Source organism: Uranotaenia lowii, chromosome 2 (genome assembly GCF_029784155.1).
Source record: "Uranotaenia lowii strain MFRU-FL chromosome 2, ASM2978415v1, whole genome shotgun sequence".
Classification (NCBI taxonomy): domain Eukaryota; kingdom Metazoa; phylum Arthropoda; class Insecta; order Diptera; family Culicidae; genus Uranotaenia; species Uranotaenia lowii.
In genome coordinates, this window is record NC_073692.1 from 167,993,210 (window position 1) to 168,122,454 (window position 129,245).

Sequence of the window (129,245 nt, forward strand, 5' to 3'; positions counted from 1 at the left end):
ATTGAAATATGAAAATCCATTTGAATTTTTATTCAAATCGCTCAATTAAAAAGTCACACAAGACAAAAATATCATTAAATTTTGATTTTAACCTTCCAAAGTCGTTCGGGTCAATATGACCCGAAGCGCACATTCAAATCATCATAACTCTTCGAGAAAAAATCGCAAAAATTTGATTTTAAAAACCTCCCTGGGGAATAACGAAATACACAATCTGTAGTACCGAAATGCGGGGCACGATTTTCAACAGATCCAGTCAACTTATCTGCTTTGCCGATGACATTGATATAGTCGGCAGATCATCTGCGGCGGTCGAGGAGATCTACCGCAAACTGAAACGCGAAGCAGGAAGGATTGTGTTGATGATTAATACGTCCAAGACGAAGTACATGCTGGCCTGCGGATCCGAGACCGACCGAACCCGCTTGTCCAGTAATAACAAGGTCACGATCGACGGCGACGAGCTGGAGATAGTCGAAGACTTTGTCTATCTCGGCTCACTGGTGACCGCAGACAATGACACCAGCCGTGAGATCCGGAGGCGAATTATCAGCGGAAGTCGTGCCTACTATGGACTCCACAAGCAACTGCGGTCGAGAAGACTTAGCCCTCGCACGAAGTGTAACCTGTATATGACGCTCATTAGACCGGTTGTTCTCTACGGGCACTAGACATGGATATTGCTCGAGGAGGACCTGCGTACACTCGGAGTATTCGAGCGACGAGTGTTAAGAACCATCTTTGGCGGCGTACAGGAGAACGGAGTGTGGAGGCGAAGGATGAACCACGAGCTCGCGCGCCTCTACGGCGAACCCAGTATCCAGAAGGTGGTGAAGGCTGGCCGGATACGCTGGGCGGGACATGTTGCGAGAATGCCGGACGACTGTCCTGCAAAACAGGTGTTCGCTACGAATCCGGTAGGAACAAGACGAGCGGGGGCGCAACGAGCGAGGTGGTTAGACTGGAGCGTGATCTGGCGAACGTGGGGTGCCCGAGAAATTGGAGAACGGTTGCTATGAACCGAGTGAATTTTAGGAATTATGTTCGTCAAGTTATGTCGTGAGACGGAATACTATGTAAATAAATAAAAAATAACAATCTGTAGTACCAGGCAACTTCCTGTGACCACCGGAAGTGCTCGCTCAAAAAAATCCGTAATTAGGCTGTTCGGGTCTATATGACCCGAGAGTTTGCGTAAGTTCCCCTAGCCGCAAATATTGACCGATTTCGATGAATTTTAATTCATTGTATAGATAATTTATTCTAGTTTCTCAATATTGAAAAAATAAGTCGAAATATTTTACGAGATCACCAGTAGCTGATTCCGAATGAAAAAAGTCCCGAAAAAGAGCTCTTTTAAGAATGCTTATAACTTGGGACAGATTCCAAATATTGCGCTGATTTTATAATATTTGGAATTGTCAAGAATAAATCTATCCATGGATGCATAAGTTTTTGGTGGTCCAAAGGAAGTTTTGGCCGCTATCCCGGAACTTCCGGTAGAAATAATTCTTACTTCAAAAAAGTCACCCAATTTTTGCTTTGCATTGCTGGATCTCGCTTACCAATGGAGCGATTCTCTGAATTCAAATTTTAGTTTTTTTTTCGTTAACTTCATTATTAGTTTCGTAGAACATAGTTGGTTCCTCAAAAATCTCAGTTGTTCAGTATATTGCAATGAAAATCACATCTTTTTTGTCATTTTTCAAATTCCCCCTCGTGTCGGTGGTTTTACGGGATTTTGATAGCGAGATTTCTCTAAAATTTGAACTCAAATTGGTCACTTTTTATATACCTCAAGATTCATTAGAATCTTCTCTTTCGATGGACATACTTTTTGAGTGGTGTTTTGAAAATTTGTAGCAACGTTTTTCGAATTTACTGGAAGCTGTCAGATTTCAACCAGTTTGGCCCACATTTTCGGCAGGTTGGTGTACAAATCTCGCACCCCTCACGTAGCCGCGGGAGAAACAAATCCTTTAGCTCTCTTTTTGTCGCTCACCAAATCTACCACCCAACCAGGAAGAACTGCCGTCTCGTCGCGTGTCTTTTTCTTCGGGTTTGGATGGCTAGGGCAAATTTGCCAAACTCGCCAGCCGCGTGGTTTGTTGATTGATTGTGCTCATGCTGATACCTCTTTGCGTAGTAAATGTTTTGATTTTAAAATAGAGACAGATCATTTCTCCAAATTCAAATAAACCTCTTGAATATTTTTAGATATTTTATCATTAGAATTCTTCTTCTTCTTCTTCTTTTCTTTTTATGGCGAGTTCGTGTGTTTACGTTACGAACTATGTTGCCAAGTCTTGTCAATTTCGTAAAAGGGGAAGTTTATGTTGGGCCTTTTCGCCTCTTTTATGTTATTATCGCAAAAGTTGTCAAATTTTTCAGACTTGAACTGGCAGTTGCATATTTATTTAAATTTTGGATATTGGATCCATATCAGATAGAGTGACTCAGAGCGAAATGTTGTTGAGCATAACAAATCTGGCTACTTCATTGTAAGTTTTCTTGTTAGCGTTGGTTAGAAGGGTAATTAGGTCGTCGTTTAGAATGAGACTGGGAAAGTTGTTTCTAGAAAGTGTATATTTGTAACACCTGAATAATATGTGTTCAGTGTTTTCTGTCGTGTTGCAAATTTCGCATTTGTCGGTGTCTGTTAATTTCCATAGGAAAAGCCTTTGTTTGTCTAGTGTGTGGAAAGTTCTAAGTCTTCCAATTATTGTTATTTGTTGTGTTCCCAAATCAATATTTGAAAACCAGGGTTTAAGTGTTGGAATTTGTAGTATCTTAAAATGTTGTTTGCCTTTGTTTAATGATAAATATGAGTATTCTTCTTGCCATTCTTGTAAGGTTTCGTGTTTTGCTAAATTTAGCGCGTCTTTAATGGGAATTTTTGTATATATGATTTGCTGCGAAATACATCCTTGTTTTGAAAGGTGATCCGCGATTTCATTTCCGTTAATGTTCGAGTGACCAGGGACCCACTGAAGTTTTATAACTTTTTCGGAGTAAGATAATTTATTTAGTATCTCGTCAATGATAAAATTATCTTTGATTTTTGACTTTTTTAGTGATTGTAGGCCTGATTTCGAATCCGTACATATTAAGAAATTATTACCTGATTTGTTCATTATCATATCTATAGCTATATTAATTGCGATTAATTCTATGTTCATAATTGAGAGTTCTTTGTTAACTTTATAGCTTAATTTTTCTTGTTCCTTTTCAAAATATATTCCAATTCCACATCCTTGGGTTGATTTTGACCCATCTGTGAAAATTTTTTCATAATTTTCGTAATTATTGTTGAGAACTTCATTTACTATCATTTTGATAGTATTTTTGTTTAGTTCATTTTTATTTAGATTTTTGATGTTTTCGTCTATGTTCATAAGCATTTTTGTTTTTGAATTTTCGTCAATGTAATTTTGATTATTTACGGCTGTTTGAACTATTAGATAATTGTTTTGATATGTTATTAATTCTAATAACGTAACTTTTTTTGGTAATGTGTCTAGCTCTAAAAACTTATATAGTAATTTAACTATTGGCTTGTTGTTAGTAAACGCTTTGAGGGCTTCTTTCATAGCTAGCCATTGTGCTTGCTCTCTTTTTAATTGGTAATTCACCTGCTTCTGCAAATAGGGCATTTATGGGGGTGGATTTCAAGAGTCTGAGGCATGTTCTAAGGGCGTCATTGAAGGAGGTGTTTAATTTGATCAAATTAGATTTAGCTGTGTTTCCGTATATTGTAATTCCGTAATCGATTTGCGATCTAATAATGGCTTTAGTTATATTAAGGGCTGTTTTAGGGTGAGCTCCGTTGTTCTTCTTACAGATTATTTTCAATACATTGTTCCTTTTTTTGATTTTATTATTAAGATAATTGATGTGGGTTTTATTTGAAAGTTTGTAATCAATCATATATCCCAAATATTTGTGATTGTTTACTTGTTGAATGGGAATATTGTTAATTTTAAGATTTATTTGCTCGTCAATTCTTGCATCGAATAGGATTGCTGCTGTTTTTTCAATGCTTATATCAATTTTAAGGGTTTTTAGTTTGTTTGATAATTCAGTTAGCACAATATTGCTTTCTTCTTCAGCTGCTTCTTTAGATTTGTTTGTGACGATAATTACAAAATCGTCTGCAAATTGCAGGATTTTTTTGTTTGTTTCGTTGATATTGTGCAAATCTTTTGTATATAAGTTGAATAAGATTGGGGATAATGAGCAGCCCTGAGTAAGACCATGATTGTTTTCTTTTGATATAGTTTCGTTACCTATTTGGAGAATAACTTTTCTAGAGGTAAGATATTGTTCCAACCATAGTAGAATTTTTTTTGGTTATTTAACGTCATCTAAAATTCTGAGTAATGTTTGAGTTTCAACTGAGTCGAATGCTTTCGATAAGTCAAGAAATATTGCAATTGATCTCATTTTATTTCTTTTTGCTTCCATAATCGTTGAATTAAGATGATTAATGCAGTCAATCGATGAGTATCCTGAACGAAATCCATAAGAATATTCAGGTATGAGATTGTTTTCATTAATAAATTTTTCAATTCTGTGTTTTATTTCTGAGTTAATAATTTTTAAGTTAGTATTGATAAAGGCTATCGGTCTATATGAAGTTTCTAATTCTTTATTTTTATTAGTTTTGTATACTGGAATTATTTTGATTTTCAACCAATCTTCTGGAATTGTACCTTTCATCCAGACATCATTAGTGATTTCGAGTATTCTTATTAGTAATGTTATATTGATTTTTTTAAGGAAAAAATAGGAAAGTTTATTTTCTCCCGCTGCTGATCGATCTTTCTTTTTCCTAATATTTCCAATCATATTAGCTATCGGAATGTTTCCTGAATATTTTTCTTCGTCAGGTTCAAAATTGTTGGAATAGAATCTTTCAATGTTTGTTTTCTTGAAGTTAAGATCCATAAATTTGTTTGCGAGTAATTCATTAGTCATTATTTCTGTGTTTTCCTTATGTTTAAAGTTTCCTTCAATTGCTTTAACTATCTTCCACATTTCGTTCACTGGAGTATCGTTGTTAATTTTTTCTAGCATATCTTTTCTATTATTCTATTATTTCTTTTTTTAACTCTTTCTTAAAATTGTATTCAGCGGTTTTATACTCTTTTTTATTCTCTAAAGTTAAATTATTTCGAAAGATAATGTGTTTTTTGTTTTTAGTTTCGTAAAGTTCCTTAATTTTATCGTTCCAGTATGGCTTTATTTTTCTCTTATTGTCTAATTTAAAACTGTATGTGGAGTTAGCTATTGCCTCTGTGATTTTGATGTTCATGTCATCTACGTCTCTAATGTTATTTGGATTTATATTATCGAAGTTGCTGATAGCTTTCTTTTTGTTTACTAAAGTAATTGTTTTGTTTTCTTCAAATTTATTGTAATCAATCAACGTACATTCAATCAATTTGTGGTCCGAATCAAAGTTTTTATTGCTTATTTCCCAATTAATTTTCCCTGCTATGTTTATAGTGGTTAGAGTCAGATCGATGGCCGAAGCTGTATGATTCAAATCTGCCCACGTAGTAGCTTGTCCGTTGTTAAGAAAAATTAAATCCGTATTTGCTAATAAATCGCTTATTATAGTTCCTCTTCTATTTATTTTGTTTGTAATTCTGTCCCATATGGGATGGTGAGCGTTAAGGTCTCCTCCCATTAGGACTGGTGTTGAGCAATTTTGTATGAAGTGGAAAAGGTTTTTCATCTGTTGTTCGAAATGGCTTGTTGCAACCTCTGGAGGTACATATATTGAAATAAAAATTGTGGGAGTTTTAATGTTTTTGATTTTGACAGCAATTATTTCCAAGTCTACATTATTTTTAATAATTTCTTCTAGGATCAGCGTAGGGTGGATGAGTATTCCTACTCCTCCATATCCTTCACCTCGACATTTCTTGACAAATTCATAGTTAAAAAATCTAAAATTTTCAGTATCTTTGATCCAAGTTTCTTGCATCATAAGAATATGAATTTGGTTTTCTATAAGGTATTTTTTAATGATTTCTCTTTTGTTAGTTGGCCTTATACTACGAATGTTAATTTGAGAGATATTTAAGTTATATTTGAACATAGCCATTTTTAAGTGAATGAAAGTGTAAAAAAGTTTTGTTTTGAAAAAATAGACTTAAATAATACCTTAGTTATTTCGAAGTGTTTTTTTTTCAATTTTTATTTTTTGTAATGTGATTTGGATAAGATGATGAGTTCTTGTAGTTTTGATAGATTATTTCTTTTATAATCGTTCCAATTTCAATTTCTAAAATATCGGAATCAGAATTAGTTATGTTTTTGTTGATGGATGTCAAAGCATTCATCATTTGTTTGGTAGCTTGTTGAATCATTTCAGCTGTAGTTTTCTCTAGCTCAGTAGTTTTATATGGGTTCGATGTTATTGGTTTCGTTGGGTATTCCACGTTTGCAGTTGTTGTTAATTTTGGTGTTTGTATTTCAGAGAATTTAGGCCTTTGTTTCTGGGTATTGAAGTTTTTAATTACGTTTCGGTATTGAATAACTTGATTTTCTGCTGGTCTAAAACCTTTCATTGTCGTACTTGGACGTTCCATTTCCGGGAATGCGTCGGTAGACTGGAGAAGAGAGAATTTGTTGGATGTTCTGGGGTAATATTCATTTGCTTCTAAGAAGGTCATTTTGTTAAGAGCCATGATTTTGTTAATGTTTTGTCTTCTTTTCTTTTCAGGGCAGTCTTTGGAGTTTGGGAGATGTTCTCCTCTACTATTTTTACATTTCGGTGTGTTATTTTTACAATCTTTGTGGTTTTCATCAAGTGTATTCCCGCAATTTTCACAATTTTTCTTGCTTTTGCAAGCTTTTTTATTGTGGCCTATACGCCAACAGTTTTTACAGATTCGGATTGGGTAGATGTATAATTCCACTTTACTATTTACACCGTAGATTTGAATTGATCTTGGCAAATCTGATCCTTCGAAGGTAAGTTTTATGGATTGAGTATTAATTAACTGTTGTTTTTCATCTTTTCTTTTAATCTTTTCTACTTTTATTATTTGTTTTTCTGATATTGCGAAATTTAGAATTTCTTCTTCTGAAATAGTGGTTGGGATATTTTTAATAATACCAATAGTTTCTCTGAGCATCATTGGTATCGAAGCTCGATAATTATTAGCTTTAAGTATTTCTGTAGAATTTAATATTTTCTCAGTATCTTTTGGGGTTTTATATAACTTAAATCTATGTTTGCCAGCTTTTTTAATTTCGCTGAATTGATTTAATTTCAAGTCGAAGAGGAATTTTCCTACTTCTATCGCAGCAAGCAACTTATCATCAGAATTGGTGGAAATAGGATCAATAAAAATAATTCTATATTGATCGTTTTTAATCCATGTTTTGTTTAATTGTTTGTTGTTTGATGAATCCATATTCATTTGGTTTTCATCCAGTGTTGTGTTTAATTTTGTATTTTGATGTTCATTATGTGTATGTGTGTTAGATGTTGAGTCTTCTGATTGTTCAATTGTTTTATTATTTTTGGGTTTGATGTTCATTTCTTCATTTATATTGATTTGTCTTTTTCTAGGATTATTTATGGTGTTTTGTTGATAGGAATCTTGAAAGCCGTGAAAATCTAGTTCTTCGTCACTTGAGGATAAGTCAGGTAATGTATTAGACTGTTTTTTGTCTGGAGGTAAGTTTGATTTCTGTTCGTCTTCGTCCATTTTGTTTGGTCATAAGTAATTACGCTTCTAACCTCACTTTCGCTTACCTTCGCCTAATCTATTATTCTCCGCAAATTCCTTCCTTTTCCTTTCTCCAACACTTCACTTTTATCTATCTCTACTCTTTATTTTCTTTTAAAAGCTATTTCTGGCTCTGCCACTTCATATGTACTGAGAAATCCGAAAACTTTATATTTTTGAATCCGCGTCGTTTTAATGGAAAAAAAACTTCCCGCTTCCACTATATCAACCGGCTGGCTTCACGGTATGGCGTCGAGTGCATTAGAATTCTTCAGTGATACCAACATTTGTTTTGAATGTTATCATGGTTCTTTTCTTTTATTTCAAGCAGTGTCTACTGCAAGAGAAACAAAATCTATGATTTAAGTAACAAATATTCTGAAATATTATTCAGAAAATTTTATCAGAAATAAGAATCTGAAATCTGGAATCAGTATCTGAATCTGAAATCTGAATCTGAAATCTGAATCTGAAATCTGAATCTGAAATCTGAATCTGAAATCTGAATCTGAATCTGAAATCTGAATCTGAAATCTGAATCTGAAATCTGAATCTGAAATCTGAATCTGAATCTGAAATCTGAATCTGAAATCTGAATCTGAAATCTGAATCTGAAATCTGAATCTGAAATCTGAATCTGAAACCTGAATCTGAAATCTGAATCTGAAATCTGAATCTGAAATCTGAATCTGAAATCTGAATCTAAAATCTGAATCTGAATCTGAATCTGAAATCTGAATCTGAAATCTGAATCTGAAATCTGAATCTGAAATCTGAATCTGAAATCTGAATCTGAAATCTGAATCTGAAATCTGAATATGAAATCTGAATCTGAAATCTGAATCTGAAATCTGAATCTGAAATCTGAAATCTGAATCTGAATCTGAAATCTGAAATCTGAAATCTGAAATCTGAATCTGAAATCTGAATCTGAAATCTGGATCTAAAATCTGAAATCTGAAATCTAAAATCTAAAATCTGAAATCTGAAATCTGAAATCTGAAATATGAAATATGAAATCTGAAATCTGAAATCTGAATCTGAATCTGGAATCATGGACGTGAACTTTAGAAATGTTGCCCATCCATTAAAATATTTATAATATAAAATATAAAAAAATTCAAGCAATACCTTCAACAATAAAACATTCATTTCGTTATCAGCATCAGCACAATCAATCAACAAACCACGCGACGAGACGGCAGTTCCTCCTGCTGCTGGGTTGGGTGGTAGATTTGGTGAGCGACAAAAAGAGAGCTAAAGAATTTGTTTCTCCCGCGGCTATACGTGAGGGGTGCGAGATTTGTACACCAACCTGCATGCTGAAAATGTGGGCCAAACTGGTTGAAATCTGACAGCTTCCAGTAAATTCGGAAAACGTTGCTACAAATTTTCAAAACACCACTCAAAAAGTATGTCCATCAAAAGAGGAGATTCTAATGAATCTTTAGGTATATAAAAAGTGACCAATTTGAGTTCTAATTTTAGAGAAATCTCGCTATAAAAATCCCGTAAAACCACCGGCACGAGGGGGCATTTGAAAAATGACAAAAAAGATGTGATTTTCATTGCAATATACTGAACAACTGAGATTTTTGAGGAACCAACTATGTTCTACGAAACTAATAATGAAGTTAACGAAAAAAAAAAATTTGAATTCAGAGAATCGCTCTATTGGTAAGCGAGATCCAGCAATGCAAATATTGGACCACCAAAAACTTATGCATCCATGGATAGATTTATTCTTGACAATTCCAAATATCATAAAATCAGCGCAATATTTGGAATCTGTCCCAAGTTATAAGCATTCTGAAAAGAGCTCTTTTTCGGGACTTTTTTCATTCGGAATCAGCTACTGGTGATCTCGTAAAATATTTCGACTTATTTTTTCAATATTGAGAAACTAGAATAAATTATCTATACAATGAATTAAAATTCATCGAAATCGGTCAATATTTGCGGCCAGGAGAACGTACGTAAACTACAGGTCAAATTTATCTAAAATAGATTTGTACGGAAATTTTGCGAACGGCTTTGGAAGGTTAAATTGTCAAAAAAGTCCATTCATATCACTTTTAGTAAGGCAGAATAGCCTAATTACATTAATATGCATCAGTGCATATTTTTTCATAATTTTGTTGATTATCCATTTGTAGAAAAATGTGATTTTCTGGTACATTCCAAACATTAGCCAGTTTTTTCAATGACTATTTTTGGGGGCCTTTTACCAATACGTTTAAAAAGAGCAAAATACCTTATAACCTTGAATAACCTTGTATATTTCAAAGTACTATATACAATGAGGGGCAAAATAAAGTGTCCAAATTATTTTTTTATCATTTCTTTTATTTTTCTGGTTAAAATTCACCGAAAACACATCGTAATCATTTTTAAAATATTGTTTATTATGTTCTTTTAAATTTTCATTAATGTTGCGCTGGTAAAAAAAGAAAGTTTTTCTGATAGAAAAAAAAACAATTAATATTCAAAAAAAAAAAAAAAATGGGCAAAATTAAGTGTCCAACTCAAAAATCAATATAATCGCGAGGCCCCTCGAATTTGTTTGTTTTGTGTATTTTGACGTTTCATAAACAACTGGCTTGGCTCTGGAGTATTCAAACAGGTGTCTCAATTTTGACAGCACACGGACCGCTCACGGTGGAGTTGTGTTTTGATTGCGGCGTTTTTAATATTTTGACGAAAAAATCAAAAATTTTAATCTGTTTCGCGTTAATTTTTATATTGTATGGTGTGATTTTTACGTGATCTGTATATTGGAGTGTGATAACAATAATTGCTCACGAATTGAAAGTGAATTCCTGCTAAAAAGGCGAAAATGAGTGTGGCAGATGCTGCTCCTGATGGAGCAGCATCACAATCTGCAAGTGTACCTAACCCTCAAAACGGGTCAGGAAACTTGGATAAGGAAATGGATCAAATTTTAATGGAAACCACGGATGCACAATCCAGAATCAGGAATGAACCGACGCGGGTGTTCATAAACTACCAGTATAAATCCGGTGATAGTCGTCCTTTTAGAGTGATGGTAGAAAATACGGATATTGAGAAAAGGAGAACCATTAACCGTTTGAAAGTAGGAGCCATGCTACACCAGAATGGATTTGACAAATCCATAGAAGACATCTGCAAAACTGGAAGACAGAAAGTCACAGTTTATGTCGGGAATTGGAAGGATGCCAACAGGCTAGCTAATAGTAAAAATTTGCAGCTACAAGGATACAAAGCGTACGTTCCGAAGCAGTTTGTCACTGTTACTGGAGTAATTTCAGGGATCCCACCCGATATGGATGAACAAGATATCAAAATGAATATCAGAAGCAGAGTGGAAATTGATTCTATTTTTAGATTACACCGTTTCATTGAGAAGAAAAAGGAACCGACGTACAAAATAGGAGTGGTGTTTAGGAGTAATGTTCTACCTACTGATATTAACATTTTTTCTGTTATTTTCAGAGTACAGCCCTACATCAGAAAACCGGTAATATGCTACAAGTGTCTGAGATACAACCATGTATCAAAAAACTGCAAATCGAAGACTGGAAAATGCGCAAGCTGTACAGAAGAACATCCTGTTGACATAACATGTAAAACCGTGAAATGTTTCTATTGTGAAAGCAACGACCATAGAACGACAGACAAAACTTGTCCTCGTTGGAAAAAGGAAAGTAATATCCAAGCGACGATGGCCAAAAATGGAATGACTTACCAAGAAGCGAAACATACTTACATATTTCCAACTGAAAACCAATTCGACGTGTTAAGGAGTACAGAAGAATACCCAACTCCAGCTGAATCTTACTCGTATGTTGCAGGAAGAGCACCCAGATCCTATCAAAAAGAAAATTTACAACGAAATAACATAAATACCAACAATCGTTTTACAAAAGGGAAGGAAAGAAGAGAAGAAGAAGGAGAGTTAATGCCAGGAGTAGCTAAAGAGTTAGTGAAGAAGAGAAAAATGGAAGAAGATAGAGAAGAAAGCAGAGGGACAGGTTTGAACAATCCCTACAGGACGGAAGAGGCAGAAAAAATAAGAAAACAGATAGAGGAAACTATAAAGAAACAAACACAAACAGAATGGAGGAAAGCAATGAAGGAAGTAAGTACCAGATTGGTTGAAATTTTGAAGCCGCATGGAGCGCCTGGAGAAGAGCTTACAAATCAAATTATGGGAGAATTGATGAAGGCAGGTGAGTGGACCGGAAACAGTTCATGATGCAAAGTAACTTTAATATAATACAAACAAACATACAAAGTCTGAAGACAAATAAAAACGAGCTTGCTCATGAACTGTTTACTGAGAAATATGACGCAGCACTATTATCAGAAATCTGGGTTAAACCAGATCAAATAATGACCCACAGGTGGAATATACAAGGTTATCACCGTATATTATCACCAAGGTCTGATGGTTTCGGAGGTACTGGTATATATCTACGTTCTGACTTTACTTTTGAAAGACTGGTCTTAAGTTCATCCATGCAATTCGAAACGTTAGGTATAAAAATACATACCCTTGATCTTGTTCTTGTAGTAATTTACATCAACCCTAGAATTACATTACAAGAGTTAGAAAACGCTTTTACACTTTTACTTAGCCAATTATCGACACACTCCAAGGTCTTTATAGGAGGAGATTTTAACAGCCACAATGAACTATGGGGTTGTTTAGATACCAATAATAAGGGCAATCTTATATATGATTCGATCATTAATACCAACTTTCTCATACTCAATAATGGACAATACACCTTCATCCCAGCTATAGCAAATCAAAGACCCAGTGCTATTGACTTATCAATGTGCACCACAAACATGTTTAATGAAGCTAAATGGGAAGTATTACAAAAGAGCTTTGGTGGAAGCGGTCACCTTATGATAAAAGCACAACTTCAATTATCGTTTAAAACAAAGAAAAAGTGTTATTTTGATCGAACAAAAATCACCGAAGAAATATCGCAAATTAAACACTGGGAATTTGAAGAAATTAAAGACCTTGCAGTAATTACGAATCAGATAAGCAATAAACATAAGAAAATGAATTCATTTACACCAAAATATTACTGGAGTCCTGACCTTTCCCTATTATATGAATCCAAACAAAATGCTCTAAGAAATTATAATAGATGTAGCAGCACCACAAATCTCATAGAGTGGAAAAAAGCTGTAGCACAATTCAAAAAATCAAAAATAAAACATATTAAAGATAAAATGATGGAACTATCTAGTACCATAGATCCACGCAATGTAAAAGAAAACTGGAAACTAATTAAGCGACTAAAACTGAGTCCTGTTGAGAACCCCAAAAATAATCCCATATTAAATAACAAAGACACAGCTGAAAAATTCCTTACAAAAAACTTTGGAGTACAAGAAACTAAACAACGTCTTTCGCCTGATATAAATACTCGACAAAGAATAATAACTTTTGAGTCCTGGAAGGCAATTATCAATAAGAAATCTATTAGATCAGCACCAGGAATAGACTCCATAAATTATGGTATGCTTAAAAGTATGGATCTTAATACTGTTTCAAAAATAATAGATTTATTGAACGAAATGTGGCTTAGTGGAAACTTACAAGATCATTTAAAAGAAATTAAGATTATACCAGTACTAAAACCAAACAAACCTCCGGAACAGATTGAATCGAGTAGACCTATTGCTCTTCTTTCAACTATCACCAAGACTATAAATGCAGCGGTTCTTGAAGATGTTAACCTTACCTGTTCAAATAACAATATTCTACCTGATTTCTCATTTGGATTCCGTAAAGGCATGTCAACGGAACATTGTGTGACTTTTGCAACAAACTTTATAATGTCATCCAGAAGAGAAGGATTTGTAACAATTGGAGTATTTTTTGATTTCTCAAATGCATTTAATAGTGTAAATGTAGATAAACTGAGAATCATAATGCTGAATTATGGATTCCGAAAAGATACCATAACGTGGATCTTCAATTTTCTTATAAATAGAAAAATGATCATCTGCACAGATCAAGGAAAAGTAGAACACATAACAAGCTGCGGAGTTCCACAAGGTGATGTTCTTTCGCCTATCCTTTTCAATATCTACACTTCTTCTCTTCACAATACAAACCTCGACCGGGACACCATAACTCTTCAGTTTGCGGACGATTTCCTGAAAATTGTAAGAGCAAAAACTTTAGAAAAGGCTGTTAAAAAAATGCAACTGGAAATAAACGATTTCACAGCAAAAGCTGAGGAGCTTGGATTGATACTAAATTGTTCAAAAACAAAGGCTATGCTCTTCAAAGATTCAAACAAAACTCTCGCTCTTTCTCTTGGAGGCGAAATATTAGAAACGGTTAAAAACTACAAATATTTAGGTATCACTCTGGACCAAACACTAAGATACGGCTTACATGTAAAAAATTTAAAAAATACATTTATGGACAGGATGAACATGTTAAAAATTATTGGAGGAATAAAATATGGAGGTACACCAAAAGTCATGGTAATGTACCACAAAGCACTCTTATCTGAACTATGGTGCCATCCTTTACGGAAATGCTGCAAAAAAATATAGTGACATGTTGGAGACTACCAACCGACAAGGACTTCGGGTAGCAACGGGTTGCACAAAAACAACTCCCATTAACACATTGGCAGTGCTGAGTGGGGAAGGACCTCTAACGTTGAAACGCGAATTTATTACAAAAAAGAGAATTGCTTTTCACATTTACAGGAACGATTTGATTGCTCAACAATTACAGTCTTTGAACCTGAATCAACTGAAACAAGAAAGGCAGTACTCATTCATTGAAAGAGTATACATAAAAAACGTCAACACATTCCAAAAACTTTATGTTCAGACTAAATCTTGTAGCATATTCAATTTTACGGTTAATGAACAAATAATAGGGTCAACTCAAAAAAAGAAATTAACATCTCCTATAGTTCTAAAAAAACTCACTCAAGAAATGATTCAAACAAATTATTGCATGTACGAACAATGGTATACGGATGCTTCCAAATCTGGCTCAAATTGCGGACTTGGTATTTACGATGCCTCCACAGACGAAAGCATAAGCCTAGCTTTAGCGCACGAAGTGAGCATTGCTTCTGCAGAGCTACTGGCAATACGAGTTGCATTAGAACACGTACAAGTGAACGATTCGCGAAGAATTGTTATTTTCACAGACTCCCAAGCGGCATGCAAAATTTTAAAAAGGGATCGAAAGAACAAAACGTTCGATAAAGTAACTCACGACATTTGTTCTCTAGCAACACAAAATCGTGCAACTATACAATGGTTACCTTCTCATGTTGGAATCAGAGGAAATGAAAATGCTGACCAACTAGCGAAACTCGGACTCGAAAGTTCAGCAATCCTAGAAAACAAACTTCGATTAGATGATGCGATTCGATACTATAAAAAGACACTTATAGACGATACAAATAAGTGGTATAAGGATTTGGCAGCAATCAATCAAAAAGGATTGAAATTTTATAAATTCCAAGAGAATTTTAATTCCAAACCGTGGTACTGGAGTTCTGAAATGAATAACAGACAAATTCGAACAGCAAATCGACTTCTAAGCGGACATGACTACTCACCATACTACCTGGGACTCATGCACATTCGAGATTCAAAAACTTGCGAATTATGTACAGAAAATTTTACGACCGAACATGCACTGTTTCACTGTATACAATACAATCATATTCGTAACCACTACGACTGGGAAAGTTGTAATAATCTATTCGATCTGATAAAAAACTTCGATGAATCAAGAATCAAGGAAGTCATAAGCTTCCTAGAAAAAGCAAGATTTTCAATTTAATGAAAAATCGCTCGTATTAGACACACTGTGTCTTCGAATAATCAAATAGATTCGACCTGATTCGACATATACTCGTGCAGTGGTTATATAGAGTATAACACTCTAGGCCAATATCATCAAATCCATACATACATACATACATACAAACAGGTGTCTACATTCGAATAAGTTGTAAAATATGGAGAACGCATAAATTTCTGGTTCCATTCCGTTGTCCATTCGGAAACTGGTTGTTCGTGATGTGAATAACGGTCAAACGCACCGGGAAGTGGCCAAACACTACGAAATCAGCAAGACAGCGGTATCAAAAATCATGAAGAAGATGAAAACGTTCGGATCGGAGATGGATCGCCCAGGAAGAGGACTGGAGCCCAAGACAGATGCCAGAACGGACAAGAAAATCATTCTTGAAGTGAAGAAAAACGCAATAATAACGATCCGGCAGATATAGGAAGAGCTCCAATTTTCGATATTGCGTTGTACTGTCCGTCGCCGCATCCATGCAAAGGAGTACCATAGAAAGATAGCAGTGAGAAGGCCTTTCATCAGCCAGGTGAACAAGGCTAAGCGGCTCAAGTTCGTCAAGGAACACGCCGATAAACGGCTCGAGTACTAGAAAACATTGTTGTGGGCCGACGAATCCAAATTCGAGCTATTCAACCGGAAGAAGCGGGATCATATGTGGCGCAAGTCGGGTGAGGAGCTCCAAGATCGCCATATCCAAGGAACAGTCAAGCACGGAGGAGGTAACGTGATGGTGTGGGGGTGCTTTTCTTGGGGTGGGGTGGGCAATTTAGTAAAAATTGACGGAATCATGACAGCTGAGTCATATTCCAATATCCTGCGGGAAAACCTCGAAGTATCCCTCATCAAGATGGGCCTCGAAGAGCGTTTCGTTTTAGAGCAGAATAACGATCTGATGCATACGGCCAATCTGATGAAGTCATTTTTCCGTTCCTGCCGCATCAAACCCCTTGAATGGCCCCCACAAAGTCCTGATCTGAACCCCATCGAAAATCTGTGGGCCATCCTCGATGCTCTGATTGATGAGAATGGTGTGACAAATTAAAAATACTTATTTTGGCTGGAGCATGCGTGGGAAGAACTCGACCCACAACACTTGCACAACCTTGTTGAAAGTATACCGAAGCACTTGGCCGATGGAGGCCATACCCATTATTAAATCGTTCTTGTTTGTCTTCAGTTTGAATCAATTTGAAGCTGTATCGATCTGGACCTTTTATTTTGTCCCTGTTTTTTTTTTAATATAAACTGTTTTTTTTTTATCTGAAAAACTTTTTTTTTACCAGCGCAACATTAACAAAAATTGAAAAGAACATAATAAACAATATTTTAAAAATGATTACGATGTGTTTTCGTTGAATTTTAACCAGAAAAATAAAAGAAATAGAAAAAAAAGTAATTTGGACACTTTATTTTGCCCCTCACTGTATGTTCATTTTATAAGTAAAACGAGTAAAACACATGTGACATTTTAAAAACTCAAAGAATTAAATACGTTTTTTAGTTCTTTTTGGTTTGATCGACTGACAAGCTGCGAACTCATTCTCAGGTTTTATTTGGTTGCGTATAGATTTATTTAGAAATTAGCTGGCCTCACTGTTTCGGTGATGCAACGCTAACTGTCATTACGGGGATGAAAAAAAGTCGAATTTTATATGTGTTTTGTGGCTCTCTCCGTGTTAAGTGCTATATTAAATCTAATATCTAATGACAAAGTACCATTAAAACGAGAAAAATGTTGCTTTAATTCCAGCTTCTAGTTACTGTGGGACTGGACAAAACTTGAAATAAGAATTTAACCACGAGTTGAAGTTGTTTCAGCTAGATTTTCTTGAGATTTTTAGATTTGACGGACTTTTTTGTTCGAAGGTTAGGCAGGCTTTCTTGGTGCGAAAAGAAAATCAAAATTTGCATAAATCAGAAACGTAATTTCTTAATTTGTTTCGTTAATCTGAATTCCAGGTTGCTCCGAATCCGTATTGAAGCCAATTAGTGCAGTTTCAACCAGAACATCTGGTCATCATGGACCAGGAACAGTTGTTTACAAGCGTCGAGGAGGAATGTTTGTATTGGAAAGAACGCTGTTTGAAGTTAACACAGGATCGGAATGATGTCCAGCGGGAGTTTGATGATTTCACTGAAGAATCTAGGCAATTGGAGGCGGAACTGGAAATGACCGTCGAGCAGCAGGAAAAAAAGATTCGCGATCTTAACCAGCTAGTAGCCCAATTACGAGTCGAATGTGAGTCATTTAAAAGGAAAGTGACCAACAGCGAGAACGAATCAAGCAAAATTGATGCCGATTACAAGCAGCTGGTGAAAGAAAATGAACGATTTAAGGTAATTGATGAAAATCTTGATCATTAATGATTTTGTAGGTATCTAGTTTTAACTCATTGAATTAACTTTGAAAAAGAGTACTATTTGGTAAGGAAAACAATGGAGACTAACAAAATAAATTTTAAATAGCATTTAGACAGAGAGTGCTTTTTTTTAAACCATACATTTTGTGCAAATGTGTTATTCACAAAATCTTTCAATAATTGTTTTAAACTTATTTGTCTTAAATGTCCTAAAACGACATCATTTTTCATAGTTTTGTTATTTATGTTAAATTTTATATCATTGCTATGAGTTCATTGGACTGTTTGCTGAAAACTAATATTTGTAAAAAGTGATTTTTCCGACTTTTTATGAATGTGAATTTAATTTATTTACTTACAGGCTTACATTCGAGAATTGGAACAAAAAAATGACGATTTGGAACGCGCCAATAGAGTTGCGAGCGAAAGCGTAGCGGAATTCGAATCGATGCTAAATCAAGCTTATGAGAAGAATGCTTTACTGGAGCTAGAAGTTGACGAAAAGGAACGCATGCAAGTCAAATTGCAGAGATTAATGGACGAAGCTCGTGATCTTAAACAAGAGCTTAAAGTGCGACATGTACCGAAGGGTGAAGGTGACGAAGGCGAATCAGCTGAAGCTCCGGTTGACGATGCTGGGACAAAAAATATAACAGAGAACCCTGAAAATACTGGCGTGTCGAAAATAAATACCACCGCAAATCATTGTATCAGTAGTAACAAAATGGAGAGTTTAAATAACAACCTTAGTGAGAAAAAGACGGATCCCACAGTAGTGGCCATAACCAATTCCACTAGTAAACTTGACTTGGAATCCAGCATAGGATCCCTCGATAATGTCGTTTCGCAAACTGACGAATATGTTTTGCTGCAAGAAAAGCTTATCATTGAAAGAAATGGAAACATCAACGCATCGTCAGCCCTTATCCCCGGCGTTCTGAACGCTCCGATGGCACCCAGTGATCGAGTTTCAACTCTCAGTATTGTCGCCGATCTCCTTAGACGACTCGACAACATGGAAGCCAAATTGAAAGCTTGGAAAATACGGAAGCCTTCGTCCCGTGCGAATCTAGCGAGCAGTGCAAGTCATCGGCATAGCAACCATCATCACCTTCATCATTCCAGTCACCAGCACAGTGGCAACCTGGCTGACAGTAACGTTTCGCTCAACTCACTCGGTACTGGTGGTGGCGGTAGAGTTACACCCGGTGTAGATGGTTGCTGCGGGAATGTGCAACTACATTCGTATCAACCCGGTACGATAACGATTGGAACGCAAACTCCCCAGCAACAGCAACAAACAAAATCTGCATCTACCGAAATGCGAACAAACAATTAAGCTCTCGCATCTTTTATCGTCAACGCGTAAGAATTGTATTTGTTTTAAATTATTTATAATTTAAAGGCTTACATTTTAACATAAGTTTCTATAATGTGTGTCGTGTATATAATTTGTGGCCCAATAGTAACAATAAGATATGGCAAGTTATGTCAGATTAAATAGGGTTATTTCAAGTACATGTTTTTTGAAACCGTTGATCGAATTCAAAAATTAAGTTCAGGTAAGCCCTTTCCCGATGCGTGTGTAGAAATTTAAAATGGGCGTAAGTACCAGATCTATTTTTAGGACAAGTTTTGCCTATATATTTTTTGAAAAAAAGCTACTTTAGCATGGTGAATAATTTTCTTTGTAGTATTGGTGAAGAAGAGAGATCCAGTCACCATTCTATTCAATGAATAAATAATCGCAATTGCAATAACAGAATTTGAATCCCCTTAAATCTGAATATTTTTCCAGCAAAGATGCAGCAATCCAAGTCAGTAATATATGCTTCAGTCTTGTTACTTATTCAAACATGAAAATTGGCGGAAAATTAACGTTGGATTTACAGAAAAGAAGTAAAAAAAAAAACAAATATCCTTTTTCTTAAAACTAACAAACGGGATACTATCGAAGTGAGCTAAGCAAAACTGAATAAAAAAATACTAACAAATGAAAAGTGTAACTTTACGCGAGAAAGAACTCGTTGAATAAATATATTTATTAGTATATTTCTAACCTTTAACCGGTGCGACTTTTCCGATCGATTTTTCGAAAAACATCCCTTAGTGAAAAAGCCCTCTTTAGGAGTTGTTAACTCGTTTGTGAAAAATACGCATTTCTTTACGAAAATATTAAGTAAAGAATTCATATGTACCTTCGGGGTGTCAGTTCCTGGGGATCCTTGCTAAAATATTATAAGACGGAACCGATTTTTAGCTAATCATGTTCATCAATAATTTTCGTCGACCGAAGCTTTCCTTACTTTCTGATAGAGTTGGATTATGGAAACGAGGTCCAATTCGATTCGCGTCAATCGTAGATTTAAAGCCTAGACATAATTGAAAACACTATTAATAACAAGATATTTATATCGTCAAACAGTTTTTTGTTTGTAAATTGTATCAAGTAGAAATAAAATTTGAACTTAAAAGTTACTTACCATGAGCTCGTTGCGTGAACATTTATGGTCTACAACTTCCGATTGAAGAATCCTTCGCTTTATAATCAGTAAAAATCCCGGGTAATAACTTCTGATCGTACATTTTCCATGTTCTTTTTGCAAGCACATTTCAGCCATGATTTCTGTTCCTAACCAAAGAGAGGAATTTTCTTCGTCTGCAACTGTTTGCAAAATTTGTTCATGAATACCGATTCCTTTATGCAATAGTTGAGATATATAATCGACTGTTTGTGAAATTTTGAAGCAATATTCTATATTTTTTTTCTCCCCGGGTTTTTCATTTTGGTTTTGACAAATCAGTGCTTTAGCCATGGGTATTGTATCTTTATGTGGATTACTGACAACGTAGTTGTGTTTTGGCTTTCTGGATTCTATTGAATGACCTACATCATTAGATGTTTGTAGGTTAACAGGTATTTCTAAAATTAAACAATCATTTGTATGAGAAACAACCTTCAGTAAAGATAGAACTAACGATGGTAATCCTTTTTGATTCAGATAATTTGCTCTGACAGGTAATATCATTTGCACACATTCATGTTCTTTGTCCAAGGTTTTATCAAGTCTGAATAGTTTCCTGAATGAGTCTACTTCCACCGAAATCATCCAATTGCTATTTTGAAGAACTTTAGAAAAATCTGTTTTTAGGAATAGTTCGATATGTATAAATAAGCAGTTGTCCATAGTAGTTTTTTCGAGAAAAACGGTTTCACAAATTGTACTTGGAATTCGATTGTGCTGTGTCAATTTAGCGCTCACAAATTTTTTATACAAGGTGGTGTTGCACAGGATGTTCATGACATTAGTTTGGGCTTGTTCTTCATTGATGGTTTCAATTAATTTGTTATGTATTTCCACTTCATTTGTAAGTAAACACGTCATTTGCTTGGCTTGTGTCAAAACTTCGTTAGTGATTTCAAAATATTTTCCTGTTTCCGCATCTTTACAATTATAGTACTCGTGTTGTATGAAAATTGCATGAAATAAACAGTTTTCTGTAATGCAAATAGCAACATCAGCGAATTTCACATGAACTATACCAACAACCCCGTGCAGTGCTATTTCTTTAGTTTCTTTATCGACTGTTTTGCTTAGCTCTGAATAAAAGAAACGTAGTTGGACGAGTTTGTAACCGTCTGAAAAAAGAATTGTACCTAGGTCTTCCAGAAAAATAAAAGCTTCCACTTCATGACCAAGACTGAAATACTCCTCCTCAAGAAGGCAACGTTCTGGTTCATTGGAAATACTAATGACATTGAGAATCGCATTTTCTAATAATACAGCGAAGCAACACGAACTATGAGAAAAATCAACTTCCACTATTTTGGAAGCATAGGTTTTGATCGCTACAACTTCATAGCTGTCCTCTAAAATCTTCAACCAGAACAGTCCACTGTTTACTGTAAAGACAATTATCTCTACATCTTCCAAAAAATCTTTGCTATTCAATAATCTCTGGAAAAATTTCTTATTGCTTCCTGTAACTCTGATTGTCTTTACACAAAGCCTTTGGTCATATCGATTCGTCAAAAAACCCTTATTCTCCCATGATAAGTCGTAGCATCCAAGACTTTTAGTGATCCGCTCGTCACAAAGATCTTCAATCACTTCTAGTTTTAATTTGTCTCCGTTGATTAGACTGATGATTACAAGCTTTGATCCTGTGAATAGAAAGATGATTCATTACTTATTAGACAACGCGGCGCATATTGGTCTATGCGTATGGAGTACGTAAATTCTTTTCCCTTTCTCTTCGTATGGAAGCAACGTATTTGCAACCTAACTATTCACCTTTGTCCATAGCGGCAATGGCCTTTACGTTACGTATCCCCTCAACAGGTACGCAATTCCGAAATGAACTGAAAACAGCCAGTTGACCATCACATGTGTAGCAGATTGTATTTTGAGCCGTTACAGTTACACCCAACAGCATGGCTGGCGGATTTGCTCTAACCGTGGTCACTTTGTACGGTGTTTCACCATTCTGGATTACTTCAGTTAGATTTTTGATTGCAACAGTAAACACTTCGCGTTCTCCCGGGATGATAAAAACCGTTTTGTCATTGTCGCCAACGCCGTACATTGAATGTGGAAGAAATGTTTCATCTGGAATTTTCCAGTTTTTCAATAATTTGAACTTCATTGGACTTATATACATTTACTATGTTAAATACAACCGCTTTATTTGAAATTGAAAGTTATTTTAAGAAAACCATATACGAAAATCAAAATTGCGCTGATGATTTTATTTACTTGGCCATATTTCAATAATTGACCCGGTACACGCTAACTTTTGGCTACCCCTTAACGAATACTTTTGACCCGTTATTCGATGAGACTGTTAGAACTCCTTTTAAAGGATACAGCCGCTGTACCCTTTAAGGGGTACTCAGCTTGATAACGCTTGCACCGGATGAAATTTACCCCTTATTTCAAACGCAGCGGATAAAAATTACCCCTTTTTCCAAAAGCTTCCGTATGGTGGAAATTAAAGGTTCTGTTTATAGAGAATGTGTTCCCTGGAAAATAAATAAAAACAACATGTTTTATTTCATTTAGTCTATTGAGATGCCAATTTTTTTAAAAATTTGGATTCACTTAAATATTTTTTTTTTATATTACAGATGATTGGAATACTCGATTTCCCCGCTTGAATATTATAATTATCTTACGATGCATCCTGAAAGAAAAGAAAACATTAGATTTTTAGTTAAGAAAACATTAACCATCAATCTTACCTTCAATTTTAGATCGCCTCGGTGCGTGTTTTCATGTTATATTCTATTTGTGTCTGCCTGGCTCGTCCGGAACTTTGCTGTGCTGCTGAAATAAAATGAATGAATATAAATTCGAAAAGAATACAATTCAAATTTTTACAATTAAAACTTACCACAACATCTCTCATGCCGAATTCAATGCTTTTAATGTAACGCATCTAAAATTGCCCTTTTTGAAGGGAATCGAGCCTTTTAAAATAAGGGGTAATATTGATCCGATATAATGACCCGTTATTTGACAGATCATGGGGGTTCTCAATAACGGGTCAATTTTACGCCTTTAAGGGGTAGCCAAAAGTTAGCGTGCGTGTATGCCGACAGCCGCCCAACGGCGGTTGCCCAGCCCTGTCAAAATAAATTTAATCGATCACCTCGCACACTGAGCAAAATCGAGCTATAAACATTTGGAAAGTGATTTGAAATCTACCAAAAAAAAAACCATCGACAAGGTAGTTAGGAAGCCATACATAATGTGTATTGTATTTGTTATTAAACAAATAAATTCGTATATAAATCTTAACACATCCTAAATATATTAAATCTCTAAGTCAGACAAAATGCTTTTTTTTTGCAAACTTTTCATAAAAATAAATTCTGTCCTATATAGTCGACCTAGTTATTTTCAATATAAAACAGATCAGGAAACGGACAAAATCTGGACCAATTCAATGCCGGAAATGCATTTGTAATTTCCTATGGGGAAAACTTGAATGCAACATTCCGTCAGACAGCTATAATTTGCCGCCAAGCGGCTGCTGAACGCGACTCCCATCCAGAGGTGCCAGGTCGTTTTGTCAAAAATCAGGACACCGCGAAACAAAAAATTAGGATTTTTCAGGACACCACTAAATTGGTGCAAATAACATGCAGTTCTGCTTAAATTGCATTATTAAAGGCGAAATATAGGTGCTGGAAACGCCTCGAATTATGCAACTAAAGCGGGAATAACCTTGGCTTGTCTGCAGTCAGTATCGAAAAACACCAATTAAATATATCATTCGAACCGAAGATCATCATTGGTCAAACTGTTTTATTAAAGATTTGTTTGATGTTCTTTTCATTTAACAATAAATTTAGTTATAATTTAGATATTTTTTTAAAAATCAGGACATTTAAAGGGCCATTTTTAAAAATCAGGACAATTCAAGCTTTTTTGAAAAATCAGGACAGCCTCTCGAAAATCAGAACAAATCCTGAAAAATCAGGACACCTGACACCCCTGCTTCCATCGCAAATAAAACCCCCCAAAACATTTTCATGATTGTTCATGTGCCTCAGACCACTCTGTGACTGTGATTTTATTGTGTCGTGTTTAATATTATTCGCTCCTAAAATTAGCGAAAAACAATTAAGTTATTGATTATAAAATGTCCTCATCAAAGGTAAGATTTCACTGTTTTTTTACACACCGTTCAAAATATTTTTGGTAGATTGCATCGATTGCGCCTTCTTTACCTGAACAGAAATTCTGAAATTTATAAGTGCACAGGTGGTTCTTAACAAATTTTATTCAATCCAAATTATTTACCGATTTTTTTTCCTTTAAAATTTAAATATTTACCGATATTCTAATTGTTTTAAATCAGTTATATACGAAAACCTTTAGCATAGGACTATTTTTTAACAGGTTTTTCTTAACGAACACATCCAGCGAGGGAGGAACGAGCGATCTAAATGCTTCATCATCCCCCAACATACCACAACCTCTAGGAAGAGTATACTGGTGTATGGCCCCTCCTGTTGGAACAACTTGCCTTTGGCGACAAGACAAACCAGCTCGCTAACAACCTTCAAGACCGCGTTGAACAGAGCTACATAACGCAAATATTATATTCGTTATCAAAACATTTATTAATATTCCACGCGTTTTGTGACACAAGTGATTTCCTTAACCTGAACTAATAGTTAATTGTAACCGACAGGCTGCGTTAAAGTTAATAAATTACAAATTACAAATTACAATTACAAATTACACAAACACTCACAGGATCTCTATGAAACTTGATGTTTCCTCGAAGAGATTCCTTTTTACTTAACTCTAAGCGTACAACTTTCGAGGATATGATGGCTAGCATCTTACAAATGCTAAAACCACCAAACCCACAGATCGTGTACTATAAATGCCGTGACCGAGATTCGATCTCACGACCGTTAGCTTAGAAGACTTGAAGGCTATCCTCTACGCCACGGGCTGCGGCAAGGTTAAGAGGATCAATAGAATTTAAAAGCATAAACATGCTGTCTACAATATTTTAGATGATTAAGAATAATAACCTTAAACTGAAACGCAGTATCTGAATGTAAGAATATAAGATGCAGCATGTTTAGCTCATAAAGTCGGTCATATCAGCCAACAAAGGATTCTCTGACTGAATATTGTTATCCTTGACCTTGTACAAAAGTTACATATTACTTTAAATTAAGGTACCGTAATTTCGAATAATAAATTGAATTAAATTGAAGATTATCAATGTCATTACAAAAAATGTTAAATTTACGAAACTCTGTTTAGTCAAAACTATCGACACCAATGCCACTAAGGTGAAAATGTACCTTAATTGAAATAAATATAATGAATGCCATTACAAAACGTACTAAGACCATTTTTATAAAATAGGAAGCGTGTGTTATAATCTTGGACGTGGGAAAGGATACTTTAATCAACACAAACAATCGGACAGAGTCCTTCTTTCAACGGGCGAAAAGATGTGTTACCAAAATTGTGGAGAGAAAGGTATATTTTTTTATATCCTACCAGTTCTAAATAGAATCACAAGAGATAATTTAACACAGATTTTCAGCAAACCGCAAGACGAAGTTGGGCTTATTTTGATGGGCACTAACGAAACAAGTAATCAACTGAACGTAGAATATGGTGGATACGATCATGTTTCGGAGGCTTTCGATATTTCACCGAGTAACTGGCAGATGCTACGAGTTCTGGAAAAACAAGTACAACCATCAGAAGTTAATGCAGACTGGTTTGATGCATTGGTAGTGGCTATGAACTTTCTAAAAATTGGCGTGCAGTAAGTATGTTTAAAATCTATTTCATTGGTATTTGTTAACAAATTCTATCTCGCAGGGCTAAGAAATTCGCTCATCTTAAAATCATTATTATTTCAACACTATCAGTATCGGCTACAATCGATGAAGAACAACTTGATTCGGTTGTTAAAAAGTTGAGTACGATGTCCTGTGAATTGAATATTATAAACGATACTATAGAACATCAGCAGGAAATTAATGAACAAGAAGAACCTCCAAAGTTTAGTGCTCTTGGAATGTTCAGTCAACAGCACACTAAAACTAAGGAACAGCGAGCCAATGAAAAGCTGTTAGCTGATATAGTATTCAAATCAAATGGAGCTTTATGTAATCTCAGTTCAGCAGAATTACTATTGGTACATTTTGAAAAGAAAGCTACTAGAGCTGCACCTTGGAATAGTCAGCTATCTATAGGAACACAACTTCAGATCAGCATTTCAGCCTATGTGTACATCACTGAAGAGAAAGGAATAGGTTCATTCAAAACTGAAAGTATTGATCCTAATGTATCTGTTAAGTTAACCAAGGACTATTTTAAAGACGATAAGTTATTTGAACCAGATTTCGGAGACCTTATTAAAGGATACATGTACGGTTCAACAATTGTCCCCTACGATAGTCAGATGGATATTGATTACAAATCTGGAGAACAAAGGCTTTCATGTCTTGGCTTTACACTGGCAGCTAATATTGTTGAAGAATATCTCTGTGGAACCGGTACTCATGTGGTCGTTGCTAGAAAAGATTGCGCAGCATCGGAAGCAAAATTGTCAGCGTTGGTAAAAGCAATGACAGATTTGGATGTCGTGATGGTTGCCACTAAAGTTTATAGGCGAGACACGAAGCCAAAAATCAATGTACTGATGCCAGCATATCGCAAACGGTATCCTTGCCTTATGATGTATGAGCTGTGTTTCCAAGGTAAGCGTTATTTTAATTCATATTCAACATAACCGAGTTTCAAAAATTACAATTTTAATTTCAGAGGAAGTTGTGCTGTTGAAATTTCCTACACTCCTCTCTAACAAACACAAACCTACCGACGCTCAATATGATGCTATGGACAAACTTATTGATGCAATGGATTTAATGAATGCCTACGACGATGAGGCAGGTTCGAAAGAAGCTTTCTCTCTTCACAAAACACTCAATCCAATTCACCAGCATATGTATCGAACGATTGCACATCGTGCTTTATATCCCAAAGCTCCGATTCCTTCAATGGACGATGAACTAAAAAGTTTAGTTGATGTACCACCAAGAATAAAAGAGCGTTCGAAAGACGTGGTGGGAGAGGTAAAAAATCTCTTTCCACTCAAAGAAGTCAGAGTTAATGCCCGTATCAAATGGTTACAACGAACGGCGAATATCAATATTCCGAATGACCCAACTGCGGCCAGCTCTTCTCAGCACATGGCGTATCAAAACAGTTCTGACAACGAGGATATCGACGATCAAAGAGTAATTGTGGAAGTCGGTACAGTAACACCAGCGGAAGACTTTGCTCTATTGCTTAAACGGGGTGAAAAGTTTGCAACGTTATGTACTCAAATCCAAAGGGTCATTTCCGATTTGGTGTTCAAATCGATGACGATACAATATGAAAAAGTGGCCATGGCCATGATGATATATCGAGAAGAAGCGAAAATTCTTGGGCCGTACCGATACAACGAATGGATTGGAGAGTTCAAAAAAAGTTTACTAGCGCGTAATAAGCTCGAATTTTGGGAGCAAATTGTGATTAAAGAAAGGTTTGGCTTAATTGGTGCCACTGAGAGTGACATAAGCACTGTCACAAATGACGAAATTGAATCGTTCTACAGTTTCAGTGCTGCTGCTAAAATAAATTTAGAAGATGGAAATGCTGATTACATTGACGCAGATGATCTTTTTGCGAATATGTGAATAAGAAAAAATATTATTATGGATGATTATAACGTTTGTTAATAAATCTGTGAACTTTTTTCAAGGTAAAACTTTTTTTCAGTACGTAGTGGTCAACTTTGATTAACAATTCATAGCATATTTTTGTCCTTTATTCAGCAGGTGCATAAATCATTCGTAAAGAAAAATGAATATTTACTAACTAGCTATGATAAATTTATAAAATAGCACTTCTTCTACTATGCTGGATAAAATAATGCTTTTGAGAAGATTCTGATAATATTCGGGTAAGTTTATATAGGCGGTCTTAAACAATTCTCTATTTCAGTAAGAATAGTGAAATAATTTTTTTTATACTAAAATGGCACTGGTATATATTTTACATTTAGTTGTACTTAAGTTGTACTGGAGAGAACGGCCAAGGCACTGCCAGCGCATTCGAGCTGACCCACTTCATATGATGACAATTTATTTTTGTTTTGATGTAGTCGTTTTATCATCTTTTATGGCATTCACAATTTTATATCAACGTTGCAGTTGCAGCTAAATACAAAATGGAAAGCTCGTAGCCTACGCGTCAAAATCGTTAACAAAAGCATTAATTTAAAGAAAGCATCTGCAATAAGGTTAGCTTGTAATAGATTTCACGACTACGTTTATGGTCAAAGGGCTAAAAATTGAGACTGCGGACTCGGTAGGCTGTGACTTTTTGTGACGGGTGTGTTTTTTTTTTGCTGCCAAAATTTTCTCTCTTAAATAAATGTTATTTTTTGGATAATTGTGGTTCCTGCTTAGCAATTATTAATAGTTGCCAGTGAAAATGATGAAAATGTACTTTTAATCCCATCAATGATGTTCCAACTGACTGAATCCAAGGGATTTCTGCGACCCTCTCCGAATTGGCGCAAGACCATCATTTTTCCGGCAAAGTCATTGATCTACAAGAGGATCATTGATTAATTAAGATAAGTACCTTTCTATGTAATTATGATACTTTTTTTTACCTTGTGTTGTGTTTTTGGTGGCAATTTTAACTATCTTTGGCTTTTATAAACTGCGAAAGTATCTCTTGGTAAATTGAATGAAAACAAAAAATATCGAGCAAAACATGGAAGGCAAATATGTACTATTTGTGAACGGGATGAGGTTTATCGTGACAAGAGGAACACCGGGTACAAAATGCAGATTCAATGACAACTTTCACGCAAGTAAATAATTCTATGATTCATACATTGTGATTTGCACGAAAGTTTATTTTTTTTTTTTTCGGATCAATGTGCCGGTGCAGTAGGTTTGCATACAATTTAGCTGAACTCAAACTTCCTTTTCCGCGAACATGTTTTAAGTCTATATTCGTAACGGAAGAATCACCTGTGAAACTGATAGTAACCCTTAGATATTTACGCAGTCAGTAATGCTTCTCCAACGAAAACCTCAATTTGCCAATATTTGATCCATGTTAGAGCAATTTTCATGGTAACAGGAAACAAAACCTTTTCTTTAAACTTTGTATTGGTCCTGATAGGAAAAGAGAAACTTTTGATTTAGAATATCAAATCAGAGTATATCGTGTTTAAGATCCAACAGATTCGAGGTTCTGAGATTAATACGCTCTTAGCATTTTATGTTAGAGGAGATTTTAGTTTTATTCTTTTTTTTTTTTTTTGAGATATTGTATTTGATTGCCTAACATTGCATTGTTAGAGCTGAGCTTTCTTGTTAGTTGCCAATTAGACTGTTTTTTTTTTACTTCGAGGGTTTTGAAATTCGACTAATCGAAATAACTAATAAAAATAGAACTCTAAGACAATGAGATAAAAGGAGATTGTTACGCTAGTGGGCCAATATATGTTATTCACAATAAGTTTTATGATTTTCCCGTTAACTGATGTATATGTCTCTTGATTTAATGTTGTGTTGTGTAGAGTTAAAAAAACATTGAAAGCACCGAGGAATAGGTTTACTAAGATCTATACACTTGTCAAAGGTGTCTCCTGATCATATCCCTTTTCCCCCATCCCTACAACAAATTTTTTTGCTAGGATGCAGAGGTAACCTCGGTCCTAGAGCATAATTTTACATTCTATCATCCCTTTCTCTTATTTTCCTCTCTATCTATTGACTACTAGGACGTGGCCGGCGCCGTTATTGATGTATAAAGAGAGAGCATCAGTTTTGTTCATTGTGAATGTGTTGTCAATCCCAGACACCATTCTTTTGACCTCTGGGCAAAATTGATGGCCTCGGTCAATCACGGAGTAGCAACCATTGGTGATGTAGAATTCATTCTACTGAGCCACACCAGCGGTTATGGAATTCGAAATGCTTTAGTACTATTATGGTGGAACAAACTATGGAAAGCAAGAAGTTTATATCATTTATATCCGAATTCATAACGGCATTTCGATTTCAATGACTTAAGGTGGATGTGAGTAGTCAATCAAGCTAAGCTAAGCTAAGCTAAAGGGCTAAAAATAGAGACTGCGATCATAAACATTAGAGGCATTTTTTAAGAAAAGTCTCGACCCTGCACCTCAACGCCTCAAAAGAATTATGCTAGACGTATTACACACTCAGGCAAATTCTTAGTATAATTTTCATAAGATGCGTCTTATGAACCGCCTTTTAGAGTGTAAAATAGTTTTTCATAAGAGTCTTATGAAATTCTTTCAATTTTCATACGATGTTCTTATGAAAAATACAAGAAACGGCATTGTGAAAAAATGATGAACATATTTGTATGGTACTAGCAGGCGGCGGCAACGCTATTCAAACCGTATGGGGCACATCTCTCAGATTTCCCCTCTTTTTCCCCTTTTTTTGACAGATTTAAGCTTTTTTCCTCAGATTTGAGCTTTCATCTCCTATGCTCTCAAGGCAAAAAAAGCTTAAATCTGAGAAAAAAAAGCTTAAAAACGAGATTCACCAACACTTAGTTAAAAGATGTTGGTCACACGATACATGGACAAATCCTGTATCTTTGCCGGGGCCTGGGTACTAGATTACGTCTTCGGGCACATTGCATAGGGACTACGCATTCTGATGAGCGCCTCGTACACCAAGGCCAGGCCCCGGCAAAGATACAGGATTTGTCCATGTATCGTGTGACCAGGCGGCGGCAACGCTATTCAAACCGTATGGAGCACATCTCTCAGATTTCCCCTCTTTTTCCCCTTTTTTTGACAGATTTAAGCTTTTTTCCTCAGATTTGAGCTTTCATCTCCTATGCTCTCAAGACAAAAAAAGCTTAAATCTGAGAAAAAAAAAGCTTAAAATAGAGATTCACCAACACTTAGTTAAAAAAAGTTGGTCACACGATACATGGACAAATCCTGTATCTTTGCCGGGGCCTGCGTGTGAGCACATCTTTTAACTAAGTGTTGGTGAATCTCGTTTTTAAGCTTTTTTTTCTCAGATTTAAGCTTTTTTGCCTTGAGCGCATAGGAGATGAAAGCTCAAATCTGAGGAAAAAAGCTTAAATCTGTCAAAAAAAGGGGAAAAAGAGGGGAAATCTGAGAGATGTGCTCCATACGGTTTGAATAGCGTTGCCGCCGCCTGCTTAGTTAGTGCCTTTCCTAAATGTGAATGTGGTTTTGATATTCTAATTGGTAAGTTTTCGTTGAAATTTAATTTTAATATGAAGGTTGAGAATACTTGTAAACTCAATAGATGCTTTTTATTTACATATTTACATTTCAGATTGGCTACAGGCAAGAAGCGCGAAGTCAAAGGACCGAGGGGGCGATAAAACATTTTTAAGAAATGGGTGTTGAAGGGCTGCTGATTGTCGCCATGCTATTTGAAACAAATATAGCAAAAAATAGAATGATTTTAAATAAAATCTTGAATTATTTTTATTGTATGCGAAATGTTCCTTTCTCACAAGAATATCTTATGAAAAACAGCGATTCCTCATTGAAACCGGTGTTCATCCTTTGAGTTCATTTCCATCATAAGACAATCTTATAATTTTCATTATTTTTTTCTTATGGCGCCACTTCATAAGAGAATCTTATGGCATACTCGTCATCATTTCCAAACAATGTCTACTCTTGGGCTCGAACTCGCGGACATCGGCTCAGGAGGCAACTGACTTGCCATGTTCATGTTGTTCAATTCAGCCTCCCTTCACAAGCCTATTCCCTTAACATCCTATTTCCGGTCGTATGTCGTTTGGAATAAAGTCATTTGACATAATGTCATTTAGCTGTCGTTTGGCTTAAATATTGTTTGGCATAACGCCATTTGGAAATTAAATTACTTTAGGTCAAATGGTTCTAGGCCCAACGGGATACATCAACTTGTACCATTGCCATTTTTTATTCATATTTTCAAAGGTGATGGGAAGTATAAAATAAACACGAGATATCAAAGAAAGAAAGAACATAAGTTGTAAATATCATAAATTTCTCGAAAAAAATACAACGGCTTACTGGCAGGACTGGAACCCGCAATTTCCACTTCAGTACAACGGCGCGTTACCCAATTACATCACGGCGAATATATTACATCATAGGCTGGTAAATGGTGGATAATGTGCAACACGAGACCCCATAGTGGTCATATCACCTCTTATTCACAACTCCTATCTCTACCTCCCCATGGTACCGGCTGGGATGCGAGTAACCTAAGCGGAGATCGGGTACCCAACCCCGGTGGATGCTTTGGTCGCATGCAGACTGAGAAGGTGGTCGCACGCGTCTGTTCCCCAGGTCAGGGGCGGCGTGCAACAACAACCGAGCGTCTGTTCTCCAGGTCAGGGGCGGCTCAAACAGCGTCTGTCTCGCAGCAAGCGGCTGAATTTATGAAATGCGGCTCCCGCCAGCTAAGTCCAAGATGGCAGCCCCATCGCGGGATAGGGACTTTAGGCTAACAACCTACTGCTCCCGATTTGAAATTGTTACGGAATCCGAAAGAAATGACCGACCTGGAACTTTGGCGACGACTTTTAGCATGAAAACACGGACACGAATTGGAACTTGGAATGTTTTAACCCTTGCCCAACAAGGCAAACTGGAACAACTTGCTAGAGAGGCTAGCCGCCTCAAGCTTGAAATTCTGGGACTGAGCGAAGTCCGTTGGCCTAATACTGGAGAACACAAGACACAATCCGGGCAAGTCCTGCTTTACTCTGGCATACGAGGAGAACATGCTACTCGGGAACGAGGAGTTGGTTTCCTGTTAAGCCCGCAGGCCTACGCGGCCCTCATTAGATGGGAACCAATAAACGAAAGAATAATCGTACACAGCAATTTTTTTTTTGCTGGAAACCAGCCAAATTTTGCTGGTTTTTGTCCCGCTGACTTTCCAGCAAAATTTCCAGCAATTTCAATTGCTGGAAAAAACAGCAAACGTTAATGCTGGTTTCCAGCAATTCAAATTGCTGGAAAATCAGCAATCAAGATTGCTGAAAACCAGCTATTTCTTTCAACATACACACAAAACTTTCGGGGCCGGAAATTAGCAAAATTTTGCTCAAATTTGACCAGCTAAAATCTTAGCAATCAATTTAGCAATTTTTTCGAACTAAAATTTTAGCAAACGAGAGAAAAATCTACACACAAAACTTTCGAGGCCGGAATTTAGCAAAATTTTGCTCAAATTTGACCAGCTAGAAATTTAGCAAACGATTTAGCAATTTTTTTCTACTACAATTTTAGCAAAAGAGAGAAAAAGTTAGCCGCCGGAATGTTTTACCGAAATTTTAGCAAAAACCGGCGGAAAAGACCGCGGGGGATTAGGAATATTGATTTTTTTTATTTTTTCTATGGAAATTCTGGAGGGAATATGAAAAAGTCAACACAGATTATTTCACTTCATTTATTTAAAAAAAATGCAAGTCACTTAACTAACTAACTAATTTGTCCACTTGATCTTTAGAATTGGTCTTTCACCCGGGTGAAAATGGTTCCTTTTTGTCGATCATCCTGCAATGATGGTCGGCAGGAACAACCTGGCGAAAAACAAATAATTTCGCATATTAAAAGCCGGATTTTCTCATGGTTGAATCGAATCCTACCTATTCGCTTCCGATGTTTTATCCAACTTCCGTCGGCCACTTGGCCATCACACCTTGGCACCACTAGCAGTGAACTCGATTCCGTAACCGCATTACTGTTCATTCATTGGTAAGTTCCTAGAAAAAAACAGAATTTCCTGCTTCAAAAATCGATCTTCAATTCAATCTGTTCGTGTCATGACCGGTTCTTTACCTGTACGCTTCCGGTGTTAGTCTGGCTACCATTTCGTCACTGACTTATCAGCCCCAGCTCCACAGGTTCCGCCAATCGTACTGATTCACGTTGATTTATTTTTCTTTCTCTCGTAGCCGGCGGCTGCTATCCGAACAAAGCGGCTAGCTAGTTGACTTTTTTACTAAATTCAAGCAAAATAAGCATTTTGCTATCGCGTTAGTAAAACAACCCTTATTGCTAATCGAAAGTAACGCAGTATTTTTGCTAAGTGGAGGCTCGAAAATTTTGTGTGTAGCCGCCGCAATTTTTGCTCACTTTTCTAGCAAAAACCGGAGAAAAAGATTGCCCGGACCAGAAATTTCAAAATGTGTGGTTTTTCTCTGGAGATTTAGGGGGAATGTTTTATTATTAAAAACAATACTCAAATTTCATTCACTTTTAATTTATTTTTCACATTTTTCTTAAAAAAAATTTACACTTTGTAGAACAGAAGTTCCGATCCTGGGGACGCACCTTCCGGCGAGCGGAATGCAATGCCATTCTTACCAACGAATTCACTGAGTTGTGTGTCGGATGGAGAACGATGGAGCTCGTTGAATTTTCAGTCTCGATTTTTCCATTTCCAGACTGTTGAGGATTTCTTTTTGAGTTGTAACCTGGTAGAAAAATAATAACAATTCTGAAATTAAAAAGTTGGAAAATCTTTATAATTTATAATTGACTCTACCTGTACGCCTCCGGCGTCGATTAGACTAGTATATCGTAGTTGATTTAGCCACCTTCAGAACCACCAGAATCAAACTTTCGAAACCGCGTTCAATTGTGTCAGTTTGTTTTTTTCCTCCCAACACGCGGCGGCTGCTGTCTGTACACAAAGCGGCTAAAAAAACCTTCGTTTTACTAAAATCAAGCAAGATAAACTTTAAAATTACTAAAATCAAGTAAATTTAGCTTTTTGCTAACTCGACGGTAAAAAAATATTTTTGCTAACGGAAAGTAACAGTGAAATTTTGCTAAGTGGAGCCCCGAAAGTTTTGTGTGTACAACCGGCAGTATTTAGTATGAAATTTATATTTCAACTCAAAATTACAGTTTAATATTGGCTGTGCATATAATAAGCAATAAAAACAATTATTTTCTCCCATTTTCAATAAGGGATTTATTTATTTAAAAAAAAAACTTTTTTTTACAACTTTCTAAAACCGGCTCTGGGGTAGCCGCTTTGTGCCGCAGTGTTGATCATCCGCCACCTGTAAAAATAGTTTTGATTAGTATCTTCTATGGAATATCTACCTGTACAATAAAAACTTACCCTTGACTTGATGCCTGGTTGCTAGAATATAGAGGAACATTAAATAATTGATTTAATTTAACCTAAATTCGTAAAATAGAATCTCACCTTCCTTAAGCGTACGAAACAAAAACAAACTCCAAATTGACAACTCGATTGCTGATTTTCCAGCAAACTAGATCAATTGCTGGAAAGTCCAGCAACTTGAAAACCGATTGCTGATTTTTCAGCAAAAATGACAAGCACATAACCGAATGCTGAAAAGTCCAGCAATTCGAAAATCGATTGCTGGTTTCCAGCAAAAATTTAGATTGCTGAACGTTTCCAGCAATTTTTTTTGCTGGAAATCGAGGCAAAAATTTACAGTGTACACACAAAATTTCTGGGCCTCAACTTAGCAAAAATACACCATTACTTTCTGTTAGCAAATTTTTTGATTTACTTTTGAATTAGCACTTTCCCATATTGTCATGACTATAGCTCAATTTGAGTAAAAAAATCCCATCTACTAAAAATTTTAGCACTTATAGTAGCATGGACTCAAACTTTTAGCCTGTGCCCAAACCACGGTCTTTTTGTGCTAAAATTTGAGAAGGATGATAGCGAAAACCTGTCAAAACATTTTTGTTTTTATTTTGTACCGCGCGGGTGAAAATGGTGAAAATATTTTGAAACCAAAGCAGCTGACATGGAGCGGAATGTTGAGCTGCGTCTGTTCCATAGAAACATCCGGAGATTTGCGCGATTTCTGGGAGTGTCTGCTAGTGGAAAATCTGGATGCCTCTTTCCGGGAGATTGATTCGTTCCGGTAGAGCAAGAAGAATAAACCGGCATTCGAGAGCCAATGCCACAACTCGAACCCGGGGCAAAAATCCCTTGTTGGGTTGAGGACCGGTATGGAACGGATTGACTTATAACCTTCAGTAAAGGTAAAACCTTTTTTGTTTTGTTTTTAATAAACATTTTATTATTATAGATCTTTTTGTGACGGTGTGAGGAAAGAATGGAAGCTGAAAGACTTCTTCTTTTAGTCTCCCCGGTGCAGCAGCTCTCCAGAAGATCTTTAGTTTTCCCAACGAATCTGGAAACAAGGTAAGTGAATAAATGTTGAAGTAGTTACCTGATTACAGGCAAAAATTCGATCTCGGAACTCGATTTTTCCATTGGCTGCCTTCCGGAACAGCCGGTCTGGAACAGTATAAGTACTGTTTTTGAGGTTTGCAAGGTTTGTCCAGCTTTGCTGATTTTAAAATTTTCATACGCTTTGTAACCAAGTTCCAAATTCGAATTTAATACTGCGAACGATTTTTCGCTATTTCCGGTCAGCCATTTCAGAACGCAGTCAATTAAAAATATCAGTCCCGAATTCAAACGGAGCACTACTACAAGTTCTCCCTATTTCGTACTAGCTGTTCAGAAAAAAAACAGATAGAATTTGAAGGAACCATTCTTTTGTTTTTTTTTCAGAATTTCTTGAGAAACCTTGAATCATGTTGCTGTGGTTGCGCGGGCAGCTTGACCTGGCGCTTTGATATCTAAAATTATCTCACAATTAGAGGCAGGGTAAGCAGTGGGGTAAGTTCAACTGTATTATTTATTGCTGTCAAATTGAACTCTCGATTTTGAAGAATTGTAGTTTTCCGTAATTTTTTTATAACATAACAACAAATCACTCAGAGTGTATTTGATGGTTCTAGAATGGGATTCTTTAAAAACTTCTCTTAACTTAAGTCAATAGTTCTCAAATATTAAACTACCTTTCCTTTGGATATTTAGCTGACGATGTTTAATATGAATAACTGGTGTTTTTTCCTGGTTCTGTTTTAAGAATGAAAAATTCAGAGGATAAAAAGCTGAACAATCTAAATCAATCAAGTTTTCATGAGAATTATAAACGATTATTCGTTATACGATTCGTTTAATCAATTGGATTTGTTTGAACAGTACGATCCGTTCAAACATTTCAAATCGTACGATTCGTCTGGTCCTTTCGAATCGTACAATCTACTTGATCTGTTTGTTGAAGGCGAGGATTTAAAAACATGTTGTTAAATATTTCAACAGAAATATATTTCTGCTTCAAATCATGTTTTAAATTTTAACAATTTTTCTTTTATAAAATTTCAGCCAAGCTGATTGGTGGCCTCCAGGTGAAAGTTGTCTTATGGCTTTTGTCAAATGCCCTCAGGTATAATTTTGGCTTGGAAACTCAGGACACCATATGATGTTAGCACGCGAGACTCCAGGCTCCGTACGCCATATTCCGCTCGACCGAGACACTACGTGTAACAACATTCACGGCGTAAAGTGTTAGTGAAAAAAATCAGTTTTACTACAGCTTTCGCATGCAGCTGTTCTTATTGAATAAAAAAAACCAATCAAATGATTACGATCTTTCTGTTTCTAACCAATATCTGAAAAAACCAACAAAAACTTTGAAATTCAAAATTAACTAAAATTTTAGTAATTTTGGGGGTAAATAAATTTTGCTTAAATTTTAGCAAAAATAATTTTATATGCTAAAAAATTAGTAAAAATTTAGTCCGGGCACTTTTCGACTGTTTTGCTAAAATTATAGTTAAAAAAAATTGCTAATTTCATTGCTAACTTTTTAGCTGGTCAAATTTGAGCAAAATTTTGCTAATTTTCGGCCTCGAAAATTTTGTGTGTACACACAAAATTTCTGGGCCTGCACTTAGCAAAAATAGTCGGTTACTTTCGATTAGCAATATGGCTCGTTTTACTAACATGATAGCAAAAAGCGTATTTTGCTTAGTTTAAGTAAAAATGAAGTTTGTTGGCCGCCTATTTTTTTTTGGCGGCAGCCAAATTTGCCGCCGCAAAGAATAAAAACAGTGATAATGAAATTTGATGTCGGCCGTGTCTTTGGTGACCAAGTGCACGCGAAATGTTAGCCGAATCGCAACCGGGAGCATACAGGTAAGATCAAATCTGGAAGCAGAAACATTTTCGATTATGATGTGTTAAATTCTTCTTTTTATCAGGATTCCGCTACCAGTGGAAGAGAGTCATCAATGTCAAAGAATGGACAGGCAGATTAAAAACTTTCAATGGTTTCTGTTGGTCAACGATGTAAACAACCGAAAACCAGCAGTACAAATTCCATTTATCGTCATCCGGAACATCCCAGTTCAAGTGCCGGAAGAAAATTGTCATATTCAAAGTAAGAATAAGTGTTATGAAATAAAGTGAATGTCCAAATAAAAGTGCAATAAAATTATGAATGTGAAAGAATTCGAGTATTTTATATCATCCTCTCATACCCTCCCTGCTTTTCCTGAGAAAAAATAATAAATTTTGTAAATTGAAATTTTCCCAGTCTTTTTTTCCGGTTTTTGCTAAAATTTCAGCATAATATTTCGGCGGCTAATTTTTCCCTTGTTTGCTAATTTTTGAGTAGAAATAAATTGCTAAATTGATTGCTGAATTTCTAGCTGGTCAAATTTGAGCAAAATTTTGCTAAATTTCGGCCTCAGAAATTTTGTGTGTAGCCAGATTCAGAACACGGGTTAGAAACCTTACAATGGTCCAGTGTTATGCGCCAACTGACGTTGCCGACTTGCAGGAGAAAGAGCAGTTTTACAGTCAACTGAACAGCGTGGTAGAGAAAATTCCGAAGGGTGACATTCAAATCCATTTGGGCGACTTCAACGCAAAGATTGGCTCCGACAATCAGGACCTTGAGCGCATCATGGGGCGCCATGGTCTAGGATAGATGAGCGAAAACGGAGAGCTGTTTGTAGAATTTTGTGGCAACAACAACATGGTAATCGGTGGATCGCTCTTCCCCCATCGACCAGCACATAAGGTCACTTGGGTATCCCGAGATGGCCGAACAGAAAATAAAATTGACCACATCTGCATCAGCCGAAAATGGAGGAGGAGCCTTGTCGGCAACAAACGAAGCGCAGACATTGCATCTGACCATCACCTCGTCCTTGGCGAAATACGACTGAGAGTTGCGCGTGTCCAACGGCGCGAGGAGAAAGTCGGGTGTCGATACGACGTCCGCCGGTTGGAGAATCCAGAGGTGAAAAGGGCATACGTTGCACAGCTAGAAGAACAGTGGTGTGGAATCAAGAATGCCTTTATCACGACGAGCCATGGTACTCTTGGTAAAGTTTGTGGAAGAAGAAGTGAATGGATGTCGGATGAAACTTGGAGGATGGTCGATGATCGGAAAAAGGCGAAAGTCGGAATTGAGCAGGCATGTACCGGGTCAGCCAAAGCAGCCGCTCGCTTACGATGTGCGGAGCTGGAAAAGGCAGTTAAACGAGCTTGTAGACGAGACAAGAGAGCCTGGACAAACTCCCTAGCCGAAGAGGGAGAAAGAGCCGCCGCCAATGGAGATATCCGATTACTTTATGACATTTCTCGCCGCCTCAGTGGTGCAAGGACTAATGCAAGAATGCCGCTGAAAGACCGAGCAGGTCAGTTATTGACCGATCGAACAGATCAGCTCAAACGATGGACTGAGCACTTCGAACAACTCTTCCGAGTCACGAATAGCGATGGCCAACAGAATCCGTAGCTCGAAGCGCCAACAGTAAGTCGCATAAATGGCGTCAACTCGGAAGCGCCTTCGCTGGCTGAAATAGAAGCGGCAATCAAGAACATGAAATTCAACAAAGCACCTGGGATCGATTGCATCCCTGCTGAAATGCTGAAAGCCGACCCTGCCCTGTCAGCACAAATGTTGCACCGTCTTTTCGCTGACATCTGGGATACTGCAACATTCCCGGCCGACTGGATGCAGGGTATCCTCGTAAAGGTCCCGAAGAAAGGAGACCTGACAGAGTGTGGTAACTGGCGAGGCATAACGTTGATCTGTACAACCCTCAAAGTACTCTGCAAAGTGATCCTGAACAGGATCCAGGAGAAAATTGACGCTACACTCCGACGGCAACAAGCTGGATTCCGATCCGGAAGATCATGTGTGGACCACATCACAACGCTACGAATCATACTGGAACAAATCAACGAATTCCAGGACTCTCTTCTGCTGGTTTTCGTTGATTTTGAAAAAGCATTTGACCGACTTAACCATGAAAACATCTGGGCGGCTCTAAGGCGACGAGGGGTCCTAGAGAAACTAGTCCATCTCATCGAAGCACAATACGAGGCATTTTCATGCAAGGTCTTGCACGATGGTTTCTTGTCCGAACCAATCCCGGTAACTGCTGGAGTGAGACAAGGATGTATTTTATCACCGCTACTTTTTCTCATCGTAATGGATGAGATTCTGACTGGATCGATTGACTGCGCACCGAACCGAGGATTGCCGTAGAATCCTACAACAATGGAGCAACTGAACGACCTTGACCTGGCTGACGATATTGTTTTGCTCGCCCAAACACAACCGGATATGCAGAGCAAACTCGACGACCTCACCGAAAGTTCCAAGGCAGCAGGTCTCAAAGTCAATGTCGGAAAGACCAAGTCGATGGAGATCAACACAGCAAATCCCTCCAGTTTCATGGTAGCTGAGCAACAAGTTGAGAAAGTGGAGTGCTTCCAGTATCTTGGTAGCCAGATAACGCCTGATGGTGGTACCAGGAAAGACATCGAAACCCGGATCAGAAAGGCTCGATTTGCGTTTGCGAGTCTCCGAAACATCTGGCGGTCACGCCAGATCTCTCTACGAACAAAAATCCGAATCTTCAACTTAAACGTCAAATCCGTATTGCTGTACGGGTGCGAAACTTGGTGCACATATGCGGTAACGACGCGAAAACTGCAAGTTTTTGTAAATCGCTGCTTGCGGAATATCATCCGCGCTTGGTGGCCTGGCAACTGGATCTCAAATGAGGAACTACATCGCCGGTGTCATCAAAGGGCGCTAGAAATCGAGATTCGGGAACGTAAGTGGAGATGGATTGGGCACACGCTGCGGAAAGATGAAAACGAGATTTGCAGAGAGGCGCTAGATTGGAATCCAGAAGGTCATCGAAGAAGAGGCAGACCCAGAAACTCGTGGCGGCGAAGCCTAACCGCTGAAATCCGAACTGTCGACGAGAATCTTGACTGGGACCAGGTGAAGACGCTGGCTCCGGATCGTCAACAGTGGAGGTCTTTTAGAACGGCCCTATGCACAGGTGGATCGGCGCGGGATCATTAATAATTAATGTAATAGGCTCTAGTACCCTTTGACGGAAAAGAGTAGTAGGACCACTAGAAAGATTAGTAGGAATTCTACTTGCCGCCTACTAGCCGTCCCATTGCATATATGCATACATGACGAGCTCCGTCGGACGACCGCTGGATCTTCTACACTGAAAGTCAAAAATACCGAAACTTGATAACTCCCACCCCCCAAACCTGAGTTCAATATTGAATACTTAAGTTTGTGAAAAACCACAACTTGTCAATACGCCAAACTTGCCCTTCAAGCGGAGAACTGTTTTTTTATTTAAGAGGTTTTTGTTGTAGGCAAGTATGATTCTAGTACCTCCATCGTGGCACATTTAGGTTTGGGGGGTAAGTTCAAAGCGGAGAACTGTTTTCGTAGTATTCAGGTCATTGACCTATTGCTTTTAGGACCGATCCCGTTCTGTAAACAGAGCTGGCATAATGAGAACCTCGCTGGCGAGTCTGAGTAAATAAGATCTAAAGATTGAATAAACGGACCAGTCTTCTTAAGCGCATGGTTTCCAACAGAACTAGACGTGTGTCTTATTTTATTTATGTCTACTTGAAACTCCTCACTTAAGTTTATCTTAATCATTCAGAATATTAAATTAGTTTTATTCATGGGTTACTTCAAATGACGACGAGGATAGAATATTCGTTGAAGTATCGAAATCGGCAAGTTCAAGTTTTTCAATCTTTTGAACAGCTGAATTGTAATATGTTGGTACTGTGAGTGATTTTTTTTAGGAATTGCTGCTATTGAATACAATAAACAGTTCAAAATGACGAACAAGAAAATCAATCAACAAAATGAGAAGAATAACCAAACCTTATCACTAGCTGTTGTAAACTGGGGTAGCAAGGATACAAGAATGAATAACACGAAGTTACTTAACACTACATATTAAAAAGACGATTTTTATTGACGAGATAAAATACGTCGCGACTAAACGTTTACAATACAAAACATAAAGTGATTGGTTGTTGTTGTTGTTTTCTACCCGCCGGTTGGCGCGTCGATCGGCTGACAGAGAGGCTGTCAGCAGTGAGCCCAGCGGTATTGTTTGTAGGGTGTTTCACGCCCTAACATCTCCTCCCTTAATACAGCCGGTGCGGGTTGAACCGGATCGGCGGTCTTCTGGTTCGCGAAGAACGACGAGGCACCTACACAGCTGTTCGTTGACCTCTACTGGGTCAGCAGAGCTTGTTGATGATGGAGAAGGAGACGTTGAGAGAGACGGGATATCGGTGAAGTATCTGGAGACTGTCCAAGATTTTTCGGTGTTGTTGGAGCTACGCAAAATGTGCTCAGATCCTCACTTATTGGAACCGAACTTCTCCCCTCTCGATTTTCCCGAAATGGTTCAGCCTTGCTGTGCGATTGTGCTGTGGTGAAGTGCTGGATGCTGAATGTTTGGAACGTGGTGCTGCCTCAAATGACTCCGACGATATGGATGGTTTGACACTCTGGTTGCAAAAAGTAGAAATCGGCACAGACCAAGGCCCAAAAGCGTCAAGCAAATCGAGTCCGAACACGTTAAACGATTTGTCGACCACGTGAAATGTCCCACGGCGCTGCTGGCCATTGACGTTGACGTCACACTGGAATTTGAAAAGGAGCTGGAGGGGGGCACCAGAAGCCGTAGATGCATTACGTAGTGCAGGGGTGGTGGAAGGCTTCCCGATTTTCTCCCACACACGCTTCGGTCAACAGCCACCGACGGGACTTACTCTTCAGTTCCCCGGGCAGCAGCAGCAACAGCAGCAGCAGCAGCAATCATCGCACCAGTTTTCACCAACTACCGACGCACTTCTCTCCCAGTTCCTCCAACAGCAGCAAGCATTTGCGACACAAATGCTGCAATAGCAGCAGGAATTCATGCGGCAGCAGCAGGAAATGTTCCTCCGTACGCTGTCATCAATTAGTGTGCAAATTCCATCACACCCAGAAGTGATTTTAGATTCACTGTCGCATCACATTAAGGAGTTCCGGTACGGGACAACAACATTACGTTCGTGGCTTGGTACGCGCGGTACAAGGACCTGTTCGAGCAAGACGCTTCCCGGCTCGACAGCGAAGCAAAAGTGCGTTTGCTTCTCCGGAAGATGGGTTCCGCCGAACATGAACGGTACGTCAACTTAATTCTTCCGAAGCTACCGAAGGATTACCAATTCGATGAAACAGTTCGGAAATTGGGGATCCTGTTTGGTGCTGCTGAATCGCTCATCAGCAAGCGATATCGTTGCCTGCAGACAACCAAGAACGCGGTCGATTTTGAGCTGAGTAAATTGACGGAGGAGCAGTTCAAATGTTTATTATTTGTTTGCGGCATGAAAGCGGAGTGTGATGCAGAGGTGCGTACTAGACTGTTGGCAAAAATCGAGGACCGGAACGACGTGACCCTGGAGCAGCTTTCTGAAGACTGCCTGTTCTTTGTCAACAATATTTCCGGATCACGAATACGCAGTTTACAATTATGATGCTGTATTTTAAATCCCTGAATAATTGATACAAATTTAGATAGGTGCGATTAATTAATAATGTTCATAAACTTACGTTTAGTATGTTGTCCGCACTTAACGAAGATCTCATATGTTCGGCTTGATCAATAAGGTAAGTTAGCCTTAGTGTTCCCTGGATAAGTAGTACATAATTGTTTACAATCATCTAATAGTTAAGGTTCAAGAGCTTACGTTTGCCGACTGAGCACCAATTGCCGGTTTATAGGATTCTTTTTAATTGGTGGTTTCTGAGCAGCTCCGGTCAGGTTATGATACTAAATTAGATAAAATGTGACGACTACTTAAGTTTTGATTCCTACCGCTATCGAAACGGGAATACTTACTTAGTCGCTATAGCAACTTCTGTTTTTATAACCTGATAATATTATGCTGATAATTACAACACCTGATACTCAGAAAGGAAGTATTAATATAAGCAATTTCGCACACACGTTTTCTCGCTGTGATAACTTTTTTAGATGATTTGCACTTTTCGATCTATCTCTCTATCCTTCTACCTATCTATTCCTGACGTTTACATTTCATTTCTGTTGTCGCGTGATTGACAGTTTGATAAGGGCACGAGATGCAACGAGGGACCCCGTTACACTCCCCCCCAAGTAAGGCGATGCTCCCTACTCCGAGATCGTCTTACTTCCATCTATGTCCAGTACGGCGATTTTAACGGCAGGTCTCTCGTAGATGGATTTACTGGTTTGAACCCAAACTCTTCTTACTTGGCCATCTCTGTTGGTTGTCTTGATTACTCGTCCCTTAGGCCAGCAATTTCTTGGGAGATCAGGATCAGCTATAACGACGATATCATCTACCTTGATAGGTTTGACTGGTTCGTACCACTTGGTCCGCCGGGTGATCTCTGGGAGGTAGTCGTGCAACCATCGTTTCCAGAATTGGTTAGCTATTGCTTGCGAGATCATCCATCCTCTTTTCAGAGTTATACCTTCGTTGCTAATGTCCGTCAGCGGTTTCGACCCATCCGAACTGCCCAGCAAAAAGTGATTGGGAGTTAAGGCATGGTGTGATTCGTAGTCTGCCGGCACATGAGTTAACGGACGTCTGTTTAGAGTGCTTTCTATTTCTGCAAAGGCGTTACGTAGTTCCTCGTCGTTTGGTTTCCTCGATACTCGCAGCTCTGGGAGAATTCGTTTCACGGAACGAACAAGCCGTTCCCAGCTTCCACCCATATGGGGTGAAGCTGGAGGGTTGAAGATCCAATCTGTTTGCGAGCTAATAAATTCCTCTGCTATAGCGTCGTGATCCATTTTTGCCAAGGCCTCCTTAAGCTCTCGGTATGCCCCTACGAAATTCGTTCCTCTGTCGCTGTAAAAGGCCGCTGGGGTTCCGCGACGGGCCATGAAACTTCTTATAACCATGATACAGGAGGTGGAACTTAAACTATACGCGACTTCAAGGTGTATGGCCCTAGTAGTAAGGCAGACGAATAATGCACCCCACCTTTTCTCAGTTCTTCGCCCTACCACGATTTCCAACGGGCCGAAGTAGTCTAACCCTGTATGAGTAAAGGGCCTTGTATAAGCTGCTAAACGAGAAGGGGGTAGGTCGGACATCTTTGGAGGAAGGGGATTAGCATTGCGGTTTTTACAGCGTTGACATCCTGATCGCACTTGATTGCATACGCGACGGAGATTTGCGATGTAGAATTTCTGACGAATTTCGTTTACAACCATTTCTCGATTCTGATGGTGATACATGTCATGATACGATGCAACAATAAGTCTGGTGATGGCATGTTTCCATGGTAATATAATGGGTTTCACCGTTGCGGGGTCCAGGTACCGACACGCACCTGTTCTGCCATCCATCCGAAGTAGCTTTTTCTCATCCATGAACGCTGAAAGCTTATAAATAGAACTTCGCTTAGAAATTGCTGTTGTGCCTGTCTCCAGATTACGATACTCCTCTTCATAGGCCTCTATTTGCGCTTGACGGTAGTGAAACTCTTCAGCAATCAGTAGCTCTTCCCGTTTTAGTACACCGCAATTCCCCTCTCGACGAAGCTTTCTTAAGTACCTAAACACGTAAGCAGTGACTCGAACTAACCGTTTCCACTGGCTGAAGTCCTCTGCGCGAAATATTGCCTCTGGTCTTTCACCATGTATGTGCAGTGGTCTTTTTAGTTCTTCGTGCGTACTTAGTTTTTTCAAATTCACCATCGGCCATGTGTTCTCGGACTGGCGTAGAAATGGAGGCCCAACGAACCAACGCGATGTCGGTGAGAGATCTGATTGTCGCTGCCATCTCGTCCCGTCATCAGCCACGTTCCACTTAGTGGGGACCCATCTCCAGTCGGACTCATGAGTTAGTTCGAGTATTTCGCTGACTCTTGCCGCGACGAAAAGACTATACTTACGGTGGTCTGATACGATCCACGAGAGTGCATTGCGTGAATCGGTCCAAAGGAACGTTCGTTGAATATTGATAGTCAGGCTTTTTTTGATTGTTGCTGTTAACCTGGCGCCAACAAGCCCCGCTTGTAGTTCCATTCGCGGGATTGACAGGTATTTTAGAGGGGCTACTCGAGTTTTAGATCCAACCAAGGAACAATAGATGGCATCGTTAATTTCGTAACGGAGGAACGTCACCGCAGCCATTCCGTCTTGGCTTGCATCTACGAACGTGTGCAGTTGTACTTTGACGTTCGGATCAGGTTCGTACATCTGATGGTAGCATCTAGGAATCCTTAAGTTTTCTAGGGAGGGAAGTACGCTTATAAACGCTGTCCACCTTTTGAAAAATTCTTCTCCAATTGACTCGTCCCATTCTACCTTGGCTCTCCATATTTCTTGCAACAGAATTTTCAGAAACATAAGATAATGGGACACTAAGCCGAGCGGGTCATATATGGACATCAATGTTTTTAGGACTTCACGCTTCGTAGGGATTCGCTTTAGGTTCAGCAGTTCGCAGTCCAGTCGACTCCAATTGATCTTGAAGGTAAAGCAATCGTCCTCGGTGCACCAAAACATACCAAGAACTTTCTCGCCTGTAGTCTCCGAGGTGACTTCGAGACTCTTCTCCGTTTTCGGTGACTCACCCATCATCATCAGAACCCGCTGCGAGTTGGACATCCAGTTGTGTGTTTGAAATCCTCCTGCAGCGTTGATAGTGCGAATATTTTTTGCTATTTCAATTGCTTTATCCTCGTTCTCTACACTAAAGAGAACATCATCGACATAAGTTGAATACTTGATGATGCTCGAGGCGACGGGAAACTGTTTTGAAAATCGTTCCGCATTAGCATCTTTAACGAATTGAGCGCTTGATGGAGAACACCTGGCTCCGAAGGTCATGACCTTCATAACGTACTTGCTGGGGAATTCGTCTGTCTCTCGGTCCTTCCAGAAAAAGCGCTGGCACTGGCGGTCAGGTTCTCTTATGATGACTTGGTGGAACATTTCACAGATGTCGCCACTAACGGCGAAACGATGTTCTCGAAATTTGATTAATGTTGTAACCAATGACGCCAGCTGATCCGGGCCCGTCATCAGTACAGAGTTGAGTGAGATACCATTGTAAGCTGCGGCAGCGTCCCAAACCACTCGAATTTTTCCTGGTTTGTTCGGGTTTGTTACTGGAAAGATTGGTAGATACCAAACCGGATACTGATCGGACCAGGTACCCTCAGACGGAGCTAGTTTCTCAACATATCCTTTAGCTATGTAGTCAGTGATTTTATCGGTAAGCATTCGCTTCAGTTCCGGATTCTGTTTCATTCGTTTTTCCAAAAGTTCATAACGGCGCCTAGCCATAATTTCATTGTTAGGAAGACGAATATGGTCATATCGCCACAGGAGTCCGGTCTCATAACGTTCCCCGGTAAACCGCGTTTTTTCGTGGAGGAGCATCAGGGCTCGTTCATCCTCTTTGGAACGTATATCGTTTTTCAGAGTGGTAATGCCTAGGCTTTCCAAGGCAAAATAATCGGTTAACGCTTGGTTCAATTGTGTTTCCAGGTGTACCTCTTCTTCAATTCCACTCGAGCGTATGTGGAAGGAGTAGTGGACCATGCTCACAGCATAACTATCTGTTCCTCCTCCGTAGACGGACCAGCCGAGGCGAGTTTTAACTGCCACGGGACCGTCCATATCTCCTTCTCTACTTTTCTGCACTAGCGCCACCTTTACGTGCTTGATTCCTATGAGAATTTGTGGTCGTGCATTTTGATACGATTGGACGGGCAGATCACAGAGATGATTATATTTAAGCTTCATGTCATCGAAATCAAGGGTTTGATATGGTAGTTGGAGCTCACGAACAGTACGCACACCGTCTAATTGATGTTTTTCACCGTTTAGTCCAGATATTTGGAGATTTACCACTCGGGAGTTGGATTCATTCCGTTCGGTTCCGCCCGTCCATTGAAGGCAAAGTGGACGTTTCTCCCCGACAATTCCTAATGTGTTAGCGACTTCTTCGTCTAGAAGCGTAAGATGGGATCCATCGTCAAGAAATGCAAAGCACTCTAGCTCGTTTCCGTTTGCGTAGAGCTTAACTGGAACGTATCTGAGTAGTGCTGAACCCGAATTGACTTGATGCGTATTACATACAGAATTTTCCACAGGTGCCGCCGTTGGACTATCGGAATATTTGTGTAACAGGGCGTGATGTTTGTATGTGCAGCCTTGTTGACCACAGACGGGTGCCACACAACGTCCTCTATGCAATTTTAAACATTTCTTACATAATGTTTTCTCTCGCACTGCTGACCATCTTTGGTTGTACGTCATTCCCAGAAATTTATTGCATTTTTCAAGACTTATGCAACTTCCTTTGCATACTAGGCAACCCTTGTTAGCGTAATGCGTCAATGTTGAACTTTTTTCTTCGTGGATACTGCTTTCCGAGTCAACCAACTCAGTGTGGGTGTTGAGTGAAGCCCGTATTTTACGGGGACCATACCGGTCGGCATCAGCAGGTTTGTTCTTTGAGCTTCGCGGTTCCGTTACCAGACAAGCATCCTCAGCATACGTGTAAAGCCAATCGCTAAATTTCGCAAGATTGACTCTCTTCAAACTACGCTGGTGCCGGGCCCATTTCATCCTAAGTTCTTCCGGAAGTTTATCGACGAGATCTTTCAATAACGAGGTGTCTCGTGAATATTCTTTTTTACCACACGCGTCGATAGTGGCGCTGAGATTTAGGACCGCTAAAGAAAAGTCTATCAACTTGTCCATATAGTCTACTTTTAGGCATGGCATCGAATGGATTTTTTCTTTGAGAGCACTTATAACGAATTGAGGTTGACCGAATCGCAGACGAAGCGCGTTAATGGCCTTTGGTACTGTCGATGGCTGAATTAAGAAGCTCCTCACAGCGTTGAGAGCATCTCCTTTGAGGCAATTTCTCAGGCGAATCAAATTCTCCTCATCTTTAAAATTGCACATGGTGGTAGTACTATCATAGGTGGATACGAACATGGGCCACTCTTCCGGGTTCCCTGTGAAGACGGGTAGGTCTTTAACCACTTGTCGGGCTGCTAGGTGACTACGCTCAAGGCTACAGGCATTCTGGTTGCTTTTGGTAGCATTCGCCCCAGCCTTACCCGATCTCATCGATCCTGAAGAAATTCCTTTCGGTGTAGACTGTTTATGTGGTCTGAAATTCCGCTTTTTCGTTGGGTCGCTCTTCACTGAGTCAGCATCGGTGTCCGTTGAGGACTCTGACTCGGAGCTGTGATGAACGTTGAGCGGAGCTTTTTTCTTCCGGTCGTCCTGGAGTTTAATAGATAGTTCCGATTCTTCTAGCCATTTATCAACGGCGTCCATAGTGTGCTGGTCCTCCTTGACAGAATGTAATTCCTCGAGTTCTGCCATCTCTTCAAGTAAGCTAAACTTCTTTTCCATGAGTTTTCTTTTCTCCTCTAAAATCTCTTGCTCCGCCTCCACCTTACGAAGTTGAATTTCAAGAAAGGCTTTCGCCGATCCTCGGGAACAAACCGAGCCTACCTTTGATGTTCGATTGGCTCTTATCTGCTCACGTGTCTCCAATGGCATATCTGCTTTGCTTGTTGGTTTGCTTGGGCCCGGTAGATTCGAGGATGCTGCATCTTGAAAGCCCTTTTTGGAGCGCTTCATCTTTTTATTGCATTTTTGGCAGCTCCACGGAACGTTTTCATCCTCTATCTGATCGGTTACACCTACACATTCATAGTGATGCCATAGGGAGCAATTATCACATAACACCATCCGACTGCTGTCACATTGCTCGCAGATTTGGCAATTAAACCCAACGGTTTCTTGAATGGCATCTCCGAAGCCTCTCGTTGTCGCAAGTGTAGTTCTGTCCAGTCCCATGTCCGAACGACAAAGATCCTCGGTAAACGGATTTAAAAAATGTTCTTTGTCAACAATATTTCCGGATCACGAATACGCAGTTTACAATTATGATGCTGTATTTTAAATCCCTGAATAATTGATACAAATTTAGATAGGTGCGATTAATTAATAATGTTCATAAACTTACGTTTAGTATGTTGTCCGCACTTAACGAAGATCTCATATGTTCGGCTTGATCAATAAGGTAAGTTAGCCTTAGTGTTCCCTGGATAAGTAGTACATAATTGTTTACAATCATCTAATAGTTAAGGTTCAAGAGCTTACGTTTGCCGACTGAGCACCAATTGCCGGTTTATAGGATTCTTTTTAATTGGTGGTTTCTGAGCAGCTCCGGTCAGGTTATGATACTAAATTAGATAAAATGTGACGACTACTTAAGTTTTGATTCCTACCGCTATCGAAACGGGAATACTTACTTAGTCGCTATAGCAACTTCTGTTTTTATAACCTGATAATATTATGCTGATAATTACAACACCTGATACTCAGAAAGGAAGTATTAATATAAGCAATTTCGCACACACGTTTTCTCGCTGTGATAACTTTTTTAGATGATTTGCACTTTTCGATCTATCTCTCTATCCTTCTACCTATCTATTCCTGACGTTTACATTTCATTTCTGTTGTCGCGTGATTGACAGTTTGATAAGGGCACGAGATGCAACGAGGGACCCCGTTACACTGCCAGCGGCTGATGTGTCTGAAGAGAGACACTGCTATGATCGAGGGAACATCCGGACCACCCGAAGTGCAGTTCGTGAAGCGGAATCGGAAACAAATTTCCAAAAGTTCTCCGAAAAAAGTGAGCAGTGATAACAAAAACATTCCCCCAACCCCTTGTTGGAAGTGCGGCGCAATGCACTACACTCGTGAGTGCCCATACAAGGACCACAAGTGTAGTGATTGTGGCAACAACGGACACCGTGAAGGTTATTGTTTATCCGAAAACAAAAGTGCGAAGCCCTATCACAAGAAACAACATGAAACTTTTCGGGCTAATACAGTGATAGTGCATGAAAAGCAACAAAAACGAAAATTTGTTCGAGCTCATCTTAACGGTGCTGAAGTGCAACTGCAGTTGGACACTGGATCCGACATCAGTGTGGTATCGAAGCGTGTGTTGGAGAAAATCGGGAAGCCTTCCACCACCCCTGCACTACGTAATGCATCTACGGCTTCTGGTGCCCCCCTCCAGCTCCTTTTCAAATTCCAGTGTGACGTCAACGTCAATGGCCAGCAGCGCCGTGGGACATTTCACGTGGTCGACAAATCGTTTAACGTGTTCGGACTCGATTTGCTTGACGCTTTTGGGCTCTGGTCTGTGCCGATTTCTACTTTTTGCAACCAGAGTGTCAAACCATCCATATCGTCGGAGTCATTTGAGGCAGCACCACGTTCCAAACATTCAGCATCCAGCACTTCACCACAGCACAATCGCACAGCAAGGCTGAACCATTTCGGAAAAATCGAGAGGGGAGAAGTTCGGTTCCAATAAGTGAGGATCTGAGCACATTTTGCGTAGCTCCAACAACACCGAAAAATCTTGGACAGTCTCCAGATACTTCACCGATATCCCGTCTCTCTCAACGTCTCCTTCTCCATCATCAACAAGCTCTGCTGACCCAGTAGAGGTCAACGAACAGCTGTGTAGGTGCCTCGTCGTTCTTCGCGAACCAGAAGACCGCCGATCCGGTTCAACCCGCACCGGCTGTATTAAGGGAGGAGATGTTAGGGCGTGAAACACCCTACAAACAATACCGCTGGGCTCACTGCTGACAGCCTCTCTGTCAGCCGATCGACGCGCCAACCGGCGGGTAGAAAACAACAACAACAACCAATCACTTTATGTTTTGTATTGTAAACGTTTAGTCGCGACGTGATTTTACCTTGTCAATAAATCGTCTTTTTAATATGTAGTGTTTAGTAACTACGTGTATTCATTCTTGTATCCGTGCTACCCCAGTTTACAACACTAGCAACTCAAGTTAAGTTTCTTGGTATAATACTTGACAAAAAGCTTAACTGGAACGCACATTTAGAATACGCTATCTCGAAATCTCTTTCTTCGTTTTGGGTATGTAACAAGACTTTTGGCAAATCATGGGGATTGAAGCCGGATATGATCTCATGGATCTATACAGCAATATCGAGACCCAGATTATCCTATGCGGCTCTTGTTTGGTGGCCCAAAACTCTACAAGAAACAACACGAAAACGTCTGCTTAAATTACAAAGAGTAGCATGTCTTTCAATAACAGGAGCGTCTAAATCAACTCCCTCATTTGCACTGGAGGCATTGCTGCACCTTTTGCCTCTGCCTGAGTTCGTACAGCTAGAGGCGGAAAAAGCAGCTTTGAGGTTACAACGATCTGATTCATTACAAACTTGGGAGCTTAAGGGGCACTTAAAAATATTAAATAGGTTCAAAATAAATGATTTACTAACGTCCGTTCAAGACTGGATGGTAAACAAACCAAATTTCTACACAAGTTTCGAAGTACCTAATGGATACTGATAGATCAACCTGCTGGACACATGGTGGCCCTACAACTAGAATAGGATCTGTATCTTTTTTTACTGATGGCTCAAAAATGAATAACAATGCTGGTGCCGGAATTTATGGCCCAGGGGTTAACATATCGATTCCAATGGGATGTTGGCAAACAGTCTTCCAAACAGAGGTCCATGCGATTTACTCTTGCGCGGAAATTTGTTTGAAGAGGATGTATAGGCACGCTAATATATGCATATTCTCAGACAGTCAAGCAGCGTTACAAGCTCTAAAAGCTCCAATGTGCAGCTCAAAACTAGTATGGGATTGTATTAATGCTTTAAATCAATTATCAATACAAAATCAGGTGAACCTTTATTGGGTTCCAGGTCACCGCGGCATAGAAGGAAATGAAAAAGCGGATATACTGGCTAGGAGAGGATCGGAAGGGCCAATGACCGGGCCGGAACCTTTCTGTGGAGTATCAACTTGTGCACTTAACAATGAACTAAAAACTTGGGAAAATTTAAAAATAAAATTCAAATGGCTTGTAGCTATTGGTGCTAGGCAATCAAATAGATTCATAAAGCCCGATTCAAAGAAAACTCGCGACCTTTTGAGCCTGTCGAAAAGTGATCTGAAAACATTTACAGACCTTTTAACAGGGCATTGTCCATGCAATTACCACCTTAAAAAAATTGGCAAACTTAGTAATGATATATGCCGGTTCTGTAAAACTGAAGTAGAAACTGCAGAGCATTTAATGTGTGACTGTGGATATCTTATGACACATCGACTAAAAGTTCTTGGTAAGCGAATCCTAACGCCCGATGATATTTGGAAGATGAAGGCCAGTTAGGTGGTGGGATTCATAAGAAACACCATCCCAAACTGGAATTATGTCTTGATTTCGTCTACAACTGACATCTCAATTAATGATGACAGTACGACGTAATCAGACAAATAGTAAATTGAATTACTCCACAATAGATCAAATAAATTGGTCGCAGTGGATTTGCTCATACAAAAAAAAATCAACAAAATGAGTCAATATGACGAAAATTACTAAATTAATAAAAAAAATGTAAAAAAATTAAAAAAAAAAACTGAAAAAACTCACATAATAGACAAAACTGAGGAAAACGACAAAAATGACGAATATGACAAAAATGACAAAATTCACTTTTGTCGTTTATTACAATTAAGGTTTATTTTGCCAGTTTAATCAATTTGGTTGGTTTTGTCAAATTAGTCAATTTTATAAATGTGGTCAATTTTGTGAGTATTGACATATTTTTAAATTTTGTCAATTTAGTCAAATTTGTAGTTGTAAACAATTTTTTGCATTTTGTCAGTTTTGTCCTTTTTTTCATTTTTGTTAATTTTGTAAATTTTTTAAAATTGGTCATCTCTGTCAATGTCGTCATTTTTGCCAATTACGTCAGTTTTTTTTCATTGATATTAATTTTGTCAATTAGACCAATTTTATCATCATTTTTAAATCTATTGTCAATTTTGTAAATTTTACAAACTGTAGTCAGTTTGGCAAATTTTTCATTTTTTGTCGATTTGTGTTAAATTCTCTCAATCTGTCAATTTTAACAAAAAATCATGCGATTTACAAAAGTGATAAAATTGAAATTAAAATATAAAATCGACAAAATCAATTGTTGATTCGACCGATAATTATTGGCAATACGTTACCGCATAGTATTTTTCTCCTGAGATTGTAATTTTACCCAATTATGTTTTCAATATACTCGTTTTCTTCACTTCGGAGGTCAATCCTGACAAACGTTAAATTATTTTATACACATAGTTGGACATCTTTTTTGAATTGTATTCTTAATTTTTATTTTTTATTTATTATATGCTGTAACTCCAAAAAGATATAATCTCTATAATATCATATAAACAAATAAAGTTGTTTATATGAAAATTATGATAATTTTCAAATACTTTTATCCTGTAGACAATTTTGATCAAATTATTCTAGATTGACTGCGTAAGAAATTCTTTAATCATAATTTGATGATTTAGAATTAAGAAAACTATTATTTGTTTATGATTTTGTATAACAGGTATCCTCATATATAATTAACAGACTGTAAGAAAAGGTGTGTATTAAATTGGGTTTTTTGTTATTAAATTTTAATTTAGTGTGTTGCTTTTCACCACCTCTAAGCTTATATTAAGAACATGATTTGATTCGAAACTAGTAGGTATAAATTTGCTCATTTCTGTGCAAAAACTACTATTGAGAAACATCACAGAACACAAAAAAAAAATAAAAAGAGATAAGGATTGATAAGAATGGACAAACCAGTTGGTAATGCAGCTTTATTCAGTATACACAACGTTTTCACCGAAACAAGGTTGGTGCTCGATTTGTTTGAAAGATTCAGTAGTAAGCATATTTGCACAAGATCATCAAATGGTAGATATAGAATAGAAAAGTGTGAATAGTATGTTGTAAACGACACTTTAAGCTTGTATAGCAGATGTGATTTTAGCATAAATGGAAAATTTAAATGAATCTTCTATGGTCCTTAAATTTGCACGCCGTTCCGTGATTCGGAGGTAAACACAATTTGATGCGATCCTAACAAAACATACATAGGTAACTTCTTTAATTTGAGTATTTTTTGAAATAGTTTCACGAATACCATATTTTCAGAGTAAAATAAGTGAACGAGAAACGAAAGCCAATCAGAAGAACTTTTTTTTGAGAAGCAATTGCAATAGCATTGCATCCTATTTTTTAAATTAAGTAATAACCAAAAACAGCACACATAAAAATAGCAAGGCATGAAATGTACGCGACTTTAAACAACTAACTTTAATATGTTTCCTTAACACTAATTTAGCTTAGAAGTGGTTTGACGAAGCTAATCGTATAAAATTTTACATTTTTCATGTCTTTAATATAATTAAATCAAAACCTTATTATTGTGTTTTCACTAAAACAGTATTTATATGAGGTTGTCAATTTCTGAGTAATCTTCAATGACTTGATTTGAAACGGAGACAGGGATTTTTTTTCCGATTAAATGGTTGGTTGATATCTTCACTCCATGATACTGTCACATTTGTTATCTTTATGTTTATCGTTTCGTGTTTATCTGAAACATCTACTTACTAATAAAAATTTGGCGAATTTACGATTTTAGTTGTTCCGGTAGACGCTAGACGATAACGGGTAGACAGTTGGACGGTGATGCAATATATTCGCGAGCGTCTTTCATTGAACCTAATCTCAAATTACTCCGCTGAACAGCCAGCTCAAAAAACAGAAAATGGGCAACCGCAAGACTCCTCAGTACAAAGCTTGGATATTCTTAGAAGAAATCAAACAGATACAAAATCTAGATCTAGAATATCAACAATTTCTGGTTCGTCAATCGATCAAGGCGCATATCTCGGCGGACGGCTTCAAAGCATGAGCAGCGCGGTGCCTTCCACTTACACAACCCCATTCCAAAGTCCAGTGGTATCTGAAAAATGGAGACCTCACAGCCACCCCAACATGTTCCCTCCAAGTTCGTCTCTGGTCAACCAAAATGAAGCCAGTACATCTTCCTTCAAGGGCACGCCTAACGGTTTTGTGTTAGATCAAGGCCAAATAACAAATTCGACTCGATACCCTCCAACATACACAACGCAACAGTCAAACGGAGCTTACAGCAATCACTCATTCAGCCACAATGTTACAAGTCAATGTATTACAGGACAAGTTGGAGAACAGCCAGAGCCGCAGTAAGTACCTACCATATCCCAGAGACGATATAAACTATTAGAAACCATTTTTGGCGGCATCCATAAATAACGTAACGCAAAGAATGCACTTTATTAAGCTGACTTTGATTTGCTTATTATTTCTCTTATTATAATTTTAAGTGGAATGTCGAGCTCGTTTGAAGTGTGTGTAAAACCACGCTCTCAAACCACTGGGCTCGCTATATATGGGAATTCTGTTTCTCAGTTTCTCGTGCATCTTCAGGGGCCGTTCACTAATTACGTAAGCACGATTTTGGAAATTTTCAACCCTCCCTCCGTCCCTGGTAAGACAAAGTAAGATTTTTCAAAACCCCCCTCCCCCCTAGTAAGATCTTACGTTTTTTTATTCTTTGAGAAATTGACACGTTTTTTTTTCAAAAATAGCTTGAACATATTAAAAATGTGACATACATTCTTCAAAGCAAAGCACTTTTTAAGTAAAATTAAAAAAACTGGTTTTAAAAAGCAGAATTTATACAAAACAACAGATGAAATGTCATAAACGGTAGAATTGTATCACAATGTATCTACCACTGCAAGGTAGAAGGCCCGTGAGGAACAAAACGATGAAATGTGATGAAAAAATTTTCAAATTAAAATTAACCTTCCGCTCATTTTCAACATCTTTCACGTAATTCTAATCTTCTATCCTTCTATAATCTTTCAATTCTTAAAACATTCTTTCTCAAAGAATATTAAATTTCACCGATATAGCCGATAAAATAATTGCATAAAATAAATTTACGGTGGATAACTCTTAATTTCAAAAATCATAAAATTCTTTAAAAAAAATATCATTATATACTACTACAATTGTGGCAAAAATGTTTAACGACAATCACGTTGTCAACTAACCTAAAAGCTCAGACTCATTCAGCGGTAAGCGATAAAGTTTTAGGATTTTTTTTGGTAAATCGTTTGTAAAATTTAGAGTGTCTATCACTGAAAAAAATTATCAATTAATTCGTTATTTTAAGTGCCTTATATTGATTTTTGAAGATTTTTTCTGGATGAAGTCATTTTCAAAACATGATGGATTCAAATCGTGGTGTAACAACGAGCCGTTTTCCTTTTTGTTTCTATAAATTTCTCAATTAAAAAGATTGTTATGATGGAAAGCGAAAAGCGACGATCTTTTTAAATAATGTGATTTAGTGTTTTTGATGGTATGTTGGTTTGAATTGGTTCTCTATAAATTTTATAGAACCTGCAATTTTTTTTATTAATTCAAAGACATTAAAAGATAAATAACATTACATAAAAATTATCCAACAAATAAGTAGTGAGTAAAAAAACCTGAGTTATATGGTTTCGTATGGCTGCGGCTGTGATTAAATTTTAATGTAAAATTTCTTACGTAAGATTTTTGGAAACCCCCCCTACCCCCCTAATAAGAGATCGTAAGCAAATGTGAACCCCCCCCCCCCCCCCCCCCCCCTATGTGCTTACGTAATTAGTGAAAAGCCCCTCATCACAGTTAGCTCTATACAGCAAAGGCTGGACAATTTATGGGAGCTTTTCATCAACATGCCCTCTAGCCTAAAATTTCAACACCTATCAAGCTTTCTCCTATAGAGTTGTTTTTGACATTTCTTATACGCACACTTGCTGAGCGTGTACAGATGAGTCGGGACAATTAACCTCAAAAACTCTCGGTACAAATTTCAGTGCAAAACTGGGCAGCCAACCGACGAACATGGTCGTTTTTGAGGTTAATGTTCCCAAAAGGGAAAAGTATTAGTGACACTTCTTGAATTATGACACGAATACTACTAGTGGCAAATAGGACTATCGGCGCACTAATGCACTAATTACGTAACGTTGAACATGCCTCCCCCTCCCCTATGTCACAATTCGTAACGCTCGAGCTTATATACCATTTCCCCCCCCTCCCTGGAGCGTTACGTAATTTATGCATGCTCCCTTAAGGATTTCTGAAACACTCATATACGTTAAGAGGCACTTGCGTTTGCACATTTCTTTCGTTGCAATTCCAACATTTCATATTTCACTTTATTATCTTTCGCAATCAATAGAAAGTATTTTCACAGGGATACGAAATTTCTATTATTATAAAACGTCAAAAAACACAACTAGCAAAAGCAGCGCACGGGCCTGAAGTTTTTTTTAAAATGATTTCGTAGGTATAAATTCCCAATGTGAATAGTTAGAAAAGCGATGAAACTTTTTCTAAACGAAAATTTTAGGTAAAATTTAGACGTTCTAACGCGGCACAGATCAAAGAAGAAAAAAAGTTTATGCCAATCGACTTAAAAATGCATAGAATGTCGACATTTAGTGTTTTTTTTTCAAATAGTTTTATTGTAGATTGAAACAAAAATTTTATAACCGTCGCTGGTGAACTGGCAACAAAACACAGACTTCCGACAATCTAGTACTTCACTTTTCTTTGTCGGAAGTCGGAAGTCCGGACTTCCGAAGTGAAATTTAGTGCTGGCGAATTATATTAAGGCATTCAACTCATCTATTATTCCGCGCATGGTTGTCCATTTCTCCACAAGCGGCTTGAAAAATGCTACTCAGTGAACTTTTCGTTCTGAAACACTTACCCAACTCTGCTAAGACGCCACGCCGGGCGTACACCCAATCAAAGAGCAGAGAAGGCTTCGTGAAAGCAAGAGAAAAAAATTAGCACAGTGTAGGGGAGCTGCGCTAATGCAACTCAGTTGCTTGTTTCTTTCCCAACAAGAAAAGGAAGAAGAAGAAGCAATATCGTTTAGAGCAAGTTCACTGGTGTTGGGAAAAAGTGGTAGAAATTTTGACATTAGGAAAATATTACCATGCAAAATTTTTTTCAAGATCTTGGGGCGTTGTATTTTTTTACAACACTGTTTCTATTTCAGCCGTATGTGATAGAAATATTGCTATTTTTGCATCACAGCATGCGAAAATACAACACGTGTTGTAAAAAAACTAGAAGGCCACAGATCTTGAAAATGTTTTTGCATGGCAAAACTTTCGAAATATGCCGTAAGTGTCGAAATTTCTACCACTTTTTCCCAACACCAGTGAACTTGCTCTTAGTTCTATTCAGGCTTCCGAAAAGTACAGCTTTGCTATGACAGCTTTTTTCTTGCCAAACAAACTGTCTCGGTTTTCCTTACCACTTGGTTCGCTGCTGTACCGTCGGTAACGAATCGTAATGCTTCGGCTACATCGCACACGTGCGAGAACCCAGGCTGTATCTGAACAATCTGCTCAAAGCATGCGTTGCCGAAAGTGTTGTGCTTTAAGCTGTAGCGAACCCAACCGACAGTTCGGTTTTCATCCCCCCATCCTCCTGTTTCGAAAATAATTTCATCCTAACTGTCGGCTGCAGGGCGTGACAGTTTTTGCAGGACTGTCACGGGTGACTGTAGTGCCCATACCGTACCCATGCCCGATCGTATGCGCTGCTGCTCGGATCGAATATATCGAACAAGCCATATATTCACACCGAGCAGCAGCATACGACCGAGGCGTAACGCGATGTGTGGTGCCGGTGCAGGTTAGGCGGAAAGGGGTGGGGAGGGTGATTGGGGTGATCACCACCTGCAGTATATTCAAGCAAAGGGAAAATACGTTCGTTCGAAATTATCTCGGCTCGAGCGAATCTCGGCTACAGTCGGACGGGGTGAGTAGTACTGTCATGCGAAATTCAACGCATTGAAAACTGTCACGAAGATTTTCCCAAAACTGTCACGAAGCTTAAAAAACTTTCATACCCACGAACAAACTTTCGCATGAGGTAAAACAAGCCATCGCTGTACATCGCCCGACCGCTCCTTTTAAAACTGTCGGGGAAGAAATATTCGGGAAGCTTTCATCGAGGTGCATGTGCGACATTCGCAAGAATACTGTCGTTCGCCAGTACTTTTCGGAAGCCTGGTTCTATTTGTATGCCGACTGCGGTAGGAAGAGGAGTAAAAATCTGCACTTCAGTTGTGTGTTTCGGGACTTCTCCTTCTCACACAGTAGTGCTGCTATTGGGGCACCGGTTTCGCTCGGCACTTGGCTTCGGCTGTATTCGGAAACGAGTGTATGTAGAGCATTTCGGAAGGAAGTGTGGTGCTCTACAAATCCTAGCAGATAACGGTGCGATTTACACAGCGCGCTGTCGGATTTGAGAGGTGCTGACCAACCATCGTGCCGAGTAATCTAGTGCTCTTTCGTCGAAGACCAAATTATCCTAATTATCATTATGCCAAACTACACTACCATGTTGCCAAATGATTTAATACCAAACGGCATAATGTCAAATGACTTTATGCCAAACGACGCAGGACCATTTTGGTCTAATTAGTCAAAGTCATGAGTAAAAGTAGCGGTAATAAAATACACTGCTGAGCATAAGTATTCGACATAAGTTAACTAATCGCGTTTTATTCAAAGTAACTCCTAAACGGTTGTGAAATCATCAAAATTTTTGTGGGAGTAAATTCTGTGAAATCTTCTCTATCTAAGCACATGACATTTCCAACGGTCTACTCTGTGGTGACCGAAGAAAGAATTTATTATAAATGTTTCTTAACCACTCGCGCACGAACTTTTCTTCCTAAAAGACGCCAAAAGAATGACCTTTTTTCATTTGATTGCATCATCCTGCATCAACAGTTATTTATCTTTTTTTTTTCAATTTTACTACTAGAAAAAAACTTTTTTTTTATCATAGCATTTGAAAATCCTTATTTTTTATTAATCGCTAAGCTAAACAAGTTGGAGGAAACATTCTTGTCTCATTTCTTCCCTCAATCACGTTTAATTTTCTATTACTCAAACAGTTCCATACGAAGATTGTAAACCATTTTTGTAACTGTATTTTGGTGCAAATTTTTTTTTATATATTTATATTTATATATTTATAAATTTTTTTAGAAATTTGAATAGATAAAATCACAACATTTTTTGACATCACTGAAGAACGTCTTTTGATATTTGATATTCAATATTTTTATTCACTTAAAAACTTTATTAAAAATTTCAAAACGATTTTACTCATGGTTTATAAAATATCTTTTGGCCAATTTGGGTTTAAATTTCTTAAGAATTTCGGTAAAATAGTCGTGTTTTGCAAAATTGTAAAAATAAACGATGGGAAAACTTCTTAAACTTTTTTTTTAAATTCAAAATTACTCGCAATTTTGAGGAAACTTAATCATTCTCGAATCAAAATCTTCGGTTTCTAATTCTGTGTGCAAAATTGATTTATTGATTATTTACCTTTTTTCCAAAGTTATCTCGAAACGAGATCTGGTTAGAAAAAAAACTAATTGCAGCGCCTTCAAATAAGTTGAAATTTGTTCTTTAGTTCTTTGCACCTCGGAAAAATGTAAGTTTTGTTGCATTGTGTTATCAATGTTAAAAAACGTGAAACATCTCAATGCTTTAATAGACGAGCTGTAGTTTATTTAAGTTTATGAGAATTATGCATTGTCCAATTGCGAGTCTAAGTTCAATAAATTTACAAAACGAAAAGCCGCATAAAGTCGTCGTAGTCCTTTTACAAATTTACGGATAGAATGGTGAGGTACAGTTTTTCGGAGTATTTGTGGTGAACAAAAGTGTTCTTGAAATAAATATCTTATAATCTTAAAAATAATCGCCAGGTATGAAATAAAGTCTGCTTCATTTAATATTGGAACAAATTCTTTTGCTCATTGTGGCGCTCCTAGTGGACGGATTTGGAAACTTTTTTCACCCACGTGTCGGGAAATTCATTACCTTTCACCATGTATTTATGTCATAACACCAAACGATAGCATTTTGTAAACAACCGCCATGGAAGCCGAACAGAGAGTTCAAATTGTGCACAGTTTTCTTGAAAATCCATTGTTGTCGGCATCGAAGCTAGCTAAACAGCTTAAAATGCCCAGAAATACCGTATGGCGTGTTATCAAGCAGTACAAGGAAACATTGACGACGGCTCGGAAGCCGCATTCGAAGCGTCGGAGTGGAACTGTCGACCGGAAACTGCGTGGGAAAGTCATCAAGGTCGTCAAGAGGAATCCCAATCTTTCAGACCGCGATTTGGCCAATAAGTTCCAGGCCGCTCACAGTACGGTGCGACGAATTCGTCTCCGGGAAGGAATAAGGTCATTCCGAGCCAGCAAACAGCCAAATCGGACGCTGAAGCAGAACAATGTGGCCAGAATCCGTGCTCGAAAGCTGTACGACCAAGTGCTGACCAAGTTCGACGGATGTATTCTGATGGACGATGAGACCTACGTGAAGGCGGACTTTGGGCAAATCCCAGGTCAAAAATTTTATTTGGCGACGGCTCGGGGGGATGTACCTGTAAAATTTAAGTTCGTGTTTGCGGATAAATTCTCCCGCAAGTACATGATTTGGCAGGGGATATGCAGTTGTGGACAGAAAACCAAAGTCTTTCTCACTGACAAGACAATGACATCAGAAGTCTACAAAAAAGAGTGCCTACAGAAACGGATTCTGCCGTTTATTCGTGCCCACGACCGTCCAGTAATGTTTTGGCCGGACCTCGCAAGCTGCCATTACAGCAAAACGGTTATGGAATGGTACGCAACGAACGGGGTCAGCGTAATACCGAAGGACCCCAACCCCCCAAACTGCCCTTAGTTCCGGCCGATAGAGAAATACTGGGCAATCACGAAGCGGAGGCTTAAGGCAAAGGGAAAACTTGTTAGGAACATGACTCAAATGAAGAACTGGTGGAATCAAATCGCCAAAACGGTGGACGAAAAGGGTGTGCGCCGCCTAATGTGCCGTATTACGGGAAAAGTACGAGAATTTCTTCGAAACAGCAATGAATATTTTTTTTAATTTTTTTTATGAAAGAGTAAAGAAAATGCTACATTTGTATGAAAAACAAATTATGAATTCGTTAATAAATGACTGAACTACACGCAATTGTTTGTGTTCCAATATTAAATGAAGCAGACTTTAAAACAAATATTATCATTAAAGTTGAAATTCATGGTATTTGTAATGTTCAACAATTGAAAATATAAAAAAAATATTCTCCAAGGTGCTTGGTAAAAATACCTACATCTTTGGTTTTATTGTATGTCGTTTTTGGTTAATTCTATGAAAAATTATTGGGACTTGTCCTCTGCAAACCATCTTTTAGTTCAACTCATTCAAACTTCCATGGGGACTTGTCCTTAGCAAGCCGTCTTTTAGTTCAACATATTCCAACTACCATGGGGGCTTGTCCTTAGCAAGCCGTCTTTTAGTTCAACTCATTCTAACTTCCATGGGGGCTTGTCCTTAGCAAGTCGTCTTTTAGTTCAACATATTCCAACTACCATGGGGACTTGTCCTTAGCAAGCCGTCTTTTAGTTCAACTCATTCCAACTTCCATGGGGACTTGTCCTTAGCAAGCCATCTTTTAGTTCAACATACTCCAACTTCCATGGGGACTTGTCCTTAGCAAGCCGTGTTTTAGTTCAACTCATTCCAACTTCCATGGGGACTTGTCCTTAGCAAGCCGTCTCTTAGTCCAACATATTTCAACGTCTTTAGTCCAACTCATTTAAACTTTCATGGGGACTTGTCTTTTGAAAGGTTTTACGGGTACTTGTTCTTTGAAAATTGTCTATTAGGATAATGTTTAAAAAAATGGGAATTCGTTCTCAGCAAACCGTAATAGTAATTTGTTTTTTGAGCCGATAATTTTCAAATAAAACCAGTTATTCTAATAATTTAATTTAAATTGATTCAAGATTAATATATAAAATTTTACGTCACCTTCGAGTTTGATTGGGACATGCCTCTGCAAACCGTCTTAAGGTTCCATTCGTTATAAAATAAGAAAGGAAAGTCTTTTGCAGACCATAATTCAGCTAAAAATCTGCCATGTTACAGGAACTCATTTAATATCTTGAGTTTAAACCAGTTGACATATCGTAAGTAATTATCTGATGTCATCTTATGTTGTTGTTTAAAGATCTACTCTTAGCTAAAAATCATCCCTTGCAAGCTCTCTTATATTCTAACCTTTTAAAAATCAGCGGAGACTTGACATCCTGTTACTGTTTGTTTTATCAAAACTTTTAAAAGCTATTGCAAAACTTTCAGAAGCTAATCATATTTATATATCTGTCTATTAAATTATTATTTTAAGTAGGTACTTGAATACATTTATGAATATTATTAAATGTGCAGTTCACTTATAATTGCTGTCGATGATTAAAATGGTTGCTCAACGCTGGTACGAAATATATAAGAAATATAATTATCGATTCGTTAAGTTCGGCAAACTTAATATATTAAAATAAACATTTGTTTGCAAAAAAAAGTTATAATCCGTTTTTTTATGGTTGACAAAAAGATAACAGGAGAAATAAAGAACAAGCTTTCCATAGAGTTGATATTTTCAAGATTTTTATCTGCAACCATTTTTTAACACGTTCGTCGCCACGGCACCCATATTCGGGTGACGGGTGTATTTCCTAGGGGGCCCCGTTACATCAAAAAGCGAGTGACGCTCTCTTACTTGAGTTTACCTTTCAGCTTCGCCATCGCCACACGTTTCGAATATGGGAGTTCTCCCGCTTTGCTTTCTCTCTCTGAAAATTTCTTTGGGCCCGGCTAGTAAAACTACCAAAATGAGCATGGCGACGAACGTGTTAAATGAATTTAATTTGTAGTCAACGGTTTGTTACTTTTTTAACATGAATTGACAATAACTTCAAAAAAAATTTTTTTTAACACAGTACTTTCCATTGAAGTATTGAATGGTGGGAAAACTTTCAAAAAAGTTTAAGAATATTTTTCCAAACCATTATATCAAAGTTTTTATTTCACAAGTGGTTTTCGAATTCTACAAATGAACTTAAAGTGAAAATATGGTTATGTATAAACTTTCCAACCTTCAAAGTTGAGATGTCGAACCCACTATCAAGCAAAGTAAATATAGGCCTTCTTCTGCCTTTAAATTTTAATCGATGTTTGTAGATTTATCGATTTTTATGAATGAATCTTTGTTTGTTTTCCGGAAATGCCGAACAATCATGGCGTTACCTGTGCTCACTTGTATAAACATATATCGGTGCAATGAATAAGATATTGATTTCTTTAAAACAAATTAAAAATACTTAGCTCGGAGTTTTGCAGCCGTCGTCCAACATATAAATGATCTCCAAATCAGAACACTTAATACTCACTTGGCTAAAACTTTTTTTTATCGTCAAACACTTTCTTTTTTACTACATATTTCCAGTCTTCACACAAAATAAACCACTAATCACAGCCAGAACTTACTTTTATTTATTCCGGGAGCATGACTTACGTCATTGTGGTGACCGAAGAAAGAATTTATTATAAATGTTTCTTAACAGCTCGCGCACAAACTTTTCTTCCCAAAAGACGCCAAAAGAATGACCTTTTTTCATTCGATTGCATCATCCTTCACTGAACTCAAATTCACTCTTAAAATACACATGATTTTTCACTTAAAAACAAGGATCCAGTGATTTTCACTTGGCAGTCACTTAAATTTCAAGTGAATTCATCCACATTCACTTCAGTCGTCACTTGAATTTGAAGTGAGAAAAAATATTCACTACCCCATCACTTGAATTTCAAGTGAATGTCGGGTTGTAATTGTGTTTATTTTTAGAGTTCAAAATGGCAAATTCTAAAGAGCAGCGTTTAAAGCTTATGCTGGATTTGGATTTTCCCAATTCTTTACTATAGGTGGTTTTGGCGGTAGTTTGTGTTGAACGTGATGTAAGAAAAAGTTATTTAAAGGTGTTGTTAGGGTTCAGCTTGTGGATTGAACTGGACAGATTTTCTGGTTTGCAGCAGGGAAGATTTAGCAGTCGAAATTTCCGCAGTAACCGATCTGCCTTGGGATTACGATGGAATTTTCCAATCAATAAATTTATGGCGAAATCATAATGTAAGTATTTGAAATCGAAGTGGTGTTCTATAAATGTTCTTTTATTTAAAAACGCGAGAGATAATGAATTAGAAACTTACTTAGAAATTCAGAATTCACTTGACCCATCACTTAAAATTCAAATGAAATTACGTATGGCGAGAATTTACTACAGATGTCACTTATTTTTTAAGTGAAAATTATTTTGCGTGTTTCTCCTCGCACACACACACACTTTCAAGACCATCTTAACAGGATTCATTCTACTCAAGGTGGGTATATATTCAGGAGGTGTTCCCGAATAACGAATTCCCGATTCAGCCATTTTGGCTATGTAGGCTATGCAACTATGCGGAACTCATGAAGTTTGTTTACCAACAAACCACAGAAAAGCTGAGCAAAAAATAAACAAACTCATTGAGAGCCCCGCTCACTCCTCGCCTACTTACTGTGAAAGTCGGAGAACCTAGTGTATCTAAGAACCTTGATTCTACTCAATTTCTCACACCCACACTTAATTCGATCAATGAATGCGTTTCCGAATCATAGGCCCAATGATAAATAACATGCCGTGTTGCCAGAGAACGTTTATAAGCATAAATTATTAACATATTCAAATGTTATGTGAATATTATAATTTATTTTCTATTTAACTGCTTATTTGTACTCATATCTACCACATACTCCACTTTAAGAAGGGGAGAAGAAGACAACATTCTACATTTTGCCTTGGGCTAAAAATTCGGCACATAAAAGAAAATACTCCTTTTTTAATCTTAACACCTAGATCTTAACCCTTCGTTTCATAAAGTAACAAATCTGCAACAATAAATGTATGGAAAAACGGAAAAAAAACGTATTTTATTTTAATTTTTTTTCTTGATGTACACATTGTTTTGAACTGTTTAAAGTGATTTTTAGGGAAAATTAAAAAATCATGAAACGAAGGGTTAACACTGCAAATGAATACATTCAATTCACTATCGTTTAGTTTTAAGAACAATCAGTTGTTTTCGTATAATTTTTTGGCATATATTATTAAGCTGTTAAGTTGTTGAAAAACGTTGAATACTAGTGAAACGGTCTCTAAAATATTCAAGAGTATTGATAGACTAAGGACCAAGGAAAACTGTATAATACAATTTAATAAGAATCGCGAAAACTTTGACAAAAATCTTAAAATGGGACGTTTTAGCAAGTATTCGAATAAAAAAGCGCAAAAAAACAAATTTCTTTAAAAGTGGATGGGAGAGGACATTCCTTCTCTTCCTTGGATTTCAATGGGAAAGATTTGCATTAGAAAAAAGATGTCCTAAGTTCTTAAATAATGGTTGAACGTAAGTTAGATAAAATCAATAATTTCGATTTTTTTTAATTCGACGAGCGATAACTCTATGAAACTCCAAAAACTCAATCCCGCTTATTTTACGTGGTCTGAACTAGATATACCCAGTGAGGCATTCAGTTGGACAGCGTTACTAATCAAAGGCTTCTATGACAAACGATGTGTTGGATCTGGATGTTTTTGCTGTTAGCGAGAAAATGGTTTTAAAAGCTATCAATAATTTAAAGAACTCCTCTTCAGCTGGTCAGGATGGAATACCGGCATGCGTATTGAAAAACTGTCGCTCTTTGCTGGTAAAACAACTTACGCGCATTTTCAATCAGTCTCTCCAACAGCGAAAATTTCCTACCATCTGGAAAAAATCGCTTATGAGCCCATTACACACAAAAGGTGACAAGCAAGATGTTAACTACCGCGGAGTCATACCGCTAGCTGCCTGTTTGAAAGTATTTGAGAGGATCGTCAACGATGTCATGTTTTCAACTTGCCGGAACTGGATCTCTGAGAATCAGCACGGATTTTTTCCTAAACGCTCGGTAACATCAAACCTGATGGTTTTCACATCCTTCTGCATATCCAACATGGATGGCGGGAAACAAATCGACGCGGTATATACCGATATTTCGGCGGCATTTGATTCTGTACCCCAAGGCAGGAATTTGGGTCCATTATTGTTTACACTATTCTGTAACAACATTAATTTTTTGCTCAATGGATGTGGAGTTCTCCTATACGCGGACGATCTAAACATATTTTTAGTCATAAACAACCAAGCTGATTGTTATGAATTGCAACGCTTCTTGGACACAGTTGTGAACTGGTGCGCTAATAATTTACTTGTTTTGAGCGTAGCGAAGTGCTGTATTATCACATTTGGGCGTATGAAAAATCCTTTCATGCATCACTACAATATTCTGGGCGAGCAGTTGCATCGTGTTGAAGAGATTAAGGATCTTGGCGTTTTATTGGACAACCGTATGACTTTTAAGCGTCATCATTCTGTGGTACTCGAGAAAGTAAATCGTATGCTGGGATTCATTATGCGTTTGAGTAAAGAATTCACTGATCCGATTTGCTTGCGAGCTTTGTATTGCTGTCTGGTGCGATCAATATTGGAATCTGCGAACCTGGTATGGTGGCCGTTTGAAGTTGCATGGACAGCGCGCTTTGAAGCAATTCAACGTCGGTTCGTTCGTTATGCTCTTCGTGAGCTACCTTGGGAGAATCCATTAAATTTACCTCCATACGCACATCGATGTGCCCTGCTTGGACTTCATACGCTGTCGGATCGTCGTTCCATCGGTCAATCGTTGTTCGTGGCAAAGATTCTTCGGAACGAAATTGACTGCTCTTGGATACTCTCTCGCTGCAATATTTATGCTCCAGAAAGAACCCTGCGCAATAGGAATTGGCTCTCTCTGGAACCAAGAAGCACGCGATATGGCAGCAACGACCCTCTCCGTTCCGCGAAATTATGCTTTTTACGTTATTTTAATATCTTCGATTTCAATGTATCCATTTCAACTTTTAGACGCCGCATTGAATCTGACTTGAGTGACCAACTAAGAACTTAGGAAAAGTAAATATCATGTTATGTACAAATATTATTAAGTAGATCATTAAGACACCAACATGTGCCAGATGATTTTATATTAAATAAACAATAAACTCGAGTACTAAACTGGGCTTTTATCGAAGTATTCACGCTATTTTTTGGAAAAAATGTTATTGTCTGAATTTCAAATGGATCAACGAACCTTTAAAGGATTTTTTTTTAGTTTTCCTGATTTTTTTTTCGCTTTATCATATCGAATAGTGAACTTTAAGCTTTTTGTAGAAGTTTTCGTGGTTATCATTATAATTTATCACATATTTTTGTTCTTGGTGCAACACTTTTAACTATTTTAGAGACTGTTTGACTAAGTTTGAACGCCTTTCAATACTTAAATAGCATAAATAACCTAAATATTAATATGTGTACAATTTATTACATACATATGCAAAAATTACGAGAAAACAACCGATTGTTCTGAAAAGTAAATTTTACCGTACCAATTTTACTTGGTTATTATACAGTTGCGTTAAAAAAATGAAATAGCGTGAAGCTGCGCACTCTCTTCCATATTTGGCAAGCTGCCATTTCTCTCTCGGACGATAATTTTGGATGAAATTTCTACACAATGTCAACTATCGTAGTTTTCGCGCCCGGCTGTTAAGATGCGTGCATTTTTCATTTTGTCATCGTGATTTCTCAGAAATTTTCAACAAAACTGCCCACTTTTATACACCAAGTGATAGATTAAAATCTTTGCAATCAATTGGGTTTGGGGTTTTCAAAAATTTATAGCAACGTTTTCCGAATATACTAAAAGATGTCTAAATTTGACCAGATTTTCAAACGTTTTGTATTAGCAAGCGAGTCAACAGCTACACGCACCCTTCAACCCCCTTCCATGGAAAAATCCATTGCTCTCCCAGTCGTGCTCTTGAAATCTGCCTTCCTATCTGGGTAGACAGGTGCCCAGATTTGTCTGTAAAACACAGAAGTTTGGCCCTTCGTCCAGTTATTATGAACTTAAATAAAATTTTTAGAAACGTCGTTGGAGATGGAAACAAAACACAGACTTCCGAACATCTAGTACTTCACTTTTCCTTGTCGGAAGTCTTTCGGACGTCGGAAATCCAGACTTCCGAAGTAAAATTTAGTGCTGGCGCTATTATATTGGTCAGACACAGATTTTGCCTGATTTTTGAATATGACCAGCAAGTGCCAGATTAAACTGTAAATCTGCCGCCGCCCGTGGCGTAGAGTATAGCCTTGAAGTCTTCTAAGCCAGGGAGTATGAGATCGAATCCCGGTCACGGCATACACAGTAAATTTTTGCATCGATTTTCAGCAAAAAAAAATTGCTTGAAATGTTCAGCAATCCAGCAATCGGTTTTCTGATTGCTGGATTTTTCAGCATTCGGTTGTGTTCAGCAATCCAAATTTTTGCTGAAAATCCAGCAATCGGATTTCAAATTGCTGGACTTTCCAGCAATTGATCTAGTTTACTGGAAAATCAGCAATCGAGTTGTCAAATTGGAGTCTGTTTGTTTTCGTACGCTGAAAAAGGTTATAATTTATTTCACGAACTTTGAATAGATTAATCAATTATTCTTATTTTCCTCTATATTATAGCAACCATGGTCTGCAGATATATAGTCAAGGGTGAGTTTTCATTGGATAGGTAAATATTTCATGGAAGATACTACTCAAAACTTTATTTCAGGTGGTCAACACTTTGGCACAAAACTTCCACCACAGAGCAGAGCCGGTGCTGGTATATTGAAAAAATGTATAGTTTTGGAAATAAATACCTACATAACTGAAAAAATGGAATTATTCTCATTTATTGGTCATCATAGGCACTTAATTTCGAATTTAAATATAAATTTGATACCAAATACACACAAAACTTTCGAGGCCGGAAATTAGCAAAATTTTGCTCAAATTTGACCAGCTAAAATCTTAGCAATCAATTTAGCAATTTTTTCGAACTAAAATTTTAGCAAACGAGAGACAAATTTAGCCGCCGCAATTTTTGCTCACTTTTCTAGCAAAAACCGGAGGAAAAGATCGCCCCGGACCTGAAATTTCAATTTTTATTGTTTTTCTTTGCAATTTCTTAGGGAATGTTAGATTATTGAAAAGAATACAAAAATAAGTTTACTTTCAATTGATTTTTCTCTTTATTTCGACACTTCATGGAACTTATTTAGTTCCGATCCTGGGAACGCGAAATGCCAAGCGATCGACACCGGGGTTGTTCCGGATGCACCGCATTGAAATTCCAGCTTTGTCCCTTTCGACTTTCGGACTGTTGCAATTAAAACCCGGAACCCCACCGGCAGCAGCAACCTAATAGGAAAAAAAACATAAATTAAAAAACGGAAAACATTTTACACTTCTTGACCGACTCTTACCTGTTTGCATCCACTATCGATTTGGCTACCAATTTGTCGTGAACTTAGCCACCAAAAGAACCGCCAGCATCGAATTTCCGGAACGGCACTGAATCCCGTCAGTTTATTTTTTTGTCTCTACCGGCAGCGGCTGCTATCTAGAAATAAGGCGGCTAGAAAACCTTCGTTTTACTATAATCGAGCAAGATAAACTTTCTGATTACTAAAATCAAGTAAATCGTGCTTTTTGCTAACTCAAAAGTAAAAAAATATTTTTGCTAACGGAAAGTAACAGCGAATTTTTGCTAAGTGGAGCCTCGAAAGTTTTGTGTGTACAGCCGAATGTTTTGAAAGAAATAGCTGGTTTCCAGTAAACTGGATTGCTGATTTCCATCAATTTGAATTGCTGGAATCCAGCACTAATGTTTGCTGATTTTTCCAGTAATTCAAATTGCTGGAAATTTTGCTGGAAAGTCAGCGGGACAAAAAGCAGCATAATTTTGCTGGTTTCCAGCAAAAAAAAAAATTGCTGTGTACATAGTACACTTTCGGTGGGTTGCAGGTTTTAGCATTTGTAAGATGCTAGCCATCATATCCTCGAAAAATGTACGCATAAAGTTAAGAAAAAAGTAATCTCTTCGAGGAAACATCTTATTTCATTGAGATCCTGTATGTGTTTGTGTTCGTTTTTTTTTTAAATCTCCCATCCAATCATTCCTTAAAACTAATTTTTTTTAATTAGATCGGCATGGTACTTGGTAGGAGACTGTGTTTTTTATATAGTTGTGAACTCGAAAATAACCCGGATACAAAACCACACCAACACCCCCCGCTCACACGCATCTTGAAAAATTTGTTGGTACCGTAATCCGGGGTAAGATTGATCACTTTTTTCAATATATTTCGATTATTTTTTCTGTTAAGGGGAATGTGGCATGATTTATATTTTTAAAACCAGTACTGGACTCCAATGAATGTAAAACATGGATGCAGAAATTTATTAGACTACTTTTAATTTGAGTTAAAAATCGTTTTCGTCTTTGTTCAAAATTTGATGCTTTGGGGTGACATTGATCAGTCTCTATTCTGACGGTTTTAACGAGTTTTTTTTTATCATCAAGGATAAAAAAAATACCTTCAGAATATTTACTAATGCTAGTTTATCTATTTAACCTTGATTTTTAACGTTTTATTTTAAAAATATTTATAACCGAAAAAATAACTATGATGCTGCCTACATTTAGGGGCAAAAATTATAATTATTGCTAAATAGTTTGAACTTCAAAATACAAATGAAATTTTACCTTCACACATTCCCCTAGGCCCTCCTACTATTTACATTTTCATTTTTTCCTCAAAGATAACGATTTTATAGGGTTTCTATCCATTTGTCGAATACGGGCTTACTCTTGGGAAATGTCCTTTTTTTTTTTTAAATATCAAAAAATTATCATTAAATGACTATAAAAATAGCACTTAAACTAAACAAATACAAAGAAAAATAGTTGTTCTTTCACTTTCAACATCCCGTTTGCTTCTAAGTAATTTTTGGTTCATCAGGAAAGCTGCTTTTTGGCAAGCCTTGGAAAAAATAGATATTTTTGGATTTTAAAATTACATTATTACTAACATAAAAAAAATTCAAATACAAACCAAATTTTCCCTTTTTGATACTCAATAAATAGGCTTTCAAATGTAGAAAACAGTTTTCAAAAATTCAAACTACAGGCTAAGTTATAGATGATTATGTGGCAAAATGTCATGTTGATCAAAGCTACCCCGGTGATCAATGTTACCCCGTTTTACGGTACCAAATTTGATTTCTTTTCTCGTAGGTTTTCTGTTCAAAGCTTCCTATAGGTCATCTTCTAACGCAAATCGATATAAGAAAAAGACGTTCAGATGGATGTGATCAATGATGAAAAAATTAGTAAGCGTGTTTTGAATCTCAATAATGATTCTTCAATCTATGATCCGCCTTGCCAGGTAAATTTTTTGACGTTTCGGAGTTAGGACAAATGTATGGCCGTTTTCAAAAGCTTTCCAAAAGCTCCCTAACTAATCGAAACTTTTCTATGGAGGACATGGTGTCGCTAGTGTTTGCTTAATAACTCCCATAGCGATGAAACATTTTCGAAAGAAGCGATTTCTTTGGCTAGTGTTGATCTATCAATCGAGGCGCTGCGATTATTTCCGATACCTCGGCGTTGAATGGCTTTGATACCATATATCACTCGGACAGAACAAAACTGCAAATATGTAAAAAATTGTAACAAAATTAGTTATTTTGTTGAAAAACTTTTTCTCTTTAGTTGCAATAACATTCACTGCAAAACGGGGGTAAAGTGATTGTTTTCGTATGTATTTTCAATGTTAATCGAATCACGAAAAGTTTGTACGGATCATAGAGTCAAAATATATGGACAATCGAGGCTCCGGATAATAGAGCCTACGTAGAATCGAGTTCGCCCTGTACATATAGATTTATGTATCACTGGGAAAGCACACTAACGTACTTGAAAAAAAAGGGAAATTTACAGTATGTACTTTGTTCAAACGCTACATTTCCATTCGCTTCCTGAAAGTCCCTTTACATTGTTCAAGGCGGTATAAGCAGACACACGGCTGTCGGAGATATTTATCAGCGTTAAATCGTCCCCTTCAATTGATTTCACTTTTTGGTTTCAAGGAAAGCTTTCGACAATGGAAGCGAAGATGAGTTGTGTCGAAGTCTCCGCACAATCGTTAAAAAGGTAACGTTTCAAACCACGATACACCACAGATCAAACTGTAGTTGAAATTTTTTCGAATATCATCTGATTAGGGGATTTCTTCTTAAAATTTTATTTCAATTTTTTTTTTCAACTATTTTAAGTGCTTTTTTTCAATCTTTCGCTATTCTTAAACACCTGGCTGCTATTGAAATCATTCAACAGACTAATCTCAAGAGGGCTTATCATAGACGTGTGACTGTCAATAATTGCTTTGAAACTTATCAATCATTTTACCACCGATGTGATTCACTCATATCGAGGTACATCTTGTATTTTCTTTGTCCGGCCATACCAGATCGCAAAGGGACGAAGTTTTTTCTCACGCTTCATTGAAGTGTTGGTTCTCTTCTTGACGGGAAAAACTTTTTTTTATACAGATGAGTGTTTTAGGGATAGTAATCAAAATAGAATTATAATGATAATGTAACTGTTTTACAAAAAAAATTCCTGCATTTCAGCGTCGTCCGTGAGCAGTATTGGGCCTGGTCCTGTAAATGTAGACGTCAATTGAGCAGCCGCGAAAAGGTGTTGTTACTAGTGATAGGTTTTCTGTTGTTAATCATCGGTGGACTATCAGCTTATCTTGCGATTGTGACTGGTGACGGAAATCCTCTCCATGGTACGTAGATTAATCATGATTGGTTTTACAACTATAGCAACCATTTCCGCAATGTATCGAGGTAGCAATACTTCATGTTTATATATTCACAATAGTGATAACACAGGTCAGCAGCTATTTTGGTGCCGAAACTTAGAGCTTTCATTACGTCATTACGTTCATAGCAAATACTAACATAAACTAGTGAAAAATTCTTTTCATTCGGAATATTTGTTGTCTGGACAACATATTCTAGGTTCGAAATACAAATGTTAAAGTTATTTTATTAACTTTTGCAGCCGTTTTCTATGAATCCTTAAGATGTTTCATATGACGTAATGAAAGCTTACGCGAGTAAATTCGGATAGAATATTGCAAGGAAATGAAAGATGTTGAAAATAAGCAGAAAAGACTTTTTTTGTAATTTCTTTATTTAAACGGTTCATACATTGAGGCTTTAAGGAGCCAAACTCGTTTTGTGTGTTTGCAATTGTTTGCTTAGGTCTAGATCGTCACTTTATGAAGAGAACAGGAAATAGATAGTGAAATATGAAAATGAAAAGAATTACGACGAAGATCAATAGCTTTTAGAAAAGGTATATTTCGAACATGTTCAATCTCTATCGCAGCTAATACGTCTCTTACTGGAGTGCTGGGTGGTTTTTCTCGGGCCCGTAGGAAGTCTATTAAATTCGCTGTAGCAGCCAGGTGAACCTTACATGACCGAACGATATGCTCGATGTCGTGGTAACCTTGGCCACAGCCACACAATTTGCGGCCAATATACGATAGAGTACCGCGTTCAAGGAATAATGGTTGGACATGAAACGGGAAAATATACGAATAAAACCTCGACTCAGGTCCAATCTAAACAACCAAGGCTTAAGGCTTACCCTTGGGATAATCGAGTGGAGCCACCGACCCAACTCATCCTCGTCCCATCTGCGCTGCCAGTTGACAAGAGAGTTTCTCCGAGCCAAGAAGTAGAATTCGTTGAAAACGATTTCAGGCTGGTAAATGTTGCCTTCCATCGCACCCACCTTTGCAAAGGAATCTGCCCTCTCATTGCCTAATATCGAGCAATGTGAGGAGACCCAGACAAAGATGATGGAAAAGCAACGTTCTGATAAAGTGGTCAATACACCTCGTATTTTTTTAGGAAATACGACGTGAAATTTCCTGGTCTTATAGAGCGGATCGCTTCAATAGCGCTGAGACTATAGCTGACGGTATTGTTCAGCCAAAAACTACGGGGTCCTAAGGCACATGATGGGATACCGCTGGCAACCTTCAGCTCCACCTGGTGTCGACTAGCTCTCTGTTGCCCTGATCACACTGCCTCCACTGACCACACTGACATGACACTTAGAACAAAAATTCAACCATTTTCTGTCTAATTTTTTGTTGTCAGATTGTGCAAGTTCGCAATACCGACGGCATGTGGCGAACTTGAATAATTTGACAAAAAATGCCCTATAGGAAAAATGGTCCTGTTTAGCCCGATTTTATCGTAGAAATTGCGTGTTTTATTTTAAAGTTGGGTGGCATTTCCTAACTGGGATAACATTTCTTCAAATCGATCGATGCGCACTCTGGAATCGACATTGCGTACTGTTGGAAAAATTATCCAGAAAACGAAATCGAATGTCCTGTCAGTATGGTCAGTGCTGCCTCTACGCGTTCGGTATCTTGGAGTGTTCATTCTCCGTTCCTCAAAGCACCTCCTTGAATTTTAATGGTGTGTTTCGCAATTTAAACTAAGATTCTCCTTACACTCAACGTTAAACTAACGCACTGGTTAGAACCGTTACTTTCGAAATTTCGACAAGATATAAAACTAGTAGTTTTATATCTTGTCGAAATTTCGACTACCCTATTTAAACTACCCTTTTTAAACGGACTCAAACTTTTTGAAATAAGGGGTCATATTGATCCGACTAAATGACCCGATATTCAACAGATCGTGGAGGTTCTCAATACGTTAAAAATTGGCTTAAAACAGTGCCATCTATTGCGCCGTTCAAAAGTTATAAATCAAATTTTCATGTGCCAGTGTTGGAAAAGGCTTATCGTATATAAACACATTGGCCCTTATTCTGCGTCGCGCGTGACGTGATGATATTTAGCCGAGTCACCCAAGTCACTCTATTCCAGTAGTCGGTTTAGGTGAGGAACGTCACTTCGTATGAACTTAGTGAGTTCTTACCCTATTCTCGTAGTCACCGTGGCACAGTGCGGTGACCAGTGGACAAAAGTCAAAAATTTTAGTTTATCAAACATTAAATTCTACTTTACCAATCGATTGGAAAGAGGTTGGAGTTTCATGAACGAACATGCTTTTGACATAATTTTGCTTCCTACACGCGCAGCATTGGTTCAAAGTCGGTGCATTAAGAAGGCAAGAAACAATTTTTTTTTTGGAAAACATACACTTTTTTTGAAACTTTTGTTTACCATTGACAAGTTTCGCAGCAAATTCAAATTCTTCGTTCTACAAGTTGAAGATTTAAACTAAACGCTTGTCGTATTGTGTTTTTTGAGTGAGCAAAATTCGTTTTTGGTCTTTACAGCTACCTCTGAATCTACCATTATTTTTGCAAATTTCATCAACAAAAATTGCTCAACTTCAGCTAGACAGAACAAATTCGCGTCACAAGACGTCACTACCATTTTACACTCAAAGGCTAGGGAATTTCATCCTGAACACCCACTATGCTTGCTGAATTGCGTTTTTTGCGCTAACAGAGATATGAGCAATTTACGGAGGGTCATTTTTACGCCACAGGAATGATTTTTTTTCGAAAAAGAACCGCTGTGGTAAAACGAAAACCGAAATCAAGTGAGTTTTTCTTCTTGAACTTATCAGTATTATATTTAAAAAAAAAAGTTGAATAAAAATGGATTTTTGATATGCGGTTGTGGCTTCAAATCTCATTGAAAAATTATAAGAAGCTTTGTGGTTTGATTTTGAAATATATTGACCTAAGATAAGGCCAACATCGGCCAAGTTCTTGTGAATTCCATATTCGTTTTAAAAGGAAATTGTTATGTTCAGTTATTTTCTATGTGTAACATTATCAGTACCAAACTAAATCGTTCATGAAAGCAAATATTTGACAGATCCAAAGGATCTTTTATAAGAAAGATTGAAAATCTTCAAAATATGGGTTTTTTGAGACATGGATTTTAAGGCTTAAAAAATGAAAATTGAGACAAAACCTTCAAAACACAGTTTTTCTGACGTAATTTCAATAATTCAATAATCAACAATTTAAACAAATGTTTTATCGAATTAATTTTTTTTACGACTTTTGTCCATCGGCTCTATGGGATCTCCGCACTGTGCGTGGGTGAGAATCGTCGCATTCGGGTGAGGATTTTAGGTGACAATAGTCGGTACCTTTTCAGGTGGTGACGAGATAAAAATGAAATGAAAAATAACGAGAATTACTGTAAAGAAGTTGTTTGTTGTTAAAATTCAATCATAATTTATTACCTAGCATGTTTTAAGGCTTAAAATCATCAATAAATTTTTAAACGAGCCGAGAGTTTCTTATAAACCTGTTGCAGATAAGGGGGCTGGTTTTATTTAAGGGATTTCTGCTGCCAAATTTTTCCTGGCATCATGCAATCTAACTGTTGCCACTGAGGCCAGGAGAAGCTGTGCACGGTGCGAGTTTTCTGGTCCATCCGGGCCCGGGCCAGCTTAGTCTTCAGCACCTCGATAATGAACGGTTCCACATCTGCTCTTATGTCCTTGATGGAAATCAAAATTTGATTGTAAACTTCAATAATACAACAATCTCTTCTATTAAAGTCGAAATCATTTTTATTTCTGGCCTAGCAATAAATAATCTTTGCTAGTCAGCTAAATCATTTTTTAGCAATCAAATCAAGGAAAATTTTGCTCCAAAACTCCATTGGCAGTTACTAAGCTCTTTAATCCAAATCTGTCAGAAAATAAATTCGTTTTGATGCTGCTGACCAACAAAAGATGCATTGGCCTATTGGCGTTGCTGAAGGAGTCGGTATTCTTTGAACTAGGCGAAAGGCAAGTTGGGCCAGAATGGTCCTAGCCAGTCGCAAGACGAAAGCAAATAAAGAAAGAAAGAACTAGGTGAAACGTAGCCGCGAGTTGTCTTTTTGATTCATCATCTATTGATGCATTGGTTTCATGCGAAATTTCTCCACCAGGTGCCTGTAGAGTTGAACGTTTCTGAACGCGCCAGTGTCATCATCCTGAAAGGGAACGGAGAAATGTTTAATTTTAATTTTTGATGGATCCATAAAAAAATTGACAAATTGATTGGTTCCTCCCAGCGTGTGCTAATTTTTTCCACATACTGCTGAAATGAAAATGAAAGACAATTTTACTTACACCTTTTTTTATTGAACAGCAACTTATTTAATCGACCTGAAACAGCAGCTAAGGTTTTCGAAGATATTCGGAAGTTTAACATTGGTTTTTTAAGGCAACAGCCAACCACTTCTGCGTTTATGTGGATTTTATCTCCAGTTCGATGCTGTTTCCGGGCCCACATTGAGCTTGCTTTACAGCAATTATGAAATCTCCACTTTGTAGCAGAATTTGTCCTATTTTTGGTTTCAATCAGCTTGCTGAAACCATACAATCCGATACTGGTCCCGGAAAAAGCGGAATTGTCACTCGTTATTTTATAATTCAATTTTCAAAACTCGAAATGTAAACACCGGCACAAACAATTAGCGCAAATTTCGCCATTTTGACAGATGTGTTCATTCGGTCACTCACCTAGAATGAACCGCTGTCACTTTACCCGTATCGACTCCGAGAATAAGGTGACAAATCTCACGGTGACTCGAAGTGATGTGACAATCGTCACCTCATGCGCGGCGCAGAATAAGGGCCATTATTTATTAACTAATGCAGCTCTAAAATAGACGGATTCATTTTTTTGCTACACCCAAAATTCAGCCTCTGTGCCAATGGCGTGTAGTCAATTACATAGCATCATTGGTACAAGAAGATAACGCGATCGGTGCTGATTCGATTTGCTCCCACCGGCATTAATCTCCCAAGTTAACCGAATTGCGTATGTCTGAAAGAAACAAAATAAAAACGCTTTCACGTCCCTCCCTATCGCATCACAAGACGAAGAAGGATGGAAATAAATACCGGCCAACACCAGGCAGCCAGCGAACCGAGCACTGTGCGTGTGAATTTAGCAAAAGCAACAACAAAAACATCCTTCTAATTCAATCCCTTCAATCCACCGGCAAACAACCACGGCCAAGCTGTGCGTGTGTATGCAGTAAAAGCAACAAAAAAAAACATTGCTTCAATTCAATCCACCGGCAAACAACCACGGCTAAGCTGTGCGTGTGTATGTAGCAAAAGCAACAACAAAAACATTCCTTTAATTCACTGGCAAACAATCACCGGCCAAGCTGCCCGGCTTTAGCAGCTGTGTATATGTAGCGTGTGTATGTAATAGCAGGCAGTAAGCAAAGCACAGTTCTCATTCAATGGGTTTCCCGTTTCCTCCACTCCCGTTCCCTTTCCCGTTTCCATCGCAAGACAAATGAATACCTAGAAAGGAGGCCAAACGCCGGGAAGCCACTGTCGTGCGTTTCTTTTGTGATTGATCGGTGGCAGAATGCGTATGACAAATATCCCTCTTCCTGCATGAAGCTCAAATAGTACACTGGCTAAGATGTCGGTCTGGCAAGACGCTATGATTGGTTATTTGAGTTCGATTCTCCCTACGGGTGCTGTGGTTTATATTTTTATTTTCTTGTTTCTGGGATGCATTATCCAATAGGAACGAAATCCCATAAAATGTTTTTCTTGTTTTGCTTGAATGTAGTGGTCATGCGTCATTTTAGTTGGGAGCCGAGTCCTTATGCCAGTTACGGTTTTTCATACATATCATCTTCGGCACAGTGCACATTTCAGCGCATTATCGGCACAGAGATGTGCTAAATAGGCATTGGATTTTTGCAACCTCTTCTATGGGTGTAGGTATTTAAATGCAATAAGAGTTACTTTTGATTAGACAGAATTTCACTCCCTTTATAATTGTACTACTGAGGCAGTCAAAATAACTAACAGTTTTGGAATAAATTTTTGCATTTCTTGGACGTTTATCGTCAGAGGACGAATCGGCTATATCCAGTCAGTTAGGTACATATATTCTTTACTATCTGGCTCACCCATTAGAACCAATCTAGACATCTCGAAGCGGGTTTCTTTCGAGAATCACTTTTGCATCCCATTGTTCAAAATTCAGTACTTTCTAGTTTGAAGGAATGAGGGATTAAATTTTGAGATATTTTTCCATTATGCAACGTGATGAAAATTTTACGAGACTTCAAAAACGATTTGCTTGACACATGCCAAACAGTTCATACGACCAGTTCAGAACTGACTAAAATTTTGTTTTTTTTCTCAGTTTGGTTTTGACAGTTCTCTTTGGTGTGTTTGGAGACATCTGGTGGCCCAGCCAAAAAACAAAAATTGGGTCAAAACGATCGTTGGATATTTTACACAAGTTCGTGGGCTAGCTTGTACGTCTGTTCTCTGTGATTTTACGCCTTTAAAGCCTAGTCTACACTAGGCAACATGAACTGCGATTTTTGTTTTGAGAAGAACTTTGTTGTCTGTTGTTGTTGTTGGAAACCTGAAACGGTCTCAGTGTCTCGCAAAGAAAATGGGAGACGCTGAGACCGTCTCGAGACGAACCGTCTCCTAGTGTGGACTAGGCTTAAGGGGAAGCCAAAAGTTAGCGTGTATTTCAATCCACCGACCAAACGGCTCGGTTTCCAATTCCCGTTCGATGGGAATTCATAGCCTCTCCCGTTCCCTTCACAAGACATAAAGGACTACCTTGAAAGGAAGCAACCGCAGTGCGTTTTTTGGTAATTGATCGGTGGGCAGAAAAACTATGAAAAATTATGTGGATTATTTGGAAAACTTATGTATTTTAACTGAGAAAAATCTTGTTTGGATAACATGTTACTCTGTTTAGAGATGCTGAGATGGGATTTAATAGAGACGATAGAATAGATCATATGATAGAATATAGTCGTTTTACCACTGACCACACTGACTTGACTCTTAGAACAAAAATTCAACCATTTTCTGTCTAATTTTATGTTGTCAGCTTTTGCAGGTTCGCAATACCGACGGCAGGTGGCGAACCTGAAAAATTTGACAAAAAATGCCCTGTAGGAAAAATGGTCCTGTTTAGCCCGATTTTATCTTAGAAATTGCGTGTTTTATTTTTAAAGTTGGGCGGCATTTCCTAACTGGGATAGCATTTCTTCAAATCGATCGATGCGCACTCTGGAATCGACATTGCGTACTGTTGGAAAAATGATTTTTTTTTGATTTTTTTTTTCTGGAAAAATTATCCAGAAAACGAAATCGAGTGTCCAGTCAGTATGGTCAGTGGTTTTACCATCTTTATGGTACATCCACTGACCGTACTGACTGGACACTCGATTTCGTTTTCTGGATAATTTTTCCAACAGTACGCAATGTCGATTCCAGAGTGCACATCGATCGATTTGAAGAAATGCTATCCCAGTTAGGAAATGCCACCCAACTTTAAAAATAAGCACGCAATTTCTACGATAAAATCGGGCTAAACAGGACCATTTTTCCTATAGGGCATTTTTTGTCAAATTTTCTAGGTTCGCCATCTGCTGTCGGTATTGCGAATCTGCAAAATCCGACAACGAAAAATTAGACAGAAAATGGTTGAATTTTTTTTTCTAAGTGTCATGTCAGTGTGGTCAGTGGTACAACTGTGTTCGATGTTTACTCTTGGGCTCGAACTCGCAGTAGGCAACTAACTTGCCAACTGAGCTATATTACAAGCCCTTTTGGATGTTGGATGATTTATAAAATACTAGCTGATCCCGTACGAACTTCTTTTCGCTAACAACAGTAAAAATGTGATCAGATGATAAATATGTTATTGTTTTTATCCAATCTCGATATTCCTAACACTGAAGAAAAATACCTTCGCTTTGAGAGTATCCTTATTGTATTGATAAGGTAAGAACTGTAACGAATACAGGAAGTCGATGAAATATTAATTATTTATTTGTCTACTTTTACGTGAAACCAATCAAACAGTTAATTTACTTCTTTCAACGTTAATATTAAGCCTAATCTAAATTTAACACTAATAAAATAACGTTTACAAACATGCCAATTGAAATGTTGCCTTAATTAAAACAATTTAAGACAAGAACGAAACAAACACCCATTACCATTTGAAGTACCACCCCAAACGAACAATTATCAATCATTGATAACACATCTGCTGAGTGACCGACACAATTCTGGCGGCAAGCACGTGACTTTAGATGCTATCTTCTGTAGGCCACCGACCGCTTTCTTATTTTAGCGTCAGGTGAATGACCTTTTTCGGGGGCTTTTGTGCACCTAATTTTGGCAAAGCTAAGGTTAGGCCTCTATGATTCAGGTCCAGAAGGGGAAGACGAGGACTACTCGAAGAATTCGCGGATTGGGATGTAGTTGTTTGACTTCGCGATTAGACTTGTTCGTATCGAGTAGTTCTAGTTACGAAGTCAAGCTGGATCAGGTCGATCAGAGTACGATTGAGACCCCAAGCTCACTTACGTCTTTTACTCGGATAGGTAACTGAGAGTGCAGTGTGTGATTCCGTGACCAGGTGTCCTGATCATTAATCAACCCTCTTTTTCAATTTAGTCTGTGCTAGGTTTGAATCTAGGACAGCGTAGAGTAGTGCAGTGCAATAAAGTGGTGCATTTAATTGGTAGGTAGGTGGAGAGTGGAGACCCAAGTGGGATAAATTTGTAACATAACCACCAAATATGTATCCCCGACATACGTGTAATCCGACCATCAACCACAGGCACGAGGTACGTCGCACACTCGCCGCAGCATCCACCCTAAAGGACGGACACCGAGCCCGTCGCGAACCACAGTGAAGGTCTTGCATCATCAACTCCCACCAGTTTGGCCAATTCATCCAGCCACCTTAAAGCGCGGCACCCCAGCCGCCTACACCACGAGTGGCCGACAGCAAGCTGCTAAGCGGCTGATAGCCATACCAATTCGCCGAACAATCTACCACAGCCAAACCATCACCGGATTTTACTAAAATTCCCAACTAGTCACGCTACATAGCTGCGCAATTGCTATGCGGTGCCGGTTGAACAAAAAAGGTTCTAAATCGCCCCGTCTTAGCCACCTCCGTAGGCCTCGACCAGCGATCATCAGCCGGGAGGACAATAGGTAGCCGAAAAAGAGCAGCTGAACGTGACGAGACTAACATCAAGTCCCGCCAACAGCTAGCAGTCTGACTTTAACCATCTCTGTTGAGCCGGAGGAACGAAGTGTTTTTCGCACTTTCTGGCAGGAAAATCGCGTTTTTGGGACTGGCGAGTCGACAAAAGTAGCCATTTCACCTCCCACGAGGTGGAAAAATCAGAAAATCGAATGAAAATCAAATGCTTTTTCCAAGCAAAATCACTAAGATATCTTGCTAGAAACCAAGCGTCTCCACCAAAATGCACTGCTAGTTAGGAGTTTTGAAAGAGGGAAAGTTTGTTAGCCCTAAGAGTATCAGCAGCGGTCATGTGTCAAAGCTATAATTACACTCCATTTTGACACTTCGACGGCGCACCGCCAGGTTTCAAACCAGGTGTTATCTTGCTCCTGGGTGTTAAAAAAGCGAACCAGGAGCTAAATTTGAATACCGATCAGCTCCTGATTTGACAGGTGCTAAAGTGTCTAGAGAAAATTTACAAAAGAAAATAGCAGCAAACAATTACAACAACACCTATCGGTGCGTCACCATAAATGGAAACAAGTTTAGCACTTACTGGTCGCAAATAAGCTGTTAAAGCTAAAATAAGACCTAGAGTGTGTCTCAGGTTAACACTTGGGATACACACTACGAAAAAAATCTGTAAAATCACATCACATGTGATGTAAATAAAAAGAAGCATCATATATGACGGAATTTTCAGTGCTAGTTGGAAATTACACGACAGTAAAATGTTGCAACGTGTAAAATGAAAAATGATGTAAAATTCGGCAACATGTAAAATAAAAATGATGTAAATTATAAAATCACTGAATATTGGAAGAAAAAATTCCAATTGGAATATATTTTGTTTTATTTATTGGTATTTATGATTCAATAATGGAATTATCTCATCTCATAATAAAAATAAAACCTGTTTGTAATAAATTTAATTTATTTTATTTAGTGACAATGTTTTTTTAATCTCACATTTTTCACACTTTTCATTATTTTCCCTGAAGTACCGGATCCAAAGATGTATAACTCGGAGCCGCTTCCAGAACCACATCCTGCTTCACGAAGATCTCTGGGAACCTTTCTCGCGGGAAAACTGCTTAAAAAAATACTTTGGTGCACGACTTGACTTGACTTGACACTTTGTTTACATTTGTCTGATCCTGTTCTTGACAGTCCATAATTTTACATGACATTATCACGTTCAGTGTATTGTATATTGATTAAATTAAAATTCAATGTCCTCATCGCATTTCATGACGTGTAATGACGTGTTGTTAAGAATTGCGTGTGACCAAAAAAATTGGTAAAATTACATCACATATGATGTAACGAAAAAGAAGCATCACATATGATGGAATTTTCAGTGCGAGTTGAATATTCCACGTCTGTAAACTTCAAAAGACGTGTAAAATTTAAAGACGTGTAAAATATTGAAGACATGTAATATTTAATTAGCACTGGAAATTCCGTCATATGTTTCGCTTCATTTTATTTACATCATATGTGATGTAAATTTACATCAAATATTCGCGTTCCTTGTCAAGTAATATTTGTGTCATTAGAATTCAGTGCTGTTAAGGATTCAACTTTTTTTATTTTGTAAATTTACATTAATAAATCGCGTTCCACGTCATGTAATATTGAAGGTTTTCAGTTTCAGTGTTGTTAAGGATTAAGATTTTTTTGCTGTGCACAGAAAAAAATCTGAATCCTTAACAACACTGAAATTGAAAACCTGTATCATTACATGACGTGGAACTCGATTTATTGATGTAAATTTACAAATTAAAAAAAGTTGAATCCTTAACAGCACTGAATTCATATGACACAAATATTACTTGACACGGAACGCGATTATTTGATGTAAATTTACATCACATATGATGTAAATAAAAAGAAGCATCACATACGACGGAATTTTCAGTGCGAATTAAATATTACACGTCTTTAATATTTTACATGTCTTTAAATTTTACACGTCTTTTGAAGTTTACAGACGTGGAATATTCAACTCGCACTGAAAATCCCATCATATGTGATGCTTCGTTTTCGTTACATCATATGTGATGTAATGGAAATAGAAATTTCTTAAAATTACACGACATGGAATGTGATGAGGACATTGAATTTCAATTTAATAGGATCAGACAAATTTAAACAAAGTGTCAAGTCAAAGTCGTGCACCAAAAAGTATTTTTTAAGCAGTTTTCCCGCGATTAAAGTTCCCAGAGATCTTCGTGAAGCAGGAAGCGGTGTTGGAAGCAGCTCCAAGTTATTCAACTTTGGATCCGGTCTTCGAGAAAAAATATAAGTGTGAATGTGACTCCTACACAGAAAAAAAATCTGAATCCTTAACAACACTGAAATTGAAAAACCTTTAATATTACATGACGTCGAACGCGATTTATTGATGTAAATTTATGGTTTGAAAAAAGTTGAATCCATAATAGCACTGAATTTTAATGACATGAATATTACTTAACACGGAACGCGATTATTTTATGTAAATTTCCATCACATATGATGTAAATAAAAAGAAGCATCACATATGACGGAATTTTCAGTGCGAATTCAATGTTACACGTCTTAAATATTTACATGTCTTTCAAATTTTACACGTCTGTTGAAATTCATATACGTGTAATATTCAACTCGCTCTGTAAATTCCATCATATGTGATACTTTTTTTCGTTACATCATATATGCTGTAATTTTACAAATGGAGCCATGGAGTTTATTTAATATTACATTACACTGAACGCGATAATGTCATGTAAAAATAAAAACTGTCAAAAACAGGAACACAAATGTAAACAGAGTGTTTAGTCAAGTCTTGAACCAAAGTATTTTGTTAAAGCAGTTAGCTTCTCAGTCCATCGATATCGTTGGTTCCGGATATCTCCGAAAAGCAGCGGCAGAGGAAGTGGTTCTGGAAGCGGCCCCACTACTCTGCTTAGATCCGGTACTTCGAAAAAAAGTGAAAGGTGGTGAAAGTGCCTTTTAAAATTAATAAATCATTAAAATAAATGAAATTTATTATTAAAAGATTGTTTCTTGTAAAAAGATGAAAAAATTCCATTGAATCTGGTCAATAAAAAAGTAAATAAAACAAATTCCAATAGGATTTTTCCAGAATTCAGTGGCTTTGAAATTTACATCACTTTCATATTACACGCTGCATAATATTACAGGGGTGTAATGTATAACTGGCACTGAAAATTCCGTCATATATGATGCTTCTTTTTATTTACATCATATGTGATGTAATTTTCCAGATTTTTTTGGTAGTGTGTAATATAAAAAATTGTGAGATTAAAAAAATCATTGTCACCAAATGAAATAAACTAAATTAATAACAAAAAGGTTTTATTTTTATTATGACATGAGATAATTCCAGTATTGAATCATAAATACCAATAAATAAAACAAAACAGATTCCAATTGGAAAGTTTTTCCTCCAATATTCAGTGGTTTTATAATTTACATCATTTTTATTTTACATGTTGCCATACTTTACATCATTTTTTATTTTACACGTTGCAACATTTCACTGGCGTGTAATTTCCAACTAGCACTGAAAACTCCGTCATATATGATGCTTCTTTTTATTTACATCACATGTGATGTGATTTTACAGATTTTTTTCGTTGTGTGTGTAGCACTTACCGGTACTGATGCTCTAACAGTATAATGTAAAAGCAACACGACACACATGAAACAAACAACAATAATTCGGACTATTGTAAGCAGAGAGCGAATACTTTAACCACTTTAACGATGATAGACTGATTGGGGTAATTGGAAAGGGAGTCACACGCTGTTCGTTGTTCGGGATTTATTACTCGTTTCTTTTACTGCGGAGATTGGCCGCGAATACAATCGATTTCTTTCTCTTCTGGTCCAGGTAAAGGGGTTTGGTCTCGTCCGATGATTAGTACCCCTAGCTTGCTTTCGTAACGAACAGCTAACTCCCATTTCCACGGATTTCTCCAGGGGTTTGTCTCGACTTCGGGGCGGCCCTTAAGGGTCGAAGTACGGATCTCTTTTTAGAGTCCCTTCCGCTTCTTTCCCAAAATAGGGAATCGAAAGGAACTCGCGAGCAAGTCTCATCAGCTGGGCAAGATAAGAAAGGGTAGATGGTCTTCCAAACGGAAGTGGCGCTTAAGCCACCTGCTTAAAACCGGAAGCGTGTCGAGCCTCTCGTTATAGAACCCAACTTCATAAACGACATAACAGTTTCTTTTCGAATCCCGTTATTCAATAAGCACGTTGACCCGTTTAATTTTCACGACACTTTCACAAAAACGGCGGATGGTTAAAAAGAAATTATCTCTTTTCGTTGTACAATAATCCAAAATTCAACACATAAAATCATATTGATTTTATCACAACATCCCTGTGCATAAATTTTCAAATCGACCGATTTTTACATAAAATTCGATACCTTAAAACGATTGCTTGTCTTTTTAAACCCCTGTGGATAAATTTTCATATCATTCAAATATTACAACGTAAATATCTAGAAAAAAAAACAGTAAAAACTTAATATGGACGACCCCTTTCGCCGACCTGTGACTCTAAATTTCATACCCGAAATAAATTACTCGTCTCTCAAAACTTTTTTGAAGAAATCTGGCTCTTATTTAACATCAAATAAGCTATTTTAATTTGCTGTGCACCTGTTTCGACAAGTTTTGTCCCATATTTCACTGGAATCCATTCTCTTTTTGATAAACTTGAAAATAAAAAAAAAATTTTTTTGATTAACGTCTTAGAAACGATAAATAATCTGATATATTTTCAGTAAGTGAACTAAATGCGGTAGCATTTTGAAATCATTCGTTCTTTCATTCAATGAGCACGCTGATATAAAATTGAACTCTTAAAATCTTGGATAGCCGAGAGACCCATCCTTGAAGATCTTATGCATTATCATTTTTTTTTCTCAGCGCCTTACCCACCACACACCCTCACACCGTTTACCAATTTTTGGAACGTAACTTTATTTTCCGGGTCAATGCGTAATTATTTACGTAAAAAAAATAATTACAGAATGCAGGGCAGAGCTTTTTTATTAGTAGATCACCCAGGTGGTAAATCCTTTTTACGGATTGCATTCTAAAGCACGGCGACCCACCGCGTCTCCCCAGTATGCTACTCTGGGTCCATATGTGCAATTGGTCGACTCTAGATACTGTGTACCCCTACGCCATAAAGTTCACCTGGGAGCTCTGGGCATAATTCTCATCCGGACCTGCAACGAAGGCTGTACCCATGATGGGAGCCCATACTCGCGCAAAGCGTTCCACGGCAATACTCTATCGTTTATTCGTACTACTCCAGTATATATACCCTGAGTCAGGGTCCCTGCCTCTTGTTACGATTCAAGACTAAGGACCTCTCCTCTGACGACTCAAGTCGTAACTCGAGGCTCGCTTGGTTTCCAGGACTATCGTGCGCTCCGCTCTGTTCGAGGCCACTGCTAGAGACCAATGACTTCTTCTAACGACTCGAGATCTTGGCTACGCTTGGTATGGCTCGAGGCCCTCTCCTCTTTGCCCGTCCTTGTGCCGGTCGAGAAAAGCTTATCCTGGACACGCGCCTGCCACAGCACACGTCTGGGGCTTTACGAAACTACTCGCATGATTCCCGGCGAAGACGTCATCCTACACCGACTCAAGTGACTCACTCGCCGACGACGTGAAGTCACTCTATCCGAAAGTATTCCGCGGCGTGAATACTCTTCTCCCTACGAGTTCGACTGCGAAGAAGGTAAAGTCTTATCCCCTCAGCTTCCATCGTAGGGAGCGCGTTCTACTCGGATACTCCGCGGCGGAGGAGGTAACCTACACAACGTTCGCGACATACTTAGCAGCTCGGCATACGCAGAAGGTAAAGTCATATCTTTGTGTGCTTTACTGCTAGGATCGAACGCACACTACTCGAAGGCCCCCCAACTAAAGGGCATTCTACTCTGACCGTGGTCCGGTCTCCCTCCTTCCTTTGGCTGGCAACTTGGGGGCTGGCAACCCTAGGCTTTTTGCCCTGTAGCACACGTACGGGATTTTAACGCTTACGACTCAGATGAATCCCGACGCACAGTGGTCCAAATCCTTAAAAAGCTGGCAAAAAGTCTTTTTTACAAGTAAATGATTTTTATTCTCTGTGTTTTGATTCATATTCTGCAACAATTCAACAATACAAATACGCAGGAGTTGAAATTTTAAGTTATTTTGCAAAAGCGTAGCATTATATTTGTCAGTGAAGATTTCAATTTTTCTTTCGAATTTTCATCAAAATGATACACATGTTGTACTTGAGCTGGAACAAAAGTTTGTCTAAATTTTGAACCGAATTATTTTTTGTCAATCATCACATAATTTTTCAATCACTTTAAGTTATTATTTGGATGAAAATATCGTTACAGAGATTTTTTATCGATTTAAAAAGGAAAAAAATCAACAAATTTAATCAATACTTCAAATTTAAACAGTCTTTAAAAAAAACTCCACATAACTCCACTCGAAAATTATGCAAGACGTGTTGTAACATGTTCTAAGCATTTTTTTGCAAAGTTTTTGACTCGTTGGGAGAGAAGTAAACGGTATCGCCCAACTTTTGAAAAACTAAATTTTAAGTGGCCTTATGGACAAGAAAAATTCGTATTGTCCAGTAGTAATAATATCACGAAAAAAACAGGTCGTCCAAAAAAGTCTTTCGAAGAATCTGCTCCTGTTTCCGAGAAGCTACGATGAGTGACTTGTTTCATAGATTTCTTTTAACAGGAGATATTTTATTTTCATCAATTGCAAACTAACAACTGGATGTTAAAAATACTCTTCCAGATGCTGTAAATACTCCTTTGGCCGTTGAATAAAGAATTGATTTGGAAAAAAATTGTTTAACTCATACAATGAAATATCAAAAAACAACGATTAAGACTTTCAATCTCTTTTCCATCCTCTATATTTTCAATGTATTTTAATACAAAAAAATCAATCTCCTTCAAATTTAATCTTGATGAAAATTTAAATAACAAAACCAGAATTATTCCTTCTCTGAAAATTAGAAATAAAATGTATGGTAAAAATTAATTGTGGTATTGCTACTGGGTGTTATCTTCAATTTTTCAAATTTGATTTTAGATATTCTCCCACTGTTTACTACCGTTCTCCCAAAATGGCAAAAAAGGCAGCCCAAATTGATATATTGTGTAGTTAGAACATGTAACAACACGTCTTGCATAATTTTCGAGTGGAGTTATGTGGAGGTTTTTTTTTTAAAGACTGTTTAAATTTGAAGTATTGATAAATTTGTTGATTTTTTTTTCCTTTTTAAATCGATAAAAAATCTCTGGAACGATATTTTTATCCAAAGTGATTGAAAAATTATGTTTTGATTGACAAAAAATAATTCGGTTCAAAATTTAGACAAACTTTTGTTCCAGCTCAAGTACAACATGTGTATCATTTTGATGAAAATTCGAAAGAAAAATTGAAATCTTCACTGCAGGCCCGTGCGAAGGGCCCGTCCATGGGGGGGTTTTCGGAATTCAAATTTAGCTAAAAATAATATCAATACCAAAAATAAGCAATAGAAAGGAATGGAATTTTCAACACCGTTTCTCACTCATGATTAGATACCACACAAACTGGACTGATTAAGTCATTGATATTTTTTTTCAAAATGATGTGCTTTATTCTGAACTAGAATTTTTTTTTTAAAAGAATTTTGAAGCAAATTTAAAATAATCTAAATAGCAAAATGATAGAATTGTCATTTTTTATTCATCTTAATTTAAATTCTTTTCTTCATTTTCAACTGAAGGGTGGATTGAAAAATTCCGCTATAGTATTTTGAATTTGAACAAAAAAACTTTAATCGCGATTTAAAATGTGAATTTCCGATAACTGAAAAAATATCAATTTCGAATTTTGGAGAATTTATTCAAATGTTGATGGTTTAATTTAATTTGATAAAATGAAGAATATAATAATTATTATTTAAAAAATAGCAGTGATAGACGTCAGAGATAAAACCTTTCAATAAAAAAAATCCTCCAGTTGTCAAATTAAACGGCTTAAAAAGTTCATTTTTGAAGTTCAAAATAATAACTTCATGTTCAATTATACTGACTAAGAAATGTTGGGAAATGGGTCATTTCGGGAATAATCCATGAAAACTGATAAAACATTTAAATTAGGAGTTCCAAGTTTTGTAGTAAATATTGAAAGAACAATGCAAATACAAAGCTAGTTATCATTTTGCATTTAAATTAAGTTGATAGTTGCTACTTCGAAGGTTTTTTTAAATATTTTAATATTAATTTAAAAATCATGTTCGATTCTTAAAACACAATTTAATTTAAAAAAAATCAAAGAAAATTTTTTAAATTTTCAATCGTAGGTTTAAAAGTTCGAAATTGCTTGCTCGAAGTATTTTGTCACTTCTGATTAAAATATTGGGTCCTGGAAAAAATAGAAGTTTGAAACTATGTTTTTCTTATTAAAAATTTAGATTTAAGAGCTTCTGTGTCAAGTACACAAAAATTCAGAATAAAAAAACAAAGACAAATTTGTTAAAATTATTTCTTAAATATAAATAGTTTGACTTAAAAATTCGGCAAGTAAATCAAGAATTGAAAAAAACTGTACTTTAAATTTCGGTAAAATTAAACAAAATATGAATATCAAAAATAAAAGTGTTGCAGATGGTTTTTTTTAATAAACACGTTTCACGATAAGCCTTTACAGAATTAAATTGACTCAAGGCAACAGAGTTTTTGTGCCTTTGGTTCAATTTGGTCGACCACTTTGTAACATGGTTACTATTTGCTTCTCCAATTCAAACAATATTATCATAGAGTAAAGATAGGTTAATAGGACATTTTGTAAATATTATTGTTAGTTATTTAATTCGTCAATGTTATTGTAAATAAAAGAAAATATAATAAAAAGATTCATCACATGTACCGTCCAAATGAAACGAACCATTATCATGTTGATCCGATGCAAGCTTTCATTCAATCTTTAATGCAACTTCTCCATACAACATCCGCTTTCCATGACTATGGTGATAGGGTGCCACCGCTCGAGATAACTCTCAGAGATCCGAGAAGGATCCGGGATGAAAGGGAAAGATGACTTGTTTGGGGAGACACAAGAGATTGCCCAATGTCATGCCGAGAGCATGGCTGGTGTACCCGAACTAAGGTTCGAAAGTTCGATGACCGCATTCGTGGGTCATCGGATTTCCTGTCAAAAAGGTCAAAGGATTTTCCATACTTGCGACCCAACTGAGGATCTACGGAACGGATCTTGATCACTTTGATCCAGACCGTGGTTTAGGCCGTAGCGAGGTTCTTTTTTATTTGTATCGCGAAGTCGCAAAAGTAAGAAAACACGTGAAGTGTCTTTGATGTTGAGATGTTAATTGTTCTTGTTCCGTTTCCCTTTTAGCTAGATTAGAAAAGCTAGGTAGTGTTGTGCGTGTGTTAAAATCTATGTGCGTCGACCTTCAGCAAAAAAAGGTAAAAATTCTAACGAATTCTGTGTGTGCACTGTGTGTGAGTTAATGTTTGCCGTACGAATCTTCCGTACTATTCTCCTTATATAGGAAAGCAACACCGCAACGCTTTTAGCGATCCCTACGGAACCTCGCATTTCCAGCCACGGGAGGCTTCGAAGTTTGCCCGACGTAGCACGTTGGAAGGGAAACGCACGCCACCAAGCGTTCTCCACCAGCCCGTAGCAAGCCACATCCTACCGGGCCGACGGTATCCATCATCGCCAGACCGTAGCCGGAAGCGTCGCCGAAAGTTCGGACATCATCTAAGGAAGATCCCTTACCTGCTTCAACACCAGTCCAACCGTCTATTTTTGGACACCGAGTAAGCCAGCTCTGCTTTATCGGCATCGAGCGAAACGGTACCGTAAGTACGGCTATGACCAATTAAATGCGCATTTGATTATATGAATATTTTGGGCCCATGATTAGAAACTAATAACCACACACAGTTTGGAAACTTTTACCCCGATACAGTTTCCCATTTGAGAAGCTCCGCCAATTGAGCTCATTCTCAAATCGAAAAACCGCACAACTAGGGAAAGCACAATCAGAGGAACAACCAATTAGGTAGAATTATGTGATCTAAAAATAGATACCCATCTCCCAACACATGTACATAAATAGAAACCACCTACCGATGTAAACTATAAATAAAAAGGCATGCTGTAAATAGTTTTTCGTTCCATCTAAAAATAAATGCACATAATTATTTCGTCCGCCATTTGATGTTAATTTAATTTGTGCAAAGCTTTCCCCGAACAGTTGCGTCTTTTCTGAGAAGGTATTTCACGTGTCCGGTCCGCTTAGTTTGTAGAGTTTACTTTTTGTCTTCAATTTATTTTACTCCGGGTGAACTGCTCGGGAAAACAGTTCCCTCGCTTACGCCTCTATCGCGGGAAGGAAAAACTTGGGAAAGTAAGTTCCACCCATGACGAGAAGCGCAAGTGAGTACCTTTTGAGCGGATAGGATAACGGTTTGCGTCCCAGCTATTCTTTGGGCACGACGGTGCAATTGCTGGTACATTTCCCTAGCATCATCATCCTCCTTTACCTTTCGTATCCCTTTTCGGATCTTGTTTGGACAACCCGCCCTGAGGTCGGGGGTCTAGCCGGGCAATCTACCTCGACGAGTGATCCTCATATGAGGTGGCGCGTAAACCACTTGTTTCATTGAAAGCGGAAGTAATCATTGGAGAAGCTTGATGCGCACGCGCGAAATCGCACGTGTTATAACTTTTAGTTTTGGAGGAGGAGTTTTAAAATGTATCAGTTTTAAGTAAAATCAAACATTGATAACACATTAACTTACAAACCTACATATATGAAAAAATCTGATTCTAATTCTGTTTATCATACTTCATCAAACTTCATTGATAAAAATGATACATGATCTAAAAAGAAAAATCCAACAATATAAAAAAATGGAAAGATATCATCACAAGTATATTTAACATTCCTGCAGAAAGTGAATAAAAAAACTTGATTAAATTTATCATATTTGTTTAAACCTGCAAAACGATTACATGAATGCTTAAACAATAACTAAAAATCAGTTTGGTTTAAAACTTCTTAAATGATAGAAAGTAAAAAAAAACGTAAAACTTCTATAACTTTTTTTGCAGAACTCAAAATAAATTGAAGTCTTGAGGAAAGTTGACAATACATTTAAAACTTATATTTTTAAATTATATATTTTTTATTTGAGTTTGCAGAAGTGCAGAAATTTATCGAATACTTTTTACTTATTTTCAATAGTCATTTCAATAACTAAGCTGATAGAAATATTGCATATTTAGATTCAAGGTACCCAAATTATTCGAATTTACCTTTTGAGTTCATTGCACCTCAGAAAAATGTAAATTTTGTGGCCTTGTGTAAATTATTTTTCTAAAGGAACAAAAAACTCGAAATAAAATTTAGTCTGAAATTGGTTTTTTGAGAATATTTCATATCAGCATAACATTAGTAATGAAACAGACGATTGTTTTAAATACAAAAAAATGGCTCGCCTCAAAATCCGTTCTTATTTAGTTACAATTCCTCTTAAAAACATTATGAAGAGGTAGGGTTTTTGTATTTCAAGTTTTGAGTGTTCCTGTACAAAAGGTTAATAGAATTGCAATTTAGAATCAAAGAAAGTTTAAATTCATAAACGTCGAATAATGTCGTAGATCGAAATATCTCAAGTCAAAAGTTATTTAAGACAAAATTCCGCCGAAGGCAAAAAAAATTTCTAACTTGCTTGTTAACACTTATTTTCAAATACATTTGAGATCAAGTTATTTTTCGTAACTACGTTAAAAATTTACTTGGAAAAAATCTTCATGGGGGGGGGGGTTAAACCCCTAAAACCCCCCCCGTTCGCACGGCCTTGCTTCACTGACAAATATAATGCTACGCTTTTGCGAAATAACTTAAAATTTCATTTCCTGCGTATTTGTATTGTTGAATTGTTGCAGAATATGAATCAAAACGCATAGAATAAAAAACATTTACTTGTAAAAAAAGACTTTTTGCCAGCTTTTTAAAGATTTGGACCACTGTGCGACGGTGATGTCATCCTACCCGGCTCGAGTGGCTTATCCGATGGCAACGTGATACCACGCTACCCGAGAATATTCCGCGACGTGGATACTCGAGGTGAATGCAGCGCAGAGCTGCAGCTGTGATTAAGTACACCTCAATTCCAGACATATAGTTTACAAATCTGGTTAAAAAATCGACTTAAAACCTAAGGGGCATTGAGATAGAAGAAAAAAAAGGACATTTAAAATTTTTTAAAATTTAGACAGATTAATCGACCGAATATTCGGCCAAATATTCGTTTCACCGGTATTCGGTACATCTCTAAACAAAACAAAAGTAAGTTTTTTAAACGTTCACTTGAGAACTGAATGTCACAAGTTAAAGCACGTTAAAGCTTTTACAAAATATAAAATATTGTCAATTCCTCGATCAAATCAATCTCTCAAAAAAATCTAATTTAAAGCTGAAGCTCAAAGCTACACAGAAAAAAATGTTGACTAAAGCTTAGTTCTTTTAGAAATGGGACACTTTCATTTGCTAATAGCTCACTTACTAGTAATCGGAAATTCAAACTTTTGACAGCATTTTGCTGCCTGTGAAAAGTACTTTCAATCCTATTTTTACCAAAATTTAGAATTGACGCGTTTTTGAGATATTTACGATGTAAGAGAAAATGAAAAAAATAGTTTTGCATAGTTTCCTTCAAAATCCGTCATTATTAAATCGATAGCTAACAAAACCGTTCATTCTTCAAAGAGTAACTGTATGTGAGTGTTGGAAAAGTATGCAAACATTGTCGAAAGTGTCTACAAAGTTCAAATCAAGCATTGGAGTGAAGCACATGATCGGCAACTACGGTTAAGGGTCATCAGGGAAGTCAAGTCACATACCAGCATTTTTAATATTGAATAAGCGAAAAACTAAGTGTAGATCGTTGAAATGTCCAAAAAAAATTTCTCTTATTAGCTGAAAGTGTTGACTAGTTATGAGTCATTCAACAACAAGTTTTTTGCTAGTTCCTGTGCTCTTAAGCTGTGTAGCCAGTACCGAGGCTATGAGACAGATGATTTCTGATGAACGACAAAACTTATAAAAACCCCTGTTTAAAAAAAATCCAGCGTTTGAATCTTATACCACTCTTATACCATGTTTGCTCGTGGCAAGATCCCTAGCATATTGAAGAATGTATTTCTGGTTGTTTTATATAAAATTTCATGATTTGCCAAGATTCCACTTTTGTGGAAAAAAAAACAAAAAAAGTCAGAACAAAAATTTTGGTTTTTTTCTGTTTTTAAAGCCCTAAAAGAGTAATCTTGTATGTTCTTTGCAACCTACGATCTATACTAACCGATTATACTTTTAGTTCAATCTAAAAATGGTTTTACTTCGTTATTATTAGATTTTACCAGCAGAAATTTCATTGAAAACGCTTTAAAGGGGCTCAAAAATAATCAAGTTTTGTTAATTTCGAAACAGCTGTATCCACTGAATTGCCCTCAGTTTCTTTGAAAAGAGAAGTATTGGACCGAAAAGTAGCAGAAATTAAAGAAAGAAGAAGCAGCTACCCAAAATACAGATTAGACGAAGTAAAAGTTTGAAAAACTGATCAAAATCATGACCGAAAAAAGTGTGCGCAGGCTAATAGGATGTAAATAGAATAAAGTAAAGAAATTTCTTACAAAAAACGATAAATATTTTTTTTTAAATTTTTTCATGAATTATCATAAAATTTCCTTTATTTCCTTCATAGAAAGTATTCTGATCAAACAAATGGTTTTTGAGATACACGCATTCGCAACTGTCCCATTTCTAAAAGAACTAAGCTTTATTACGTGTCACTGAGAACTGCAACCTTTAAAATAAATCACCTGTAATTAACAAAACCTGTAATTTGAAATTGTTTTCCTTGAAAGTTAACGAAGATTCATTTATTATTACAACAAATGTCCTCTAAAAAAGTTGTACACTAAAAATTAAATGTCACGTAATGATGGTTTCGACCTGTAAAATTACGGTAAATGTCCTGCTCTTTTGTGTTACAGGACATTTGCGTAATTTTACAGGAAATTATTTTTGCTGTGTATTACCACAGAATTTCTACAATTTTCGAAGGGTAAGTAACTATTTTTTGCATTACATTACAAAAATCTATCAGTTCTGTCCAGATCGGCGGAGACTAAAGATAGACCGCCCCAAATATTGTCTTGTAAATGCTTATAGGATTTATAGGATTTCAAAACAATAAATTCTGTTATTTGATAAAGAAGAGATACTGCAATTTTAACCTGTATGGTCAAATTAACACCTTTGGATCAGTTAAGGGTGACGGTTAAAGAACTTCCATTAATTATTTGATCCGTTGTTTTTTTGCAAAATTTGTTCTAATGTGTGTGTCCCAATTTTACTATCCTTTATCCATTTTTACTCCTTAGTTCTCATGGAACTAAGATCATTCGAGAAAAAGTATGTTCAAGGAAAAAACCATTGTTTCGCGTTGGTATTTTTGACACCAAAAAATAAGTTGCTTTATAGACCTGTGTTATCGTATCTTCAGCTATATTTAATGATTTCTTTTCTATATTATTAGGTGGATTATTAACACAAAGCGGATTCGGTTACAAAACATATAGATAAGTATATATTATTAAAAAAAACTTATCAATTTTACTGAAAATGCACAATTTAGAAAAAAAAATGTACACATGTTTATAGAGATAAAGTTAATAAATGGACGTAAATAGTTCTATGTTTTTCTTTGTTTTATCTAGAGTCTAGAGAAATAACTGTTTAGCTTAAGCTGTTAAAATTTTGAATTCAAAAATTTCTATGGCACTTTCTATTCACAAACCATATATCGAAAATCCAAGATCGATTGGACTTCCTATTAAATTTAATGTGCATATTTTTTTATTACAACATTATAGCGCCGATTGTGGTCTAGATTTAAACGACAGATTCGAAATTTATCTAAAAGCCGTCGATCTCCGTCTATAACTCTTTTTATTTTCCTATTTCCCTTTCTATCTTTTTTCCTCTTTAAAAAAAAGTTCTAGACCGGAGTAATTAATTGTTATAAACACAAAACGAGTTTCACTAATAATAATAAAATATTGTCAATACACTAAATCAGTCAGAAAATACAGGAATTTTAAAATGACATCTTTTTCCAGGGTCTTTCGTTCGGAACAGAACTCAGAAAGTCGGCTAAGAATAAATTACCTAAACAATAAATCTAAAATCACGAAAATCAGTTAAAATTTGTTATCTGGGAAATGCATGCAAAAGAATTATGACGATTTGAAAGTCCACTTTGGGTCATATTGACCGGCGTGTTTTTTGGCAATATCCCAGAATAAAGAAAGGAACGCTTGCTAATACAGTGAGCGAAATAAGAATAGCACCACTATATGTTTTGCTTGTTAAAATATGAATGATTGAAAATTACGAAAAAAAATTTCCACAGTTTGTTCTGAATTGCTTAATGGATAGTTCAAGCATAAGTTTACTTTTTTTGGACGTAGCAATTGGCGTTGAGGACCAAAGTCCAAAAATGTGAAAAAGGGGTGCGAAATAAGAATAGCACCATTTGAGTTTTTCATGAAAAACCAGACTATTTTTAAAAATTTACTGTGTAAAAGTAAATAATAATGCTTCTACGAATTATTTGAATAGATAACTGCATATTCGGAGTTTTCCAGAATTACAAAGGTTTTCAAAGGTATTAAAAGGGGATCTTAAGAGATGCTCCTCTAGCGTTAAGGAATTTGATGTTTGAGCTATAAAACTTTATCACATTGCTTGATTTCTTCATTAACATTCATAAGTATGATGCAAAATGATGAAACATAGATTTGAGGCTGAGTTTGAATCCAAAAAGCAGGTTGGAATTCAAAAAATACTCATGTTTTTTTTTATAGTCAAACACTATTTCTCTAGTTTTAAGTCATAGATGGCAGCACTATCTTGCATTTAAAAAAATTCATGCCCATTCTCGAATATCCAGGATTAATTAGGGAGTGCTGGATGATTTTGGTCAAAAAATAAATACATGTAGGGGAGAATGAAGATACTTGATCCCTGGGGATACTTGGTTCCTTAGCTATATCTCCAAACTGGAATGTCGTACAAAGATCAAATGTTCTAGAAAAATGTGCCAAATGGAACAAAACAGCAAAAGTTGAAGCTCAAAAATTTTAACAAAATAAGTTTTTGGGTTATTGAACTTTGTTTGAAAAATTTCACAAAATGTGACTTGAAGATCTTTTTTCAACATTTTAAAATGTTCCTAACATGGAAAAATTATAACAAAAATATTTATTCTAATACATCAATCTTTCGAGTGTAAAACGAACTTCAAAATACAATATTTTCAAAGCGATGGAAAACTCCCAACTTTTTTCAGAAAACGTTTTCTAAAATGTTGGTTTTGGGTACAATTGATCCCGGTATATTCTTCTTCTTAATGGATCGTGGTCATTGCTGATTGCGAGATTACTTATATTTATTCAATAGCTAATATTCATCCATCAATTATCTGAAGAAAAGGGCTAAGATAATTGATTTTCTCTTGTTTATAAAAAATTGCGCCCGTAAGTATGCAATGTCAAGGGTTGAGAATAAGCTATAGAAATTTTTTTTATGGCAATTATAGATTGTGAAATGAGAACAAACATGACCAAAATAGTCAATTAACATTCTATCTTGGGGTTTTGTTTGATTTTTTCCATGGATCAGGGCTTCCTGAATAAAGGATCAAGTCTCCCCGAACTTCAAAAATATTGCAATTTTTTTACTCCCACGAAAATGCTTCTAGTTCATCTACGGGTTAAAGTATCGTTCTAATTTTTGGAGCATAGAAACTTGAAGTTACACGCTGTCAGAAAATGTAAAAGAGTGCGAGTTGCTAAATTTTTCCAAAAAGATATGGTGAAAACAAGAAAAGGGGATCAAGTATCCCCACTCTCCCCTACCGTGTGAACGCTTTGGAATTTCTAAGATCAGAATTTCTATGCTAAAAAAAAAAAAAAAAGATCACTAAATCCAACAAAAAAAAAAATTGCATCCAGGTCACTAAAAGTGAATTTTTTGGACCGATTAACAGAATAAAGTTATACGTTGCGATGGAGCTTGATGGACCAGACGGCAATCAGTATTATTGGTATGATTTGCAATTGAATCGGAAGTTGAGATGAGCAGGAATTTTGGCGGTTGTACGTTTTTGTGCTGGTGATTCTTTTGCAAATCCGGAAAAGCTTTCTGCAGCGTGAACTTCCACAAAACTGTGATGGAAAAATACCTCAAAATGACCAATATGGGCCTAAACAAACCTGAAAAATCAATATTGAGACTAAATTTGGTTTTAACTGCAAGATAGTGCTGCCATCTACGACTTGAAACTGGAAAAAGTGTGGTTTACTGAACAAAATCAAAATTTTTGATTTCCAGCCTATTTTTTTTCTGATTCAAAATTAATCCCAAATGTTTGTTTCATCATTTCACGTCATTTTAATGAAGAAAGTAAGTAGTTTGGTCACTTCCATCTGTACCGTTGAGCCGTCAACACGTACGCCGGAGCATCGTATCGTTGCTGTGTACCTGCAGGAACATTTTTACATTATTAATTTTTTCCTTACCTGTTTTTCCATCAGCACTTTTCAGTGCTAAAATTATTTTCATTTTCTTTTATTCATATTTTCTCTTTTCTTTCCAGCATGGGGAAGTCATCGGCCGGCTCAAGAGCTGGTAGAAAGCGAATTGCCGAAACTAATTCAGGTCCATCGCCCAAAAAAGTTGAAATTTCCAATTCATTCGATGTCCTTCATAACATCGGTGATGAGGAAATATTCATATTTAATTCTGATAAGAGTACTAAGAAACCTTCTTCTTCTTATACTCTTAAAAACGAAAAGGTTCCACCAATTACGGTCACGATTCCTGACTTCAATGCCTTTCGAAAAGAAATCGTCACTTCCGTCAAGGATGTGAAGATTTCTTTTCAGATCGGTCGAAGGGGAACTGCTCGTATTTTGGCGGAATCTTTTAATGATTTTCAAAAAATTTTAAATTATTTGAATAATAAAAAACATCAATTTTTTACTTACGACACAAGAAGTGATCGTCCTTTTAAAGTTGTACTTCGTGGTCTCACCGGCGATCAGACACCGGATGAGATCACAACTGAATTAAATTCTTTGTTAGGTTTTTCTCCAATTCAAGTAATTCAAATGAGGAAAAGAACCAACACGAATAATATCAGTAGTGTTGGTTTTGCTCCTGAGCTTTATTTGATCCATTTTAAAAAGGATCAAGTTAATAATTTGCAAATTCTTGAAAAGGCTCGTCTTATGTTTCATTGTCGAGTCAAATTCGAACCTTTTCGAAAATCTTCAACCAATTTCCTTCAAAATATTACGCAATGTCGTCGTTGTCAAGCTTTTTGTCACGGCACTAAAAATTGTAGAATGAATGCCAGATGCATGCTTTGCGGCTCATTCGATCATGAAAAATCTAAATGCCTTTTTGGTGGTGATAAGCCACAAACAGAATTTTTCAAGTGTGCAAATTGCGCAGGTAATCATTCCTCGAATTCGCTAGACTGTCCCATCAGGGCAAAAATTATTGCTTCTAGGAAAAATCCCAAAGTTTCCAGAAAAGTTTCTTCTCCTCCTTCCTCTTTTTCGTCTTCACACGTCGGGCCGGCAAACAACCTGCCTGTTCGCGGTCAGCCTCGGCCTACATTGGAATCACGGCTGGGTAATACCCGAAGTGTTTTTAATGTTACCTGTGCTGATTCTGCGCCCCAGACTCGTTGTTTATCGTTCTCAGAGGTGGTTGAAAATGGGTTTCCCTCTTCAGGTTCAGCTAATAAAAATGGGAAAAAACCAAGTCTCAACGTTCATGCGAAGGCTTGGGAAAATCCCCGAAATTCAAATACTTGTTCTTCTCCTTCATTTTCTGATCCTAACAATTTTGTTGATTTGGGTGAGATTACTGAGGAAAAATTAAAATTTTTGCATCAAAATTTAATGGAAATGATGCAACTTATGTTGAAAGCAAATTCAATGTTTGAAGCTTTCCAAACTTCTTTTAATTATGCTAATAAAATTATTATGACTTTACGATTCCCTCATGGATCCAAATAGATGTTTAAATATTATGAATTGGAACGCTAGATCTTTGCTGGCTAACCAAGATGAATTCTTTTTATTTTTGAAAACCCAAAACATACATATTGCTGCCATCACTGAAACTTTTTTAAAGCCGGACAATAACTTGAAAAGCAATGCTTTCTTTAAAATTTTGCGAAATGATCGACTTGATCGACAAGGTGGGGGTGTAGCTATTGTCATCTATAGTCGTCTCAAATTTAGACTTCTTCCTTCTTTCAATACCAAAGTCTTAGAAACAATTGGAATTGAATTAGAAACTTCTATGGGGAAAATTATATTTATTGCCGCATATTTGCCTTTTCAATGCAGCGGTGAACAGAAAAATTTTTTGAAGGGAGATTTACAAAAACTCACCAGAAACAAATTTAAATTTTTTATTATTGGTGACTTTAATGCAAAACACCGATCTTGGAATAATATTTCATCAAATTCAAATGGGAATATTTTATTTAATGACTGCTCTGCAGGTTATTATACTGTTGAATATCCTAATGGGCATACTTGTTTTTCTTCGATAAGAAATCCTTCCACAATTGATTTGGTTCTAACGGATTTAGGCGAGCATTGTAGTCAATTAGTTACTCATGCGGACCTCGATTCAGACCACCTTCCAGTAACTTTCTCTTTATCCCAAAGTCCCATTGAAAACCCTTTAAAATCAACTTTTAACTTTCAAAAAGCTGACTGGGAGCGATATAGGAATTTTATTGAACGTAATTTAGATGTAAACGTTCCACTGAATTCAATTGAAGATATTGATTTGGCTGTAGAAAATTTGACAACTTCAATAGTCAATGCTAAAGCCGCTTCAATACCCAAAGTTAAACATAAATTTAATCAACCTTTAATTGATGATGATCTTCAGTTTTTGATACGACTGAAAAACATTCGTCGACGCCAATATCAACGTACTAGGGATCCTTATTTGAAATTTATTTATTGCGACCTTCAAAAAGAGATCAAACGTCGCTTAAATTTCATCCGTAATGAAAATTTTGCTAAAGCAGTAGAGGACATAAAACCCTACTCAAAGCCGTTTTGGAAATTAACTAAAATTCTGAAAAAGCCCCAGAAGCCAATTCCTACTTTGAAAGATGGGGATAAACTTCTTTTAACTAACGCAGAAAAAGCTCAAAAATTAGCCCAACAGTTTGAGTCTGCTCATGATTTTAATTTAAACGTTGTTAGTCCAATTGATGCTCAAATTTCCCTTGAATTTGATGATATTTTTTCTAAGCAAAATGTATTTGAAAGTTCCTGTGAGACAAATATTGATGAACTTAAATTGATTTTCAAAAAATTTAAAAATATGAAAGCTCCGGGGGAAGATGGGATTTTCTATATTCTTATTAAAAAGTTGCCTGAAAGCACTTTAAATTTTTTAGTTAAAATCTTCAATAAATGTTTTCACTTGGCTTATTTTCCCAATAAATGGAAAAATGCCAAAGTAACTCCAATTTTGAAACCTGGTAAAAGTGCTTCAGAGCCTTCAAGTTATCGACCAATTAGTTTGCTTCCTTCTTTAAGTAAACTATTTGAGAGAGTTATTTTGAATAGAATGATGATTCACATTAATCAGAATTCTATTTTCCCTGATGAACAATTTGGTTTTCGTCATGGACATTCTACTACACATCAACTCTTGAGTGTAACTAATATGATTAACGCTAGCAAATCTGAAGGTTATTCAACTGGTGTTGCTCTTCTAGATATTGAAAAAGCTTTTGACAGTGTTTGGCACAAAGGTTTAGTAGCTAAATTAGCTCGATTTGATTTTCCTGTATATCTCACCAAAATTATTCAAAATTATTTGACTAGCCGAACCTTACAAGTAAGCTATCAAAATTCATGCTCTGAAAGGACACCCATTAGAGCTGGTGTCCCTTAGGGCAGTATACTTGGGCCAATCTTATACAATATTTTTACTTCTGATCTTCCTGATGTACCAGAAGGAAAAGGTAGAAGATTATTTGCTGATGATACTTTGCTTTCAGCCAAAGGTCGAAATTTACGGGTGGTACGCAGTAGATTGCAACAAAATTTAAATTCCTTTTTGAATTACTTGAAAATGTGGAAAATTTCTCCTAACGCTTCCAAAACTCAACTTATTTTATTTCCCCATAAGCCAAGAGCTCAATTTTTAAAACCTAATGAAAATCATTCCATAACTTTTAATGAGGTTTCATTAGAATGGTCTGATCACGTGAAGTACTTGGGACTCACACTTGATCGGAATCTTACTTTTAAAAATCACATTGAAGATATTCAATCTAAATGTAATAAATACACTAAATCTCTTTATTCTCTCATCAACAGGAAATCCCGACTGTGCCTGAAGAATAAGATGCTTATTTATAAGCAGGTTTTCCGACCAGCGATAATGTATGCAGTTCCGATTTGGTCTAGCTGCTGCACGACGAGGAAAAAAGCCATCCAGAGGATTCAGAACAAGGTTCTGAAAATGATTTTGCGGCTTCCACCTTGGCACAGCACCGAAGATCTTCATCGGATTGCGGGCATTGAATCGATCGAAGAGATGGCCAACAAAATCATCTCCAACTTCAGAGGCAAATCGATGCAGTCTTCCGTCGCAGAGATTCGTTCTCTCTATAATTAGTTTTAATTTAGGATAGTTTTTAGTAGTAAGTTTAAAATATTTTTTGACCTTTCAGGATGTTCTCCTACATAAAAATACTTGATTGCACTCAGCAAAATTAATTCAAATAAATAAATTATAGTGATTAATAAACTATAGGGCTCTGGACAGTTCATCATTGAACTGAACACCTAATTTAATGTAATAATGTAATACAAATGTAATGATGAATTGGTACAAATAAAGACATATTTAAAAAAAAAAAAAGTAGTTTGGTAAAGAATTACAGCTCAAATATCAAATTCCTTAACGCTAGAGGAGCATCTCTTAAAACCCCTTTTTAAAACCTTTGAAAACCTTGGGAATTCTGGAAAACTCCTTAAAATGCAGTTATCTATTCAAATAATTCGTAGATGCATTATTATTCACTTTTACACAGCAAATTTTTAAAAATAGTCTTGTTTTTCTTGAAAAACTCAAGTGGTGCTATTCTTATTTCGCACCCCTTTTTCACATTTTTGGTCCTCAACGCCAATTGCTACGTTCAAAAAAGTAAACTTATGCTTGATTTATCCATTAAGCAATTTAGAACATATTGTGGAAGAAAATTTTCGTAATTTTCAATCATTCATATTTTAACAAGCAAAACACATAGTGGTGCTATTCTTATTTCGCTCACTGTAGCTTCGGCAACAGCTTTTGCAATAATGTTGAAATAAAAAAATAGGTATTGTAAGACTGGCTGTTAGCCAATCGGCAGATTTGCGATGAACCCCTAATAATCCCTAGGGTCGGCAAGCTTACACAAAACTAAGTTGCAGGGAAGTTCGGGAGAGCTAAGAAAAAAACTCCTCGGATAAAGTTTAGGTACCGTTTAATTAGCTGCAGTTTTTGTTCACCCACCACTTTCTTAAACTAGTTATCTGACCTGGCAAGTTTTGCGTTCCTCCCTTGACGTCGAGCTCGGGTTCGATGAGGTCGGCTTTGGGCTGGCTGGCTCTCGCTGGTCGTGTTGATGCACCCGGTCCCACATTGGGTGCTGAACCGGGCACTGATAGACCTTTGGCGGCAAGCAAGCGGCGTGGATGCTGAGTACCTGACCCCACCTTGGGTGCTGGATCAGGTACGATGGTAAGTAGCACCGGCGGCGGTCGGTCGATGTTATCGCACTAGGTCCTTCGATGATGAACGAAGCGCGTGGCGACGTCGTACCTGGCCCCACCTTGGGTGCTGAACCAGGTACCGAAGTAAGTAACACCGACGGGTGTGGTTGTCGGTTAAAGTCGTAGAGCGCTGTGGCGCTCTCGGGGTTTGGTTGATTTAAAATCAAACCGAAACAGCGGGGTCCTGGTAAAATTCAGGAGCATATTAGGGACACAATTTGGGCAGGGGCAAAATGGCGTAGGGTTACCTGGAGTTCCAATCTATTCCAGCTTAAGACTGGATTTTCCTTTCTATGGAATCCTTCAATGACGATGATTCCTGTTCCGTTTAGATGGATGGAACAAAGCACCAAACTTTGGCAAACGATCGTTGAAATTTTGGGATCGCTATGATGCGTTCGCGAACTAATGGCTGAGTAAAATGGTCATTTATTTTACGACCTGCTCTGACCCCATTGCCGTTCATTGCCCCCGTCCCGCGCTCGTTTTCGCCTCGCCTTATCGCACGCTTTGCCTCTTCGCTTAAAGACATCGGCTCACATCTCTGCACTGCGCTCTGGTGGTGGGTTGTTGAACGACCATCTTTCGCCCGGTCGTTCGCCTGGTTAGCGTGGCTTGGTGAACTGCTTCACCAAGGAGAACCCCTTAACCCCCACAAACAACACTGCAACATTTATTTAATTTTACTACAACAAGATCACCGCGGCCTCCTTCGACTGACTAGCAACGCTTACAGTATGTATGTATGTATGTATGTACGGTTCCCCCATAGGTAGCAAGGTCCAGTCTATATGTCTATGTGGCTTGGCCTTCGAATTACTTCTCAGGCTTCCACGACCGTGGTTCGTCGAGAGAAGGCATCCAACCTTCAGAGACCTGGCAATCCACTCCGCTTTCAATAGTCTTTTCAGATTAACCTCAGATGCATTTCCTCTAAAATATATAATTATTTATACAATGAAACACATCTTACCTGTCGGCAACTTATGGGATTCGAACCTAAAAGATTTTCTTGTCGATACTGGGAGTCGAACACAGTACGCCTGGATTACCAGACTCGCGCCAGCCTATCCACATACAATCTTCAAAAGAGTTATTCTTGACTTTTTTTTTGAACGGTGGACGATGTATGCGTTGAGTGGGTGGTATGGATGCGTGGGTGGTGGTGTGCGATGGGTGGTGGTGTGGTGTGCTATGGGTGGGTGGGTGTGTTTTGTGCGATGAGTGAGTGGTGTGCGATGGGTGGGTGGTGGTGTGGCTTGTAGTGGTGGCTTGCGGTAGGTTTGTGGAGTGCCATGGGTGGTGACAAAATGTGTTTGTTGAATGCTGATGAGAAGAGGGATGGGTTGGGTTGGGGTGGGTTTGGATACGTTGCGATCTGAGCTAACTGTTTGCCTCCGCCGCTGCTGGTCATCTTTGCTGTTGCCCATGTGGATTGCTCTTAACAAATGAAAGAAATCGGTAGGCGACCCTTTCTTATATACTATCCGTATATAGCTTAGCTTAGCTTAGCTTAGCTTGGTTGACTACTCATATCCACCTTAAATCATTGAACTCGAAATGCTTCATTAACTATTTCATAGCCATGCATACATTCTATTGTAATTTTTTTATATATCTGTTTTCAAAGGGATTGTAGGTATATGAATATTTATATTTTCAATATTTGTTTTCAAACTATACATTTCGAATTCCATGATCGCTGGCGTGGCTAAGCAGAACAAGTTCCACGTCGCCAATGGTTGCTACTCCGTGATTAATCGAGGCCATCAATTCTGCACAAAGTCCAAAAGAATGGTACTTGGGATTAGCAGCCATTCTCATTGTACAAAACTGATGCTCTCCCTTTTTTATATGATCTATATGATTAATAACGGCGCCGGCCACGTCCTAGTAGTCAATGAGGAAAAGGGAAAGATTGTTAGTAAGATACTCTTAGGTTCAACTAGCAACTTCTCGCTCCTGCATACTCCAAAAAGAAATTTTGAAATAGTCAGAACCAAGAAACGTTAGTGTCACCAACTATGAAAACCGTCTATACGTCTGCGAATCCATATTAAAGTATCCATGGAAGGGGTTGTGTTAGTTTGAGAAAGGTAAAGATCAGGATCCATTTTGGTAAATGGTGCGATCATGATTTTCCTACACCTCCTATGCTCCTAGACATTTCCTAAGGAAATTCCCATTCCTATGAGGCATTCGATAAACGTTAAATAAATAGTTTTTGACTGAAGTATTGAAGGAAAATTAATACCATCCACATTTTATCCTAGACAAACTAGCTTTTTCTCCCTACAGTGATTCCTGTTTAATCAAAGAATTTGTAAAAGGCTTTTATGGAGGAAGAGTGACAATACCACGAATTGAACGAATTATTCTATAAATATACAGACGCAAATTTCTCAAACTGTTTTTCATTATAATACATTTTGAAAATTCTTTGATTTGTTCACCTATTTGCCTCATTTTAATCTTTATCATAAAAAATACAACGTAATACTTTAAAAAATAGTTACTACTTTAAAATAGTGCACTACATATCCGAATTATTTTTTCCTATTCACCCTATGTAGGTACTTCTTGTATGTACATGAACATAACAAACTCTGGTTATTTTGAGAAAAAAAAAACGGAAACTTTTAAAATAACTTGGAAGAAAAAATTTGTATTTTTAAATTCAGCTCGTTGGTTTCATGAATTAATTATTGAAAAAAGAATATCTCAATCAGGAAAAAAATTTAAATTCACTCTCAGTCTTCCTCCATCTTCTAACACTACGGCGTTTTTAATCTTTTTAGCCATTTCATCAATATTTCTTACTATTGAGAGATGCGTTTCATGTAATATATACCTATGTCACATTTTGTTTTGATTAAAAAAAAGTACGTATAATTTGAACAAAAATTCGGCCTGAACTTTTTTAGGTGTTGGAAAGGGGTTGATTAAAAAAAAGTAAGGTACATACTATCCGTATATAGGCCTCGAAAAAAAACAAAACTCATCAAGGGGCGGGGCTTCCGTGTTTTTTTTTTATTTTTTGACTAGCCAATCAACGATGAGCAGGCTTTATATGTCTTTTAGGAAAGATGTCTTTTAAAGAGGCGTTTTTTGTGACGCGAGATACATTCGCGAATTTCAATTTGCCCCCCTATAGTGTTGCCGTAAGACGTAATTCTACGTCAAAAAAAGCTTCGTTTGTATACCCCGGTATACCTTTTTATTATGACTCTATTCCAATCAAACAATTTTTAATAATGATTCAAGTGAAGCTGCATATAAGAGAAGCGACGTCCGATCCCACTTAATATAAAATATGTGGCAACATCGCTTAAAGCTTGGACACAAAAATCCTCCGCACTGTTTTCTGGCTCAATTTTCAAGCTGTAAAGTGAACGCTCAGTGAATCCAAAAAAACAACATTTAATTTGATGCCCGAAGGGACGCGATAAACGGTATGAATGACTTGAATTAAGTTAACGATCAGATGGTTTTCTAACTAGGAACACGATCCACCAAAGCAGTGAAAAAAATTGCACCCACTTATAAATTCATATGACGAGCTTTGAAATTATCTGTTTGTACTATAATTGTTATGTACCGGGAAATGCGAATACACGAATTAAAATACACGCGAGATTTACATACTAAGGGCTGTCCCAACGGTAGATGCAAAACACGGTTTTCGACCACGCTAAAACAATTCGGCTGGCACCGGTGGCGTAAATCGCTGTTTTAGCACAGTTATCGATTTCAAAATTCCCAACAGTTATACGCCTTTGTTCCAAATTCATGCAAATTTGGAACAGGATTTCAAAATATACGACAGACGGATTTAGTTCACGGTGAGAAAATTTTAGCCAACAATGATTTCTTTCACACATGTTTGGGTAACATTGGGTGTGATAATAGTTTCTTTCTGAGATATTATTTGAATGTTTTTTTCGCTTCAACCAGCCTATACGTAACATAAATAGAGAATAGATGTTAATAAAAACCATACCCAGTATAAATAATAGATGTCACATTATTCTCGATTTAATATAATTAAATAAAAAGCTTTTCATTTGGGCTCGACGAATTAGTGAATCCAGTCAGCGTTCAAAAATTTGAAAAAAAATGAAAAGAAAATTTTAATACTTTTTCGATGAGGTAAATTAAATATTTAATTGTTTATGTTTATTGTTTGTTCTATAATTTTTGTTTTATTCGAGATATTGATAGATTTTTAGTTTCGTATAGATTGCTCGGAGTTTTCGTCAATAGCAGCATATTTTTCTGTATCCATACATAAATTTACAAGGTGAAACAAGTTGTCAAAAATGTCGACAAATCAAAGGAAAATTTCCTTTGACTTTGGGATAAGCATTTCTCATTTCCTTTATCAATGTCAGCAATAACTTGAAAAAAAAAAATTGCTTTTTCATTTCATTTTAACAAAACCTTATTCCATTATTGATTCAAAGCAATTTGATTGAATTAATTGAAGAATTGTTTCAATTGAGCTTTTTTCCTCGTTGTGTAGTCATTTTTGCGTTTAAATTAATGTAATCCTGTTAGAATAGTTGAAATCATTGTTCTGTCAAAAAGAATATTCGTAGAATTGATTTCAAGACAATTAACCGTGAAACTCAAAACTTATGCAATTTTTCTAATAAAATGGGTTTCTTCTTCTCAATTATTGAGTGTCTGCAATGAAAGTGTTTCCGTTTTAAATTTGCTCCTACACCGGTGGGGAGTGGGTGTTTTAGCCGATTCTAAAATTTCAAATTGTGCTTAAACTGGTATACTTAAAACCAATATTTACGCCTGAACCGTTGCAGGTGCTCTAAAACTGGACTTTTATTGACGGACTAAAATTGGGACGAGCGACTCGCTTGGACAACAATAATAAAAGCACATGTATTATTGTTTACATCTCGCTGGTTGGCGCGTCGCTGACAATAGGCGGCCAGCAGTGAGCCCAGCGGTTTTGTTGTAGGGTGTTTCACACCCTAACATCTCCTCCCTTAATACAGCTGGTGCGGGTTAATCCGAATCGGCGCTCTTCTGGTCCAAGAAGAACGACGAGGCACCTGGACAGCTGTTCGATCGTTGGCTGACTTGGACCCTACCATTTCGGCAGAGCTTGGTGGTGAGGAGTAGAAGATGTAGAGAGCATCGGTGGAAAATCTGGAGACTGGATCTCGACCAAGATTGTACGGTGTTGCTGTAGCTATTATTGGTTACGAACTTCTCCCCTCTCATATTTCCCGAATGGCTCGCTAAAGTGTCCGCACATCGTTCGGCCAGACCGTTTGATTGTGGGTGGAAAGGTGTTGTGGTGAAGTGCTGGTTCATGCTGCTTCAAAGATGTGGACGGTTTGGTGATCTGGACACAAAAAGATGAAATCGGCACCGACCAGAGTACAAACGCGTCGATCAAATCGATCCCAAGCACGTTGAGCGGTTTGTCGACCACGTAGAATGTGCCACGGCGCTGCTGGCCATTGACGTTGACGTCACACGCGAACTTGAAAAGCAGCTGGAGGGGGGTACCAGAAGCTGTGGATGCTTTGCCTAGTGCTGGGGTGGTGGAAGGCTTCCCAATTTTCTCCCACACACGCTTCGACACAACACTGATGTTGGATCCAGTGTCCAACTGGAGCTGCACTTTAGCACTGTTGATTGTTGAATGCACGAATTTTCGTTTTTGTTGAACTGATAGAATTTTCACAGATTGTGCCCGAAAAGTTTTCCTAGCCAACAATTTGGTTGATACCTATATCAAAAGATATACGAACGTCTATGTCGACACTAATCATCGTATATGACGTTAGAAAAAAGCATATACCTACCAAAAGTGGAGGCAATATACGTACATCTTTTCGTTATTATCTGGTTTACGAACATCATACGTGATGTCATTTACGATGTTAGAAATACTTTGGTACTTTATGTCGCATTGGCGTTTTTTTATACGTTACATTAAAGAATTCGGTTCATGCGAATTTACGATGATGGGAGGATTGACATGATGATAAATTGGCGATTTAAGTCATCCTTAATGTGAGGTGTTGAACTCTTGTACGACTTGAAGCAATCTGACGATGAATTTGCGATCTAAGTCACCCTTTAGGCGAGGTGTGTCGAACTCTTGTACGACTTGAAGCAATCTATCGATGGATTGGCGATTTAAGTCACCCTTTATGAGAGATGTTTTGTACTCTTATATGACTCGAAGAAATCTGACGATAGAATGTCGATTAATGTCACCCTTTATGCGAGATGCGTTGCAGTCTTATACGATGTTCAGAGATTTTAACATCGATTGAAAACTTAAGTCACATTTTATAAGATGTGTGTTGTAAGCTTGTACGTTATGATCCAATTTGACATTTGATGGACTCTTTAAACGATACTTTATGTGAGTTGGGATGTACTCATGTACAATTTGTACCAATCAACGATTTTGCGGACCACTTTATGTAGCATGTTATGTGTAATATTGTGATTGAAATACGACTCTAGGAAGAAATAAAATTAATTAATGACTTTAACTGATTTTTATTATAACAAACATTGAAATGCACTACACAATAAGGCTCAGTAAAAAACTTCCACTTAAATTATCTTCAACTTCTTAAAATAATATGTTTTCGAAGGTACCGCAACAGGGCGCGTGCGAAAGTGCGCGTTTCATTCCTCCCTGGTCGTCAATTAACGACACCTTTTCAGCTTTTTTAGGTTGGGTTGCTCATCAATCGCCGAGTAATCACCCGGCGGGGTTTTTTCCTGAGCCTAGTAGGGGAGAGTAAACCTGTTATTTTAGAAAGAAAAATGTAAGTGTGGTTTTGTCCAACGTTGTTTTTCTAAAACCTACCTTTATTATTTTATTTCATCTGTTTGCTTGTTTGCTTTAGTCGTCAACTTTCACAAAATTCAAAAGCTGATAAAAAATTGCAAGCACGATCGCAAAATTGCACATCCACTGAACACGATCCAATACAATGAAGTTTTAATATCATGATGATATGTGGGCGAACGCTAAGTATCTGTTAATACGAATCTGATTCGATCGCATTAGATATATTTATATCGTGGGTAAAGTGACCGATTATACGATTATAATTATACTTGTTATAATATTTGTAGCTGTATCGGAAAGACACGGTGTTAATTTGCCTACTTATGTGACATTCTAGCACTGACCACACTGACTGGACACTCGATTTCGATTTTTGGCTTCTCGAAAAATTAACGAGCAATGTCGATAACGAAAGCGCTTCGATCGATGTTGTAGCCCGGCTGGAAAATTAAACCAGACATTTGATAAATATCGATCAGCTCAGACTACTCGAACGGACTGAACAGGTTGGAATCCATGCTATTAAGTCAAATTTTTAAGCTCGAATTGCTTCCGCGCGATGTCGACGGTAGGAGGCTTTTAGACAAAATTTGAACGAAATTTTGTTCTAAGTGTCATGTCAGTGTGATCAGTGATTCTAGTATACATACAAAGTGATACGAAAGACGATGCTTACGTAGTATTCTTTACGAATTTATTTGAAGTCATCTACGATTTCGATTCGAAAGTAATTTGTGTACCAATAAAATGCATCTTAAGAAATCTTATGCGATCGTTATAAGATTTAATTTGACATCGGTGAAACTAAATACGACTTCATCCAACATATCGTAACTAAGTCGTATTTCATTGGGATGTTGCATCTTCTACGATGAATATACGATATGGTCGAATGGTAAGTGTACATATTTACGATTCCGATTAAAGTTGCATCCATATACGAGTTCGACGATGATTTGTTTTACGATTTCATGTTGGCTGGGTTTGTTTTGGTTCTTGGTGGTGGTGGTGTAAGGGTTTGTTACGCTTTGTGGATTTAGCATAGAAAATCTGAAACGAAAGTGTTACGTAGGGGGGTGGGGGTTTTGAAAATGACCGAAAATTGCGTTGCATAATATTTGAACGGCCCCAAACAAGATTCCCAATTTTCGCACGGATTCGTGGAATGGGTAATCTTTCGGCAGTTTGGGCAGAATAAAATTCACGTACTGTTCGTGTTCAACAGCACCCAGCTTCCGGAGAAGCAAACGGACTTTTGCTTCGTTATCGAGACAGGAAGCATCTTGCTCGAACAGATATGTGTATCTCGAGCACAAAGCAGCAAAATTGATGTTGTTGTTTATGTTCGGAAAAACGCTCAAGAAAAGCAATCAGGATTCGTTTCAAGCTAGAATACTTTTACCTCCGAGTGCTGTGATAGGCACGTGGTGAACGTATCCGTTGAGTATTTGTCGAACATCAACACTAACTATAGATACATAAAAATATATCATGCCCCATCGGGGGCTAACGTTGCTTTTCGTCACGTGGCTAATCAACGGTGATCGACATATTGTGCGTTTAGATAAAAAATTTTATAAACGTCGTTGGTGAACTGGCATCATGGCTGACTTCCGACCAAAACATGTTGAGTCGTTTTATTTAAGCGTGCGCCGAGAATGTACTTCAATCATTGTTGATAATGATAGACGATCATGAATCTCTCAGATGGAAAATCTGAAGAAATACCAGGACCACATGCGGATACGTAGTAATGATTTTGTTCTTCTACGCAAAGTGAAAAACTAAAAATTATATTGTAACCTCTACACATCTCTCAGAACTGATACATATCAGTTGTGATCCTAGAAGGTTAAAAACCATCAAGGAAGGCAATCACCATCGAGACGTTCGTTGCTGATAGCACAGAGAACTGATAGTCTGCGTCCTTCTTTACCACATCATGTTTTGCGGGAATGTATCAAAAACAGCAGCGTCGTTGTCATGCATGATTGTTTATATGATTCGGTTGCAGAGGAAAAAATGACTGCTTCGATTTTTTGTCTCTGAATGCAGTAAAGCATGGCTGATGGAAAATGATTGATTTTCGGAACATTGGTTGTTGTCCGGACCGTACCTGAATTCCTTGATGTGATTTGACAGCGAATCAAGAATCACTTCAGGATTGGACGGTACCTGTACGCTGAGCGATGACATCGCAGGAATGAACATTTCCTGCTGCTGTCGCATAAATTCCTGCTGCTGGTTGAGCATTTGTGTGGCAAATGCTTGTTGCTGTTGGAGGAGCTGAGTTTATTTTTTATTAGTTGATCACGCAGGTGGTAAATCCTTTTTACGGATTGCATTCCAAGGCGCGGCGAGCCACCGCATCCCCCCAGTTTGCTACTCTGGGTCCATGGGTGCAATTGGTTGTGGAGGCATGTAGTCGGGTATATCAATAAAAAAAAAGGTTATTATTGTGGTGGCATGTAGTCGGGTATATCAATAAAAAAAAATGGTTATTAGAGCACCTGTACCCGTGGTCCAAACAGCCGGTTTAGATCCAAATTCCGACCCGAGCAACCGCACTGGTGATCCATTATGCCAGTTACAACTCAACTTTTATTAGAGTTGGTATAAGGATTGATCCAAAACTGATGAGATTTGGATCCAATTTGACGCAGTTCTAAACCGTTTGACAGTTAATGGAACACGAGTGCAGTTGCCAGTTTTTTCATTGGATCGGATCTAATTTCTTTGGTTCAATTCTTGTATAAATAAGACCCAAGAATAGATCACAGGTACAGGTGCCCTTATAGTTTAATAATAGTAGTCATAACCGGATTTATACAAAGTTGAGTTTGTTGTCCGATCGTGTACGACAGGCATGTCAAACTCGTTTAAGTGTGCGGGCCGCATTAAAAATCTTTCGTTTCATAAAATTATATTATTTCCTCTCGTAGCAAAAAAAAAATCTTTTTAATATTTTGTGGCAGAAAAGTTAGCGTACTTCTGTGTAGTAGGGAATTTTGTGATAATTTAAGACTGGGCTACGCGGGCCGCATTGACAAGGCCACGGGCCGCATGCGGCCCGCGAACCCCCAGTTTGACATGCCTGGTGTACGATAATAAACCAATTAAAATTAGCGTGAAAAAAATGGGTAAATAAAAATGCAGTGATTTCCAGAAAAGTGACAACTAGTCGGAGTGAGAGTGAAGTGAAAGCTGTTGCTTTCTCTGTTTAGCACATGAAAAATTGTATATAGGGATTACTAGCGCTCATCGCCAATCGGCTCGAAAGACACGTCATTCTTGTAACGAGCTTTACGACGAATGGTTGATAGCGTCGCGCGTGAAAGTAATCGGGATCGGGAAGCTGCAAAATGCCGAAAAGTAGTGAGCGTTACCACATTGGTGACTCATGATACTATGTACCCTTACACCATAAAGTCCACCTCTGGCCTCTGGCCATATTTCCCATCCGGACCTGCAACAAAGGCTATACCCGTGATGGGAAGACCATACTCGCGCTAAGCGCTCCAAGGCAAAACTCGTTTTCATACGTCCTACACCAGCAATCGTCATCCACTCTTTGTCACGATTCACGACTCACGCGTTGGCAGTCCTTTCGCCGCTACTCGTGACTCGAATCCCACACATTCGGTCTCTTGTCACAACTCGAGACGTCTATACCCGCCTCTCCTCGTGAATCGAGACCCTCTCACATCCATCCTCTTGACACAAATTGAGGCATCAATACCCACCTCTCCTCGTGTCTCGAGGGCCCTCGTACGGTACGTCTCTTGACCCAATTCGAGACGAGAACGACTCGCCTCTCCTCGGGTCTGGAGATATCCACACATCCCACAATTTCTCCGTCTCGACTCTTCGAGACTCATCCTGAGGCCCATCCAATGGGCGCCACATATTACGGCACAAGGCCCCTCTGTCCGTCGTGAGTCGGTCATATTCGCCATGCCATATTCGCGAATCAGGGCTAGGACCACCTGATGCGCGAATTCGACCAACACCCGCTCGAACATTTGGTCGTCCCGCATATCGGGGTCGCGACTACCCGATACACGTTACGACCCCTCCCTCTTGCAACTGAGCACTGGTACCAAGGTGCCCAGTCGCACCATGTTTTCGCCACACTCGGCACACAGCCCGTCGGTAGCTGACTGTACCAAGTGTGACGTGTAGTTCTCTTGGCCCTACATCTACAGGTGACAAGTCTGTAGACACGTTTCCACTCTGCACCACGGGGAGGTGGAGCTACGTCGCAAAGCGGAGGAGCTGAGTGAGAAGTGCATCGGATGCTGAGAGGTGGTGTAATGATTGTTGCGTCGGCTGCTGCTGCTGCTGTTGCTGCCCGGGGAACTGTAGAGGAAGTCCCAGATTCGGTAAATGCTGACCGAATTGTGTGGAGCGAACGAAACGCTTCTGCATGCCAGCTGGGTGGAGCTGCTGTCCACTTGGGAGCCCGTTGACGGTCCCATTCGATCCAGCGATTGAATCCGGAGTGTGGTTATGATCACTCAAATCCATATCACACCGACGTCGTTTCCGCGTGGGGAACGTAATTACGCGATAACTAAGTGAATTTCGCGGTAATCACTTGACCGCCCAAGCAACCAGAATTCCCTTAAAAAGGTTCCATAGAAGCTTAATCAGCTCTCGTTTGTATCTGAAGAGAATGCTAATCAGCCCAAAATTTAAGTTCTTAAAGCTACTTTCAAGTTCGTTTAGGGGGCTGTAGAGAACGCTATTCAGCTTCTAAGAGAATGTCAAGAAACTTCTACGCGCCGAAAAAAAAATTCCAATTGACAGATTGCTCTGACAACCACTGCCGGTCTGACTGCTAGGTTGCCGGTCTATCATGGTCTATCTCATTGATTTTAATTATATTGTTTTGATTACAAAAGCTGCTTACACGCCTAGAGAATTGAATCGCTGCTCTCTAGGTTGCAATGAAACTCACCAGCCTCTCGACCAATCGAGCAATAGCTAATTGCCACTGTAATGATTAGTATTTAAACTTAATGTCATTTGAGATGATTGAGTGGGTTGGTCAATAGAAGGTACCTTATTTCGTTCAAAGGACTTTCAGTACACAATACGAATCATAACAAAAAATTCGCATCATCAAAAATTTATTCGAATATCTTATTTAACATTTATAAGAAAAATTCGAAAAAATCTTGAATTCCATTTGTAAATATCAGTACAGATATAAACAAAACAAATACCATGACAAGAAATTGACAGACAGTTTTGACATGTCGCTTAGAATTCCCATATAGGTTCTTTAAAACACCTTCAAGTATCTTAATGGTGCGCTTTAGAATGTTACGCGAAAGTTATCGACCTTCTTGAAAAACATTTTTGACATGTCGCTTAGAATTCCCATATAGGTTCTTTAAAACACCTTCAAGTATCTTAATGGTGCGCTTTAGAATGTTACGCGAACGTTATTGACATTCTTGAAAATCATTTTTGACATGTCGCTTAGATTTCCCATATAGGCTCTTTAAAACACCTTCAAGTATCTTAATGGTGCGTTTTGGAATGTAACGCGAACGTTATCGACCTTCTTGAAAGAAGTTCCATTAAAAGTGCTTAGAAGTTCCGTTATCGATAGTTTAACCTTTCAAAGGGCGATGGAAGTTCCTGAGTAACTTTTACGCGACAAGAGTCACCTGAAGTTCCCGTAATACATTTTTTCAGCCAAATGTAAACTTCGGAGTTCGGAGTTAAGTAAAAACGCGACTTTTGGTTGCTTGGGCGACTCGTCGCCACTGTTATGTACCGGGAAATGAGGATACACGAATTAAAATACACGCGAGATTTACATACTAAAACTGGACTTTTATTGACGGACTAAAATTGGGACGTGCGACTCGCTTGGACAACAATGATAAAAGCACATATATTTTTGTTTACATCCCGCTGGTTGGCGCGTCGATCAGCTGACAATAGGTGCCCAGCGGTTTTGTTGTGGGGTGTTTCACACCCTAACAACAATGACAATTAAAATACTCTGTTTGGTAGAGTTTTCAATTAAAAAGCTGAAAGCTCTACGACGAAAGCTCGGATCGATTTAAACCGATTTTGACAATTCTTTTGTATCGATTGGAATATTGTGTTTCAGACGTCGCTTCTCTAACATGTAGGTTCACTACAAATAATGAAAAATCAATCATTTTTGTTTGTTAATCCAGCTGAAAACAGAAATATTGGAATAGAGTATTTCCTGAGACAGATTGTGGTAGGGTAGCTTTTTGTTTTTGTTTTGAAAAATGTAAACACCAACTGGTCGCCATTTTTATCTTTGATAATAAGCACTGTTCAATGCTTTCTTTTAAAAACTTCTCTAATTAAAAGCATCAACAAACCTTCACTCAGAAAAATACTATTATGTATGCCATAAGATTCTCTTATGAAGTGGCGCCATAAGAAAAATTAATGAAATTCATAAGATTGTCTTATGACGCGAATGAATTCTGAAGATGAACGCCTACTTCAATGAAAGGTTGTTGCTTTTCATAAGAGATTCTTATGGAAATAGTAAATCACTTTCTAATAAGACAAATTCTAGATATTTCATGCTAAAACAATCACTTTATTGTTTGCCAAATTTGTTTAAAATTAAATCCTTAATGGTCACCATCAGCAGCGCATCAACAGACGGCTCCATCAAAGTTTTTTTTGCCGCATCTAAATCTTTGACCTTTCGTTTTTTGCCGATCAGCTTGCTGAAAAGTAAACAAATAATGTATTTTAGTTTACTAATATATTAGACGTTTACACAAAAAACATCAAATCGAACTTACCATTCCGGAGATAGCAATAACGTTTAACATTGAAGGGAAATTATAATAACTATGAACTGGCGATTGCTTCGTACAGTTAGATGATGAAAAAAACTGATGCTATGAATGAATGTGTTCATTATTTTTTCACAATGCCATTTGTTCTATTTTTCATAAGAACATCGTATGAAAGTTGAAAGAATTTCATAAGACTCTTATGAAACATTATTTTACACTCTAAAAAGCGGTTCATAAGATGCATCTTATGAAAATTATATTGAGAATTTGCCTGAGTGTTCATGTCTTAACTTGTTATGAATTTACAAATCATTACATAAAAAATTAATATGCTCTTCACCAAGTTGCGCTTGCCAAAACCACTACAATTGCATTGCAAATTTCATTTTGTTACTAACTGGTCATTGAACATGCGTAATGTTGTTGTTATGTTTACCCTACCACGACCCCCAGGCCCTTTTAAAACCTTGAGTGAGCAATTCCGCGCGTAGGGTTGCGTTCAATGCCATAAATTGGGGATTTTAGCTCTAAACGTGCATCAGTCCAGTCAGCTGATTGCACCGATTGCACATATACAAATGCAATTATGAACAGGTGTGTTCAACAGAACTCAATCGAAATCAATTGAAATGGATTGACAGCTGATCAGCTGTTTTTCCAATTGACTTCGATCGATTTCTATCAGGCTGCTGAATGAACAGCCAGACACTAATACTAACGTACAGGCGTAGTGTTTTCAGATGTAATTTTGTTTGTCAGCTTCGTTCAGAATTCGAAAAGGCGGTTTACTCAAGGCAAATTGTAATGAATCCTTCATTTTGGCCATCTCAACGCCAATTCTTTCCCGTACTAAAGCTGTCCGAAAAATTTTAGATTAGGAAGTTGTTGTTCGACTCGAACTAAATTTGAATACTAAAAAGGAATTGTGTTTAGAATAATGAGCAATTTTTAGAGACAAGGAAGGCACAAACGCGAAAAATTGTTGCTCTAGGAAAATAATTATTATTTTTCAAACATGCAATTATGAAAATAAAATATAGTCATTTTAGTCAATTTTATATTTTATTAAAAAAAAATTTCGTGTTTCACAAGATAGATCAAATTTTTCAATTTCCTTCGGTGAGTCTTGATGGTCACTTCCTATTTAATCATTATAATAATCCGAAACTGACTGACATCCCAAGCAACCAAAAGTTCGAATATCACTTAAGGAACGAACTAATAAGTTCATATATAGCTGTACAAAAGTTCTGTGGAACTTTTTTGCTGTTCAAAATGCTTTTTCGAGGTCCATGGAACTTTATTCTTTATCAAGTTCAGCCAATACTCGAAAAAAGCTTTGAAGTACTGTTTTGGTTATTGTTTCTACTTTTTGGGAACTTTAAAGTTTGTATGAAGAAAAACAATCTACTTGTTACGTACTTCTCATTTTTTTCAAAATCAAGTAGCTATCAAAGGTTTGCAAGTCTTTTTGTACAGCTCAATAGTTTGTAAAAAATCTCTGTTGTACTATTTTGTAAACTTGAAAGTTTTTAAGTTCCAACGGGCGTTCAAAAGCAACTTCGTATTATAGAAACTTTGAAGTAGATTTAAAGGCTAAAATCTACTTTTTTCGAACTTCAACACGTGTTTGCATAAATAAACACATTCGTTACTTGGGAAACAACTATATGAAGTACACATTAAGTTCCGGAAGAACTTTTTAACAGCTTGAAAGTGGGAATAAAGTAGAAATAAAGAACCTGAAAGTCGTTTTAAAGAAAATCATCACATCGAGTAAAATCGTTGCCTACTCATGATGTTCATATAGAGCAATAAGTATGGATCTCAACTTTCAAGCATTGAGCTCGGGTTCGAGGCTTGGTAAGAACATGTTTTTTAAATGTAATGTGAGTTAGTAACAAATATAGTTGAATAATATGAATCAAAATAGCAGACTTGAGTTGAGAAGGCAATTGAAGGAGCGGAAGAGTAATTTTTTCGATTTTTTATGCTGCTTATAAAGTGGATTTTGAAGCTGGTTAGAAGTTGTTTGACGATTTATGCGAACTTTTTGTCAACTTTAAAGTTCGTTTAACTACTTAAAAATTGAGCTGAAAAGAAGTTATATTAGCATACTCGATTAAGCTGTTCAAACCTGATAGAGGAATGTTATCCGAACTTTTGGTTGCTTGGGATGTATTGTGAAAATGATGTCCTAATTTACATTTGCATCACAATTCTTGTGCAACTGTAGCCGACTGACACCGACACCAACGCAGCAACACCAAAACAGCATCGACCTATACCACCAGCACCGCACCACCGAAACAACACGAACTCTTCTGACACCACTTTTATTTTCACAACATTTGAGCTTGTTGTGAGCAGCTGCAGCAACTGATCCGACTGACACCCGTCACACCACTATAACTCAGCTCCACCGGCACAGCACCACGACGCTCCACCGATTGACTACACTTTCAACTGCAGTTAGTCAAAAACAAACCCAGTCAGCTGTTTTTGACAGTTGTTAACTGCATGTGTGTTAGTGTAATAGAAATCGATAGAAACGAATCCTGATCTTGGGCTTGATCGATTTCGATTGGTTTCAATCGATTCCGATTGGCTTCATTGAACGTCAATTGGATTAGTTTCGATCACAACATTGGCTGAGTGAACAACAATTTACCAATCGAAATCGATTGAAACCGATTTCAATTGGCTGTTGAACGGGCTTAACATACCATAGCATCCTCCGCCTGTACAACACTGATTGATCGTTTTAACGACTTTTTGATAGTTGGTATTGGTGATCATACTTAATGATCCCGCGCCGATCCTCCGGTGCATAGGGCCGTGGTAAAAGACCTCCACTGTTGACGATCCGGAGCCAGCGTCTTCACCTGGTCCCAGTCAAGATTCTCGTCGACTGTTCGGATTTCAGCGGCTAGGCTTCGCCGCCACGAATTTCTGGGTCTGCCTCTTCTTCGATGACCTTCTGCCCAAGCAACCAAAAGTTCGAATATCTCTTAAGGAACGAACTAATAAGTTCATATATAGCTGTACAAAAGTTCTGTGGAACTTTTTTGCTGTTCAAAATGCTTTTTCGAGGCCAATGGAACTTCATGTTTTATCAAGTTCAGCCAATACTCCAAAAAAGCTTTAAAGTACTGTTTTGGTTTCTGTTTCTCTTTTTGGGAACTTTAAAGTTTGTATGAAGAAAAACAATATACTTGTTACGTACTTCTCATTTTTTTCAAAATCAAGTAGCTATCAAAGGGTTGCAAGTCTTTTTGTACAGCTCAATAGTTCGTAAAAAGTCTCTTTTGTACTATTTTGTAAACTTGAAAGTTTTTAATTAGTTCCAACGGGCGTTCAAAAGCAACTTCGTATTATAGAAACTTTGAAGTAGATTTAAAGGCTAAAATCTACTTTTTTCGAACTTCAACACGTGTTTGCATAAATAAACACATTCGTTACTTGGGAAACAACTATATGAAGTACACATTAAGTTCCGGAAGAACTTTTTAACAGCTTGAAAGTGGGAATTAAGTAGAAATAAAGAACCTGAAAGTCGTTTTAAAGAAAATCATCACATCGAGTAAAATCGTTGCCTACTCATGATGTTCATATAGGGCAACAAGTATGGATCTCAACTTTCAAGCGGTGAGCTCGGGTTCGAGGCTTGGTAAGAACATGTTTTTTAAATGTAATGTGAGTTAGTAACAAATATAGTTGATTAATACGAATCAAAATAGCAGACTTGAGAAGGCAATTGAAGGAGCGGAAGAGTAATTTTTTCGATTTTTTATGCTGCTTATAAAGTGGATTTTGAAGCTGGTTAGAAGTTGTTTGACGATTTATGCGAACTTTTTGTCAACTTTAAAGTTTGTTTAACTACTTAAAAATTGAGCTGAAAAGAAGTTGTATTAGCATACTCGATTAAGCTGATCAAACCTGATAGAGGAATGTTATCCGAACTTTTGGTTGCTTGGGTGGATTCCAACCTAGCGCCTCTCTGCAGATCTCGTCTTCATCTCTTCGCAGCGTATGCCCAATCCATCTCCACTTACGTTCCCGAATCTCGATTTCTAGCGCCTTTTGATGACACCGGCGATGTAGTTCCTCATTCGAGATCCAGTTGCCAGGCCACCAAGCGCGGATGATATTCCGCAGGCAGCGGTTTACAAATACTTGCAGTTTTCGCGTCGTTACCGCATATGTGCACCAAGTTTCGCACCCGTACAGCAATACGGATTTGACGTTTGAGTTGAAGATTCTGATTTTCGTTCGTAGAGAGATCTGGCGTGACCGCCAGATGTTTCGGAGACTCGCAAACGCAAATCGGGCCTTTCTGATCCGGGTTTCGATGTCTTTCCTGGTACCACCATCAGGCGTTATCTGGCTACCAAGATACTGGAAGCACTCCACTTTCTCAACTTGTTGCCCAGCTACCATGAAACTGGAGGGATTTCCTGTGTTGATCTCCATCGACTTGGTCTTTCCGACATTGACTTTGAGACCTGCTGCTTTGGAACTTTCGGTGAGGTCGTCGAGTTTGGTGTATTTGGTATTGGTGATCATAGTAGGTCAGAAAAAAGTCTGTTTTCTCAACGGTCATGTTGCTACCATACCGAAGGTGCCGGAGCCGGATTGAAAAATGGTAAGATGTTTTAAAATAAGTACAATTAAAATGATTAATATGTTTTTTTTTTCTTGATACAGCTCGACACATGACATGACATGAAGGTGCTGGCGGTATTTTCCAGGCCTGTGCAAGGAACATTGACATTTAATATTATGTTTGTATGTGGGATAGATGCTCAAGACAATTTCACTGGCAATTTTATCATTAATTTCCAATTTTTGAAAAGGTGTTTCTGGCAAAAAATAGGCCTGAACATGTTGGTTGTTCACCAAATCCGGATAAGCAACAACAAAACTCGATTTGTTCTGTTCGCACATCCGTCGGACTTTATCGCGGAAGACATACTGACCCTTGCTTTAAAATCGGTTAGCGATTTCGGAAATCAGCTGTTCGTCTGACAAGTCTGGAAATGCCTTATACACACTCTTTTTTTAAACTCAAAATTAAGTATGACCGAGGTTCAAAACATAGTTCGATTCTATGAACTTAAAGTTAAGTACCCTTTTTCCTCCTTGCGATGGATCAAAACGGAGTTCGAACTGCGAACTCAAAATTGATCCCTTTTTTTCCTTCGGCGAGGGATCAAAGCTGAGTTCGACCTTATGAACTAAAAATTGAACTCTCTCTTTTTTTTTGTAATTTCTTTATTTGAAACGGCTCATACCTTTAGGCTTTAAGGAGCCAAACTCGTTTTGTTTGATTACAATTGTGTGCTTATATCTAGTTCACTTTTTGAAGAAAAGATAGAAAGGGAAATGTGAAAATAAAAAGAATTATAGACGAAGATCAATAGCTTTTAGGAAAAGATATATTTCGAACATGTAGTCCAAGTCTATCACAGCCAGCACATCTTTCACTGGAACATAGGGTGGTTTTCCTCGGGCCCTAAGGGAGTCTATAAAATTCGTTCTGGCGACAAGATGGACCTCGCACGACCAAACAATATGCTCGATGTCATGGTAACCTTGGCCACAACCACATAGATTGCTGCCAGCAATATCAAAACGATAGAGTACCGCGTCTAAGGAACAATGATTGGACATGAGACGGGAAAATATACGAATAAAATCCCGACTCAAGTTCAATCTATTAAACCATGGTTTAAGGCTTACCTTTGGGATAATCGAGTGGAACCACCGACCCTGCTCATCCTCGTCCCATTTGCGCTGCCAGTTGACAAGAGAGTTTCTTCGAGCCAAATAGTAAAATTCGCTGAAGACGATTTCACGTTGATACGTGTCGCCTTCCATCGCTCCCACCTTTGCCAGAGAGTCTGCCTTCTCATTGCCCACTATCGAGCAATGAGAGGGAACCCAAACAAAGGTGATGGTAAAGCGACGTTTTGATAAAGCACTCAAATTATTTCGTATCTTCTCGAGGAAGTACGGCGAGTGCTTTCCCGGTTTTATCGAATGGATTGCTTCAACAGAGCTCAGACTATCCGTTACAATATAGTAGTGTCCATCTGGCCGTGATGCGATACTGTCCAAAGCCCAGTGAATAGCTGCTAACTCCGCTACGTATACAGAGCATGGTGGCTGAAGACTGTGAGAGGCACTAGATATTTCGTTGAACACTCCAAATCCTGTTGTTTCCTCTATAAGAGATCCATCGGTAAAGTACATTTTATCTGCATCGACGTGTCTATATTTAGCTTCGAAAATTCTTGGAATCAGAAGAGGGCGATGCGAGACTGGGATTCCACGAATTTCCTGCTGCATAGACAAATCAAACTGGACAGAAGAATGATCGTAGTCTGGGCTACAAACACGAGTTGGAGAATACGAAGAAGGGTTTACCTGCATTGACATGAGGACATGGTATATAGACACAAATCTAGTATGAAGATTTTGCTCAAGTAACCTTTCGAAATTCACAATCACCAATGGGTTCATGACCTCACACCTGATGAGGAACCGGAGTGATAGTAAATTGAATCGATCTTTAAGAGGAAGTATTCCTGCCAAAACTTCGAGACTCATGTTATGCGTTGAGGGCATACAGCCCAGAGCGATGCGGAGGCTGCGGTATTGGATACGCTCGAGTTTGATGAGGTGAGATTTGGCAGCTGACTGGAAGCAGAAGCTACCATATTCCATCACTGAGAGAATGGTTGTTCGATACAATTTTAAAAGATCTTCTGGATGGGCTCCCCACCAGGTGCCAGTGATTGATCGGAGAAAATTGATTCTTTGTTGGCATTTTCCTTTCAGATACTCAATATGGGCTCTCCAGGTACATTTGGAATCAAACCAAACCCCAAGATACTTAAAACACCTCGATTGAGTGATCGTTCTGCCTAGGAGTTGAAGCTTAGGTTGAGCAGGTCTATGTTTTTTAGAGAAAACAACCATCTCCGTTTTCTGTGGGGAAAATTCAATCCCAAGCCCCAAAGCCCAGGAAGACAATCTGTCTAAAGTATCTTGTAAAGGTCTGTGCAGATGAGACTCGGAGGATCCTGTTACAGACACCACGCCGTCATCTGTGCAGCCTTCAGAGAGACAACTGTCGATGTCACTTACGTAAAAGTTGTACAAAAGTGGACTCAAACATGAACCCTGAGGGAGGCCCATGTAAGAGGTTCTTCTAACTGCAATATCTCCGTGAGCAAAGTTCAGATGTTTCTCACAAAGCAAGCTGTATAAGATGTTGTTCAATAGTGGAGGCAGACCCCGGGAGTGCAACTTGTCTGACAACACCTCTATTGAGACTGCATCAAAAGCTCCCTTTATGTCTAGAAACACTGAAGCCATTTGCTCACGTTTTGCGTACGCCATTTGTATCTCTGAAGACAGCAAAGCAAGACAATCGTTTGTCCCTTTGCCCCTTCGAAACCCAAATTGAGTATCTGAAAGGAAACCATTTGCTTCTACCCATTTATCCAAACGAAACAAAATCATTTTCTCCATCAACTTGCGTATACAAGACAACATCGCTATTGGACGGTACGAATTCGCATCGGACGCTGGTTTTCCGGGCTTTTGGATAGCGATAACTCTTACTTGTCTCCACTCTTGGGGAACAATGTTGTTCTCCAAGAATTGATTAAATAAATTTAACAAGCGAAATTTGGCGGCGTCCGGAAGGTTTTTCAACAAGTTAAATTTGATTTTATCAATTCCCGGAGCTGAATTGTTGCAAGAGAGAAGGGCAAGTG

At 37.6% G+C, this 129,245-nt stretch overlaps 6 protein-coding genes and 3 long non-coding RNA genes across 24 annotated transcripts; 3 read left to right on the top strand and 6 right to left on the bottom strand.

The window, feature by feature from the left end:
* Positions 1-17,211: 17,211 nt before the first annotated feature.
* LOC129746910 (nuclear distribution protein nudE homolog) lies at positions 17,212-20,427 on the top strand. Of its 2 annotated transcripts, none has more exons than XM_055740846.1 (3): positions 17,212-17,472; positions 17,566-17,943; positions 18,328-20,427. In XM_055740846.1, exons 2-3 carry the CDS (start codon positions 17,626-17,628, stop codon positions 19,303-19,305), a joined length of 1,296 nt encoding a protein of 431 aa, XP_055596821.1. In that variant the 5' UTR covers positions 17,212-17,472; positions 17,566-17,625; the 3' UTR covers positions 19,306-20,427. The 2 variants fall into 2 exon arrangements, with proteins under 2 accessions (XP_055596821.1, XP_055596820.1); XM_055740845.1 differs by having other exon boundaries at positions 17,213-17,490.
* Positions 18,274-22,761, bottom strand: LOC129746908 (uncharacterized). 4 transcript variants are annotated; one of them, XM_055740840.1, is made up of 5 exons: positions 22,633-22,761; positions 22,262-22,576; positions 20,450-22,131; positions 20,273-20,338; positions 18,274-20,194 (listed from the first exon to the last, which is right to left on the bottom strand). In XM_055740840.1, exons 2-5 carry the CDS (start codon positions 22,551-22,553, stop codon positions 19,928-19,930), a joined length of 2,307 nt encoding a protein of 768 aa, XP_055596815.1. In that variant the 5' UTR covers positions 22,554-22,576; positions 22,633-22,761; the 3' UTR covers positions 18,274-19,927. The 4 variants fall into 4 exon arrangements, with proteins under 4 accessions (XP_055596815.1, XP_055596814.1, XP_055596817.1 ...); XM_055740839.1 differs by having other exon boundaries at positions 22,262-22,738; XM_055740842.1 differs by having other exon boundaries at positions 20,053-20,338; positions 22,262-22,738.
* A 1,721-nt stretch (positions 22,762-24,482) lies between these two features.
* On the top strand, positions 24,483-99,604 carry LOC129746909 (X-ray repair cross-complementing protein 5). Of its 10 annotated transcripts, none has more exons than XR_008737402.1 (10): positions 24,493-24,629; positions 24,875-25,671; positions 25,865-25,981; positions 26,041-26,276; positions 26,333-27,216; positions 27,281-28,265; positions 28,339-28,466; positions 56,355-56,940; positions 75,343-75,503; positions 99,465-99,604. XR_008737402.1 is itself a non-coding variant. In XM_055740844.1 (5 exons), exons 1-5 carry the CDS (start codon positions 24,615-24,617, stop codon positions 28,198-28,200), a joined length of 2,172 nt encoding a protein of 723 aa, XP_055596819.1. In that variant the 5' UTR covers positions 24,483-24,614; the 3' UTR covers positions 28,201-28,271. The 10 variants fall into 10 exon arrangements, 1 of the variants encoding a protein (XP_055596819.1); XR_008737404.1 differs by having other exon boundaries at positions 26,049-26,276; XR_008737403.1 differs by having other exon boundaries at positions 24,875-24,972.
* LOC129746914 (uncharacterized) lies at positions 33,984-35,436 on the bottom strand. 2 transcript variants are annotated; one of them, XR_008737408.1, is made up of 3 exons: positions 34,392-35,435; positions 34,199-34,315; positions 33,984-34,132 (listed from the first exon to the last, which is right to left on the bottom strand). It is a non-coding gene; the product is annotated as an uncharacterized LOC129746914 (long non-coding RNA). The 2 variants fall into 2 exon arrangements; XR_008737407.1 differs by having other exon boundaries at positions 33,984-34,315; positions 34,392-35,436.
* On the bottom strand, positions 42,762-44,814 carry LOC129746916 (uncharacterized). Its single transcript, XR_008737410.1, has 4 exons — positions 44,661-44,814; positions 44,509-44,591; positions 44,372-44,449; positions 42,762-44,312 (listed from the first exon to the last, which is right to left on the bottom strand). It is a non-coding gene; the product is annotated as an uncharacterized LOC129746916 (long non-coding RNA).
* On the bottom strand, positions 44,952-50,651 carry LOC129742068 (uncharacterized). The gene has a single exon (XM_055733914.1). It carries the CDS (start codon positions 50,649-50,651, stop codon positions 44,952-44,954), a length of 5,700 nt encoding a protein of 1,899 aa, XP_055589889.1.
* LOC129746917 (uncharacterized) lies at positions 50,820-51,230 on the bottom strand. The gene is made up of 3 exons (XR_008737411.1): positions 51,110-51,230; positions 50,958-51,040; positions 50,820-50,898 (listed from the first exon to the last, which is right to left on the bottom strand). It is a non-coding gene; the product is annotated as an uncharacterized LOC129746917 (long non-coding RNA).
* LOC129742069 (uncharacterized protein K02A2.6-like) lies at positions 51,352-52,188 on the top strand. Its single transcript, XM_055733915.1, has one exon. The coding sequence runs from the start codon at positions 51,352-51,354 to the stop codon at positions 52,186-52,188; it is 837 nt and encodes a 278-aa protein (XP_055589890.1).
* A 27,344-nt stretch (positions 99,605-126,948) lies between the features above and the next one.
* Positions 126,949-127,914, bottom strand: LOC129746912 (uncharacterized). 2 transcript variants are annotated; one of them, XM_055740847.1, is made up of 2 exons: positions 127,201-127,914; positions 126,949-127,109 (listed from the first exon to the last, which is right to left on the bottom strand). In XM_055740847.1, exons 1-2 carry the CDS (start codon positions 127,897-127,899, stop codon positions 126,984-126,986), a joined length of 825 nt encoding a protein of 274 aa, XP_055596822.1. In that variant the 5' UTR covers positions 127,900-127,914; the 3' UTR covers positions 126,949-126,983. The 2 variants fall into 2 exon arrangements, with proteins under 2 accessions (XP_055596822.1, XP_055596823.1); XM_055740848.1 differs by having other exon boundaries at positions 126,972-127,075.
* Positions 127,915-129,245: the final 1,331 nt, after the last annotated feature.

Excerpts from the sequence above, each read along its gene's own strand:
- LOC129746909 (XM_055740844.1), top strand. Across the intron at positions 26,277-26,332 it reads TTTCTAAAAATTGGCGTGCA|GGCTAAGAAATTCGCTCATC; the intron begins GTAAGTATGTTT and ends TCTATCTCGCAG. Across the intron at positions 27,217-27,280 it reads GTATGAGCTGTGTTTCCAAG|AGGAAGTTGTGCTGTTGAAA; the intron begins GTAAGCGTTATT and ends TTTTAATTTCAG.
- LOC129742069 (XM_055733915.1), top strand. The coding sequence starts at position 51,352 with ATGCAACGAGGGACCCCGTTACACTGCCAGCGGCTGATGTGTCTGAAG.
- LOC129746908 (XM_055740839.1), bottom strand. The coding sequence starts at position 22,628 with ATGTATATAAGTCCAATGAAGTTCAAATTATTGAAAAACTGGAAAATT. Across the intron at positions 22,132-22,261 it reads CATTGCCGCTATGGACAAAG|GATCAAAGCTTGTAATCATC; the intron begins GTGAATAGTTAG and ends TTCTATTCACAG. Across the intron at positions 20,339-20,449 it reads GTTCACGCAACGAGCTCATG|GCTTTAAATCTACGATTGAC; the intron begins GTAAGTAACTTT and ends AATTATGTCTAG.
- LOC129742068 (XM_055733914.1), bottom strand. The coding sequence starts at position 50,651 with ATGGGACTGGACAGAACTACACTTGCGACAACGAGAGGCTTCGGAGAT.
- LOC129746912 (XM_055740847.1), bottom strand. The coding sequence starts at position 127,899 with ATGTCAATGCAGGTAAACCCTTCTTCGTATTCTCCAACTCGTGTTTGT. Across the intron at positions 127,110-127,200 it reads TCCACTCGATTATCCCAAAG|ACGCGGTACTCTATCGTTTT; the intron begins GTAAGCCTTAAA and ends ATTGTTCCTTAG.
- LOC129746910 (XM_055740846.1), top strand. The coding sequence starts at position 17,626 with ATGGACCAGGAACAGTTGTTTACAAGCGTCGAGGAGGAATGTTTGTAT. Across the intron at positions 17,944-18,327 it reads AAGAAAATGAACGATTTAAG|GCTTACATTCGAGAATTGGA; the intron begins GTAATTGATGAA and ends ATTTACTTACAG.